General features: G+C 46.8%; 2 protein-coding genes across 2 annotated transcripts; one reads left to right on the forward strand and one right to left on the reverse strand.

The window, feature by feature from the left end:
• Window positions 1-13,939: 13,939 nt before the first annotated feature.
• Window positions 13,940-103,022, reverse strand: ENDOV (endonuclease V). Its single transcript, XM_075350741.1, has 8 exons — window positions 102,808-103,022; window positions 91,777-91,948; window positions 91,309-91,443; window positions 87,348-87,387; window positions 85,838-85,950; window positions 80,111-80,179; window positions 64,739-64,867; window positions 13,940-14,184 (listed from the first exon to the last, which is right to left on the reverse strand). Exons 1-8 carry the CDS (start codon window positions 103,020-103,022, stop codon window positions 14,119-14,121), a joined length of 939 nt encoding a protein of 312 aa, XP_075206856.1. The 3' UTR covers window positions 13,940-14,118.
• A 15,866-nt stretch (window positions 103,023-118,888) lies between these two features.
• Window positions 118,889-121,214, forward strand: LOC142311898 (uncharacterized). Its single transcript, XM_075350739.1, has 6 exons — window positions 118,889-119,043; window positions 119,119-119,196; window positions 119,277-119,354; window positions 119,451-119,664; window positions 119,745-119,901; window positions 120,031-121,214. The coding sequence occupies exons 1-6, from the start codon at window positions 119,002-119,004 to the stop codon at window positions 121,172-121,174; spliced, it is 1,713 nt and encodes a 570-aa protein (XP_075206854.1). The 5' UTR covers window positions 118,889-119,001; the 3' UTR covers window positions 121,175-121,214.
• Window positions 121,215-144,179: the final 22,965 nt, after the last annotated feature.

The following is a 144,179-nucleotide window of genomic DNA, read 5'->3' on the forward strand; positions in this document are numbered from 1 at the left end:
TCCGCCATGCTGCGCAGTCCCAAACGTGCTCCATCCGCCATGCTGCGCACTCCCAAACGTGCTCCATCCGCCATGCTGCGCACTCCCAAACATGCTCCATCCGCCATGCTGCGCACTCCCAAACCTGCTCCATCCGCCATGCTGCGCACTCCCAAACGTGGTCCATCCGCCATGCTGCGCAGTCCCAAACGTGCTCCATCCGCCATGCTGCGCACTCCCAAACGTGCTCCATCCCCCATGCTGCGCACTCCCCATCGTGCTCCATCCCCATGCTGCGCACCCCCCATCGTGCTCCATCCCCCATGCTGCACCAGCATCAGCCTCTCTGCCCCCAGCATCAGCCTCTCTGCCCGCAGCATCAGCCTCTCTCCTCCCAGCATCAACCTCTCTCCTCCCAGCATCAGCCTCTCTCCTCCCAGCATCAGCCTCTCTGTCCCCAGCATCAGCCTCTCTCCTCCCAGCCTCAGCCTCCCCCAGCATCAGCCTCTCTTCTCTCAGCCTCCCCCCTCCCAGCCTCCCTCCTCCCAGCCTCCCCCAGCATCAGCCTCTCTCCTCCCAGCCTCCCCCAGCATCAGCCTCCCCCAGCATCAGCCTCCCTCAGCATCAGCCTCTCTCCTTCCAGCCTCCCCCAGCATCAGCCTCTCTCCTCCCAGCCTCCCTCTTCCCAGCCTTCCCCAGCATCAGCCTCCACCTCCCAGCCTCCCTCAGCATCAGCCTCCCCCAGCATCAGCCTCTCTCCTTCCAGCCTCCCCCAGCATCAGCCTCCCCCAGCATCAGCCTCTCTCCTTCCAGCCTACCCCAGCATCAGCCTCCCCCAGCATCAGCCTCTCTCCTCCCAGCCTCCCTCCTCCCAACCTCCCCCAGCATCAGCCTCCCCCTCCCAGCCTCCCCCAGCATCAGCCTCCCCCAGCATCAGCCTCTCTCCTTCCAGCCTCCCCCAGCATCAGCCTCCCCCAGCATCAGCCTCTCTCCTCCCAGCCTCCCCCAGCATCAGCCTCTGCCTCCCAGCCTCCCCCAGCATCAGCCTCTCTCCTCCCAGCCTCCCCCAGCATCAGCCTCTCTCCTCCCAGCCTCCTCCAGCATCAGCCTCTCTCCTCCCAGCCTCCCCTAGCATCAGCCTCCCCCTCCCAGCCTCCCCCAGCATCAGCCTCTCTCCTTCCAGCCTCCCCCAGCATCAGCCTCCCCCAGCATCAGCCTCTCTCCTCCCAGCCTCCCCCAGCATCAGCCTCCCCCTCCCAGCCTCCCCCAGCATCAGCCTCCCTCAGCATCAGCCTCTCTCCTTCCAGCCTCCCCCAGCATCAGCCTCCCCCAGCATCAGCCTCTCTCATCCCAGCCACCCCCAGCATCAGCCTCCCCCAGCATCAGCCTCTCTCCTCCCAGCCTCCCCCAGCATCAGCCTCCCCCAGCATCAGCCTACACCCTCCCAGCCTCCCCCAACATCAGCCTCCCCCAGCATCAGCCTCTCTCCTTCCAGCCTCCCCCAGCATCAGCCTCTCTCATCCCAGCCACCCCCAGCATCAGCCTCCCCCAGCATCAGCCTCTCTCCTCCCAGCCTCCCCCAGCATCAGCCTCCCCTAGCATCAGCCTACACCCTCCCAGCCTCCCCCAACATCAGCCTCCCCCAGCATCAGCCTCCCCCTCCCAGCCTTCCCCAGGATCAGCCTCTCTCCTCCCAGCCTCCTCCAGCACGCCGTGCTCCTCTGCCGACACTCACAGATCCGATCGCATACACTCACACACACACACACCCACCCGATCGCATACACTCACACCCACCCGATCGCATACACTCACACCCACCCAATGGCATACACTCACACACACCCGATAGCATACACTCACACACACCCGATCGCATACACTCACACACACCCGATCGCATACACTCACACACACCCGATCGCATACACTCACACACACCCGATCGCATACACTCATACACACCCGATCGCATACACTCACACACACCCGATCGCATACACTCACACCCACCCAATGGCATACACTCACACACACCCGATCGCATACACTCACACACACCCGATCGCATACACTCACACACACCCGATCGCATACACTCACACACACCCGATCGCATACACTCACACACACCCGATCGCATACACTCATACACACCCGATCGCATACACTCACACACACCCGATCGCATACACTCACACACACATTGACGATATTGCACATACGCGCTCACACTCACAACATCCGGAGATACCACATGCTTCTGGCCATGTGATTCTCCGGCAGGTCCTGGAAGCTCACAGCACAGTATCGCGGCCGAGAAGCAAGCGATATCTCCGGATGCTGTGAGTATGTGGATGCGATCTGATGTGTGTGTGTGAGGTGTGTGTGAGAGTGAGTGTGATCTGATGTGTGTGTGTGTGTGTGTGTGTCTGTTGTTATGTGTGTGCGTGTGTGTATTTTCCGCCGCTGCAGGACCTTGATGCGCTGGTAACTATGCTACCATGGTTACCAGCGCATCACGTCCCCCACTCGCACGGGAGCCCAAACCAGCATACGGCGGCAAACCCCAGCAATGCGAGGGTTTGTGTCGGCTGGGTCGGCGGCGTATGCTGGTGTGGGCTCCCGGGGGTACAGTACTCACCTGGGAGTCGTGTCTCCTTGTCAGTTCGGAAGATGCGTGCGGGGGGCGGGGCCAGAGCGAGCGTGCATTGCGTGAGGGGGGCGGGGCGTGGCCGAGTTGCCAATACGTGCAGAGTGCCGGGGCGAGAGGCCAATCCGTGTGGGGGGCGGAGCCTGTGCGAGCGGCCGGCCAATCCGTGTGGGGGGGAGCCAGGGCGAGCGACCAATCCGTGCGGGGGAGCGGGGTCATGGCGAGGCCAGCGGCCAATCCGCTTTGTGTCACCGTAAGGACACAATTTTGGAGCAAGACAGACAGACAGACAGAATAAGCTAATTATATATATAGATTCTAATCTTTACTGAAACAGAAAAAAGTCAGGAGAGTCAATTTGTCCTCTGCCATAGTCACCAATTTTGATAGTATCCATCAACAATATAATATCTGAGAGGGCTACCTGACGATCTGTCATCTGGAATAATGAGCATGTGATATGTAGGATTTTTCGCCTGTCCCATCTTTGGTGATAATATTTTTTTCTGTCAGTCAGGGCTTCTGCATGGCTAAAGTTGGTCTCTTGAGGCTTCTTTTTTTAATGTAACACCAAACACTGAAAATTAAAAAAGAAAAAAAAAATATCCCAACATGTCTTCCCTTAATTTCCTTCTTAGCTTTTATTGTATCATGCCTTATATTTCAACTAAAATTGAGAAATATAAATAAATATACTGTGCTTGTCTTATGAGCTCAGCCATGTTGCTGCTCCTCTTCCTCACTGTCTTGTGTGTGGCTGTGAGACAACTGCCTGCAGCAGGAGCCTCTCCCTCTGCTCTCTTAGATCGCTAAGCTCCATTCCCTTGGCTAAGTGGGCAACTATATTTTTTCTTTAAATATTCATTTTTAGGTTTAGTGTCCCTTTAAAGGAGCACTAAGTGTAAACATTTTACTGCTCTGTGCTTAGTGTCGGCTTGGAACACTGCATAACTAATGGTGGCCAAATACTTTTAAGGGAACCAGCCATCAGGATTTTCATACAGTGCCTTGCGAAAGTGTTCGGCCCCCTTGAATTTTTCAACCTTTTCCCACATTTCAGGCTTCAAACATGAAGATAAAAAAATGTACATTTTATGGTGAAGAATCAACAAGTGGGACACAATTGGGAAGTTGAACGAAATATATTGCTTATTTTAAACTTTTATAAAAAATAATAAACTGAAAATTGGGACGTGCAATATTATTCGGCCCCTTTAAGTTAATACTTTGTAGCACCCTCTTTTGCTGTGATTACAGCTGCAAGTCGCTTGGGGTATGTCTCTATCAGTTTTGCACATCGAGAGACTGAAATTCTTGCCCATTCTTCCATTGCAAACAGCTGGAGCTGAGTGAGGTTGGATGGAGAGAGTTTGTGAACTGCAGTTTTCAGCTCTTTCCACAGATTCTCGATTGGATTCAGGTCTGAACTTTGACTTGGCCATTCTAACATCTGGATACCTTTATTTGTGAACCATTCTATTGTAGATTTCGCTTTATGTTTTGGATCATTGTCTTGTTGAAAGACAAATCTCCATCCCAGTTTCAGATCTTTTACAGACTCCAACAGGTTTTCTTCAAGAAAGGTCCTGTATTTGGCTCCATCCATCTTCCCATCAATTTTAACCATCTTCCCTGTCCCTGCTGAAGAAAAGCAGGCCCAAACCATGATGCTGCCACCACCATGTTTGACAGTGGGGATGGTGTGTTCAGGGTGATGAGCTATGTTGCTTTTATGCCAAACACATCGTTTGGCATTGTGCCCAAAAAGTTCGATTTTTGTTTCATCTGCCCAAAGCACCTTCTTCCACATGTTTGGTGTGTCTCCCAGGTGGCTTGTGGCAAACTTTAAATGACACTTTTTATGGATATCTTCTAGAAATGGCATTCTTCTTGCCACTCATCCATAAAGGCCAGATTTGTGCAGTGTACGACTGATTGTTGTCCTATGGACAGACTCTCCCACCTCAGCTGTAGATCTCTGCAGTTCATCCAGAGTGATCATGGGCCTCTTGGCTGCATCTCTGAGCAGTCTTCTCCTTGTTTGAGATGACATTTTTGAGGGACGGCCGGGTCTTGGTAGATTTGCAGTGGTATGATACTCCTTCCATTTCAATATGATCACTTGCACAGTGCTCCTTGGGATATTTAAAGTTTTGAAATCTTTTTATAACCAAATCTGGCTTTAAACGTCTCCACAACAGTATCATGGACCTGCCTGTTGTGTTCCTTGGTCTTCATGATGCTCTCTGCTCTTTAAACAGAACACTGAGACTATCACAGAGCAGGTGCATTTATACGGAGACTTGATTACACACAGGTGGCTTATATTTATCATCATCAGTCATTTAGGACAACATTGGATCATTCAGAGATCCTCAATGAACTTCTGGAGTGAGTTTGCTGCACTGAAAGTAAAGGGGCCGAATAATATTGCACGCCCCAATTTTCAGTTTATTCTTTTTTTACAAAAGTTTAAAATACGCAATAAATTTCGTTCAACTTCACAATTGTGTCCCACTTGTTGTTGATTCTTCACCATAACATTAACATTTTTATCTTTATGTTTGAAGCCTGAAATGTGGGAAAAGGTTAAAAAATTCAAGGGGCCGAATACTTTCGCAAGGCAATGTATATAAAGTAAAGCCAGTGCTATACTGGTGGTAGAATGCTGAATCTAAGCATACCTTTTGTTCAGAGATTGCATTTTTTATTTCAGAAATATGTGCAAGTTAAGTTCCAGCAATGCACTGTTATTTGATTGACAAGTGCAACAGGATGGGAATATGTGGGTCGGTGCTTGCGGTCTATTCCCACCCCTGACTGCCTGTGCCGGAAATAACGTCTATGACGGCGACAGGGAGAGGAAGACCAGGCATGCAGACAGGGGCGGGATTAGAGAGCAAGACCCTACCCACATGTTCCCTTCCTGTTGCACCTGTCAATCAAATAGCAGTCCATTGCTGGAACTTTACTTGCACATATTTCTAAAATAAAACATTCACTCTATAAACACAAAGTATGCTTACATTCAGCATCCTAGCACCAGTATAGCACTGACTTTACTTTATATATGAAAATCCTGCTGGTTGGTTCCCTTTAAATAGCTGTCTGTTGAATATAAATTTGTTTAAAAGCTATTCCACCTTGCCTCAAAAAATGGACTCAGTGTTCATGTGTTCTTTAAGAAAATTTCAACTTTCAGGAAAGTGGACCCCAAACTCTCTAAGATACCTAAAATAATAAACCGCGCATGTACTAATCATATCTGAGACCATTGCCGGCTCACCCAGCTGTTGGGAGTCTCGGTGTTTGTGTTGCAGCTATGATGTCGTGTAGACAATGCTAATCACTGCTGTAGCCACTCACTGAGTTCAGCGGCTGCGCCGAGGAAGACACCAAAACACTGTGACCTGAGCAGCATCAGGAAAGCCAGCATAGGACTTTGGTAGGGTGGGTAATTGCATTTGTTGCTATTTTAGAGAAATTTAGGGTTACCAGAAAGTGGAAAACTCCATTAACAGGTAAGGTGTCAGGAACCTTGAGTAGCAACTCAAGAAAAAAAATGATAGAGCATGTCGAAATTCAATATGCCTGATCAAGAAATCCCCCAATACATACTAGATAGTCAGAAGTCATGCTGATAACCTTTCTTTAACCTTATAATGATGCTCCAAAGAAGTTGTGCACCCTGACTGTAGATGGATACAATGACTTTCCTGGCCTTACTTATATGTAGACTCGAAAGCAATAAAAAGGTAAAGTCGCCATCTGTTCCAGAGTCTGAACTCTAGCACTAGTGGCCATAATGGGAATGTTTAGAGTTACCGTGTTTCCCCGAAAGTAAGACAGTGTCTTACATTCTTTTTACCCCCAAAAGTCCCACTATGTCTTACTTTCAGGGTATGTCTTATATTGGAAAAAAATCCCACAGCAATCTCAGCAAGTCTCCATGCAATGTACTGTATGGGGACTTGCCGAGATTGCTGCACATGAGGGCACTGAGGCTGCGTGTTTTTGTATGTTGTCCGTGGTCCTGATGGACCACGGACAACATTACTCCAACATTTCTCGGTGGCCGAGCGTTCGGCTGAGCACCCGACCGCCGGCATGTGACAGCTCTCAGCTGAGCGCTCGGCCGCCGGCATGTCAGGGCGCTCAGCTGAGCGCTCGGCCGGTACTGTAAAGAAGAACTGGGCGCTCGGCCGCCGGCATGTCAGGGCGCTCAGCTGAGCGCTCGGCCGGTACTGTAAAGAAGAACTGGGCGCTCGGCTGGGCGCCCGACCACCGCCATGTGACGGCTCTCAGCTGAGCGCTCGGCCGCCGGCATGTCAGGGCGCTCAGCTGAGCGCTCGGCCGCCGGCATGTCAGGGCGCTCAGCTGGGCGCTTGGCCGCCGGCATGTCAGGGCGCTCAGCTGAGCGCTCGCCCGCCGTGATGTCAGGGCACTCAGCTGAGCGCTCGGCCGCCGGCGTGTCAGGGCGCTCAGCTGGGCGCTCGGCCGGTACTGTAAAGAAGAAAAAAAAATAACGCTTTCCGTTTACTATGTCTTACTTTCGGGGTACGTCTTACCATTAGCCAAAACCCCCACTACGTCTTACTATTGGGGAAACACGGTAGATGCCATCGTGTAAGGTGACAGCAGGAATCTACATCTTCTGGTGACCTGGGGTTATGGAGGTTCATAATTCTGCAGTTCCGGCTTATAAGGACTCTCACACATGAGGAGATGGAGACAGATGTGTTGATTGTTAGATTATATCTGTTTGCGCAGAGCTCAGTTTCTAATGCCCGAGCTCCCAGATGAATTCACTAGTAGTAATTTCCCCAAATGCAAACTCCTGCATCTGCTCCCCGAGTGCTCAGACCTCTCCCCTCCCTTATCGAGTATCTTCTCAAGCAGCCCCACAGCTGAGCTAATGGGTTTTGATGGCTGGGAAAACACTGCTGGAGTATGGAGCGGAGAGGAGACCAGTTGGGAATGTCAATGAGGAGGAATCTCTTTATTCTGCCGCCTCACCTGCCAACTGTGCATCTCAAAGCTCTGCAGGTTGTGCCGGCGCGGGTAATGTCAGCATCAGATAGCGGTACACAGGCACAGTGCATCTTTTATTAATGCCAGATGAGATAAAAAGAAGATTATTGACTATTGCATGAAAATGAAGATCATTATTTAGAGAAAAAAAGCCTTTGAATTTTTTTCAATAGAATTGAGCTCATTATGTTTTAGCCATTATTTTCTATTCATCACGAATTTTTTTTCACTTAAAGGGATTCTTTGCTTTAGACAATTCCTACATGTCAAAATTATGAAAAGATTATAAAGTGCCCTCCAGCAGTCAGCTGTAATTTTTGTGCAAATTTGGCAGTAAGTTATCAATTTTCCTGCAGCGCATTGGCCATTCAAATAAATTGGTTGTGTAGTGCAGGACAAGTCCTCCAGAGTTGCAGCACTCTTCATAGTGCTAGACAGGTTCTCCAGAGTTGCAGCGCTCTTTTTAGTGCTAGACAGGTTCTCCAGAGTTGCAGCGCTCTTTTTAGTGCTAGACAGGTTCTCCAGAGTTGCAGTGCTCTTTGTAGTGCAGGACAGGTCCTCCAGAGTTGCAGTGCTCTTCATAGTGCAGGACTGGACCTCCAGAGTTGCAGCGCTCTTTGTAGTGCTAGACAGGTCCTCCAGAGTTGCAGCGCTCTTTGTAGAGCAGGACAAGTCCTCCAGAGTTGCAGTGCTCTTCATAGTGCAGGACATGTCCTCCAGAGTTGCAGTGCTCTTCATAGTGCAGGACTGGACCTCCAGAGTTGCAGCGCTCTTCGTAGTGCTAGACAGGTCCTCCAGAGTTGCATTGCTCTTCATAGAGCGGGGCAGGTTCTCCAGAGTTGCAGCGCTCTTTGTAGTGCTAGACAGGTCCTCCAGAGTTGCATTGCTCTTCATAGAGCGGGACAGGTCCTCCAGAGTTGCAGCGCTCTTTGTAGTGCTAGACAGGTCCTCCAGAGTTGCAGCGCTCTTTGTAGTGCTAGACAGGTTCTCCAGAGTTGCAGTGCTCTTCATAGTGCAGGACTGGTCCTCCAGAGTTGCAGCGCTCTTCGTAGTGCTAGACAGGTCTTCCAGCGTTGCAGTGCTCTTTGTAGTTCAGGACAGGTCCTACAGAGTTGCAGTGCTCTTCATAGTGCAGGACAGGTTCTCCAAAGTTGCACTGCTCTTCATAGTGCAAGACAGGTCCTCCAGAGTTGCAGTGCTCTTCTTAGTGCTGGACAGGTCTTCCAGAGTTGTAGTACTCTTTGTAGTGCAGGACAGGTCCTCCAGAGTTGCAGTGCTCTTCAAAGTGCAGGACAGGTCCTCCAGAGTTGCAGTACTCTTCGTAGTGCAGTACAGGTCCTCCAGAGTTGTAGTGCATGACAGATCCTCCAGTGTTGTAGTGCTCTTCGTAGTGCAGGACAGGTCTTCCAGAGATGCAGCACTCTTTGTAGTGCAGGACAGGTCCTCCGGAGTTGCAGTGCTCTTCGTAGTGCTGGACAGGTCCTCCAGAGTTGTAGTGTTCTTCATAGTACAGGACAGGTCTTCCAGAGATGCAGCACTCTTTGTAGTGTAGAACAGGTCCTCCAGAGCAAGCAGCACTCTTCATAATGCATTCCACTCTGGCTAAGTAATGAGGATCCTAAACTGTGGAACCCCACCTCTCTCGTTTATTAAATCTAGCCACCTGGGAGGTGTATGAAAATTCAATATTTAAATCATTTGTTTACTTGAATGAGCCCGACCTGTCCATGCTTTGTGGTATTGCAGCTAGGCTCTATTAAAGTCAATGAGGCTGATCTGCAGTAATGCACACAACCTGCGGACAGGTATGAATGTTGTTGGGAGAAAGTAGTCCTATTTTAAAATCCTGTACAATGCCTTGACCTGTGGTGCTATTAAATGTGATGATGTTTTTTCTGATCATTGATGTGTTGGAGAAAAGGTACTTTTCTAGAAGCAGGTGCTTAGGTTCTCTTTAATGTCACTAGTCACTTGGCAAACCACGGGCAGCATGAATCAGGGCATGGCTACATATTTTAAGCCAAATATACCATATTTTTCTCTGAGATGCAAAACTAGTCCTGAGCTAACCCCCTCGCTCACTTTTCTCAGCGCTGCTTTAGTAGATTGGCAAGTCCCTTGCTATGAAAAACAACTCATGTGATAAGTAAAAAGTAATGCCATTTATGCTACCATACATAGGGATTTCTGCTGTCTTGTAGATATGAGTCTTTTCCTTTAATTTTTTTTTTTTTTTTACGTTTAATTATAAGTTTGGATATTTGGCTTCAGCTGCTTGCATGTATTCCAATACAGTATATGCTGCTGGATGCTGTTCACAGTTCTGCCAGATGGACTCACTGACAACTTTTCATCCCCACTCATCTCCGCAATAATCATTTAAGCTGAATCAAGCAGATTCTGCACTCTACTATGCATCGGGGATGTTTTCCTTTTTCCTCTATACTTCTCTCACTTTGGCAATGACAACCGTCAAAAGACTTGATACCAAAGACCACTAGGGCTGGCAGAGCACAGGACCATGAGGAGAAAAAAAATGTAAAAGAAAGCACATAGTGAAATGCAAATAGACAGTAAGAGACCTTGAATTTGGGAAGGGCTCACACAGAACTGAAGCTAGCCCTGAGTTCCATATTACGTGTTTGCGTGGGTTTCCTCCCACACTCCCAAGACATACAGCTAGGGACTACAGATTGTGAGCCCCAATAGGGACAGTGTTGCCAATGTATGTAAAGCGCTGTGGAATTAATAGCGCTATATAAATGAATTATTATTATTATTACGGTACAGATAGGTGGAAGAACAATTTAAGGTTAGGTGGATTGGCGGGATGACTGCATTGGAGGCCACACTGTGAAGTCTCTGCTCCCTAGGCTCTGCAGCTAGTATGGAAAGGAAAAGAGTGGCTCCAGCAGAAAAAAACACTTGCCTCCCTGCCCTTTTAGTAAAAAATAGAAATCAGAGAAGATACTCCATGAATATGTGAATTTGTGTTAAGGTTATACAGTATATACTTATTATTGAGTCATTAAGCTTTTACTTGAGCAGATTAGGCATTAGTAATGCCTACAGTGCAATTATCGCAAGATGATTTGCTGAAAAATAAAGGATACTTTACACGCTGCGACATCGGTACCGATATCGCTAGCGAGCATACCCGCCCCCATCGGTTGTGCGTCACGGGCAAATTGCTGCCCGTGGCGCACAACATTGCTAACACCCATCACACGGACTTATCTTCCCTGCGACGTCGCTCTGGCCGGCGATCCGCCTCCTTTCTAAGGGGGCAGTTCGTGCGGCGTCACAGCGATGTCACACGGCAGCCATCCAATAGCAGAGGAGGGGCGGAGATGAGCTGGAACATGCCGCCCACCTCTCCTTCCTTCCTCATTGACAGTGGACGGAGGTAAGGAGATGTTCGTCGCTCCTGCGATGTCACACATAGCGATGTGTGATGCCGCAGGAATGAGGAACAACATCGCTACTGACCAGACAACGATTTTTCATAAATAAACGACCTCTCTCAGACAAACGTTTTTTTGCCGTTTTTGCGATCCTTTAAGGTCGCTCCAGGCTGTCATACGCTGCGATGTCGTTAACGACGCCGGATGTACATCACAAACACCGTGACCCCGACGATATATCGTGAGCGATGTCGCAGCGTATAAATGGCCCTTAAGACTGACGGCAGCCCTGGGGGCAATATGTTTTGATTTCTTCAACCAAGTTGTCCATAACTGAGGTGGAGGGAATTGCCAGAGCAGACAATTATACCTCTATTACACATTAGACTGTGGGCTGAACCCGCCGATATCAAAAGGTTTAGCCAACAGTCTAATGTGTGAGCCCTGGGCGATTTGTCTGGACTTGCAATCATTTTGTCTGCCATATTGTGTCAGAGGCCGAATAAGCACTCCTGTGTATGGGGAGTGGGCTTCCCACTGTACAATCGTTTATATGTATGGCGGGCTTTAGTCTACAGACATTGGTCCCCAATTTCTACCTCGAAAGCCATATTCAGGTCTGAGAAATGGTTGTAAGTCACAACAAGCGCCCCCCTACCCACAAAGTAATGACACACAGAGTCCCATTACTGGTATGACAGCCAAAGCTTTCCCACAAAAAGCTTTCTGAAACCTTATCCCCCTTCCATTATAGGCAGGGCACATCCAGGCGTTCCCACTTTACCTACATTCATTAGGTATTCTGGCATAAAGCACAGGCACTATTGCATCCAAATAGTATTATTATTTTATCATCCTGGCAACCTGAATGTTAGGCGGATGATACAGAGCTGGGTGGCTCTGAAACTAATAGGAGCCTGACCAGAGTTAGATGCCACTTGGATCAGGAGACTGTGAAGCCTGTTAGTGTCACAGGGTCCACTCACCCAGCCCAGGAATTCCCTATTAATGACACCTGGGGTACGCTGTCCGTGCGCATAGGGGGCACAACCGGACAGGTGGCGCAGCAGCCGCAGCCCAGTTGACTCCACTGGGCTGCACGAGCAGGACTGGATGGTAGGAGGAGGAAGCCAAGCAGCTGACCCTAGAGTACTGAGCCACTGGTGTCTTGGCGTGACAAGCACCGGATGCCTAACTCTGCCTACCGCTTTCAATCTAAAGGCTTATGCTGCAATGAGGCTCTAACATGGAGGTGTGCTCTGTCTGAGCATATGTGAAGACTGCGTGCCTCCATGTTGTCTCCAGCCCCTTTTATGACCTGGGATCCACCCCGAACCCAGGGTGGACCACAATGGCACCTCCAGGAGCCAATAGCAGAGTGCCATGTCATCAGTGACATCATCAGCTGCCTATCCGGAACCGCCACGTCACTGATGACCTCATGGCAGCCACGCCCCAAACACCTCATCAGTCATCGTCTGACGACCAATGGTGAGGTGCCAGGTCATAGGGGCGGGCCTCTGCGAGCTAGTCCGGAGTGGACACATCATCAGGACACCTGCTGCCTGCTGACCAATCAGGGCCTGCCACCTCACGGACATACCCAGTGAGGTCCTTACCGGACCTAGCCTCTGATACACTAAGTGACTGAGCATGCTCAGTAGCCTAAACAACAGTCTCAGAAATCTGCCTGAGCAGTAGGCGCAACACAGGACTTAGGCGGGCTTTACACGCTGCGACATCGCTAGCAATTGCCAACGATGTCCAGCGTGATAGCACCCGCCCCACATGCGATATGTGGTGATTGCTGTCGTAGCGAACATTATCACTACAGCAGCTCCACACGCACATACCTGATCGGCGACGTCGCTGTGACCGCCGAACAATATCTCCTTCAAGGGGGAGGTGCGTTCGGCGTCACAGCAATGTCACCGCGATGTCACTAAGCGGCCGGCCAATAGAAGCGGAGGGGCGGAGATGAGCGGGACATAACATCCCGCCCACCTCCTTCCTTCCGCATTGTCGGTGGAGGCAGGTAAGGAGATGTTTGTCGTTGCTGCTGTGTCACACACAGCGATGTGTAGTGCTGCAGGAACGACAAACAACATCGTACCGGCAGCAGCAGCGATATTATGAAAAGGAGCGACGTGTCACCGATCAACGATTTTTGACGTTTTTGTGATCGGTGATTGTCGCTCCTAGGGCTTACACGCTGCGATGTCAGTAACGGCGCCGGATGTGTGTCACTAACGACGTGACCCCGACAATATATCGTTACCGATGTCGCAACGTGTAAAGCCCGCCTTAGACATGGCACGAAGTCCAAGTACCTGCGCAAAGAGGCTTTTCGCTTTAAGTGTGGGAGCATGCTCAGTATCCTGAACTGAGGACTTAATCTCAGAAATGACACAATCAGGCTGAACATGCTCACCAGGCGAAGCACTGGACTTTGGCTCTGGCTGGGGTAAATCGGCGCGCACATGTATACTAGCCGCCTCTCCACACTTAGAGGTGGAGGAGGAAACAGCCAGCTGGACAACCCGAGGCACGGCCAAAAACAGCAGCCGGCGCCAGGATGCAACTGGAACCGCAGCAAGCTGCTTGAGGCTCAGGCAACGCCAATTGTAAACACTCTCCTTGTCCTTCACTAGCATATACACATACAGATCTTCTCCTCTGTACGTGGCTACTCATGAAAGTCATAGTTATTTGCTAGAGCTGAATCTAATGTACAAAGCTGGCAGACAGCCACGAGCCACACATCACGGGCTCCCAAGCCACAGGTTTGGGACCACTGGTCTAGAACATGTAGATTTATCTTGTGCAACATGAAAGACCATATTTTCAATCCGTAGCCATCAAAAGTCAACGATTGGGATAATATCTTTATTGCAAAATAAATATTCTGGATAGAAAGGAAAATTTAATTTAAAAGATTAAAATAGAGAACAACTTTTAAATCACAGCTGAGACGGACATCAGACGCGAGTTTGACTTATCAACTCATGCCGCCCCGTTGTTGCCAGTCTTTACTACCTTCATGTAAGTGGGTCAGTCCTGAGGCTTCTGCTTCTCGTTGGTTATTTTAACACAGAATTCCCTTGATCGTATATCGGCCTGGAATAAAAACCAAACTGAGCTGAACAATTTGGATTAAACAAGGTTTTTCATAAATCTTAAATATAAATCCCAGTGAGAGCTGAATTGACTATTTGTACAGGGCATGTCCACCTATGAACACCAAGTTCACGCATTGGTTAAACAAAAGTTGTATAAAAGCAACAAAAAAACCACAAATTTTCTATACTCACTCCTGGCACATTTTGAAAATGCCATCCAGCTCTTTTCACTCTGTCCAAAAACTAAAGCTACATAAAAAAATGGGTAACAATTTCTGTCTCCCTCCGCCCCATGGCAAAGAAGGAGCATTACCATTTTGCTGAGGCAGATTGTATGTGTACTATGAACATTTTTTCGAGTCAAAGCATGCATGTTGCCCTTTAAGTGTGGCACGTGCGGATATGTGCAGTGGTTGGATCCAGAGCTAATTTTTGGAGCCGGACTCATCAATCACTGCCACCTTGCTCGAATGTGCAGGCTCAAGTGGCATTGCTAGGGTTTACATAAACCGCTGTACTAACACCAATATTATATATAATATTAATATAACACCATCAATCAGACCATATAGTGGTAGATACCAGTTCTGCATCAGCGCACAGCAGATTCTACAAGCAATTCCGATACAGGTAAATATAGTGATTCACAGGTGACATCCTCTTTTTTGCAGGCATTCCCTTTGGTCATGACGACTTCTCCCATCCATGACTTGTTTCTGCAGAATTTATTGCACAGCCATCTTTGGGGGAAAAGCAATAAGACAGTTTTCCCAAACTCTACCCAAACCACATAGTGCCACATTCAAGGCCAAATGTGTTGGCACCCTTGAAATTGTTCCAGAAAATTAAGTATTTATCCCAGAAAATTGTGGCAATTACACATGATTTGTTATACATGTCAATTTATTTATACATTTCCATATGGATCGCGATCTGTAGATCCCAACCTCTGATCTTCTTGACACCCAATTTATTGATGTTAGCACTGAAGGACCACCCTCTTGGATAATAGGCAGCAGAACTCAACACATGTCACTGCTACCTAGCTCACACCGCTCAATACCAAACCATGTATATTGTGGTTTATTAAAGCCCGTTTATAAGAGCACAAGTCCTGCATTTATGCACCCTACCCATTTTTCAGATGCTACTTTTTTGTTACTACTCAATGGACCCTCAAGACAATGCCCACTCCACTGATGCCACTGCTAAAGCCACTATTAATCATGCCACCAGCCATTCTTCCAATTCCCCGATTCCAATTCTGAAAGATGATCCCTTACATTGATTCCAAATTACAACCATTTGGGTTTACACACTTAAGAATCACAAACACCAAAATATCCTATTGCAACGCTCTATCCCACAAAATGATGGTGTCTTGTAAACATCAGCCTTTACTTATCTCTGTGTTTGTTATTAGAGTCCCAACACAAATGTCTGTGCTCCACCAGGGCTCATGTGTACTGGCATCACAGATTGCCCATTTTCCTATTTCTCACCTCCCTGGATTGGCCTTGCCAAAGGACAAGGATACAAAACTGTGGTCTAGAATGTAGATGCTGAGCACTGTGTGTATTCCCTCGAATAGCAGCTACTGTGGCTGGGTTATGGTAGAAGAACTGTTGGCTCAAAGGTTGGCACAGAAGGGTGATAATGTGGCGCAGTTCACCCACACAAAAAAATCTAATCTCTGATTAAATGAGGTGTCATAGAGGAGCTGGGGAGTTGTGAAAAGACATTTGAACATCAAGATTCCTTTATAGCACCTACCAGTGCGAATTCCCATCTTGAAACCCACTGTCAAACTTGTCAAAGGCCCCTAAAAGTTTAGTTGTGTCTCTATAATACAGTGGGACAATCAGTTTTTCCTCCAGAGCAAAGATGTTGAAAAGATGACTCTACTCAATATGAAAACTCTATGTGGGACACTCAACAAGAGGGGAGGATGGAAGACTTCAGCTGTGAAGCTTATGGAAATTAATGCAGCTCTTTATTATAATGCAATATCAGAGGGTCAATATCAGAGAAAGAGGAAAAACGGATTACAGACTCGCCAAAATATAGGGCAATTTTTCAGGGCTTCAACTCCTTTAGAATCCAGCAGTGTAATCCAATTCACCCCATTTCTGACACGTACATGAATTTTGCTATCCTGCGTTAGGTCAACTAAAGTTCCTGTTACAGGACCTGCAGTACCTGTATCCTTCTTCTATAGAGATTTGTTTTACTCATTTAGGAGGTAATAAATCTTCCATCACCACTTTTATAACCCAAGAAGGAGTGAGTAGATCGTGTCTATGTTGACATCACTTCTTAGGCCTTGTGCGCACTAGGCGTTTTTGCTGCGTTTTTTACCGCGTTTTTGTGCTGAAAACGCAGTGACATTGCTTCCCCAGCAATGTCTATGGGTTTTCATAAGTGCTGTCCGCACACAGCGTTTGTTTGTAGCTGCGTTTTTGTGGTGACCACAAAAATGCAGCATGTCAATTATTTTTGCGTTTTTCACTGCGTTTTTCACCCATTGAGTTCAATGAGATGTTCAAAAACGCAATGAAAAACGCATATAGCTGCGTTTCTATGACTAAAAACGCAGCTATAAACGCAAGGGGTGGGCACTACAGTGACGTGTACAGGAAGAGGATTCCTTCTGTTGGTAAACACAGAAGCATGAATCCTTCCGATACCGTCACCGCCGCTTCCACAACCCGCCTGGTGCCATGTCAGCTCCCGTGCAGCGTCATGTCTGGGCGGGAGGTGGAGGCAGCGGCGAAAACAAAAGTGAACAGTAGAAAAAAAATTGTCATACTCACCTGTCTGCAGACTCCCGGTGCCATGCCCGCTCCCAGCTCCTGTCCCGATACCGCCGCTCTGGCTGTGTGCAGTCTCCCCGGGGCACGTACGATGCTTGCAGGACCTGGCGATGGATCACCTGATGCAGTCACCTGACGCATCAGCAGATTGTATTTCTCGCGGTGTCGCCGGCTTTTTAGCGCCCAACCGGCTTAACTTATCAGCTGATCCTGCCATCAGGAGACTTCATCAGCTGATTACCGGCAGCTCCTGTAGCGATGGGACAGGATCAGACTCTCATCCGATCGCTCCAGGAGCTGCCGGTAATCAGCACATAAGTGAGTATTTTTTTTTTTTTATACTGATGCATCATCTGATTGTATAATCAGCTTATATACAATCAGCTGATCTGTGATGTGATTCACATCCTAGAACCTGACACATCATCTGATCGCTTTGCCTTCCAGCAAACCGATCAGATGATATTGGATCCGGATTGGACGGCGCGGGACCCTTGACCCAGGATTACTGCGGAGGGGGGTTCTTTATTTCAATAAAGATGGAGTCACTAATTGTGTTGTGTTTTATTTCTAATAAAAATATTTTTCTGTGTGTTGTGGTTTTTTTTTATCATTACTAGAAATTCATGGTGGCCATGTCTAATATTGGCGTGACATCATGAATTTCGGGCTTGGGGCCAGCTGATAATATACAGCTAGCCCTAACCCCATTATTACCCAGTGAGCCACCATCACCAGGGCAGCTGGAAGAGTTGGATACAGCGCCAGAAGATGGCGCTTCTATGAAAGCGCCATTTTCTGGGGTGGCTGCGGACTGCAATTCGCAGCGGGGGTTCCCAGAAAGCATGGGCACCCTGCACTGGGAATCCAATCCCCAGCTGCCTAGTTGTACCTGGCTGGGCTCAAAAATTGGGCGAAGCCTATGTCTTTTTTTTTTTAATTATTTCTTGAAATTCATGAAATAAAAAAAAAAAAAAAAAAAAAAAAAAGGGCTTCCCTATATTTTTAATTCCCAGACGGGTACAAATAGGCAGCTGGGCGTTGGGGGCAGCCTGTACCTGCCTGCTGTACCTGGCTAGCATACAAAAATATAGCAAAGCCCATATAATTTTTTTTTTCTTTTTGGGCAAAAAACTCCTGCATACAGTCCTGGATGGAGGATGCTGAGCCTTGTAGTTCTGCAGCTGCTGTCTGCTCTCCTGCATACACTAGTTCTGCAGCTGTCTGCTCTCCTGCATAGAATGAAGAACATATTGAAGAAGGAAATGCAGACCTTTTTTTTTTTTCATCAACAATCTTTAATGGCATTGTGCACTGATTAAAAATGCAGTGAGCAAAAACGCAGAAAAAACGCACCAAATCGCGGTAAAAACGCATGCGTTTTTGCCGCGTTTTTTAGCCGCGTGTGCGTTTTTTGAGACAAAACGCACATAAAAACGCAGCGTGAAAAAAACGCCTAGTGCGCACATACCCTTATACAGGGTTAGAAACAAATAAAAAAGCTACACACTGGTGGAGAAAAGAAGCCTCGGCTTCCCAAAGATAAAGAAAAATGCCTACATGGTATAAAATTCTGTCATTTACAAATTATTGGTGATCTTAAGGCCGCTTTACATGCTGCGACATCGCTAGCGATTGCACCCGCCCCCATCGTTTGTGAACAATATCGGTAGTGAGCGTAACACGAACTTAGCTTCCTAACGACGTCGCTGTGGCCGGCGAACAACCTCTTTTCTAAGGGGGCGATTCGTGCGGCGTCACAGCGACGTCACACAGCGAGCCACCAATAGAAGCGGAGGGGCGAAGAGCAGCCGCATAAACGTCACTCCCACCTCGTTGCCGGAGGACGCAGGAACGCTGTTGTTCGTCGTTCCTGGGGTGTCACACATAGCGATTTGTGCTGTCTCAGGAACGACGAACAACCTGCGTCCAGAACGAGCAACGATATTTTGAAAATGACGAGGTCGGATGTGCGTCACGAATTCCGTGACCCCAGCGACATCTCGTTAGCGATGTCGTTGCGTGTAAAGAGGCCTTTAGGAGTAAACTCCAAAGCCACAATATATTTTATGGTTAAGTAATGAGTTAAAGGAAAGAAAATGATGAAGTTTTGGTGTGAGAATATATAAAAGACTTGTGATTAACTGATATATCCAGATGTGTCCTAGTGAGCAGAACTTTAGATGCCCCTCTGGTCATGGATGGTGCATGAGGAATCATATGCTTTTAGTTTCTAGCATTAGGAGTGATGAGGACTCGGTACAGCTGGCTGTGCTTTGAAGCACTCCTCTTGTCAGTGTTGATTAACTAATGAGTCCATCGGCATCACACAGATTTATCTAGGCGAGAGTTGCATCTTCATTCATCTAATCCACAGAATAAAGGCGGCGAGGAACGTGAAATAAACATTAAAGGGAAGCTGAATGGGTAATTTAGATCACAGAGCAGACAAGAGGGCAAAAAAAAAAGTAAAAAGGCTCCAACGGGAAACCTCTCGGGGCGTCTCGGTGTGGAAGGACAAAGAACAACATTTACCTTTCAAGTCAAATGTTCTAGATCAAGATGAGTAAAGTAGAAATCTGCTACCTAATGTGGGGTGATAACATGACTGTATTTCTGAAGTGCTTGTCTCATTTCTTGAGCTCTTACTCCCTGCTTTCTTTATCTCTTATCCACACATTTGTATCCCATTCATGGAACCATAAATGACTGAATATGCCAAGAATCTACCTCTGGGAATACTTCTCCTAGTAGGAAATAAGGTTGTCTATGTGTGGGTGAAAATGGAGGTCTACATACAAAATGGATAACAAATAAAATATGTATTTGGCTTTAAAGGGTATTTCCATCCCTTAATGTTGTAATGGCATACTACAAGAAAGATCGTGCCGGGGTGTTGATGTCCTGAACCACTGCGGATTCCATAGAGGAAAGGGAAAGAGGTCTTTTAGATATTTTTTCTGCCCCATTGCATACAGCGAGTGACTTGGAGCATCACCCTGTGAGGAAATTTGGTAAAGAGCTGCTTCGCTAAACTAACAGCAACCTCATCAATCCATGGATCAGGGGCAGCAAATGTACGGCACTAACACATCCCTTACATAACAAAATCTAGGGGCGATCAAGCAAAACATGGTGGTGCCAAATCTTGCAGAATGAAAGGGACTCTAGCTAGTGCTTGGGAGTAAAGTTGGTGCAAATTGCTTTGTATTTGCCAGGCCATCGTCTGATGGACAGAAGCAGGAGAATATCCTTTTTGCCTGACAGCATCCGAGACATTGCTTTTGAATAGCCGGCCTGGAAAGAATGGAATGGTGAGTCACAATGCAACCATGACATCGAGCCAGTGCGGCTAATCAAAAGAGCTGTGGATGCAGTAAGATAAATAGGTGATTCCCCAGGTGCCGTCCAGCGACCACTGACTGACTGTCTCGGATATGCAAATCGATTACTAACATTTCTACTTGGGAGTCATGAACTGCCCCCTATTTCCCTCTATTATGCCCATATGTAGGGTATGTTCTCATGGGAAAATCTACTCTGGAGAAAATCAACTTGTAGTGCATACCCCAGTGGCTCAATTCGTTATCTCTAGGGTTTACTCATAAACCTTGTTGGGCTTATTCTTTGGCTAAGGAAAATTGAGCAACACTGGTATGATGGATAATATTGGAGCACGAGTCAATTGTTGCATCAATCCATTAGACAGTCTACACAAATGTTATGCTACCAAAATGGACAGAAAATAGCATTCTGTATCATCATCATCATCATCTCACATGTGCCACTGTTAACACCAATCAATGAAAGGAGGTGCATTTTCTCACTTGGAAACGTATATATACGTACCTATACTGGCAATAGAAGGTCACAGCATTTGGCTGTGCAAAATACTCCCTGACTTTCTATTGTTTCTGCTGTTAGTATTTTTAATAGGTAACTTTACTGCTGGATTTTACCCTTTAGGACCCAGCAAAGCCCTCCTTCCATCCAGGTGCTGATTATCAGTATTTTTTCATGTGCTTAAATACTCCCATCTTCCCTGGACTTGTCCTGGTGATATTATTCAGTTAATTCAAGCTCTGATCTCTGGTTGCAAGCAGGAGGCTTGTACTCATCTGTGGTATTATTGGGGAACCTTTACTGAACTTCTTCCTGAGTCATCTGTGGATGAGTAGTTAATGCATTTTCCCTCTGTGTGTCGTCCTTGTGTCTTCTATAGTATTAGTAGGGTTGACAAAGAGCTCATCCCACCTGTTCCCTATATAAGGTCCAGCACTAGGGATACCTAGGGTGAGATATCCGGCTTGACACATAGGTACGGAACCTATCTAGGGTGGTGAGAGACCTCAGGGACCAATCGTAGGTTTGGTCAGTGGTTACCATCATCCCCTTCCCTTTAACTGTTCACTTGGTACTTTCATGTACCTAACATGACAGTAGGTCCCCATGCGTATTACACTATTGACCAATCCCGACAGCTTCGTTTGACTTTAGTCTAATATGTATGGGGCCCTCAATGCAAAAAGTCCACTTATCTCCATTTGCTGTTCCCTGTTATCAGCCGTGTCAGGCTGTTGAGGACAACTGTGTTCTTCAATAAGATAACTCGGAGAATCCCAGAATCTGCCAGCTCCATGAATGGTAGAGTATCCTACTTATCTGTAATCCAGAGAACGTCTAACTCATCTAAAAAGGTACAGTCACACTAAGCAACATCGCTAGCAACATCGCTGCTGAGGCACAACTTGCTAGCGATGTTGCTGTGTGTGACATCCAGCAACAACCTGGCCCCTGCTGTGAGGTTGTTGCTGAATGTCCTGGACCATTTTTTAGTTGTTGCTCTCCCGCTGTGAAGCACAGATCGCTGTATGTGACAGCGACAGAGCAACAACTAAATGTGCAGGCAGCAGGAGCCGGCTTCTGCGGACGCTGGTAACCAATGTAAATATCGGGTAACCAAGAAGCCCTTTCCTTGGTTACCCGATATTTACCTTCGTTACCAGCGTCCACCGCTCTCAGAGCCGGCTCCCTGTTCCCTGCACACGTAGCTGGAGTACACATCGTGTAATTAACTAGATGTGTACTGTGGCTAGGAGTGCAGGGAACAGGGAGCCGGCACTGGCAGTGTGAGAGCGGCGGACGCTGGTAACCATGGTAAGGGCTTCTTGGTTACCCGATATTTACCTTCGTTACCATCATCCGCCGCTCTCAGCTGTCAGTGCCGGCTCCCTGCTCCCTGCACACATAGCCAGACTACACATCGGGTAATTAACCCGATGTGTACTCTGGCTAGGAGTGCAGGGAACCGGCACTGGCAGTGTGAGAGCGGCGGACGCTGGTAACCAAGGTAAGGGCTTCTTGGTTACCCGATATTTACCTTCGTTACCATCGTCCGCCGCTCTCAGCTGTCAGTGCCGGCTCCCTGCTCCCTGCACACATAGCCAGACTACACATCGGGTAATTACCCCGATGTGTACTCTGGCTAGGAGTGCAGGGAACCGGCACTGGCAGTGTGAGAGCGGCGGACGCTGGTAACCAAGGTAAGGGCTTCTTGGTTACCCGATATTTACCTTCGTTACCATCGTCCGCCGCTCTCAGCTGTCAGTGCCGGCTCCCTGCACACATAGCCAGACTACACATCGGGTAATTAACCCGATGTGTACTGTGGCTAGGAGTGCAGGGAACAGGGAGCCGGCACTGGCAGTGTGAGAGCGGCGGACGCTGGTAACGAAGGTAAAAATCGGGTAACCAAGGTAAGGGCTTCTTGGTTACCTGCTGTTTACCGTGGTTACCAGCATCCGCAGAAGCCGGCTCCCTGCTGCCTGCACATGTAGCAGAGTACACATCGGGTAATTAACCCGATGTGTACTGTGGCTAGGTGTGCAGGGAGCCAGCACTAAGCGGTGTGCGCCGATAACCAAGGTAAATATCGGGTTGGTTACCCGATATTTACCTTAGTTACCAAGCACAGCATGCTTCCACGTGTAGCGACGCTCCAGCGATCCCTGCCAGGTCAGGTTGCTGGTGGGATCGCTGGAGCGTCGCTTAGTGTGACATCTCACCAGCGACCTCCTAGCAACTTACCAGCGATCCCTATCAGGTTGTATCGTTGTTGGGATCGCTGGTAAGTTGTTTAGTGTGACTGGGCCTTTACTTCAACTTACTTCATATCTCTTGTTCAACCAACAGTTATCCCTGCTTACCCACATATATTGTAGGTCCAAGTTCAGCTCAGCCAATGTGCATGTGCACTGAAAAGCAGCAGAAGCTCTCCCTTGGTAATATAAGGAGTTATCATATCCAAGTTAATTTGTCCAAACCCTGTTTCCATATCAAAACTCCTTGGTGAAGAACTGGAAGATCCACCTACACATTAGATAGTTCGGCGGACCTGCTGAAATCAGTATATTTGCCCGAAATTAATCTGAAGCATATGGTGAGGCAAAGACCTTTTTTTAACTTTAGGTTTAGTTTGCCTTTATGTGTTGCATTCTATCTTTGCAGTTCTATGTTATTTCTGTGCCCAGAGACTTAAGCAGATTAATATTGCTGCTCGGGTCTGGATAGATATTATTACATATTACAGCTGTGGAATCCTTGGCTACAGTGCTCATATGGGAGCCATGGATAGGAAGTGCAAAAAAAGGATTTATATTAGCAACTTCCCCTTAAAAGACCCACACTGGTCACTGTAGATCCAGGTTTCACGTTCTGGTAAGCTTTATCCATAGGCTTCTTACTTATGCTGTGCCGACTCAACCATAAGGATGTTTGGCACCCACCGGCGCGGGCTCGACTTGTTTCAACCTGGGCAGTTTCTATGATTTCTTCCCACTGCCTTGGTAATGTGACTTGATGTCTCCAGTCTATCTATGTGCTAGTTATTACTAACTAGAAATAGGCCCGATGCTATCGCATCGGGAGTGCGGTGAGATGAACATCTGTCTATGCTTAGTGGTGCTGACAGGAGCAGTGGACATGTGTCACAGTGTTCGCGCTTTTAGGGCTAATTTAATGTGTTAAAGGCTGTGTGAATTTTTATTGTAAATAAACATAATGTATATGGTTTTTTTTCTCTCTCTCTCGTCAGTGCCGCCATGTCTAGTCAGTGCCGCCATGTCTAGTCAGTGCCGCCATGTCTCGTCAGTGCCGCCATGTCTCGTCAGTGCCGCCATGTCTCGTCGCTCACCGCAGCATCACTCAAGGCATGGCGATGTCAGGCAAGGGCGGACATACCCGGCCACACCTTCTTACTGCTCCGTGACATCACAAATATGTAATTTAAAACACCAACACCTCATTATACCTGGATGTGGTATGTGTAGCACAATGTTAGACCGGGAACAGAATTGTGCTTTCTCAGCCCACAATTTGGGTTCCTCCTGCACTGTTGTCCCTGGTTACCATGGCTATGATGTGGGTACGAACTGCGGCTGCACAACTGACAGTGCTGCAGTGCATTGTGGGATACGGTTACATCCGCAACTGGCAATTATGTATATAGATGTATATGTGTGTGTATATGGCTGTACGCTGTGTGTACATGTCGTCTGTGTATATGTATGTGCAGGGGCGGACACTGATAGCTTGGGGCCCCTGTGCAAGAAATTGTACCTGGGTCCCCCCTTCTATGGCGGCATAATATATATACACATACATACACAAATATATATATATATATATATATATATATATATATATATATATATATATATATATATATATATATATATATATATCTCACTCACTACACCCCCCATATACTACACCTCTAATATACTACATCCCCATGTACTACATTCCCTTATACATCACTGCACCCCCCATATACTACACCTGTAGCAAACTACACCACTAAACACCCATATACTAAACCCCTATATACATCACTACAATCCCCATATATTACACCCATATATACTACACCCCTATATACTACACCTGTAAGATACTACATTACTACAACCCCCATATACTACACCTGTAATAAACTACATCACTACACCCCCCCATATATTACACCTGTAACAAACTACACCCCTATATACTACATCACTACACTACACTACCCATATACTACACCTGTAATAAACTACTTCACTACACCCCCCATTACTACACCCCTATATACTACACCTGTAACAAACTACACCTCTATATAATACATCTGTAATAAAACTACTTCACTACACCCCTATATACTACATCACTATATACTACAGCTGTAATAAATTACATCACTACACATCCATATACTACACCCCTATATACATCACTACACCCCCCATATACAGTTATATGACAAAGTTTGGGCACCCCTATTAATGTTAACCTTTTTTCTTTATAACAATTTGGGTTTTTGCAACAGTTATTTCAGTTTCATATATCTAATAACTGATGGACTGAGTAATATTTCTGGATTGAAATGAGGTTTAGTGTACTAACAGAAAATGTGCAATCCGCATTTAAAAAAAATTTGACCGGTGCAAAAGTATGGGCACCCTTATCAATTTCATGATTTGAACACTCCTAACTACTTTTTACTGACTTACTAAAGCACTAAATTCGTTTTGTAACCTCATTGAGCTTTGAACTTCATAGGCAGGTGTATCCAATCATGAGAAAAGGTATTTAAGGTGGCCACTTGCAAGTTGTTCTCCTATTTGAATCTCCTATGAAGAGTGGCATCATGGGCTCCTCAAAACAACTCTCAAATGATCTGAAAACAAAGATTATTCAACATAGCTGTTCAGGGGAAGGATACAAAAAGTTGTCTCAGAGATTTAAACTGTCAGTTTCCACTGTGAGGAACATAGTAAGGAAATGGAAGAACACAGGTACAGTTCTTGTTAAGCCCAGAAGTGGCAGGCCAAGAAAAATATCAGAAAGGCAGAGAAGAATGGTGAGACCAGTCAAGGACAATCCACAGACCACCTCCAAAGACCTGCAGCTTCATCTTGCTGCAGATGGTGTCAATGTGCATCGATCAACAATACAGCGCACGTTGCACGAGGAGAAGCTGTATGGGAGAGTGATGCGAAAGAAGCAGTTTCTGCAAGCACGCCACAAACAGAGTCGCCTGAGGTATGCAAAAGCACATTTGGACAAGCCAGTTACATTTTGGAAGAAGGTCCTGTGGACTGATGAAACAAAGATTGAGTTGTTTGGTCATACAAATAGGCGTTATGCATGGAGGCAAAAAAACACGGCATTCCAAGAAAAGCACTTGCTACCCACAGTAAAATTTGGTGGAGGTTCCATCATGCTTTGGGGCTGTGTGGCCAATGCCGGCACTGAGAATCTTATTAAAGTTGAGGGTCGCATGGATTCAACTCAGTATCAGCAGATTCTTGACAATAATGTGCAAGAATCAGTGATGAAGTTGAAGTTACACAGGGGATGGATATTTCAGCAAGACAATGATCCAAAACACCGCTCCAAATCTACTCAGGCATTCATGCAGAGGAACAATTATAATGTTCTGGAATGGCCATCCCAGTCCCCAGACCTGAATATCATTGAAAATCTGTGGGATGATTTGAAGCGTGCTGTCCATGCTCGGCGACCATCAAACTTAACTGAACTGGAATTGTTTTGTAAACAGGAATGGTCAAATATACCTTCATCAAGGATCCAGGAACTCATTAAAAGCTACAGGAAGCGACTAGAGGCTGTTATTTTTGCAAAAGGAGGACCTACAAAATATTAATGTCACTTATGTTGAGGTGCCCATACTTTTGCATCGGTCAAATTTTGTTTAAATGCGGATTGCACATTTTCTGTTAGTACAATAAACCTCATTTCAATCCAGAAATATTACTCAGTCCATCAGTTATTAGATATATGAAACTGAAATAGATGTTGCAAAAACCGAAATTGTTATAAAAAAAAGGTTAACATTAATAGGGGTGCCCAAACTTTTTCATATGACTGTATTACACCTATATATACACACTACATCCCTATATACTACACCTGTAAGATACTACATTACTACAACCCCCATATACTACACCTGTAATAAACTACATCACTACACCCCCGATATATTACACCTGTAACAAACTACACCCCTAAATAGTACATCACTACACTACCCATATACTACACCTGTAATAAACTACATCACTACACCCCCCATTACTACACCCCCATATACTACACCTGTAATAAACTACATCCCTACACCCCTATATACTACACCACTATATACTACAGCTGTAATAAATGACATCACTACACCATCATATACTACACCACTATATACTACACCTGTAATAAACTACATCACTACACCCTCATATATTACTTACTATATACTACACCCCCATATACTACACCCCCATATACTACACTACTAGATACTACACCCTCATATGCTACACCACTATATACTACACCTGTAGTAAACTACATCACTACTCCCCCATATACTAAACCCCCATATACTACACTCCCATATACTACACGACTATATACTACACCCGTACATACTACACCCCCATATATTACACCACTATATACTACACCCCCATATACTACACCACTATATACTATACCCCATATACTATACCTGTAATAAACTACATCATTACACCCCGATATACTACACCAGTATATACTACACCCCCATATACAACACCCATATATACTACACCCCGATATACTACACTACTATATACTACACCCCCATATACTACACCACTGTATACTACACTCCCATATACTACACCACTATATACTACACCCCCATATACTACACTACTATATACTACACCACTATATACTACACTCCCATATACACCACTATATACTACACCCCCATATGCTATACCACTATATACACCTGTAGTAAACAACATCACTACACCCCATATACTACACCCCCATATACTACACTCCCATTTACTACACTATATACTACACCCCCATATATTACACCACTATATACTACACCCCCATATACTACACTACTATATACTACACCCCTATATACACACCACTATATACTACACCTCCATATATTACACCACTATATACTACACCCCCATACACTACACCACTATATACTATACCCCCATATACTACACCACTATATACTACACCCCCATATATTACATCACTATATACTACACCCCTATATACTACACCCCCATATACTACACCTCCATATATTACATTACTATATACTACATCCCCATATATTACACCCCCATATATTACACCCCCATATACTACACCCCAATATACTACACCACTATATATTACACCCCCATATACTACACCACTATATACTGCACCCCCATATACTACACCCCCGGCACGCAGTGTGTGATGAGGGCGATCTGACCAGGGCCCCCCAGAGCTCCAGACAACAGGTCAGATTACCCTCATTACTGACTGGCGAGCAAGGGCTCCTATTCACCGCACTGGCTAAACTGGCGATATGGCTGTACGCTGTGTGTACGTGTTGTCTGTGTATATGTGTGTGCATATGGCTGTACACTGTGTATACGTGTCATGTGTGTGTGTGTATGTATTCTCTCTCTCCTCCCCCCACCCCCGAAGAAAACACGGGTCATGTAAATAAAAGATTTTCTATATTTACCTGTATCCAGCGGTGCGGTCTTCGGCTCTGCTGTCACCCACTCCTGACTACCGCTCATTATACTCACTGAATATTCAGTCCACTGAGGAGCTGGAAGCCGGAGCAGCGCTGGGGACTTCAGTGCTGGGGACCACATCGCTGGGGACAGGTGAGTATCCAGGTGTGTGTGGGTTCAGTGTATATATGCTTGTGCGCTATGTGCTTGTATGTGCTGGTGTATCCATGTGTGTCTGTGTACAGGCTGCTACTGTGAGTGTGTGGGAAGAGTGGTGACATGTATGAACTGCGCCTGCGCACCTGACAGTGCTGCGGTGCATGCTAGAATAGGGTTACAGAAACTGCCGATTATGTATGTAGATGGAGACTACTCAGGGAGTTGCGATTTGGGATTCCATACCTAAGAAAAACTCTACACAGAGGACATGTTCGGATATGCCCATTTAGTGGGACAGTTCATGGGTTAGCCAATGGGCAGATCCATGGTGATACTGATGGGAGGGTCTATGATGTCATTGGGTGGATCTGTGGTGATGCTGATGGGAGGGTCTATGAGGTCATCGGGTTGATCCATGGTGACACTGATGGGCTGGTCTATGACATCATCGGGTGGATCTGTGGTGATGATGATGGGCAGTTCTATGATGTCATCAGGGGCCCATTTTGGATACCTCTGAAGACTGACTAGCTTAGGTATAGAGAATTGATTTCATTGAACACACTTCCCACAATCCCCTATGTCTAGAGGTTAATTAAGTATTTGATCCAATGGCTCTCCTCAACAAAAGGGTTTGCTCAGTAATTCCTCCTCAATGGTTTTAATAACTAAGCAGATTTTTCAAGAGTGAACCAAAATAACTTTGAAGGGGTTGTCAAGAATTAGGAATAAGAATCTGCTTTTATTTTTTTGAAAAATATCACCACTTCTGTCTATGGGTTGCGCTTGGTATTACAATACAGAACAATTCCATGGGGGTAATCTATAATTATGTGGAGCAGTTTCTGGGAAGTAAAAAAACGGACTTGTTTTGAATGATTATGAACAATTCAGCAGATAACACAATGGAAATATTGGAATTCGATAGATGACGAGGTCTGTAATATCTGGTCCCCATTAGATCAATATCCATGTGGGTTACATTATTGAGAAGTGGCAATCTCCCTTTATCATGTCCACATAAGGAATGGCATCATAAGTCTGAATTACAGGCGACTTTAAACTCCAGAGCTGCACTAACAATTTCATCAATGGAAACAGAACAAGCTTATCGATAAACACACCCTGACACCAGTAACAGATACACAGCTGGGCGCTCGGTAATCCGTTTGCTAGGTCGCTCCGCAATGTCAATTTGACATGCTCCTGTGATTTCGCCGTCTTTGGTGAAATAGTCAGACTACGGCGGGAAGATACTTGAGTATTCAGGTACAAGGACTCCTGCCATTACTTAAAGGGAATCTGTCCCCAGGTTTTTGCCACCAAATCTGAGAGCAGCATAATGTAGGGGCAGAGATCCTGATTCCAGTGATGTGTCACTTACTGGGCTGCTTAGTGGAGTTTGGATAATTTCCTGCTGCTTAAACAGTGATTTTATCATTAGATGACTACTTGGCCTGCTGCCAGGTAGTCCAGCATATTCATGAGCTCTGTATAACTGTCTGCTGCAGAAAAAAACATTTATTTTATTAAAATGACAGCTCAGTAAGTGACACATCGCTGGAATCAGGGTCTCAGTCTCTACCTTATGCTGCTCTCACTTGAGGTAGCAAAAATCTGGTGACAGATTCCCTTAAAATCTTTCTAACCTTCTCTTTTTTAACTGATACTTTGTTGTACAGCTTAACTATATCGCAATTCTAGTACTGCTGCTCCTGCTGAGCCAGCTCTGCTATCCACATCTCTGTTGCTGAGTAAGCTCTGCTACACGAGGTCCTTACCGTTCTATCAAAATGGTTGTCTAGCTATACTAAAGGCCCCGTTACACACAACGACATTGCTAATGAGATATTGCTGGGGTCACGGAATTCGTGACGCACATCTAGCCTCGTTAGCGACGTTGTTGCGTGTGACACCTACGAGCAAACGCTAACGATCCGAAATAAGGGATATATTGTTGATTGTTGACACGTCGTTCCTTTTCAAAAAATCGTTGATCTTTTAGGATGCAAGTTGTTCGTCGTTCCTGAGGCAGCACACATTGCAACGTGTGACACCCCGGGAACGACGAACAACAGCGTTCCTGCGTCCTCCGGCAACGAGGTGGAAGTGACGATAATGCGGCTGCTCCCCGCCCCTCCGCTTCTATTTGCGGCCCACTGTGAGATGTTGCTGTGACACCGCACGAACCTTCCCCTTAAAAAAGGGTTTGTTCGGCGGCCATAGCGACGTCGTTGGGAAAGTATCTGCGTGTGACGCGTACTTCCGATATTGTTCGCCACGGGCAGTGATTTTCCGTGACGCACGCACGACGGGGGCGGGTCCGATCGCTAGCGACATCACTAGCGATGTCGCAGCGTGTAAAGTGGCCTTAACTCTACCACATTGTGGCTGTAGTACTGCTTCTCTTGCTGTAACAGCTTTTCTACATTAAACTCTGTTGCTGACTTAGCTCTGCCACACCAGTTCCACCCTGTTGCGTCAACATGGCTATATAGCTGTAGCTGATGCTCTGCAACATTGTGATTTTAACACCGCTTCTTTTGCTGTGACAGTTATTCTACATTGATCTCTGTGGCTGACGCAGCTCTGCTAAACCAGTTCCTCACTGTTGAGTAAGCATAGCTATATAGCTGGGCTAGCTTTGCCACAATGAACTCTGTTGCTCACTTTGCTTTGCTACACTGGTTCCTCACTGTTGATCATGGCTATATAGCTGGGCTAGCTTCTGTTGTTCACTTTGCTTTGCTATACTGGTTCCTTACTGTTGAATATGGCTATATGCAGTCACATGAAAAAGTTTGGGCACCCCTATTAATGTTAACCTTTTTTCTTTATAACAATTTGGGTTTTTTGGAACAGCTATTTCAGTTTCATATATCTAATAACTGATGGACTGAGTAATATTTCTGGATTGAAATGAGGTTTATTGTACTAACAGAAAATGTGCAATCCGCATTTAAACAAAATTTGACCGGTGCAAAAGTATGGGCACCCTTATCAATTTTTTGATTTGAACATTCCTAACTACTTTTTACTGACTTACTAAAGCACTAAATTGGTTTTGTAACCTCATTGAGCTTTGAACTTCATAGGCAGGTGTATCCAATCATGAGAAAAGGTATTTAAGGTGGCCACTTGCAAGTTGTTCTCCTATTTGAATCTCCTATGAAGAGTGGCATCATAGGCTCCTCAAAACAACTCTCAAATGATCTGAAAACAAAGATTATTCAACATAGCTGTTCAGGGGAAGGATACAAAAAGTTGTCTCAGAGATTTAAACTGTCAGTTTCCACTGTGACAGAGAGTAGTAGAGAATGGGTTTCACAGCCGCGCCAAAAGACTACTGGATTCTTCTCAGATTAATGTTTCTTTTATTTCATAAAGGTCAAGTCTACGCGTTTCAGGAGAACACAGCTCCCTTCCTCAGGACAAACCAGCAAAGAATCATCAAATCAAATTGAGATTTGATGATTCTTTGCTGGTTTGTCCTGAGGAAGGGAGCTGTGTTCTCCTGAAACGCGTAGACTTGACCTTTATGAAATAAAAGAAACATTAATCTGAGAAGAATCCAGTAGTCTTTTGGCGCGGCTGTGAAACCCATTCTCTACTACTCTGTTATCTGCCTCATGGGGACCGCTGCCGGGACTTGGTGTTACATGCTGCTATAGGTGTTGTGACTGTCACAACCCGAATTGGTGAGTAGGATTATTCTTTGCTTCACCCTATATATATATTGGGGTAAGACCCTATTGCGCTTTCTTTTTCCACAGTTTTTACTCATAAGTTTCCACTGTGAGGAACATAGTAAAGAAATGGAAGAACACAGGTACAGTTCTTGTTAAGCCCAGAAGTGGCAGGCCAAGAAAAATATCAGAAAGGCAGAGAAGAAGAATGGTGAGAACAGTCAAGGACAATCCACAGACCACCTCCAAAGACCTGCAGCATCATCTTGCTGCAGATGGTGTCAATGTGCATCGGTCAACAATACAGCGCACGTTGCACAAGGAGAAGCTATATGGGAGAGTGATGCGAAAGAAGCCGTTTCTGCAAGCACGCCACAAACCGAGTCGCCTGAGGTATGCAAAAGCACATTTGGACAAGCCAGTTACATTTAGAAGGTCCTGTGGACTGATGAAACAAAGATTGAGTTGTTTGGTCATACAAAAAGGCGTTATGCATGGAGGCAAAAAAACACGGCATTCCAAGAAAAGCACTTGCTGCCCACAGTAAAATTTGGTGGAGGTTCCATCATGCTTTGGGGCTGTGTGGCCAATGCCGGCACCGGGAGTCTTGTTAAAGTTGAGGGTCGCATGGATTCAACTCAGTATCAGCAGATTCTTGACAATAATGCGCAAGAATCAGTGACGAAGTTGAAGTTACGCAGGGGATGGATATTTCAGCAAGACAATAATCCAAAACACCGCTCCAAATCTACTCAGGCATTCATGCAGAGGAACAATTACAATGTTCTGGAATGGCCATCCCAGTCCCCAGACCTGAATATCATTGACCATCTGTGGGATGATTTGAAGCGTGCTGTCCATGCTCGGCGACCATCAAACTTAACTAAACTGGAATTGTTTTGTAAACAGGAATGGTCAAATATTCCTTCATCCAGGATCCAGGAACTCATTAAAAACTACAGGAAGCGACTAGAGGCTGTGATTTTTGCAAAAGGAGGATCTACAAAATATTAATGTCACTGTTATGCTGAGGTGCCCATACTTTTGCACCGGTCAAATTTTGTTTAAATGTGTTTTGCACATTTTCTGTTAGTACAATAAACCTCATTTCAATCCAGAATTATTACTCAGTCCATCAGTTATTAGATAGTTAGGTCCAGAAATATTTGGACAGTGACACAATTTTCGCGAGTTGGGCTCTGCATGCCACCACATTGGATTTGAAATGAAATCTCTACAACAGAATTCAAGTGCAGATTGTAACGTTTAATTTGAAGGTTTGAACAAAAATATCTGATAGAAATTGTAGGAATTGTACACATTTCTTTACAAACACTCCACATTTTAGGAGGTCAAAAGTAATTGGACAAATAAACCAAACCCAAACAAAATATTTTTATTTTCAATATTTTGTTGCGAATCCTTTGGAGGCAATCACTGCCTTAAGTCTGGAACCCATGGACATCACCAAACGCTGGGTTTCCTCCTTCTTAATGCTTTGCCAGGCCTTTACAGCCGCAGCCTTCAGGTCTTGCTTGTTTGTGGGTCTTTCCGTCTTAAGTCTGGATTTGAGCAAGTGAAATGCATGCTCAATTGGGTTAAGATCTGGTGATTGACTTGGCCATTGCAGAATGTTCCACTTTTTTGCACTCATGAACTCCTGGGTAGCTTTGGCTGTATGCTTGGGGTCATTGTCCATCTGTACTATGAAGCGCCATCCGATCAACTTTGCGGCATTTGGCTGAATCTGGGCTGAAAGTATATCCCGGTACACTTCAGAATTCATCCGGCTACTCTTGTCTGCTGTTATGTCATCAATAAACACAAGTGACCCAGTGCCATTGAAAGCCATGCATGCCCATGCCATCACGTTGCCTCCACCATGTTTTACAGAGGATGTGGTGTGCCTTGGATCATGTGCCGTTCCCTTTCTTCTCCAAACTTTTTTCTTCCCATCTATCTGGTACAGGTTGATCTTGGTCTCATCTGTCCATAGAATACTTTTCCAGAACTGAGCTGGCTTCATGAGGTGTTTTTCAGCAAATTTAACTCTGGCCTGTCTATTTTTGGAATTGATGAATGGTTTGCATCTAGATGTGAACCCTCTGTATTTACTTTCATGGAGTCTTCTCTTTACTGTTGACTTAGAGACAGATACACCTACTTCACTGAGAGTGTTCTGGACTTCAGTTGATGTTGTGAACGGGTTCTTCTTCACCAAAGAAAGTATGCGGTGATCATCCACCACTGTTGTCATCCATGGACGCCCAGGCCTTTTTGAGTTCCCAAGCTCACCAGTCAATTCCTTTTTTCTCAGAATGTACCCGACTGTTGATTTTGCTACTCCAAGCATGTCTGCTATCTCTGATGGATTTTTTCTTTTTTTTCAGCCTCAGGATGTTCTGCTTCACCTCAATTGAGAGTTCCTTAGACCGCATGTTGTCTGGTCACAGCAACAGCTTCCAAATGCAAAACCACACACCTGTAATCAACCCCAGACCTTTTAACTACTTCATTGATTACAGGTTAACGAGGGAGACGCCTTCAGAGTTAATTGCAGCCCTTAGAGTCCCTTGTCCAATTACTTTTGGTCCCTTGAAAAAGAGGAGGCTATGCATTACAGAGCTATGATTCCTAAACCCTTTCTCCGATTTGGTTGTGAAAACTCTCATATTGCAGCTGGGAGTGTGCACTTTCAGCCCATATTATATATATATAATTGTATTTCTGAACATGTTTTTGTAAACAGCTAAAATAACAAAACTTGTGTCACTGTCCAAATATTTCTGGACCTAACTGTATATGAAACTGAAATAGCTGTTGCAAAAACCCAAATTGTTATAAAGAAAAAAGGTTAACATTAATAGGGGTGCCCAAACTTTTTCATGTGACTGTCGCTGGGCTAGCTTTCCCACATTGAACTCTGTTGCTCACTTTGCTTTGCTACACTGGCTCCTCACTGTTGAGTCAACACTTTAATCACTAGGCCACCTTTATTATATTGATCTCTGCTGGAATGCTTTATTGCTTTGCTTCATCAGTTGCTGTTACTTCCATTCTGCAACTCTAGGTGGATACAGTTCCTTCATGGATCCTCATATGCAGGTAACATAACAACCCTCCAGTGATGTCCTAAGGCAGCACCGCAGTCTTACATCAGATTACAGATTTGTAAAAATCATGTCCTTTGCAAAGAATACTGGGAGATTTTAGCTCTGAAGGCTGTGAATGCAGCTTTGGACCATAATACAGGTTTCAAAGCAGGATAAGCACAACATAAAGAATGCAATGCTATTGCAAAGAGACTGAACTTTACATGTAGACTAATCTTTCATATCAATTGTGTTCAGTGACGGACATAAGCATGAGATTTCGTCCAGGCGGCAGGGTCCTCTGCTATAAACGTTGGCATTTCTGCCAGCTGAAACACCGCCATCCTGGCAGAGATGATTGCTAGCGACGTCAGTGCTGGTCTCACTGTCCTCGTGCTGCTATGATCTCATTGACTCTCCAAGGGAAGGGGGGACAGGATTCATGCTGCGCTCTGCTCCAAGCTATTCATTTCAGGTCGTGCTGTCCGGCAACCTCTGAAGGTGTAACCTACATTACCTAGACCCATGGACTAATTGATTGGGAGTTATTAATATCATCCCCTCTGCAGCCAACATTACATCACCTATTTGGTAGGGAGAATTCCTGCACATTTCTGTCACCAGGTCAAAAGAGGCCACTTTTTGTTCGTATTTTTTCTTTTTAATCTGCCATATTGTTAAAGAGATACAAGTCTTATTATTTAGTGCTAATTTGTATGTACTTTACAAGGGGGCGGGTCTCATGGATCCTCTGGGGCGTGTCTTTATCTGCTTGGCATTATTTCCCTGTTAGCACTACCCTCTTAGCGAAGACCATAAGAAGTAAAGCTAAATAAAGCGACCCATATCTCTGGAACCGTATGGCAAATTTCATAAATACTAAAAAAAATAGAATATTCAGGGGAACAGCGTGAATAAGGTAAAAGCAGAAACTGACTACTTTTGACCTGGTGACAAGTCTTCTTTAGAGGGGAATCCTAGTCTTCTGTTATTCTTCATTTGGTGGAAAATTTAGATTTTATAGTTCTAGAAATGAATGATATTTCCTAATTTTCTATCCAATCTATGAAGGATGTAGTGTTGGGTTGGCATACCAACATGGCACCACTATGTCAGAACGGCAGCAATCTTTCTTTCCCATAACCTAGACATCAGAGGGTACTGCCAGACATTTCCCTTGCAGTAACACTTATAGAGGGAATGACCAAGTACCTGACGTCCACTCCCCATAATATCTTTATGACATAATGTTTATTAAAAACAAAGCTACTACTATCACTGACTAAAAAGTCTCTTAAAATGGCTCCAAACGTAACAAAAAATACTGGTAATACACCTTTTACATTGATGACTGCAAAAAGAAGTGAGGACCACAGTCAAACTACAGACTGAAGGACTGACCAATCCACCAATGGCAGATGTCAACAGAAATGAAGAATAAGGCTACTTTCACACATCAGTTTTCTGCATTCAGGCACAATCCTTTTTTTTCCTGATCCAAAGGATCCGGCAAAAAAATGTAAAACCGTATCCACCGGATCCGGTTTTTAACGGATCCGTTATGCCGGATGCGTACAAAACCGGATCCGGTGGATACGGTTTGCATCCGGTTTGTCCTTTTTTTTGAAGGATCAGCTTTTTTAATTAATTTGGTGCATGCGCAGTTTACAAAAATGGATCCGGTAGCCGCATCAATTTTTTACCGCATTGCGCCGGATCCGGCGTCCATAGGCTTTCGTTGTAAAACACGCCGTATCGCGCCGGATCCGGCGCGATGCGGTATTTTTGCCAGACAAAAAAACGTTGCAAGACACGTTGCCTCCGGCCGCCGCTTTGATTAATTTTGCCGCATCTGGAAAAAAACGGATGCAACGCAAAGCCATCAGGTACAATCCGGTAACAATGCAAGTCTATGGGGATAAAACTGATGCGGTACCGGATCCGTTTAACCCGTTTTTTTCCGGATTGTACCTGATGGGAAAAAACTGTGTGAAAGTAGCCTAAGTGGTGTCAGGGCCACATGTATACGTACAGTTCAGTGTTAAAGAGGTCCAACCACCAGGATTTTCATATATTTACTAAAGCCAGTGCTATACTGACGTCATCATGCTGATTCTAAACATACCTTTAGTTGTGAGATCAGATGTATAGTTTCTGAAATATAGGCAAGTAAACTTTGTGAAATGCACTGTTATTTGATAGATGCTACAGAATATCGGATGTATAGTTTCTGAAATATAGGCAAGTAAAGTGTGTGAAATGCACTGTTATTTGATATACGCTACAGAATAATTAATAGGTGGGTCGGGTTTTGCTAGATATTCCCGCTCCTGTCTGCCTGCCTGTCCTTCCTCCCCCTGTCTATGTTATTACGGGGGGAGGAAGGAAGGCAGGCAGACAGGGGCGGGAATAACTAGCAAAACCCGACCCACCTATTAAATATTCTGCAGCACCCATCAATCAAGTAACAGTGTATTTGACACACTTTACTTGCCTGTATTTCAGAAACTATACATCCGATCTCACAACTAAAGGTATATTTAGAATCAGCATGATAGCGCCAGTATAGCACTGGCTTTAGTTTATATATGACAATCCTGGTGGTTGGTCCTCTTTAATGGCTGTTGGCCTAACAAGCTTCTCACCAACAGCTAAGGCCCTGTTCGTATTTAATTTCTTGTTTACCTCTGATGAAAGCATCCAAGATAGGCATGGCCATTGTATGGACATTTTTGTTGGCTTACACTGGATGCATCGGCGTCTATATTCAAAATGTCTCTCCAGGAAAGGAGACAAACTCTAGCGCCACCTACTGGAAGTAGCAATCCTAAAAGTCAAAAGTGGCCTTTTAACAAGCCTTTTCATATGACCTAGGATATATGCCAGATCAGAATCCCAATTTGCAGACACGGTGTTTCGGGGTGGTTGCCCCTCGTCAGTGCAAAGTGTGGGTAAATGATCTGGTACATGAGAAGCTATGTGGGGACCACGGAGGAAGACTATTCTCTTTACGGAGACCTGACAAACCAGTCTGGCTGTCAGTGGTGAGGGAACTTATAGCTGCAATGCCCCTCTGGGAATTATTCAAATTGTCTCTCCAGGAATGGAGACAAACTCTAGCGCCACCTATTGGAAGTAGCAATCCTAAAAGTCAAAAGTGGCCTTTTATAGACATGTAGACAGCGAATGTGTGTAAAAAAAATTGATATGTGAACAGAGACATACTATGGCGCTCCATAGATTTGTCTTTGCAGGTGGGGAGGATTACAAAAGTAAAATAATGATGATGACAGATTAGAATCCGTATAGTAAAATGTCATACCGTGTGTAGGATCCTGGATAATACCTACATATCTCATGTAAATACTCCTTGTAAGGAAAGAGCATCAAATGTCAGAGTCATCTATGTCCAAGAACATTACGGCGAGGTCCTCCGCTGTAGAGGATGCAGGGAAATCACTTTAGGCAGATTACGCGTATCTTATTATGCATGTGCGGCTTTGTGCTAAAATAATCTTCTATAATCCCGAGAGATTGATTCTATTTTAGATGTGACCATAACTTGAAATAGGCTCCTGATATACTCCGTACAACAAGACATCGGCGATGGTGATCGCCAGTCATCACGAGGATGGCACTGTCCGTCTGCTACATTCTAGACAAGGAGTCCAGGAAATAGCAATCAAATATTGCAGATCAGTAAATCTTGGAGTCCATTGTTCATTTTGATTTCCTTGGCAAAGTGTACTCACCTGTCCTGGCACCAGTGTAGAGTACAACGTCCTTCTCCATAGGTCATCTCTCTCATTTCAGAGCAAGTCCACACTACTGATGTCACAATCTCTGGTCATAAAGGCTAAGGGGTACTTTTCACTACTGCGATATCGTCGGGGTCAAATCGAAAGTGACGCACATCCAGCGCCGGTAACGACGTTGCAATGTGTAAAGCCTAGAATCACCGATAAACGATTGCAAAAGCGTCGAAAATCGGTGATCTGTGTAGTGTCGGTCATTTCCATAATTTCGCTGCAGCGACAGGTACGATGTTGTTCCTCGTTCCTGCGGCAGCACATAATCGCTGTGTATGAAGTCGCAGGAGTGAGGAACATCTCCTTACCTGCGTCCCGCCTGCAATGAGGAATTAAGGAGGTGGGCGGGATGTTTAAGTCCCGCTCATCTCCGCCCCTCCGCTTCTATTGGCCGCCTGCCGTATGACGTTGCTGTGACGCTGCACGACCCGCCCCCTTAGGAAGGAGGCGGGTCGCCGGCCAGAGTGACGTCACAGGGCAGGTAAGTGTGTGTGAAGCTGCCGTAGCGATAATGTTCGCTACGGCAGCTATCACAAGATATCGCATGTGCGATGGGGGCGGGGACTATCGCGCTCGGCATCGCTACAATCGGCTAGCGATGTCGCAGCGTGCAAAGTACCCCTAACTCGAGTGCCAAGACAGCACCTTAGTATTCAGGTAGTCGGAATCCACAACACTACCGTGGACTGTTTCTCAGATTTTGTTATTTGAACCTCCTGGCAAACCTAGCTTTGTATGAAACTTTGCAAACTACTTTATTATGGGATATGTCTTCATTCCTGTAACAAAACGTCATGGTAGTGGCCACAAACCCCGACTTTCCCCCAGTCTATTTGACCGCAGATTGTCGCCCTCCTGGAGCTTCTTGCCATCCACTGCGGACACTTTGTAATCAGCATATTCTAAGAAACTCTTCCAACACAGGAATTTTTTTTAGCAAAAATCCCTTTCAAATGCACATTTTCTAATTGGCGAAGAACTGTCAGGCAGTCCACATCAATTTTTGACTATTGTTGAAATAAAGGTCAAGTCGACATGAACTCTTGAATGGTGGAAGTGAATAAGAAAAGTCTTGGGCTTCTATGGTCTGAGAAGAATATGCTCTTTCAATGGCACTTAACAAGTGGCAGAGATGAAAAGGAGACAATGCTGCTTTTTGATTCCGTAAGTGGTGGAGAAAAGAACAATTAAAAAGTCAGTAAAATCCAATGTGCAGAAATATAAGAACAACCCTTTTGTTTTTACTCCCATTTTTCATGAGCTGAACTCTACATCTAAGCTCTGGTGGAGATTCCTGCAGTCAGCATGCCAATTGCACGCTCCCTCGAAACTTGTAACATCTGTGGAATTGTGCTGTGCGCAAAAACTGCACGTTTTAGAGTGGCCTTTTATAGTGGCCAGCCTAAAGGGTACTTTACACACTGCGACATCGCTAGCGATCTCGTAAGCGATGTGAAATTCTAGATCGCAAGTGCGATCTTTTGAGATCACACATGCGTAAAATGACCTACGTGCGATCTCTAAACATCGCACTTGCGATCTAGAATTTCACATCGCTAACGAGATCGATAGCGATGTCGCAGTGTGTAAAGTACCCTTAAGGCGCACTTGTGTAATAATCATTCTGTCTAATCAGAATCTTGATATGGCACACCTGTGAAATGGATGTATGATCTCAGCAAAAGAGAAAACTGTTCACGAACACAAATTTAAACAAATTTGAGAAGAATTGTTGAGAGAAAAAAAGCCTTTGTACATAGAAAATGTGCAATAATGAAATTCAGTGTTAATAATAATAATAATAATATTTTATTATTAAAAAAGGGCGGTCTAATGTTTGTAAATGTTAAAAATTGAAAAGTTGCTTGTTTATCATGTACGTTGCAATTACTTCTTAATGAAAACCTTCTATGTTCTCAAAAACTGGCAGGATTTTTAATTTTTATCGTTTACTGCTCTTTGCCTAGGTTACCGTCCGCCACTGCAGTCTATTAGAGGAGGCAGATTTCCTAGGCCAGTGCTGCACCTAAGGCTAGGTTCATATTTCCGTTAAAATGTATCAGTCACAATCCGCGGCTATGGTAAACAATGGCATCAGTTTAGCGAATTCCGTTGTGTCCCATAGACTTGTATTAGTGGCGGATTGCGACTGATGACCTTACGTTGCATTCGCTGCGTTGCAGTCAGTCGTTTTTTGACTGACCGCTGGGCGGGAGCAACGCAGAATGTAACGTTTTTCTGGCCGTCAAAATTAACGCGCCGCGCAGGAATCCGTCGCCATCCGTCACGCTTGTAATGTATGTCTATGGTGCTGGATTCCGTCGTAATCCGTCTTACAACGGAATCCAGCGCTGGATTCCGTCATGCTCTACTGAGCATGCCCAGCATGTTTGGCACACCCACTGGGCTGTCCCAAACACAAACGGATCATGACTAATCCGTCAAAAAACGGACGCATAGCGGATGTAACGGACGCGACAAATCAGTTTTTTCACAGGATTCCTGTGAAAGGAATCCTGTGAAAAACACATCCGTTGCGTCAGTTGACATCTAATAAACAACTGATCCGTTGCTGACGGACCTGACGGATTTAAAACAACGGAAGTGTGAACTTAGCCTAAGGGTACTTTCACACTTGCGTTGTTTTCCTTCCGTTACAATCCACCCTTTTGGAAAACAAAATGGTTGACGGATTGTGCCAAAAGGACCTGCTTGCTTCCGCTGGGCAACGCTCCGTTGCTTCCGCCCAGCGGGAGGAACGCAGCATGTAACGTTGTTTTGAGCAGCGGAATCCTCAGGATTTCACTGCGCATGCTCTTTTTTTTTTTTTTTTTTAAAATCACAAACTTTATTTTGTCTCGCGGTGGCCGAACGTTCAGCTGAGCGCCCGCCCGCCGGCAAGTGACAGCGCTCAGCTGAGCGCCTGCCCGCCGGCATGCCCGGCCGCCGGCAAGTGACAGCGCTCAGCTGAGCGCCCGCCCGCCGGCATGCCCGCCGGCAAGTGACAGCGCTCAGCTGAGCGCCCGCCCGCCGGCATGCCCGGCCGCTGGCAAGTAAGAGCACTCAGCTGAGCGCCCGCCCGCCGGCATGCTCGGCCGCCGGCAAGTGACAGCCCTCAGCTGAGCGACCGGCCGCCGGCTATTGAGAGCGATCAGCTGATCGTTCACAATAGTTTGCTGCCGGTAAAACTGTAAAGAAGACAAAAAAAAAAAAAAGCTTTCCGTTGTTTTGTACGATCCGTAGCATCCGTTGTGCCACTATATGCAACGCATCCTTTGCATCCGTAACACAACGTAATGCTACGGAAGCCGTCCAACGCAAGTGTGAAACTAGCCTAAGCTGGTGAGATCGCTGGATCTGCCCACCTTCAGCGCCACTGCACTATACGATGCAGCAGTTTTAAAGCTGCCCCTATTAGCAAAGTGCATTGTTCGGGCCACTGGCTCAGCCATGTTACCCGGCCAAACTGCCAATCTTGAGGAACGCAAAGTCCCCTGGCAAGAAGTTAGTCAGATGAGCAGAGCTCTTCTTATGAACAAACCTAATAGAAAAGAGATCAACAGGAGGGGATGTCCAGTTACAACAGGTCACACCCCAGGACAAGAATAAGCTTAACGTTTGGGACAGACAACAGTGCCATATTTCCAGCACTTAGACATGGAGCAGGGGTGGGCAATTAATTTTCCATATGGGGTCCCATGAGAGACCCGAGAGCTGAATCAACAGGCCAAACTTAATTCTGCTTATTAGTATGTAATATGTTTATCACACAATATTGAGGAGAATTAAGAATGTGGAGCAACAGCTACTACTAATACAAGTAGGGCCTACCTATAGAAGTAAATCCACATCATATAATTTACTGCTTTTTATAAATCACACACTGATGTTATTCCTCATTAAGTATAAGTATAGATAGATATACCTTGATCCACAGTTTCTACCAATATGATGTCTCCACAGCCCCTCAAACAGTATCCCCACACACCCACATAGTTATGATCTTCCCAGAGTTCCGCCACAGACAGTAACAAGTCCCCACAGCCCCTTACACAGTATGAGGTCCCCACACAATGTATGATGTCCCGGCACACTGCATTAGGACCCCACTGAGCCTCACAAACTGTGATGTCACCATAGCCCCTTATACAGTATAATGTCCCTACACACAGTATGATGTTCCCAGAGCCCCTTACACAGTATGCTGTCGCAAAACACTGTATAATGGCCCCCCTAACAAAGTGTGATGTCTCCATCATCCCTTACACAGTATAATGTCCCACACATAGTATGATGTCCTCACAGCCCCTTACACAGCATGATGTCCCCACACACAGTATGATGTCCACACAGCACCTTACAAAGTATGATGTCCCGATAGCCCCTTACATAGTATGTCCCAACACACAGTATGATGTCCCCACAGCCCCTCACAAAGTATAATTGCCTAACACACACGTATGATGTTCCCCCAGACACTGTATTATGGCCACAGTGTCCATCACAAAGTATGATGTCTCCACAGTCCCTTACACAGGATGATGTTCCCACAAACAGTATTATATCTAGACAACCCCTCACACAGTATGATGTCGCCACACACTGTAGAATGGCCCCCCCTAACAAATTGTGATGTCTCTATCGCCCCTTACACTATAATGTCCCCACACACAGTATGATGTCCCCACAGCCCGTTACAAAGTATGATGTTCCTTTACACAGTATGATGTACCTACAGCCCCTTACACAGTATGTCCCCACACACAGTATGATGTCCCCACAGCCCGTTACACAGTATGATGTTCCTTTACACCGTATGATGTACCTACAGTTCTTTACACAGTATGTCCCCACACACAGTATGATGTCCCCACAGCTACTTACACAGTATGATGTTCCCTTACACAGTATGATGTCCTGACAGCCTCTTACACAGTATGATGTCCCAACAGCCCCTCGCAAAGTATAATGGCCCCACACACAAGTATGATGTTCCCCCAGCCTCATACCCAGTGCCCATCACAAAGTATGATGTACCCACAGTCCACTACACTGTATGATGTTCCCACACACAGTATCTCCTCAGCCCCTTACAAAGTTTAATGGCTACACACACAAGTATGATGTCCCCACAACTTCACACACTGTTTTATGGCCCCACTGCCCATCAGAAAGCATGATATACCAACAGCCTCACAGTATAATGGCCGCACACACAAGTAAGATGTCCCCACAGGTCCTCAGAGTATTATGCCCCCCACAAGTACTGAACGATAATTAAAATAAAAAAATAGACCTACTCACTTCTCGCCGTTCCTTCTGATGCACTACTCCACTCTGTACACTGTGGGTACCGAATCTCTGCACAGCAGGCATGTTCTGGTGACAACATCACGTGTTATGATCCGGAACCATGGAAGATCACAATAAATCATTGGCAAAAAAGGTGATAAGAGCATTGGCAACTAATCTGGCCGCCATCCCCTTACTAACCATCAACACTAGAAGTAGCTGAGGGGTGAACTAACATCCTATGCACCGCGAACCCAGCCAGAAAACTAGCTATCCTAAAGGAAGGAAGGATGAATAACTCTCTCCCTCAGAACTAGGTATAGCAAGCCCCCCACATTCAAAGACTACGGTGATATAGGAAAACACAATACACATATGGATGATAGGATTAGCAAAGGTGAGGCCCCATTGACTAAATAGGAAAGGATAGGAAAGGGGCTGATGGTGGCCAGAGAAAAACCCTATAAAAATCCAAATACCTGATAGTACAAAAAGTCCTCAGATCGCACGATCTGAACTCCGTCCTATATCAGGTGCTCTTGTCAAACCAATGAACAGAAAACAGGAACAATTACAAATTCAAGAAGCAGCAAACACATGGACTTATAGGAGCAAAACTCCAAACATAGCTGCAGGGAGCATCCCAGCTAAGCAACAGAGAGGGAAGATTCCTGCATGCAAATAAACTGACAATAACCACAGCAAATGACTAACCCAGATAAGAACAAAAGAACAAAACAACATTAGAAAGAACCAAGCACTTATCTGGGGTAGATGTGGTCTGGAGCAAGATGAGAAGGCTGGTAACTAAAGAACAAATGAGAACCGGCTCAGACTGCCAGCAGACCAAGGTTTAAATAGGCAGAGCGTTAGCAATCGAAACGCCCATTGCTCCAGCACACCTGGTCTCTGTCCAAACCATTCCTGGCCACAAGAGGGAGCCTCACAGCAGCAAAAGCATAACTGACATTCAGAACAATCACACCTTCTGAGCAAAGACTCAGTTGCACAGGTGGAATGAAGGAAAAAGCCTGAGTCTTTCTGTTCCATTATTGTATTTACTGGTATCTGCCTCCTGAGGATTCAGATACTGGGGAAAGTGACATACCAGGCAGCGGGTGGATGCATGGTGCAGGGCACCACTGTATCTAGCCCACTGGTGGTCCACATTATGGTCTGACATAAAGCATCTCTAGGTAATCTATAGCAATACATAGCTGCCGCAGCACTGCTAAAACGGTCCCTCCCTATTAGTCATGCAAACCTCTTCTGAAATCTCTGGTATACTCGGCTATACGTTTATTATCAAAAATGTAGCAGTATATGGTGGTAATTAAAAGATATAGTCATTGAAGTAATAAATGGAGAGGTGAGGTCTCTATATGCTGATCTGCATGTTGCATATAGTAAACGGTCGTCTTATACTGGCAATAATGGAACACATCCACATCATAGATTTATATCTGACGGGCAGCACTGGCATTCCCATTGTCAGACAGGCTGAGCTGCCGGCCACGAGCTGGAGATTCAGTGGCCTCATGGCAGATATAATGGAGTTCATCTCTCAATATGTCCCGGCCGCAGGACAGAACACATTGCGATGGTGCTTCAGATGTGATAAATCCTGGCTAGGAAGGGTGCACTAACTATACTGAGACCTCGGGCTGCAGATAATGAATGGCTCATCCCGCACACCGTTCACACCTGTCTGCACTGAAACAAATATTTTTACTCAATTATTGTCATTTTTACTATTGGTAGGAGACAAATCATCTTCCGTGTCTGGGCTCTGGGCTGCGGCTGTGTGATCAGGACTCGGCTGGGGGCGCTTGTGACTGCGCTCCGGAGACCACGCGTTTTGCATATATCTTTGCCATCCTGCACTGCAATTTGGGAAAGAAAATCACTTTACCTTCTATTCCCTTCTAGCTGTGCTTTCAGTAAGGCGGCCAGACAACATTGGAACAGCTTTGGTTAACCCTATAGCTGCAGGTTAATAAATCTGTAGGTTCCTTTTAATGAAACCCAATTGCAAAAAATTATTTTTAAGCCCTAATGCATGCATTTAATGAAAAAAGAAAAAAAATTGTCCCCAAAAGTCGACAACCCTTTAAATCTGCCAACTACAGGCTGTAGGGGAAACATAGTACTATATAATTCCCATTGAAGTCAATAGGTGCCTGTGTAATCTATGGATGCACCAAGGTCTCCTGGTAGAGAGATGCTCTTTGCAGCAATACTTTGCTCTGGCTAATAAAGGACGTAGATTTACATGGTTATCTATGAAGTCCATAAAACATGTACAGTATATCACAAAAGTGAGTACACCCCATCACATTTTTGTAAATATTTTATTATATCTTTTCATGGGACAACACTTACGATCTGACACTTTCATACAATGTAAGGCCCTGTACGCACACTGCGTTTTTACCCGCGTTTTTGCTGCAGACATTTGTTGAGAAAATTGTTGTAACCTTTCTGCAGACATTCCCCAGCAAAACCTATGGAAAAAAAATTGCTGTGCGCACACTACGTTTTTTTCTCAAGATATTTCTTTCTGTAGATTTTCTTGAGAAAAAGAACGAGCATATCACTTCTTTTCTGCAGCTAACTGCGTTATTCACTCCATTGACTGTAATGTAATCATGAAATAGCGCAGGGAATGACGCAGGTAGCAAATTATGTGCGTTTTATTGCGTTTTCCTGCGTTATTCCCACGTTATTTCACGTTTTTCGGGACATAATGTTCGTCACTGCCTGCGTTTTGCAGGGAAGTGATGTCATTATGACAGGAAGAGGAAGCGTAGCAGAGAGTAAACACACACACATCACACTCTCACACACACAGACATATAGAATACACATAGAAATCAAATGTACATATTAAAAATAAAAAACGAAAAAAAAACCAACAAAAAACGCGGGCTCTGTCATATTTTTACCGTCCAGCCAAGGTAAACACACAGCGGCGGCCTGGTATACTCAGGCTGGGGAGGGCGAGGGCCATGGTTAATGCCCCTCCAATCCCGCAGCCGAGAATATCAGCCCGCCGCTGCACCAAGAATGTCGCATCCATTATGCGACAGTCCCGGCGCGTTATCGGCTCTTCCAGATTGCCGTGATACAGTGGCAACCAGGGTAATAATGAGTTAACGGCAGCTATGCGCTGCCACTAATCCTAGCTTTATCATGGCAGCGTCTATGAGACAGCTTCCATGATTAACCAGTAAGTAAAGTGAAAACACAGACCGAAAAATCCTTTATTTTAAATAAAACATAAAAAAGCCCCCTCTTTCACCACTTTACTAACCCCCCCAACACACAGCTCCGATGTAATCCACCGAGGTCCCACGACGCTTGCAGACTGCTGCAGCCGCATCTGACACATACTCAATGCAGCCTCGTTCAGTGAGCGATGCTGCAAGGGTAACTACAGGTAATTTCTCACGGCCGGTAATGTGAACACATTACTGCTCGCAAGAAATGCAGTGTGTCCTCACAGGGACTCTATCTATTGATTATCTATCTATCTATCCATTATCTATTTATCCATCTATCCATACATTATCTATCTATCCATCTATCCATTATCTGTCTATCTATTCATCTATCCATCTTTTTATCTATCTATCCATTATCTATCCATCTTTCTATCTATCCATTATCTATTTATCTAGCTATCCATTATCTATCTATCTATTCATCTATCCATCTTTTTATCTATCTATCCATTATCTATTCATCTATCCATCCATCCATCCATCCATCTGTCCATTATCTATTTATCTATCTAACCATTATCTATCTATTCATCTATCCATCTTTCTATTTATCTATCTATTCATCTCTCCATCTTTCTATCTATCCATCTATCTATCTATTATCTATATTATTTATTGCAGTTAAAGCATTAAAAAATGCAGGGACCAACCTGCAAAAAAATGCACCAAAAGCGCACAAAAACGCGGTAAAAACGCATGCGTTTTTTGGTGCGTTATGGGTGCGTTTTTTTAAACGCAGGTGCGCTAATCCTTCACTCAAGAAATTTCTTAAGAAATTTCTTGAGAAAAATCCTTTTTCTAGTACGCACATAGCCTAAAGTAGTCAGTGTACAGCTTGTATAACAGTGTAAATTTGGTGTCCTCTAAATAACTCAACACACATCCATAAGGCCATGTGCCCACGGGAGCTTGTTTCTGCGGATTTTGCCGTGGAAAACCTGCGGAATTTTCTGGATTTTTCAGATAAATCCGCAGGTTTTAGCATGTACAGACACTCCCCATGTTATCCTATGGGACATGGCTCCCCACGCTGCGGAAAGTGTGGCTCCGGAATATCCTGCGGATGTCCCGCAGCCGCACGTAACTGCATGTCAATTATTCATGCGGAATTACCTGCAGAAATCCCGGCCCTCCGCTATGGAGATAGAGGCCGGGACGTCCGCAGGTAATTTGCATGAAAGTCCGCAGGTTTACCGCAGCTATATCGCTGGAATCCCGCAGCTAAAAATAGCTGCGGATGCCGGCGAGCAGCTGCGGTAAACCTGCGGCCGTACCTGCGGATATATCCGCAGTTACGTTCTCCCGTGGGCACATAGCCTTAATCTTTAAACAGCTGTCAAAAAAAGTTTGTACACCCTTAAGTGAAAATGGTCAAATTGTGCCAATTAGCTATTTTCCCTTCCTGGTGTCATGTGACTCATTAGTGTTACAAGGTCTCAGGTGTGTATGGGAAGCAGGGGTGTTAAATTTGGTGTTAGCGCTCACACACTCTCTGATACTGGTCACTGGAAGTTCAACATGGCACCTCATGGCAAAGAATTGTCTGAGGATCTGAAAAAAAGAATTGTTGCTCTGCTTAAAGATGGCCTAGGCTATAAGAAGATGGCCAAAACCCTAAAACTGAGCTGCAGCACGGTGGCCAAGATCATACAGTGGTTTAACAAGACAGGATCCACTCAGAGCAACTTCGCCATGGTCAACCAAAGAAGCTGAGTGCACATGCTCAGCATCATATCCAGATAATGTAATTTTAAAATAGATGTATGAGTGCTGCCAGCATTGCTGCAGAGGTTACAGGGGTGAGGGGTCAGCCTGTGAGTGCTCAGACCATATACCGCACACTGCATTAAATTGATCTGCGTGGCTATCCTCCCAGAAGGAAGCCTCTTCTAAAGATGATGCACAAGAAAACCCGCAAACGGTTTGATGAAGACAAGCAGACAATGGATTATTGAGACCATGTCCTGTGGACTGAGGAGTCCAAGAAAAACGTGTGTGTGGTGGCAACCAGGTGAGGAGTATAAAGACAAGCGTGTCCTTCCTACAGTCAGTCATGGGGGTGGGAGTATCATTGTTTGGGGCTGCATGAGAGCTGCCAGCTGTGAGGAGCTACAGTTCATTGAGGGAACCACGAATGCCAACAGAGCATGATCCCTTTCCTTTGGAAAATGAGCAGCATGGTAGTATTCCAACTTGCTAAAGAAACTGAAGGTAAAAGGTGCTGGATTGGCCAAGCATATCTCCAGACCTAAATCCTATTGAGCATCTGTGGGGCATCCTCACACAGAAGGTGGAGGAGTGTAAGGTCTGTAACATCCACCAGCTCTATGATGTCTTCATGGAGGATGGAAGAGGATACAGCGGCTCCGGTGAAGCTCCAATTGAACCCCATGCCCAAGATAGTTAAGACAGTGCTTGAAAATAATGGTGGCATCACAAAATAATGACACTTTGGGCACAATTTATCCATTTTCACTTAGGGGTGTACTCACTTTTGTTACCAGTGGTTCTTACATTAATGGTTGTGTGTGAGGGCTGCAAATTTACACTGTTAAGCTGTACACGGACTACTTTACATTGTATCAAAGTGTCATATCTTCAGTGTTTTCCCATGAAAAGATATATTAAAATATTTACAAAAATGTAAGGGATGTACTCACTTTTGTAATAGCAAATATTTACTAATAATGCGCAGCTTATTATAATTCAGAGGCAAGTCAATGCAATGACCATATTAAGGACCTACAAGAGGCTGCCTGAGCATAATGTTTGTCCTATGATGCCATCTATTGGCCATTTAGCTTTTCATTCTAGTTATATAGTCTAGTTACGACTAAAGCGGGGCTGTGTCAGATCTGGACCATGCGGGAGCCTAGAGATGTGAGCAAACCGTGTTACTCCAAGGATAAAAAGTGAATCCTTTCTTTAGCTTTACACCACCAAATTTGAATCTTTTAACCCCAGATCCCAGCAAACATCACCATCATAAGAAATGTTCCGTAAACGTGTTACCGCCTTACTTTATGTATTTTGCACCAATTCTAAAAGCACACAACTTTAGTGAGCTTCCCCTAGTGGTGGCTAGAGATACGGACTTGTATGACTGTGATATGGAAAGTAGGTGATTAAGCACCACGAAAAGCAGATTTCTGACCCTATAAACATATAAGGTCCAGATATAGACTTGTAAGATCCTTAAAGGGAATCTATCAGCAGGTTTTTGCTATGTAAGCTGAAACCAGCATACTGTAGGGGTTAAAAACAAAAATCAGCCATGCCTCTCTTATCAGGCTCCTTGCTGTTGTTTACTTGAAACTCAAGGCTTTATCACTTAGTGATTATCAGTCTTAAGGTGGTGTCACACATAGCGACGCAGCAGCGATCACGACCAGCGATCTGACCTTATGAGGATCGCTGCTGCGTCGTTACATGGTCGCTGGTGAGCTGTCAAACAGGCAGATCTCACCAGCGACCAGTGACCAGCCCCCAGCTAGCAGCGACGCGTGGAAGCGTAACTAAGGTAAATATCGGGTAACCAAGGAAAGCACTTCTCTTGGTTACCCGATATTTACCTTAGTTACTAGCGTCCGCCGCTCTCACGCTGCCAGTGCCGGCTCCCTGTTCCCTGCACTCATAGCCAGAGTACACATCGGGTTAATTACCCGATGTGTACTCCAGCTACGTGTGCAGGGAGTAGGGAGCCGGCACTGGCAGCGTGACAGCACACCGCTTAGCGCTGACTCCCTGCACTCCTAGCCAGAGTACACATCGGGTTAATTACCCAATGTGTACTCCAGCTACGTATGCAGGGAGCAGGGAGCCGGCACTGGCAGCGTGAGAGCAGCGGACGCTAGTAACTAAGGTAAATATCGGGTAACCAAGGAAAGGGCTTCTTGGTTACCTGATGTTTACCGTGGTTACAGCTTACCGCAGGCTGACAGACGCCGGCTCCCTGCTCGCTTTAGTTCGTCGCTCTCTCGCTGTCACACACAGCGATGTGTGCTTCACAGCGGGAGAGCAACGTCCAAAAAATGAAGCAGGACATTAAGCAACGACCGGCGACCTCACAGCAGGGGCCAGGTCGTTGCTGGATGTCACACAGCGACAGCGACGTCGCTGCTACGTCACAGAAAATGGTGACTTAGCAGTGACGTCGTTGTCGTCGTTGCTATGTGTGACACCACCTTTAGGTCTAGCTGATACTGCAGGGCAGTCCAATACACCCCCTCCTGTGATTGACACCTCACAGTCTATGTAAATTCTCTATTGAGAGCCTAGTGTGGGCAGGGACAGCTCTCTAGGCTCAGCTACATGACTAAAGCTAAAAATTCAGATAGGGTACTGGCTGCAGCCGTTCTGACACAAAATGATACATTGTTGGATTCAAAATCTCCTTGACTACATCATTCTGCTCTCAGATGACATATCAAAAACCTGCTGCCAGATTCCCTTTAAAATTACATATGGTTCTGCATATGATAGAATGGGGTGTAGAGTCTAAGGGTTTCTCTGGTGACTACCTCACGGAGTAAGGAGGTATGGATGGACTTTGCAGCAGAATGAGCTTTAGGTTGGGATCACAAGTTGGCTGCCCAACAAAAAAAGTAGCAAAGGCCAGGAAGGCTTCAAAGATAAGATTGGTTGGTAAGACAGGGCCATAGGTCCAAAACAGAGTTAAATATGGTTAGAGATAGGGGTCAGAGCTGGAAGGATCAGACTGGAAAGTACTTCAACAAGGACATACGGTAAGTCAGATTCAGTAGGTGTGGATTGGATCAAATGATTGAGCCTTGAGACAAAGCCTAAAGGGAGAACAGAGCTCAGAAATAGTCAAGGGTCAGAACCAAGAGGACTGTAGTGGAGCATTAACAGGTAGAGCTATGTGTCTCATACATGAGAACTGGACTGGAGAGTGGTCAAAGATGTGGACCAGGACTACTGGAGTGGAGCATGATCAGAGAGCTGTAGGTCAGATCTAGGAGGATGGTGCAGGAGTGCAGTCAGATGGAGCCACATGTCAAAGCCAAAACCAAATAGAAGTGTGGTTTGATGAAGCTATAAGTCAAAAGGACTATACCAGAACATGGCTGGATGCAGCGGTGGCCAGAAGAAATAGACTGAAGCATGTTCAGAAAGTGCAATGGATCAAAGCCAAGAAGGGAATTGCAGTGGAGCATGATCGGAAAGGAATGGCGCACATCCTAGAAAGACACATGGATCAGAAACAAGAGAGCCAGGTTTGCAAAGTGTTCAGAAGGAGATGAGAGTCAGAGCCAAGAGGACTAGAATGAAAGAAGGAGCCATGAATCAGAGTAAGGAAGATTACACTGGAGCATGGTCAGAAAGAGCCATGGCCAGGAGGACCTAACTGAAGAGTGGTTAGAGGATGACGTGTATCAGAACCACGAGGACCACACTAACACGGTGTTCAGAAATAGTCATCAGTTAGAGAAGGGAGGAAGTAAGTGGAGCATGATCAGAAAGAGCCACAGGATACATCCAGTTGGACTATACTGAAGAGTGGTAGGGCAGAGACGTGAGCCACAACCAGGAGGATTTACTGAACACCATAGCATGGTCAGACACATGTGGGTGAGAACATGGAGGACATGGCACAATCATTAGCGCAGAAACAGTAAATAAAGGCAAAGCTAGATTCCAAGGAAAATAGTAAGGCATCAGGGTTCATGAATAAGACAGATATCAGAACCAGGGAAAGTCAGAATCAGATCAGGAGTCAGAAATAAGAACTAGACAGCTAGAGGGAACAGGGACAGGTCACGGAGAGAATGGAACAAGAAATGTACTGTGCTGACACTCGTGCAATGTCAGGATGACAGTGAGACAGAATGACATCTGGTTGCCATTGCAACTGCACATCCTATGCACTTTACATGATATATAAGAATGAATCTTTTCACTTTTTATTTTTACACTATTTGGATTTCCAGCCTAATGAGAATCCAGAAGGTTTAACTTAAGCTGAACAGCCGCATGATGGAGAGCGGCAGTAAGACGCAGATTATGGGGCTTACAGATAACAAGCTTTCCTGGTTACATAACTCTGCGCAGGTCTTTTGTGGACAGTCTTCAAATGCTTCTTCTAGGAATGCAAGCAACTTATGAAGTGCAAAACAGTGTTCAAAACATTGAAGTTTTGCTGAATGTACCTATTGGGGTGACCCAATTTATTACAATTCTAAGAATAAACCCTAGTTAACCGCACATAATTAGATATCAGCAAGTCACTAGAGCTCAGAAACAAGATCCCAAATGTGGTTTATTCTGATGACCATGCACATGCTGGAATATAACGTGCTGGACCACCAGAATGTTATAATTGTGGGACCCTTTAGTAATTCATGTTGGATATTTCTCCCACTGTGCAATTGACTCTCCCACATGTTGAGGTGGTCGAGTGGCAAAAATGTTTTGAACTTTTAACTTTCAGGCTCCATATCTCACCATCCATTACAGCTTTGAGCGTGAGACTACCATCATCTTATAGACAATCATCTTGGCGATCTCATACATAAATTTGACTTGCAGCTATTTAGCATATGATTAGTTATGCAGATTCCTGTCATGTCATTGTATTGTTACAGTTTCGCTCCTTGTGCTGGAAAAATCATTTTCTTCCTGTAGATTACAAATTACAACCTGTTCTCACATTCCCTAATAGCTCAATCTTTTATTAGGTTGATTCCCAAGCAAAAGGTCACTGGTTCGAATCGAGGAGCAGCCATGAAGAAGATTTCCCAAGAAAAGAGAAACAGCATCATCCAGCTCATCGATATCGGTATCTCGGCCAAGAATATTGCCAAACTGCATCATGTGAGTGCCATGCAATTGGAGGAATATAAAGTTAAGTCTGTCCATCCATCCCAAAGCCCAAAGGGCGACCTCCAGGCAAAATATCGAAGTCAACACTTCACATGGTCTATCAGTTCTGGTGCGACAAACACGACAGCGGTGGCAGCTGAAATGCTTCGTAATAGTATGATCACAGACATGCATGCAAGCACCATATGACGCACGTTACACAAGCCTGGAATGGTAGATGAAAAAAACATGAAGAAGCCTCCACTTCAATATTGTCATAATGTCGAATGAAATGTCGGCTTGAGTTTTCAAAAAAGTACAAAAAGTGGACAGTCGACGATTGGAAATGGGGGATTTAGAGTGATGAGACGAAAGGCTCTGATGAGTGCAAATGGGACTGGAAGAAACAAAGGAGAAAGGAGCTAACGCTGGGGAAAGTGTGGCCTGCAGGCTACATTCCTCCCTCTGGCTGCTCCAGTCTGGGCCCATGGACAGAGAAAGTCGAAGGGCTGAAGACAGAACCACAGGCTGCACCATGCCCTCCCCCACCGTCCGATTGCTGCTGAACGCTTCCCGATATCCCCACTATTTGCATGCTCAGGATCCAGACAGAGGTGAATACATTGATAGAGGATGATGCCTCTGGCTCAGATTTCCACCAATCAGCGTGACGCACAGCAGACACGATGACATCACATCATTGCATGTGCTGTGCAGAGCACCGGTGTGCACCGGAGGCTGGAGGAGAGTGGTGGGGAAGGAAAGCGAGGTGAGTATGTGTTTTCTTTTTTTCATGTGTATGGGATGTTTGCATGGGTGTAGGAGGCTGTGTGGGGACTTATGCTGTATATGAGCCTAACTGGGGCTCATAATGTATATATGAGGCTATGTGGGGGCGCAAAGTATATAGGGGGCTATATGAGGGCTCATGCCATATTTAGGAGGCTCACTGCAGGCTCATACTGTATTTAGGAGAGTGTGGGGGCTCATACTGTATATAGGAGGCTGTGTATGGGCTCATACTGTACATATGAAGCTATGTGTGGGCTCATACTGTATGCTCACACTGTATATAGAGGGACCATATGGGTCACTACACTGTATATATAAGGGCTATGTGGAGGCTCAAATTGAATATAAAGAGGCTATGTTGAGGCTCATACTGTGTATAGGGGCTATTTTGGGGATCATACTGTATGTAGGGGGCTGAGTGGGGGCTCACACTGTATATAGGTGGGTTGTATGTGGGCTCATGCGGTATATAGGGGGATTTCAGCATACTTAATTCTTCTCAATATTAAGTGTTATAATATTAATAAATAATAATTATAATTACTATGTTAATATTAATGTTAAGCAGAACTAACTTCAGCCTATTGCTGTGGATCTCCACACCACTCACGGTCTCGCATGTGGCCCATAGGGAAAATTAAGTGCCCACCCCTGGGCGAACAGATAGAGAATTTGAAGGAACTGTCAAGTCCGATGGAGGAAGCCTGATGAAATTGGGTTGTTTCACAGCCAAAGGTGTTGGATACTTCACCAGGATCAATGGTGGTCTCAATGCTGAGCTTTATGTGAGTATCCTAGTTGAATACTATGGGTATGAAAAGGACGACATAGTGTTCCAGCAAAACAATGACCCGAAGCATACGTTGAGATTAGCTAAGAAATGGTTCGATGACAATGAAGTAGAGGTGCTGGATTTGCCCCCACAATCCCCAAACCTCAACCCAATCAAACACTTGTGGGTAGAGTTGAAGAAAAAGCTGTATACATACCCAAGAGAAGCAATCAGTATACACCAACATTGGGACCTGTAGAAAAGATCTGGGATCAGATTTCGGTCGAGACATGCTTGAATCTGATCGAGAGCCCAGAAGGATTCAGGAGTGGTGAAATGCACAGGTGGATTTACAGAATACAGTGGAACCTCGCTTAACGAGTAACCCACTTAACGAGAATTTCGCTTAACAAGCAAAGCTTTCTGTAAATTTGTAACTCGATTTACGAGAAAGCTTTGCTGTACGAGCGAAATCCTCACTGCGCACACTTCCGGTTCCGTACACTCACCGTGCTCTAACCCGCACTTGCAGCCCAATACACACATGCACGCACAAACACACACATGTACGCACAAACACACACGCACCCACGCACATACAGTATTATGCTCACCTTACCTTCCGTTCCACCGCTGGCCTCATTGTTCTTGTAGTTCCCGGGTACATTGCGACGTCCTCGCGGCGAACTACAAGACCCAGGAGGCCCGCAATGGAACGGAAGGTAAGGTGAGCATATAATATAATGTAATGTACCTTCCGTTTCATCGCCGGCCTACTGGGTCCTGTAGTTCGCCGCTCCGCTCCACTCCAGGCTGTGCATCGGCATCCATAGCGACGAAGCAGGAACTTCCTGTCAGACGCTACTCAAAGGCAGCGTGCTGGCCAATCAGTGGCAAGCGGCTCTGCCTTTGACGTCAGAGCTCTGGCCACGGAAGTTCCTCCCTCGTCGTTATGGTAACCCGATACACAGCCCGGTCCCGTACCAGAGAACAGCAAAACCCAGGAGACCGGCGATGAAACGAAAGGTAAGGTGAGCATATAATATGTGTGTGCGTGCTTGTGTGTTTGTGTGAGTGTGTGTGTGAGTTTGTGTGTGTTTGTACATGTTTGCGTGTGTTTGTGCATGTGTGGAATGACAGAATAGGGGACCAGGATGGGACATTTAACACATTGTGGAACGAATCGTCTGCATTGCAATGATTTCCGATGGGAAATCTTGCTTTGCTGAACGAGTAACTTGGTTAACAAGCACAGTCCCAGAACGGATTGTTCTCGTTAAGCAAGGTTCCACTGTACTAACAAAATAGAAGGATTTTTGTGTACTCACCGTAAAATCTCTTTCTCTGAGTCTTCATTGGGGGACACAGGACCATGAGAGTATGCGGCTGTGACTAGGAGGCTGACACTAAGACATAAAAAAGTTAGCTCCTCCCTAGCAGTGTACACCCTGAGCCGGAGGCGGATCTATGCCAGTTTAGTGTACAAGCAGTAGTAGGAGAAACCTGAACAACCATAACTAATTAAGGTAATAACAAGAAACACACTATCGCTTTCATTGGGGGACACAGGACCATGGGACGTCCAAAAGCAGTCCTTGGGTGGGTACAGGAGTAATCATACAGATTCAAGACATATCCAAAACTCTGTAAGAATGCTCGGTGCAAAAGTAAACCGGCTTATCAAAGGTGTGCGACAGCCCCTTGCTGTGTCCTGAAAAACCCTGGAACAGGTAAGAAAAGCTTGACTACGCGGCGGCTCTGTAGACTTGCTTGGCTGACACCTGGCGTCTGATTGATTGTCCTAGACGCCCCAATTGGACAGGTGGAAAGGTTTTTACACCCCTTGGAGAAAACCTGACTCTAATCCTGTAGGCCTCTGAAATGGTCGGCCTGATCCAATTCGCAGCGGTAGCCTTGGACGCCAGCATGCCCCTCCTGGGTCCAGTAGACAGGACGAATAAGCCGTCCAAGATGCAGAAGGGCGCGGATCTCGAAACGTAACTCCTCCGAGCTCGCACTAGATCCTGTGTAAGCCGAGACCTCTCCAAGGATCGAATGGAGGCTGGGCCGAAGGATGGACGTACAATCACCTCATTCAGATACTACCTCCGGTAGGAAAAAAACCTGAGACGGGTGCCGAACAATCTCGTCTTGGTGAAAAAAAACAAGAAAAAAGTGACCCGCATGAGAGGGCTAACAGAGCAGACCTTCCTCCGATTGAAGTGACTGTCCTCAACCAAGCCACCTTCCCGGATAGGCGTGAGAATGAGGATCGAACGGAGCTAATTGACGAGACCCTAGAGCCAGCTGGAGGACCCATGGTTCTAGCGGGGAACGATCTAGCGGTGCTAGATGGACGACTCCTTGGATGAACGTCCTGACTTGCGGCCGAGATGCAAGGTTTTCTCTGGAAAAGAGAGATAGAGCCGACACCTGCCCTTTGAAGGTTGCTGGCGAGAGACCCGCCAGTAAGCCTGACTGTAGGAAGGCCAGTAACACTGGGAGTGACAATCCAGTGTAGATGAGTTGATGTTGACCTTACACTCTTGAAAGGAGGCCTTTCCGGTGTGGTAGTAGATGTTTGAAGGTGGAGGCTTCTGAGTTCTGACCATGGTCTGTAACCCCTGTGGGATAAAGCCTGCCTGGGCTAGTAGCCATGGTTCCACAGCCGTGCGGTCAAATTGAGAACCCCTTAAAATTGATGGCAAAGAGGACTTTGCGACAGGAGGTTCAGACGATCTGGAAACCACCATGGGGTGTCTGATGAGCTGGGTGAGTTCTGCGAACAACGCTTGCCTGGGTCAATCCCTGGCAATGAGAGTCACTGGGATGCCCTCTGCTCCGAGTTTCTTGAGGACTCTTGTGACTTGATTGTGGAATCGAGACGCCATCAGGTCCACGTTCGGAATATCTCATCTGAGGCAGATCCATTCGAAAGTGAGGGATCATTCACCTGCCGCCAGACCTTGCTGATATAGTCTGCTGCCCAATTCTCCACGGCGGGGAAAATGATTGCGGCCAAAATCTGGAGTCGTGAGGCTATGCCCACTGTAAGATCTTCTTCACCAATGTCATCGCCATGACGCTCCTTGTTCCGCCCAGGTGATGACCGACTGGATTCTGGATGGCGACTCTTGTATGAAGGGCTGAAAAAAATCTGTAGGGCTCGGAGAAAGAAACTCTGATCCCTAAAAAAAAAAATTGATAGGCAGACGGCTCTCCTGGGAGGACTACCGACCGTGAGCCGTGTGTTTCGGAACACCGCTCTCCAGTCAGAAGACTGGACTCGGTGGAGACTGCGTGCCAGTGTACTGGTATGAAAGACATTTCACTGGACCGGTGGGGGCCGCTGGTCCACCATAAAAACGGGCGGCGGGTTCCCGGAGTCAATTGGATCCTGCGATTCAAGGTGAATAGAGAATTGCCCATCTGTTCAGCCAAGTCAGCTGAAGGAGACGAAGGTGGAAGCGGCAAACGGAACCGCCTCTATTGCCGCCACCATCCAACTGAGGACTCTCCGGCTTGGAGTGACGGAGGATCTGGAAGTCTCTTTGGAGGGACAAGCGTCCTTGGATGGTATCGAACTCCATGCCTAGACAGGTAATCCTGCTGGCCGGGGCCAGAGAGGGCTTCATCCGATTGATGAGCTAGCCGAGTCGGGACAGGATATCGATGGTGACCTGAACACTTAGGAGACAGTCGTCAAAAAGAAGACCCCCTGATCAACAAGGCGACCAGGTATGGAATCACCAAAAAAGATCGTCTGCTATTGCGAGACGCAGGAACATCTGTGCTGTTGGCAAATTAGGTGCGACCTGTATGTCCGACGATAGACCTGCTGAAAAACTCTATTATGTACCCTGAGTCCAGCATCTCTCCGACCCAGGCGTCCGTGATCCAAGTCCGCCAGACGTGATTGGGATGAAACAGGCGCCCCCCCCCTCCACCTGGTCTGCGCCCGCGCCCAACGACCAAGAATCATCTTGCGGGGTAGCACTGTGATCCGGACGTCGTCGTCGATGGCTGGTGTGGCTGAGAAACGACAGAAAGGGTATGCATTGAGGTACGGAATCTTCCTGTTCCTCTGCGGGGACCTGGTTTTCTTGTGCGTGTGGAACCGAAGCTCCCGTGATCTCGTCGATAACCTGATCCAGCCAGTCTCCAAACAAACGACCTCTTGTAAAGGGGAGGGCTGTAAGTGATATTCTAGAAGCCGCGTCCGCATACTAGGCTCTGCGCCAGATCGCCCGACAGATGGTCCCCGTGCTGCTAGCCGCTTTCACTGGGCAGTAAGCTGCTGACCGAGATGCGATGAGTATGTACTCACCCGCTAGAGCAAACTGTGTGCCAGGTTGTGAACTCCGGATTGCTCGATCCCGCGCGACAAACCGTTGTGGAGGATATCGGACCCGGACATCATGGATGCTGCCAGCTAGATGGCGGCGAGAGCAGTAGGAGTACCGTGTCTGCCGTCTGAAGAAAAACTGAACGGGCAACTCTCTCGGTGTTTTGATCTGTGGCGTCTCGGAGCAATGCCCCGTGCGGGAGAGACAGTACTGGAAGATGACCGCCGGAAAAAAACAGCAGGGCGACCATAGGCAAGCCTGCCCATTCCTTCTTGAGAGCCTCAGGAAGGGAGAAAAAGAAAATCAAACGACTTACCTTTGTTGAATATCTTGACTGGTTGTCGTCAGTGCTTGTACAGACTTTCAGCAACGACTGGATGGTCACCGAATTGCCTGTGTGCCCGCTTAACCTGTTTTAAGGAGACATGCAAGCACTGGGTAGCCACAGAGTCCGTCTGGAGCTCTAGCGTACGACTTACCGCTTTGGCCGGACTATCCACCCTACCTCTGACATCAGGACTCTGATCTGGAATCAGCATCGAGGCTGCATCCGACTCTTCTCCTGAAAAAAGGGTCGGCCGGTCTCGGGGACGAGGAACACTCGGGGCCTGGAGGTGATGAGATCTCCGGGAGGGCTTGAAAGGAGGCCCAGCAGGTCCTCTTCTGCACTCCAGTGGTAGGGTCTGGATCAGACCGACTGTTGTCCAGAGCCAGCTGGACCGGGGGAGCATGGCCGGGCGTAGGAAGCGACTGCAACGCCTGCGCGATGGTCCTAGACACCCTTGAGAGAGAGTCCACAGACTGGGATAGAGGGTCTACCCCTCCGGAAAAGGGCGCGCAGCGGAGCTCGGGTGCTGGCGGTGACATGGGGCGCAAGCCGAGCGGGGGCGTAGCCTGGATTGGGAGGATTTTACTTAGCAGGCTGTGCATGCATAAAAAAGCTATAAGGTGCTTAGAAAAAAAACACTAGTGACGCTAGGGGGGAGACAGCAGAAAAGGGGAAAAAAATTAAGGAGATATCGTCTGTTCCTAAGCAGGAGCAGCACTCACCCAGGTCCTGTCTCCCACCCAGGTCCGCAGAGGTCTCAGAAACTGCGGGGGGAGCATTGCTGAAAAAGAAAAGCAGCCCATTTTTTTTTTGCAGTGGGGGGGCTGGCCGGCTTGGGAGCGGGCAGGACCTGCAGGGGTCATGCTTGGGCAAAAAACACGTGCGCGCACGCAACACTGGGAGGTGGAGGCCTGATGGTGTGAGGTAGGCCGGAGCAGGGGACTAGATTAGTGGGCGGCCCGCCGGGAGCGCAGCGAAGTCTTACCTGCGTTCTGCCGGCGTCGCTGTGATCCTCGGTCCCATCCTGCCTGCTGGAGAGTCGCCGAACTGCTGAGCGCTCCTGCGCTGTGTAACCACGATCCCCTGTGCACGCTGGGGGGCCTGGTGTTGCTGAGCGCTCCTGCGCTGCAGCTATGATCCTCTCCCTTTGTCCTGCATCGTAGGGGACGCTGGGAGGGATGGGGGCGTGCTGCAGCACTGAGCTGGCTATCTCCGGGCAGAAGTCGAGGGGGGCGTGGCCGGTAAAAACGCGTGCGCGCGCAAACAGGGGGGCGGAGCGCACCGGCCCGAGGTAGGCCTGAAGCCGGGAGCTAAATTAGTGAGCGGACGCCGGGAGCGCAGCGCTGCTGGAGAAGATCCTACCTGCGTCCTGGCGGCGTCGCTTTGATCCACGGACCCATCCTCTGATGCTGCGGCTGCCGGTGAGTCCAGTCTGCCCCTGGGAGCCACCAGGGGGAAGCGCTGGGGAGCTAGGGAAAAGCTGCAGAGCGCTCCTGCGCTGCCTGAATAACTCCACTGCCTGGGCCCAGGGTAGAAGGAAGAACGCTGGGGGAGGCCTGGTACTGTGAGCGCTCCTGCGCTGCAGCCTGCGATTGACATCGGGTCCTGGGTAGCAGAGATCCCTCGTCGCCTCCACCAGAAGCACCCCTTGGGACGGTACCATAGGGGTCGACGGGGAGTGTGTGCCCTTAAACAATTAACAATGTCGGTCCCCAAGCAGCCCCTGGGGTGGTACCATGGGGCAGGAGGGGGATAGGGCCTGGTGTCTTGAGCCCTCAGACAACCCTGGGGACGGTACCCCGTGGGGGAGGAGAAGGCGAGGGTTCTCTCTGATGCAGGGACTTTAACCCTGCAGAAGAGACAAAAAGTCTAGAAGAGATGAGAAGGCTGAGCGGCGTCGTATAGCACGAAAATAAACGGAAAAAAAGGAATAGCCTAGGCTGAGGTTGGCCCACAGAGATATGGGCCCACTTCAGCCTCCTACGACACTAAGCAAAAAACTGGCATAGATCCGCCTCCGGCTCAGGGTGTACACTGCTAGGGAGGAGCTAACTTTTTTTATGTCTACTTAGTGTCAGCCTCCTAGTCACAGCAGCATACACCCATGGTCCTGTGTCCCCCAATGAAAGCGATAGAGAAAATAAAAATTTACATTGATTTTTAGGAGCAAAATAGTAAAAATGCAGTGACATGACAAGAATCTGCATAACAAAATAAATTTATGTATGACATAGCCAAGATGATTGCCTATAAAATTAAGGTAGTCTCAAGCGCAAAGATATAGTGGATGGTGCGATATGGAAGCTGAAAGTCAAGAGTTCAAAACATTGTTACCCTTTTGGTCATCAGTGTAACTCTCAGACAAGGGTTCCTTTGTTTCAAGTCTTTATACATTATATGGGTAAAGATTTTAGGACCCCCCCACATTACACCAAGAGGAGCTTGTTTAACATTAGATTCTATAGCCATTAATATGGAGTCGGCTCCTTTGCAGATATAGCAGCTTGCGCTCTTATAAAATGACTTTCTCAAGTCTTTGGAGGTGTCTGTGGGAATTGTTACCCCTTCATACAGAAGTGTATTTGTAAGGTCAGACCCTGATGTTGGGGAGAGGCCGGCAGGTTCTTCCACCAAACTCCCCCAACCATGTCTGTATTGACCTTGTGAGCTGGGCACAGTCATGGGGAACAGAAAAGGTTCTTCTCAAAACTTCTCCCGCAAAGTTGGAAGCTCCAATTGTCCAAAATGTCTTGCGCGGAAGGATTATTGAAATGCGTTTTCACTGCTTCAGAGTCCAGTGGTGGTGGCCTTACACCACTCCATCTGACACTCAGCATTGTGCTTGGTGATGTAAGGCTGCTCGGCCATGAAGCTTCCAGCGGGGTGCAGTGTTTGTGCTGATGTTAATACCAGAAGAGGTTCTGACTTTACAAATGTGAATCTAGATGAAATCTGAATGTGAGTCTAGATTAAGTAGTTTGGGCTGATGAAAAAGCCTCCTGGCAACACGCATATTAAAAAAGGCAGAGCTACTTTCCAGGAGGTTCAGAAAAGCTCCTGCAGCAGCCTGGCAATTTGCTAACTCTTCTAGAAGGCGGCTCCCTTTTCTGGGTGCCTTTTGGACAATCTGGAAGAGACGGCAAGTGTGATATATTTTTTGAAAGTAGACAATTGTGAATATGCCACATAACACTTTACACTGATGGAGACCTCCAAGCGGTTTTGCATTGAACCATAATGCACTGTAAAAAATGCTTACAAATTAAATTGCTGTGGGAAGAGGGTGATCACATGAAAACAAGTTCATGTATAAAGGTACCTAAGGTTCACTTGAAGGCTACCATCTTTTGTCATCCTTTAACTTGCACATAACTACCCTACACAGAATTACTAAAACTACATCCAGCTCCTTGACTTCAAAGGAGGCCCTTGCTCTAGTTCAGTGTTTCCCAAACTCCAGTCCTCATGGCCCCCAACAAGTCATGTTTTCAGGATTTCCTTTCTATTGAACAGGTGATGGAATCATTAGCAAGGCATCACCCGTGCTATATCAATGGAAATCCTGAAAACATGACCTGTTGGAGGTCGTGAGGACTGGAGTTTGGGAAGCACTGCTTTAGATCAACGCATGAGCTTTGGACCCGTGGATCAGAAAAATGGAGCGCAAACCCCTTTGAGGACTGATTAAGAAATTAATAGTTACCAAACAAATATGACATTCATTGATGTTCAGTTTGGTGAGATGCCGCACCTGTCTAGTTGGCTCAGGCACCCGATACTTGCAGCAGTTGTGGACCAGCGTCACAGCAGTCTCCAGGCTTATTTTATGGCCGACTGAGATATAGATGGGTTTAACACTTTTCTGGCTGCTCTTCAATGCCTGCGGAAAGAAATGTGGGGTCTGATGTTACTGCCACCGGAGACAGACCTGCAGAAAGCCACATGGTTGTAGAGTAGGAACATAGCGGTTCTGTATGTCTTATACAGAAACTTGCAAAATACTATGAGACCTACCAGGTTTTATTTTCTTCCTCTTCTTCCAAGAGCCATAACGTTTTTATTTCTTGTCCGACATAGCCATATGGGGACTTGTGTTTTTGGGAAACGAGTTGCAGTTTTGAAAGGCACCATACATTTTATCGTATAGATATTTACAGTGTTCATAGTCTGGTAGAATTGGTCTGACCTCATGTTTCTTCAGGTCAGTTTATTTACAACAATATAAAGTTTGTATAGTTTTATTTATTTAGTTGTTTGTTTTTTTTAATTTAAGTGGTGAAAAATTTGGGAGAAATTCATAAAAATAAAAAAAATCACTAGTGTCAGCATTTTCCAATACCGGTAATATTTTACTTGTTATGTCAATGTGTGAGGGCTTGTATTTGTACGTGGTGATGCACCTGTATGTGTGTGTGTGTGTGTGTGTGTGTGTGTGTATATGTACAGTCATGGCCGAAAATATTGACACCCTTGAAATTATTCCAGAAAAATGAAGTATTTCTCCCAGAAAATTATTGCAATTAATTATTTTGTTACACACATATTGATTTCCTTTGTGTGTATTGGAGCAACACGAAAAAAGGCAAATTGGACATAATTTCACACAAAACTCCAAAAATGGGCCAGACAAAATTGTTGGCATCCTCAAAATCAAATTAATATTTGGCTGCACATCCTTTGGTATAAATAACGGCAATCAATCGCTTTCTATAACCATCAACAAGCTTCTTACACCTCTCAATTGGAATTTTGCACCACTCTTGTCTACTTTTGCAAAATGCTCCAGATTTCATATTTGAAGGCTTCTTCTCCCAACAGGAATGTTAAGATTTCTCCACAGGTGTCAATGGGATTTAGATCCAGACTCATTGCGGCCACATCAGAACTTTCTAGCACTTTGTTTCCATCCATTTCTGGGGGCTTCTTGAATATGTTTGGGTCATTGTCCTGCTGGAAGACCCATGACCTAGGATGCAAACCCAGCCTTCTGACACTGGGCACTACATTACAACCCAAAATCCTTTGGTTATCTTCAGATTTCATACCTTACACACAGTCAAAGCACCCATTGCCAGAGGGAGCAAAATAACCCCAAAACATCTTTGAGCCTCTACCATATTTGACTGTAGGTACAGTGTTCTTTTCTTTGTAGGCCTCATTCTTTTTTCGGTAAACAGTAGAAGGAGGTGCTTTACCAAAAAGCTCCAGAAAGAGAAGAGAAATGGCTGAGGACTTGAGAACCAAAGTGGTACACATAGACACCTTATGCAAAGATTGAGTCAACTTCTTCCCTTTTATATCTGGTTTCAGGTGGGATTTTCATATTGCCCACACCTGTTACTTGCCACAGGTGAGTTTGAACAATCAAGTGCTTGAAAGAAAATTGTTTACCCACAATCTTGCAAAGGTGCAAACAATTTTGTCCGGCCCATTTTTATAGTTTGGTGTGAAATTATGTCCAATTTGCCTTTTTTGTTTTGTTCCAATACAAGCAATGGAAAAAAGTATAGATGTAACAAAACATGTAATTGCAATAATTTTCTGTGAGAACTATTTCATTTTCTAGAACAATTTGAATGGTCCAATATTTTCGGCTATGACTGTGCATATACAAGCACGCGCACACACACCACACACAAATAAAAAATGGGACACAAGGGAGGCAATTTAAATTTTTATTGATATATTTAAATACATTTTTTCTCAGTTTTTTTCAGTCCCGTTAGGAAACTTGAAACTGAGACTGTCCGATCTCTCATACCATAGAGTGCAGTTTTGCAGTCTATAGTGAAAATCACTGTTTCCTATTAACATTAGACAAGGTTGGTCTTCACAGGAGTACCATAATAGTAGCCACAGTGTCTTCAGCAGGCCTGCCGCAATCACGTCAAGTGGGGGGTGATAGGCACATGAATGGAGTGTCCCCAAATTACACTCTTTAAATGCTACTTGGTGGGAGTCTTTCCAGAAAGAGGACATAGAATAAAACTAAAACAGGCCCAGAAGGGTCTTTTACTGGCATTCAGGAGGGGTACAGGAGTATTAATTGAAGGAAATTCTGTCCTCAATTGATGCTGACATCAGGAAAGTGGCCAAAGCTGTGGACTGGAGGCTTTTCAAGAAGGACGATGAAATGAAGGGCAATAAAAGTCTCCAGATTTGGCCCCTCAAAAGCAGAAAAGACCCCTGAAAGTGGCATATAAGACTATGTGCGCACTAGTGCGTTTTACCCGCGGATTTACCCGCGGAAATTTCTTGAGAAATGTCTGCAATCTTTGTGCAGACATTTCCCAGCAAATCCTATGTGAAAAAAAAAATAGCTGTGCGCACACTGCGGATTTTTCTCAAGAAATTTCCTTTCAAGAAAATTTCCTTGAAATTTCTTGAGAAAATTTCTTGAGAAAATGAGCATGTCAATTCTTTTCCGCAGGTACCCTGCGGATTTCGGCAGTACAGCCTGCAAAATCCGCAGGGAACAACCTGCGGGAAAATCGCGGCAAATTCGCGGCAAATCCGCATGCGGATTTACCGCGGATTTGGTGCGGATTTTTTCCGGAGGTCCGGAAATATTCCACTCCCAGAATTTTCTCAAAATTTTTCTTGAGAAACTTCACAGTTCTAGTGCGCACAAAGCCTAAGTGCTAAAAGAAGGGTATGACAGCTGCATGTAAGTGTCAGAAAAGGAGGCCGCTGGCAATCGAAGGAAGAGACAGAGGTAACCCGGAGAGAAAGCCCAAAGTAAGAGGACAGCAGGGTCACTAGCTCGGTGACCTTTCATGGTTACAGGATCACCAGCACTCCGCAGTGATTGCAGCCTTGGTGGACAGGTGAGATGTGGCGTCCACAGGAAGGAACACTAAAGTGGAAAGCAGTGAATGTCCTCACTGGGGTTAGGAAAGAAGGGAATTTTGTTTACTTACCGTAAATTCCTTTTCTTCTAGCTCCTATTGGGAGACCCAGACAATTGGGTGTATAGCTTCTGCCTCCGGAGGCCACACAAAGTATTACACTTTAAAAAGTGTAACCCCTCCCCTCTGCCTATAAGCCCTCCCGTGGATCACGGGCTCCTCAGTTTTGGTGCAAAAGCAGGAAGGAGAAAACTTATAAATTGGTCTAGGGTAAATTCAATCCGAAGGATGTTCGGAGAACTGAACACCATGAACCAGAAGAACAATTCAACATGAACAACATGTGTACACAAAAGAACAAACAGCCCGAAGGGAACAGGGGCGGGTGCTGGGTCCCCCAATAGGAGCTAGAAGAAAAGGAATTTACGGTAAGTAAACAAAATTCCCTTCTTCTTTGTCGCTCCATTGGGAGACCCAGACAATTGGGACATCCAAAAGCAGTCCCTGGGTGGGTAAAAGAATACCTCGATAAAAAGAGCCGAAACGGCCCCCTCTTACAGGTGGGCAACCGCCGCCTGAAGGACTCGCCTACCTAGACTGGTGTCTGCCGAAGCATAGGTATGCACCTGATAGTGTTTCGTGAAAGTGTGCAGACTAGACCAGGTAGCTGCCTGACACACCTGCTGAGCCGTAGCCCGGTGCCGCAATGCCCAGGACGCACCCACGGCTCTGGTAGAATGGGCTTTCAGCCCTGAAGGAAGTGGAAGCCCAGAAGAACGGTAGGCTTCAAGAATCGGTTCCTTGATCCACCGAGCCAAGGTTGACTTGGAAGCCTGCGAACCCTTACGCTGGCCAGCGACAAGGACAAAGAGCGCATCTGAACGGCGCAGGGGCGCCGTGCGAGACACGTAGAACCGGAGTGCTCTCACTAGATCTAATGAGTGCAAATCCTTTTCACATTGGTGAATTGGATTAGGGCAAAATGAAGGTAAGGAGATATCCTGATTGAGATGAAAAGGAGATACCACCTTAGGGAGAAATTCCGGGACAGGACGCAGAACCACCTTATCCTGGTGAAAAACCAGGAAGGGGGCTTTGCATGACAGCGCTGCAAGCTCCGACACTCTTCGGAGTGATGTAACTGCCACTAGAAATGCCACCTTCTGCGAAAGACGTGATAAAGAGACATCCCGCAGCGGCTCGAAAGGTGGTTTCTGAAGAGCCGTTAACACCCTGTTAAGGTCTAAGGGTTCCAGCGGACGCTTGTAAGGTGGGACTATGTGGCAAACTCCCTGCAGGAACGTGCGGACCTGCGGAAGCCTGGCCAGGCGCTTTTGAAAAAATACGGAGAGCGCCGATACTTGTCCCTTGAGAGAGCCGAGTGACAAACCCTTGTCCATTCCGGATTGAAGGAATGAAAGAAAAGTGGGTAAGGCAAACGGCCAGGGAGAAAAACCATTATCAGAGCACCAGGATAAGAAGATCCGCCAAGATCTGTAATAGATCTTGGCGGACGTTGGTTTCCTGGCCTGTCTCATAGTGGCAATGACATCCTGAGATAACCCTGAAGACGCTAGGAGCCAGGACTCAATGGCCACACAGTCAGGTTGAGGGCCACAGAATTCAGATGGAAAAATGGCCCTTGTGACAGTCTGGAAGCGCCCACGGCTGACCCACCGTGAGATGCCACAGATCCGGGTACCACGACCGCCTCGGCCAGTCTGGAGCGACGAGAATGGCGCGACGGCAGTCGGACCTGACCTTGCGTAACACTCTGGGCAGCATCGCCAGAGGAGGAAACACATAAGGCAGTCGGAACTGCGACCAGTCCTGAACTAACGCATCCGCCGCCAGAGCTCTGTGATCCTGAGACCGTGCCATGAATGCCGGGACTTTGTTGTTGTGCCGTGACGCCATGAGATCGACGTCCGGCGTTCCCCAGTGGCGACAGATCTCTCGAAACACTTCTGGGTGCAGAGACCATTCCCCCGCATCCATGCCCTGACGACTGAGAAAATCTGCTTCCCAGTTTTCTACGCCCGGGATGTGAACTGCGGAGATCGTGGAGGCTGTGGCTTCCACCCACTGCAGAATCCGTCTGACTTCCTGGAAGGCATGACGACTGCGCGTGCCGCCCTGGTGGTTGATGTATGCGACGGCAGTGGCGTTGTCCGACTGTATACGGATCTGTCTGCCCTCCAGCCACCGATGGAAGGCCAGTAGGGCTAGATACACTGCCCTTATCTCCAGAACATTGATCTGAAGGGAAGACTCTATCGGAGTCCAGGTTCCCTGAGCCCTGTGGTGGAGGAAAACCGCTCCCCACCCTGCCAGGCTCACGTCCGTGGTGACCACAGCCCAGGTTGGGGGTAGGAAGGATTTTCCTTGCGATAGAGAATTGGGAAGGAGCCACCACTGAAGAGACGTCTTGGTTGCAAGGGAAAGAGAGACGTTCCTGTCGAGGGAAGTCGACCTCCTGTCCCATTTGTGGAGAATGTCCCATTGGAGTGGCCGCAGATGGAATTGCGCGAACGGCACTGCCTCCATCGCTGCCACCATCTTCCCCAGGAAGTGCATGAGGCGCCTCAAGGGGTGTGACCGACCCCGAAGAAGAGATTGCACCCCTGTCTGCAGAGAAAGCTGCTTGTCCAGCGGTAGCTTGACTACCGCTGGCTGTGTATGAAACTCCATCCCGAGGTAAGTCAGTGATTGGGTCGGTGTCAACTTGGATTTTGGAAAGTTGATGATCCACCCGAACTGCTGGAGAGTCGCCAGAGCGACGGTAAGGCTGTGTTGACACGCCACCCGAGAAGGTGCCCTGACTAGGAGATAGTCTAGGTAGGGAATCACCGAGTGGCCCTGAGAGTGCAGGACCGCCACAACAGATGCCATGACTTTGGTGAACACCCGTGGGGCTGTCGCCAGGCCGAATGGCAATGCCACGAACTGAAGATGTTCGTCCCCGATGGCGAAACGCAAGAAGCGTTGATGTTCGGGTGCGATCGGCACATGGAGATAAGCATCCTTGATGTCGATCGATGCTAGGAAGTCTCCTTGTGACATCGAGGCGATGACCGAGCGGAGAGATTCCATCCGAAAACGTCTGGTGCTCACATGTTTGTTGAGTAGTTTGAGGTCCAGAACGGGACGGAATGATCCGTCCTTCTTTGGCACCACGAACAAGTTGGAGTAAAAGCCGCGACCATGTTCCTGAGGGGGAACGGGGATCACAACTCCTTCTGTCTTCAGAGCGTCCACCGCCTGAAAAAGTGCGTCGGCCCGAGCGGGGGGCGGAGAGGTTCTGAAAAAGCGAGTCGGAGGACGAGAGCTGAACTCTATCCTGTAACCGTGAGACAGAATGTCTCACCCATCGGTCTTGAACATGTGGCCACCAGGCGTCGCAAAAGCGGGAGAGCCTGCCACCGACCGAGGATGCGGTTCGGGGATGCCGAGAGTCATGAGGAGGCCGCCTTGGAGGCAGTGCCTCCGGCGGCTTTTTGGGGGCGTGACTTAGACCGCCACGCATAGGAGTTCCTCTGGCCTTTCTCCGGCCTGTTGGACGAAGAGGATTGGGACTTGGCGGAGGGACGAAAGGACCGAAACCTCGATTGTATTTTCCGTTGCTGAGGTCTCTTAGGTTTGGACTGGGGTAAGGAGGAGTCCTTTCCCTTGGATTCCTTAATAATCTCATCCAATCGTTCGCCAAACAATCGGTCGCCAGAAAACGGCAAACCGGTTAAGAACCTCTTGGAGGCAGAGTCTGCCTTCCATTCGCGCAGCCACATGGCCCTGCGGACTGCCACAGAATTAGCGGATGCCACCGCTGTACGGCTAGCAGAGTCTAGGACTGCGTTCATGGCGTAGGAAGAAAAAAGAGAATTTTGTTTACTTACCGTAAATTCTTTTTCTTGTAGTTCCGACATGGGAGACCCAAACCATGGGTGTATAGCTAGCGCCTCCGGAGGACACACAAAGTACTACACTCAAACGTGTAGCTCCTCCCTCCGGGCTATATACACTCCCTGGATGACAATCTATCCAGTTCAGTACAAAAGCTGAAGGAGGACATCCACCCATAAGTAGAGATAGAGTAAAACTCGGCAAAACCAGAACTTTGTCTACTAACAACAGCCGGTGAAACACACGGAACAAAAAACTGCCAACAGGCAACAGGGAGGGTGCTGGGTCTCCCATGTCAGAACTACAAGAAAAAGAATTTACAGTAAGTAAACAAAATTCTCTTTTTCTTTATCGTTCCTTCCATGGGAGACCCAAACCATGGGACGTTCCAAAGCAGTCCATGGGTGGGAAATAAACCAAACTGAGAAGTAGGCAAAACCTAACTTCACAAATGGGCGACAGCCGCCTGAAGGATGCGTCTGCCCAAGCTCGCATCTGCCGAAGCATGAGCATGCACATGGTAGTGCTTCGAAAAAGTGTGCAGACTGGACCAAGTGGCAGCCTGACACACCTGCTGAGCCGTAGCCTGGTGTCTGAAAGCCCAGGAGGCACCGACAGCTCTGGTCGAGTGCGCCTTAATCCCCGGCGGGGGAGGCACCTGAGAACATTGGTAGGCATCGGCGATAGCCGACCTAACCCAACGAGCTAGGGTCGGTTTAGAAGCAGAGAGACCCTTGCGCTGACCCGTGGTTAGCACAAAAAGTGAGGTGCACCGGTGCGTGACACATAGATTCGGAGCGCCCGCACCAAATCCAAGGTGTGCAACGCCTTCTCAAAGCGATGCACAGGGGCCGGACAAAGAGAGGGCAATGAAATGTCCTGGTTAAGGTGGAAGGAAGACACCACCTTAGGGAGAAAGTCCGGAGTCGGACGAAGAACCACCTTGTCTTGGTGAAACACCAAAAAGGGGGATTCCGAAGAAAGCGCAGCCAAATCAGAAACTCTCCTGAGAGAAGTTATGGCTACTAGAAAGACAACTTTCTGTGAAAGTCTAGACAAGGGAACCTCCCTGAGAGGCTCAAAAGGGGGTTTCTGTAAGGCCGTGAGGACCAGATTAAGGTCCCAGGGATCCAAGGGCCGCCGGTAAGGAGGGATGATGTGAGATGTGCCCTGCATGAAGGTGCGCACCTGAGCCAGTCGGGCGATACGCCGCTGGAACAATACCGACAAAGCCGACACCTGTCCCTTGAGGGAATTGAGGGACAGACCTAACTGTAGGCCTGACTGTAGAAAAGACAGGATGGTCGGCAAGGAGAACGGCCAAGGAGCATGGCCGGAAGAGCGACACCAGGACAGGAAAATTCTCCAAGTCCTGTGGTAAATCTTGGCCGAGGAAGACTTCCGAGCCTGAGTCATGGTGGAGATGACCTCAGAGGGAATGCCTGAAGCCGTCAGGATCCAGGACTCAAGAGCCACGCCGTCAATCTGAGAGCCGCAGAATTCTGGCGGAAGAACGGACCTTGAGAGAGAAGGTCTGGGCGGTCCGGGAGATGCCACGGCACCTCTACGGACAGGCGGAGCAGGTCTGGGTACCAAGCTCGCCTGGGCCAGTCCGGAGCAATGAGTATGACTCGACGGCCCTCCGTACCGATCTTGCGCAGAACCCTGGGCAAGAGCGCTAGAGGGGGAAACACATAGGCCAGACGGAACTGAGACCAATCTTGAACCAGTGCGTCTGCTGCGAAGGCTTGAGGATCGTGGGAGCGAGCCACGTAAACCGGAACCTTGTTGTGCCGGGATGCCATTAGATCCACTTCCGGAGTGCCCCACTTGCGGCAGATCGATCTGAACACTGACGGATGCAGGGCCCACTCGCCGCCGTCCACGGTTTGACGGCTGAGATAATCGGCCTCCCAGTTTTCCACGCCTGGGATGTGGACTGCAGATATGGTGGACTTGAAGTCCTCCGTCCACTGGAGGATTCGTTGAACCTCCAACATCGCCAGACGGCTGTGAGTCCCGCCCTGGTGATTGATGTAGGCAACCGCTGTCGCGTTGTCCGACTGAACCCGAATGTGCTTGCCCGCCAACAGGTGGTGAAAGTCTAGGAGAGCTAGAAACACAGCTCTGATCTCCAGCACATTGATCGGGAGGGCTGATTCGGACGGAGTCCAAGTGCCCTGTGCTCGGTGATGAAGAAATACCGCTCCCCAACCGGAGAGGCTGGCATCCGTGGTGAGTATCACCCAGGACGGAGTCAGGAAGGAGCGTCCCTGTGACAGGGAGAGGGGCTGAAGCCACCACTGAAGGGAGTTCCTGGCCTGTGATGACAGAGCCACCAGCCTGTCCAAGGAAGAGATCCGCTTGTCCCAACAGCGGAGAATGTCCAGCTGCAAGGGACGCAGATGGAACTGGGCAAAGGGAACCGCTTCCATTGACGCCACCATCTGACCCAGCACCCGCATGGGGTGTCTGATGGAATGACGGCGGTGCCTCAGCAGAGAGCGCACCGCCAGACGAAGGGACTGCTGTTTGACTAAGGGCAACTTGACAAGTGCCGGCAGAGTCTCGAACTGCATCCCTAGGTACATAAGTACCTGGGTCGGGGTCAGAGTGGACTTGGGCAGGTTGACAAGCCACCCGAACTGAACTAGCGTGGCGACAGTGAGAGAGACACTCCGCTGGCAGTCTACACTGGATGAGGCCTTGACTAGAAGGTCGTCCAGGTAAGGAATCACTGCCAATCCCTGGAGGTGCAGGACCGCAACCACTGCTGCCATGACCTTGGTGAACACCCGAGGGGCCGTGGCTAAGCCAAAGGGAAGAGCCACGAACTGGAAATGTTCCTCTCCGATTGCAAAGCGTAGCCAACGCTGGTGTGAGACCGCAATAGACCGCAATCTCTGATGTCGATGGATGCCAGAAAATCTACTTGGGTCATTAAGGCAATGACCGATCTCAGAGATTCCATGCGAAAGTGCCGCACCTGAACATGCTTGTTGAGAAGCTTGAGATCCAGGATGGGCCGGGAGGAACCATCCTTCTTGGGGACTAGAAAGAGGTTTGAGTAGAAACCGCTGAACCGTTCCCGGGCGGGAACCGGAACAATTACCCCGTTGGCCTGCAGGGAGGCCACGGCCTGAGAGAAGGCGGCGGCCTTGGAGCAAGGGGGTGTGGACAGAAAAAATCTGTTTGGCGGGCTGGAAGAAAATTCTATCCTGTAGCCGTGGGAGATAATATCCCGCACCCACTGATCGGTGACGTGTTGGAACCACACGTCTCCAAAGTGGGAGAGCCTGCCACCGACCAAGGACGTTGCTGGCGCAGCCAGATAGTCAAGAGGAGGCCGCCTTAGTGGCAGCGGCTCCTCCGGTCTTTTGAGGACGCGGCTTTGCGCGCCAGTTCGGTTTACGATCCTTGGCTGCGGTAGTGGACGGGGTCGAGGGCTTCGAGGATGACCAGTTAGAGGAACGAAAGGAACGAAACCTCGATTGGATCCTGCCCTGGACAGGTTTCCTGGCCTTAGTTTGAGGCAAGGAAGTACTCTTCCCGCCAGTAGCCTCCTTGATTATGTCATCCAGCTGTTCCCCAAACAGCCTGGACCCAGCAAAAGGGAGACTCGCAAGGTACTTTTTTGAGGAAGCGTCTGCTTTCCACTCTCGAAGCCACAAGATCCTGCGGATCGCGAGGGAGTTAGCGGAGGCCACCGCCGTGCGGTGAGAAGCCTCCAGGATGGCAGACATGGCGTAGGATGCAAAAGCCGAAGCTCGAGAAGTTAAGGTCTCCAGCTCAGGCATAGAGTCCCTGGTGAGGGAATGCATCTCCTCCAGAGAGGCAGAGACTGCCTTGAGAGCCCACACTGCCGCAAAAGACGGGGAGAACGAGGCTCCAGCCGCCTCATATACAGACTTGGCCAAAAGGTCAACCTGGCGGTCAGTGGGATCTTTAAGAGAAGTGCCATCAGCCACAGCCACGACTGTGCGGGCTGAGATTCTGGACACCGGAGGGTCTACCTTTGGGGACTGAGCCCATTCCTTAACCACCTCTGGTGGAAAAGGAAAACGGTCATCTGAACTACGCTTCGGAAAACGTTTGTCAGGACAGGCCCTGGGTTTGGTAACAGTGGCCTGAAAGCTGGAGTGGTTAAAAAACATACTCCTAGCTTTCTTAGGTGAGGTAAACTGGTGTATCTCTACCAGAGAGGCTTGTTCCTCAGACTCTGGTGGGTTGAGGTTCAGTACGGAGTTAATGGACGCAATCAAGTCACTAACATCCGCATCTCCCTCAGACAAGGCAATGGGGTACATAGAGGTAGCGTCTGAGCCCACAGTAAACGAGTCCTCCTCGCCCTGCACCTCGGCACGTGAATCAGAGCCGTGGGAAGAGGAAGGAGAAGGGTCCCTGCGTCTCCGTTTAGGGGGACGGGGTCCTGGGACATGCTCTGAGAGCTCTGCAGAGCTAGGAGCAGCCGAAGCACCCTGTGAAGGGGGCTGATGCATGGACAGCAGTGTCCGGGACAGCTGCCCCATGGAGTCGGCAAAAGACCTGGAAAGAGCTTGCGAAAAGGATGCTACCCAAGCCGGGGGTTCAGCCACCGGGGCCAAAGCAGCCGGAGGGACCCCTGCGGAGGCTCCAGGCTGAGACACAACCATGTTAGCACAGGCATCACAATGTGGGTATGTGCTTGGCTCTGGCAGAATGAGCTTACAAGCAGTGCATATAGCGTACATGTTTGCAGCCTTGCTCCTAGTGACAGACATGCTGCTGATGGTGGAGGCTCTGCAGCCAGAATACACTCCTGTAGAATGCCTGAGAGTGTAATAAAAGTCCACAACCAGAGGTTGTGGCTTACCAGCCCGTGCTCTCTGTGTGCCCTCCGGATTCCACCGCTCCCCTGTGAAGCGTTAGCCTTCCTGATAGAATGCAGCTGCAGCATCCAGCTCCCTCTAGCGCAAGAACGCTGAGAAAATGGCGCTGGGAGAAAGAGGGGGGGCGTGTATAAGCCCAAGAGCGGGAAAAACGGAGGGCAGAGAGATACAGGACGACATACAGGGGAGGGGACATCTCCCCAAGGAGGAGTGCCCTCCCCTCTGCTGGTCGGGCGGTGGGCGGCGCTGTATGCAAAACATGCAGAGAAGCCAAAACCGAAACTAGGCCCAAACAGAAGCCGGGGCCTAGATTTAACAATGCGGCCGACGAGCAGGCACCTTCGGCGCGGTTCTCAGGGGAAATCCCCAGAATCGGCCGGAATTTACAGTAACGTTAAAACACATACTGTCCCCCTAATAAAAGTACCCGGGACCCCTGAAAAACGTCTCTATACTTAGCTTTGAGACGCAGGGCCATGTCCCTGGAGAGGGGGGTAAATGCTCCTTCCAGCAGGGACCAGACAGGGCTGCGGATGGAGACCGGTCTTCTGCAAGCAGAGAGGACCGTGGAGGCTCCCACTTCAACCCAGAGCCTCTTAGAGGATGTGAAGGAGCGCGGCATGTGAAGGCTCCAGCCTTATAAAGTCAACCTTAACAGCACCGCCGACAGAGTGGGGTGTGAAGGGACATGCCGGGAGTCCAGACTGGACCCGCTTTTCTTCCAAATCTTTAAAATAAAATAAAAATGAGAAAAAAAATATCAGAGAATGCAAGTGTGTGTTCCTCCTGAAACACAAAGTATTGAACTGGATAGATTGTCATCCAGGGAGTGTATATAGCCCGGAGGGAGGAGCTACACGTTTGAGTGTAGTACTTTGTGTGTCCTCCGGAGGCGCTAGCTATACACCCATGGTTTGGGTCTCCCATGGAAGGAACGATAAAGAAAAGCTGACGCTTGAGAAGTCAAAGACGCAACCTGCGGAGCAGAATTACGTGTGACTGCATTAATCTCAGCCAGACAAGCTGAGATAGCTTGGAGTGCCCACACGGCTGCAAAGGCCGGGGCAAAAGACGCGCCCGTGGCTTCATAGATGGATTTCACCAGGAGCTCTATCTGCCTGTCAGTGGCATCTTTTAGCGATGAGCCATCTGCAACCGATACCACAGATCTAGCTGCCAATCTAGAGACTGGAGGATCCACCTTGGGACATTGAGCCCAACCCTTAACTACGTCAGAGGGGAAGGGGTAACGTGTGTCAGTAAGGCGCTTAGTAAAGCGCTTGTCCGGAACCGCTCTGGGCTTCTGGACAGCATCTCTGAAGTTAGAGTGATCGAAAAATGCACTCCGTGTACGTTTGGGGAACCGAAACTGGTGTTTCTCCTGCTGAGAAGCCGACTCCTCTACAGGTGGAGGCGGGGGAGATAGATCTAACACCTGGTTGATGGACGAGATAAGATCATTTACTAAGGCGTCCCCTTCAGGTGTATCAAGATTGAGGGCAACGTCAGGGTCAGAGCCCTGAGCTGCAACGTCCGCCTCATCCTCCAGAGAGTCCTCAAGCTGGGAACCCGAGCAGCGTGAAGAAGTCGGGGAAGATTCCCAGCGAGCCCGCTTAGCCGGCCTGGGACTGTGGTCCGGGCAGGAGTCCTCCACGTGGGACCTAGGGTCCACCCTGGGAGCGCGCTGCGGCGCGGACCGAGAAGGGCCTGGAGGCGACGATCCAACAGGGACCGGGGCCTGTGTAAGGACCGGTCTGGACTGCAAAGCTTCTAGCAGCTTGGCAGACCATTTGTCCATAGACTGAGCCATGGATTGTGAAAGTGACTCAGAGAGTTTCTCAGCAAAAGCGGCAAACTCTGTCCCTGCCGCCTGGACAGGGGGAGCAGGGGGGGTCTACCTGAGCCGAGGGGCCCACTAGTGACCGAGGCTCTGGCTGAGCAAGCGAAACAGGGGTCGAGCATTGCTCACAGTGAGGGTAGGTGGAACCCGCAGGTAACATAGCCCCACAAGAGGTACAGGTCGCAAAAAAACCCTGTGCCTTAGCACCTTTGCTCCTTGTGGACGACATGCTGTTGTCTCCTAGGAGAGTGATCACTGAGGGTATGAGGGAAAGGGTATACAGCCCGACCGAACAGAAATATATTCCGGCACCCAAGGGGGACCAGCACCGGGTGACCGGTGTGGCTTACCGACCGCTAAAAAGCGGAGTGTGTGTCCTCCAGATTCCCTGCCTTAGGTCTCCCAGAGCTGCAGAGCTCTTCTCTGATAATCCTCCACCGGCAGAATGCCAAAAAAAAATGACTGCCGGAGCTCTCAGGGGAGGAGTGGAGCCGTGGGCGTCGCTAGGAAAGTGCGGGAATCTGGGGTCCCCACAGTGATCAGTGAGGGGGGAGGAAACATACAGGATGCTCCGGCCCTCACATCCGACGTCAGGTCGGCCGTCCCGCCCTTACCCCTGACAGGCAGGCCCGGGGGCGGGATTTTTGCTACTAGGCCGCGATGAAGCCGGGGACTAAATTTAAGACCACGGCCGACAAGCAGGAGCGGTCGGCGCGGAAGTCCGCCGGTCTTCACAAATCAGCAGCTGCTGCAGCGTCCGGGAAGAAGGCGCTCCATGCACAGTCCCCATGGGGACACAGAGTACCTTAGAGATGCAGGGCCCGGTCCCTGAGGATGAATAGACTCCTGTCCGGCAGATTCCCACAGGGGCTGCGGAGGGAGCACGGTCCCAGTAACTGGATGACCGGTCAGGATCCCACTTCTCCCAGAGCCGCTAAGGGATGGTGAAGGAAAAACGGCACGAGGCTCCGGCCTTTGTACCCGCAATGGGTACCTCAACCTTAACAGCACCGCCGACGTAGTGGGGTGAGAAGGGAACATGCCGGGGGCCCCGTGGGGGCCCTCTTTTCTTCCAACCGATTAACTAATATGAGAATGCATGAGTGGATGTGTGCCTCCTTCCACACAAAGCATAAAACTGAGGAGCCCGTGATCCACGGGAGGGTGTATAGGCAGAGGGGAGGGGTTACACTTTTTAAAGTGTAATACTTTGTGTGGCCTCCGGAGGCAGAAGCTATACACCCAATTGTCTGGGTCTCCCAATGGAGCGACAAAGAAAACATGGGGACCATTCATGCCACCTAAGCAAAAAATTAAGAAAAACTGATACAGATCCTGTCTATCTCCTAAGGACAATAGGCTAAAAAACAGAGCTGCTAAGTGACCCAACAAAGGGTACAGCCAACCATGCGGAGCCAGCACTTTTTTTTCCATCTTGTGACTATACCCAAGGTCCTGTGTCCCCAAAAGCTAATATTGAGAAATACATTGATATTTCCTATATACAGGGGCAACATATTGGCCAAGGGTCTGAGAACTCGAATGATCAACTGAACACATACTGATGGCCCATCCTACCGAGAGGACATTGATGTAAAATCCATATAACCCTTTCAAAACAACATTGTTTCCTTGAATTAATTTTGCCACATGAACTAAATACTTACTGCTCCCAGAATATTCCCAGAGCTGCCTTTCAGATAAAAGAAGTCTCCTCCATTTTGAAGCTCTTTTGCCTAGAAAAAAAAAAAGTACATTATATGTAAAAGTGTATATGAAATATAGGACAAGAAGAGAGATGCATCCTATAGAATTAATCTACACATTTACCTGTAGTCTCCAGAGCTGCATTTATAACTCTGCACTGGGCAGACACTGAGAATACAAGACACACTAAGAAGCGTATGTTCTCCATACTCAATGCCGTACAGTTATCTGATGTGGAAAACCTAATGGTCGCTCTGCATTGTGGGAGCTGGGGTGGGATGTTTGATTGTGATGATACTTTCCAGTGACAAGTAGAAGTATTGTGAATGCTGCTTTAGAGTATAATCCAGGCTGCAGAGCAAAATTACTAATGTCATAACTGCTCAACTAGCAGAGTTCACAGATGACAGACAACCCTGTGGTGTCTGGCTACAGAAGGTCGCTGCGTTCTGGTTTCACAAACTGCTCCTTGATGTTCCATCCTTTCCTTTGTGGTGTGAATGGAGTTTTGTGTCTTCTCTATTAAGGTTTACCCTTTCTCCTTTAGGACCCTGCGTAGATCTTTTCCTTTCAGCTGCTAATCATTATTATTTGTGGCTTTATATACCTGGATTTCCCCTTGGTATGTTGACATTGTTGTATGTTGCTGTTCCTCTCCCTAAGGGGTACTTCTCACATAGCGAGATCGCTAGTGAGATCGCTGCTGAGTCACGGTTTTTGTGATGCTCCAGTGACCTCATTAGCGATCTCGCTGTGTGAGACACTGAGCAGCAATCTGGCCCCTGCTGTGAAATCGCTGCTCGTTACAGACTGCTCTGGTTCATTTTTTGGACGTTGCTCTCCCGCTGTGAAGCACACATCGCTGTGTTTGACAGCGAGAGAGCAACGATCTGAATGTGCAGGGAGCCGGCTTCTGGCAGCCTGCGGTAAGCTGTAACCAAGGTAAATATCGGGTAACCAAGCGAAGTGCTTTGCTTGGTTACCCGATATTTACCGTGGTTACTAGCGGCTGCCGCTCTCAGGCTGCCAGTGCCGGCTCCCTGCTCCCTGCACACGTAGCTGGAGTACACATCCGGTAAATAAGCAAAGCGGTTTGCTTATTAACCCGATGTGTACTCTGGCTACGAGTGCAGGGAGCCAGCGCTAAGCGGTGTGCGCTGGTAACCAAGGTAAATATCGGGTAACCAAGCGCTTAATTACCCGATATTTACCTTAGTTACCAAGCGCAGCATCACTTCCACGCGTCGCTGGGGGCTGGTCACTAGTCGCTAGTGAGATCTGCCTGATTGACAGCTCACCAGCGACCATGTAGCGACGCACCACCGATCCTGACAGGTCAGATCGCTGGTGGGATCGCTGGAGCGTCGCTAAAATGTGACGGTACCCTAAGTCATCTTGGTGATAAGTTGTTTGTTTGCTTTCGCCTGTTTGTTTTCCCTGTGTCTTCTTTAGGACTCAGTGGGGTTGACTAGCGCACATACTGCTTCTTCATTACATAGGGCCCAGTTCAGGGTCAGCCAGGGCCAGGTATCGTGCTAGGAGCAAAGGTGTGGAACCTATCCCTTGGGAGCCAGTGGAAGGTTTAATCACGGGGTCACCAATATCCCCCTCCCCTACATACAGGGTTTCCCTCTTCCCTTGCCTCCCTTTTTGCTCGATATTTCCCTATACATAGCGTGACAGCAGATCCATATATAAAATGTCTAGTGAGGTACAAAGGTAATTTGACATTACACATTATCTCTGCTTATAATAAGTAACTATGCAAATATTTTACATAAATTAAGTTATAACATGAGTTATGTCACATCCAATGCAAGTCAGAATTCATTATAATAAAACAGCCGCATAATGTCTGTGACTTGGAAGGTATCAGACATAATGTAAGCTGGGCACTCATCTTCTGATGTGGAAGTGAGCAGTCAATATATCCCTTTAATAATCTAATATATAGAACCAGTGAATGATACCTGCCGAATGTGATGTGCGATGTCGATGGGGTCAAATCGAAAGTGACGCACATCCGGCGTCGCAGTCGATATCGCAACGTGTAAAACCTTTTTGATACGATGAACGAGCGCAAAAGCGTCGTTATCGTATCATCGCTGCAGCCTCCGACATTTCCATAATGCCGATGGTGCGGCAGGTACGATGTTGTTCCTCGCTCCTGCGGCAGCACACATCGCTGTGTATGAAGCCGCTGGAGCGAGGAACATCACCTTACCTGCCTCCCGGCTGCAATGAGAAGGACGGAGGTGGGCGGGATGTTTACATCCTGCTCATCTCCGCCCCTCCGCTTCAATTGGCCGCCTGCCGTGTGACGTCGCTGTGACGCCGCATGACCCGCCCCCTAAGGAAGGAGGCGGGTCGCCGGCCAGAGGGACGTCGCACGGCAGGTATGTGCGTGTGAAGCTGCCGTAGCGATAATAATCGCTACGGCAGCTTTCACTAGATATCGCACGTGCGACGGGGGCGGGACTATCGCTGCAGCATCGGTAACACATTGTTACCGATGTCGCAACGTGCAAAGCCCGCCTAACTCTTCTGGGAAATGTATGAATTGACAACTGGGTGTTACCTTTCTTCTTGTCAAAAGGGTGTGTTTCTACATAGTTAAAAACTGTCCAATCAGTGCTGACACACACCACCAACAGTCAGAGCACAGTTATCAATGTATACATTTCCAGGCGGAATTACAGAGGAACAGCACACTGTAAAATTCTAGGAACATATGAGCAAGAATTTGTATTTCATGAAGAATACAATTTTTACTAAAACATTAAGGTGAAGGGGAGATGACAGATCTCCTCTAAACCGCAAAATAATTGTCAAAGATGTACTAGTCTGCGAACATTCATGAAAATGAAGCCGAAGAGTTACTATAATCCGGCGCTTCATAAATAACAGATATCTGCAGCTGATCAATGACGTTTCAGTGAAATCCTATCTTCTATAACAGGAAAGAGTGACCGCAGCGTTACATTATTTATAATGTTCAGGCTGCAGGGAGATTTGCGGCAAATGGTAAAATAAATCCATCTATTAAACTCGATGTTTCTATAGGGATACCAGGATATTAAAGGGTTAAGTGTCAATAATTACGACAAACTGTGTAACACGAATGTAACCTGCGCAATAAAAGCTGCAGGAAATTATCCACCCCTCCCCCAATGAATTTACAAAACTTTCTGCTATTTGCAAGAAACCAAAAAAGGATATATAAAAGGACAACACAACTGATAAGATGTGGTTTCTCCAAATTCACAACAAGATGCCGCTTTTATGGTCCACTGAAGGCTCAGAATTAGTCACCCTTCCTTAGTAGAGCCCCTTTAGGATGGACACTCCAGAATCTTATAGGACTTCTTCAAAAGCTTGGTGGAGGTTGAGATTAACTTGGGATCAATGTCCTACTGAAAGGTCTAATAATGTGCAAGCTTCAGCTCCTCACAGAAGACATGATGTTTTCTTCTAGGACTTCCTGATGCTTGATTGAATCCATATCGCCATCCACAGATTTCCAGTGCTAGAAGAAGCAAAGCAACCCCAGAGTGAGTATCATCAAGCCGCCTGCTTCACTCTAGGCATCACCGAGCAACTGCCAAATGTCACAGTAGGCATCACTAAGCCTACGCCATGCTTCACTGTAGGCATCCCGAAGCCACTACCAAACGTCACAGCAGGCATCACTGAATCATCACCAAATGTCACTGTAGGCATTACCGACTCCCCGCCATGCTTCACTGTAGGCATCACCAAGCCATTGCTAAACATCAGTGTAGGCATCACCGAGCCACCGCTATGTTTCACTGTAGGCATCCCCAAGCCACCACCATGCTTCACTGTAGACATCACTAAGCCGTTATCATGCTTCACTGTAGGCATCACCGAGACACTGTCAAATGTCACTGTAGGCATCACCAAGCCATCGCCATGCTTCACTGTACGCATCCCCAAGCCACTGTCTAACATCAATGCAGGCATCCCTGAGCCACTGCTATGTTTCACTGTAGGCTTCACTTCAATCGCCATGCTTCACTCTAGGCATCACCAAGCCACTGCCATGCTTCACCGAGCCACCGTCAAACATCATTGTAGGAGTCCCTGCCATGCTTCACTGTAGACATCACTGAGCCACTGCCATGCTTCGCTGTAGGCATTACCAAGCTACTGCCAAACATTACTGTAGGCATCACTGAGTCACTGCCAAACGTCACTGTAGGCATCACTGAGCCACTGCCATGCTTCACTGTAGGAATCACCGAGCTATTGCTAAATGTCACTATAGACATCACAGAGCCACCGCCATGCTTCCCTGTAAGCAGGGTGTTCTCTTCGTCTTCCTTCTCCACACATACCATTGATCCATAAGCTTGAAAAGTTCCAGTTTTGTTTTTTCGCTGACAAAACAGAATTCCAAAACTTCTGCTACCTATTTACATGATTTTGAGCATATTGGAGCAGACCTTTTCTTCTACTTTTGGGTCCGTAAAGATGACGTTTGGAAGCTTGGGCATGGAAACCTTCAGTGTGTAAAATGCACTTTACTGTGAAAACTGATGAAAACTCAGAGCCTACTCCCACCATATCTAGCTGCAGAGCTTCTGCAGTCACTTTGGGGTATTTGACCACCTGGTTCCTCAGTAATCTGGTGGCAGTTAGTGAATCTTTCCTCTTTCTACCATGTACAGGTAGTGGAGCCAAAATTCCTACAACTTAGAACTTGTTAATTATGTTTGAACTCTAGGAACATTCGCTGCTTTATGTCTTATATGCTTTTTCTTGCTTATGCAAGATAATTATCTCTTCTCTTAACTGTTTAGGCCATTCTCCTGACAACCCAAGAATATTAGTGATCGGGAAACCATTATCCTTGAGAAATGGGGCTGAGATTCCACAGGAACGCAGCCAGAATCTGGTGTCCCCCTATGAATCAGGTTTACAACAGGTTATAACAGCCAAAGGGGCTCTACTACTAAAGGCGCTTGTCATGGAAAGCCATTTTATGCTGAATTTGGAGAAACCACATTATAATAGTAATATTGAGCTATTTACATTGTTCTTATTTTATTGGTTATTGCAGACAGCAGAAACTTTGTACATTTTTCAAATTATCCAAATTTACAATAGGGGGCGAGAAATGTTTCTGGCAACTCTATGTCATGGTGTTCAACAGAAATGATCCCTTCCTGGAGTATCACTAAACTACCCTGACTGTGCAGAACGATGGGGGAGGGGGGGGGGGGGTTGGTTCGTTTGGGTGAGACAGTGCTAATAATACAGAATAGGAGTTCAGCAATTATGTAGCCCCCCCATGCAGGAATTGGTATTTACTACACTATGGAGTGTAGGAGTATTTTTGCTCCCCTAGCGGACCCCTGCATGGCCATTGCTATTCTTTATATTTAGGACCCAACCGGGCGTGAGATGCTATCTAAATGCTTGTGTGTTTTCATTCATTGACATGGCTGTGTGTAATACACTGTCTGCCCTGTAGGGGTGCTGCAGGAGAAAGGTGTAGCAATAGCAATTTCGACCTTGTTGGAGGTCTCAGGATCTGCATGCTCTCAGATTAATGGGGCTGCATGGGATGACGCTAGGTCTTTAAACACTGGAATATGGAGACCTGTGTTATTTTGTACTTTTTGTATATGGTGGTCTAAGTTACTGGGCGTTCTTCTAGTCACCTGTTCTTTATGCGACTCGTTATTTTCTATACCATCCACTTGGAGCAAGTTCTTGGCAACACCAATGGTGGGTAAACCGGTGAGGGTCCCGAGGTGACAAGCTACTCCGAAACCTGGAGGTGGGTAAAGGAGGAATAAAGCAAATGAAGCACAAAACCGAAGGTCATGGTCACTGCTAATAAGAATGATGGCAAACTGAGAGTCAACAGTAAAGGCCACGTCTTACTAGCGACATCGCTGCTGAGTTACGGTTTTTGTGACATCCAGCAACGATCTGGCCCCTGCTGTGAAGTCGCCGGTCATTGCTGAATGTCCTGGACCATTTTTTGGTTGTTGCTCTCCCGCTGTGAAGCACAGATCGCTGTGTGTGACAGCGAGAGAGCAACAACTGAATGTGCAGGCAGCAGGGAGCCGGCTTCTGCGGACGCTGGTAACCAAGGTACACATCAGGTAACCAAGCAAAGGCTTTGCTTGGTTACCCGATATTTACCTTGGTTACCAGCGTCCGCAGCTTTTAGAAGCCGGCTCCCTGCACACGTACCCAAGGTACACATCGGGTGACTATAAGCAAAGCGCTTTGCTTAGTAACCCGATGTGTACCATGGTTACGAAGCACAGCGTCGTTACACGGGTCGCTGGTGGCTGATCGCTGTGGAGATCTGCCTGTTTGACAGCTCACCAGTGACCATGTAGCGACGCTCCAGCGATCCCTGCCAGGTCAGATGGCTGGAGCGTCGTTTAGTGTGACGGTAACTTAAGGCAGTGGAAGCAGTGTGATTAGGACATTAGCTAAATGATGTGCACAAGATATTATATTTCTATTTGGCCAGAGGAATGGTGGCTACCAGAGTTTCTTATATCAAGCAGGTGCTGTGGCGGTAGTCACAAAGTGTACCCTTCCCCCACTTTTCAGTAGATTAGAACAGAAGCCCCACTTTCCAAGTTAACCCTTAGTAGTCACAGCAGACCCCTTCACTTGCTCCCACCCTGGCTTTTCCTCAATAGCAAGTTACAACATGACTCCCAACAAGCCCTCTTTCCCAGTAATAACAGCAGACCCTTCTCTTTACTATACTGACCAACCCTCCAGCACGCTACCAGAGGGGAAGACCTTTAGGCCTACAGAAGAGTTAGAAAATCTCCTCAGAACAATTCCAAAACCTGTGGAAGGTGTCTTCTGTAAAGTGGCATGGCCTGAGAAAAGGGGCTTCTATATGTCATCACCATTCTGCCAGCACTATAGGTGTTAGAACTTCCTGTTCCTCACTTCCCAGCATGCATTGCACCTACCATTGCCTAATGGCTCAATTGTGTTTACTTTAATAACCTGAGTGAATAATTGACCAAAATGAAAAATTAGGGGTGGTAATAAACATTGTTGTAGGTGTTGGATAATTTGAAGGGGGTGTACATTACTGTAGGCTACTGCTCAGTGAATCTGCCTGGGGTATTTCATACTAATTAATACATAAAGGTAACAATCTAATGAAGTAATCCAGAGACTAGTTACCCCTGTGATGCAGAATTCCGTTCCCGTCCACAAGGAGAACCTGGAACATAAAATAGTCACTTTGTAGAAACGAAACGTAGGAGAGTCAGAAGTGCTTACACTTACAGTATTTACTGCATAAAGAAATGCAAATCCACATGTATTGGCAGGAAAACGAAATATCAATGATTTTGCCTGATTTTTTTTTTTTACACGTTTTATTTTGCAGATTTTTCCCCACTTATTAGTATGGGCGACATCTGCAGCAAATCAGCAAGTAAAAAAATAAGCAACATGTGCATCAGACTTTTGGAATCTCATTCACTTTTCTGGCATTAGGAAATCCTTCAGGTTATGGTTAAAACTGTGGAAAAAACGCAACAAAAATGCAATTTGTCCACATACCTTTACAGTACTGATGCTGAGATACATCCTGTATTACACTCCAGAGCTGCACTCACTATTCTGCTGGTGCAGTCACTGTGTACATACATTACATTACTTATCCTGTACTGATCCTGAGTTACATCCTGTATTATACTGCAGAGCTGCACTCACTATTCTGCTGGTGGAGTCACTGTGTACATACATTACATTACTTGTCCTGTACTGATCCTGAGTTACATCCTGTATTATTCTCCAGAGCTGCACTCACTATTCTGCTGGTGCAGTCACTGTGTACATACATTACATTACTTATCCTGTACTGATCCTGAGTTACATCCTGTATTATACTCCAGAGCTGCACTCACTATTCTGCTGGTGCAGTCACTGTGTACATACATTACATTACTTATCCTGTACTGATCCTGAGTTACATCCTGTATAAGGCTATGTGCACACGTTGCGTTTTTTTCAGCGCGGAAAAAAACGCACCCTCTGGCAGAGGGGAGAATTGTAAACAATGCGTTTTGGGAAAAAACGCATCAAAAACGCATGCGTTTTTCATGCGTTTTCTTCAGGTGCGTTTTTGACCACATGATCCAGTGACAGTGCCACAGTACATCCAGTACACAGTGCCAGCCTTCCTGCAGAGATGTGAGTGTTGTCCACGGGAGAACGCAGCTGCCCATGCCCACGATTTGGGTTCAGGCTGCTGTGGAGCTCTATGCTATCTGCAGAGAACACTCTTGTCTCCGCAGCATAAATTGACATGCTGAGGCTCGGGAAGCTGCACCACAGGTCAGTTTATGCTGCGGAGAAGAGAAGTCCAGTGGGCACGGGATTTCTAAAAATCCTTCCACTGTGCTTCTACTGCACAACGCAGCGTTATGGACGCAGGGAAAACACTCTGCGCCCAAAACGCTGCAAACCCTGATCGTGGGCACACAGCCTAAAATGTGTCAATGGATATCAAAACATATATATAACGTCCCACCCCCCCTGCATATTCTAAGTTGGCGCCCTTTAGTGCCTTTCATGTGGCACTAAAGGGTGCCTAGCCTTGTATTTAGCCCAAAAAAAAAAAATAATTAAAATAAATGACGTGGGGTCCCCCCTATTTTTGATAGCCAGTCAGGGTAAAGCAGACAGCTATTAAACAAAAGACAGCTGTAGCCTGCAAACCACAGCTGACAGCTTCATCTTGTCTGCAAACGGGGTAATAAATGGGGTTGATACCAGATGTGTAATGTCACCTGGCATCAAGCCCAGCAATTAGTGATGTCACGGCGTCTATTTGATACCAGACATAACTAATTGACAGTAATAGCAAAAAAAAATTGACAACCAAAAAAAATTTATTTGAAAAAACACTCCCCAAAAACATTCCCTCTTTGACCAATTTATTGAAAAGAAAAAAAATTGGGTCCGCAGTATCCATTTTTGATGTCCCACGTCACCTCTGGACCCTCTAGAATATGGGGGGCACGCTCAGGGAACGTGTCCCCCATTTTCTAGTAGTGCAGACCCTCCATTTGGGGAGAGTGGGTGCAAAGAATCTGCACCCACTCTCCCCGGGTCACAGCTGCACAGTGCCGAGCAGCAGCCAGCGCAGCTCACACTGAACACAGGAAGCTGTCAGCTGCTCGGCACATGTGACCGACGCGCACTGTGGAGGAGGAGAGGGCCGCGGGGGATCAGCGCTATGACAGGTACGGGGGTTACCGGGGGACACCGGAGGACACCAGGGGGAATAGGGGGTAGTTTTCTGTCGCATGTGTTATTGCACATGCGACAGAAACAGAGGAGTAGGGCGGCCGGTGCGCTGCTGTGCGCGCGGCCATGTTGGATTTTCGGGAGGGGGGTCGGGGCGGGCACTTTGGAGACACCGGCTTTCCTGAACTTTGCCAGGAAGTGAGGTCAACAGGAAACCTCTTGACCTCACTTCCAGGTAAATGCCTGCGTTCTGGCATGCCGATAAAGCCCGCGGACCGCAACAAAAATGCAGCGAACTGCGGTGTAGCTGCGTTCTGACCCGCATCATTGATTTCAATGGGGGGAGAACACAGCCACAACGCACAAAAGAAGTGACATGCTGCTTTTCTTTCCGCACCGATTTTTGGCATCCAAAACGCTGCGTTTAGAAACGCAGCGTGTGCACTGATTTTTCGGCTTTCTCATACACTTTGCTGGGAAAGCTGAACGCATGCAATTTGCCACTGAAACGCTGCGGTTCTAAACGCAGCGTTTCCGCGTTAAAAAACGCAACGTGTGCACACAGCCTAATACTGCAGAGCTGCACTCACTGTTCTGCTGGTGGAGTCACTTAAGTACATACATTACATTACTTATCCTGTACTGATCCTGAGTTATATCCTGTATTATACTCCAGAGCTGCACTCACTATTCTGCTGGTGGAGTCACTGTGTACATACATTACATTACTCATCCTGTACTGATCCTGAGTGACATCATGTATTATACCCCAGAGCTGCACTCACTATTCTGCTGGTGCAGTCACTGTGTACATACTAATTACATTACTCATCCTGTACTGATCCTGAGTTACATCCTGTATTATACCCCAGAGCTGCACTCACTATTCTGCTGTTGCAGTCACTGTGTACATACTAATTACATTACTTATCCTGTACTGATCCTGAGTTACATCCTGTATTATACTGCAGAGCTGCACTCACTGTTCTGCTGGTGGAGTCACTGAGTACATACATTACATTATTTATCCTGTACTGATCCTGAGTTACATCCTGAATTATACTCCAGAGCTGCACTCACTATTCTGCTGATGGAGTCACTGTGTACATACATTACATTACTTATCCTGTACTGATCCTGAGTTACATCCTGTATTATACTCCAGAGCTGCACTCACTATTCTGCTGATGGAGTCACTGTGTACATACATTACATTACTTATCCTGTACTGATCCTGAGTTACCTCCTGTATTATACTCCAGAGCTGCACTCACTATTCTGCTGATGGAGTCACTGTGTACATACATTACATTACTTATCCTGTACTGATCCTGAGTTACATCCTGTATTATACTCCAGAGCTGCACTCACTATTCTGCTGGTGCAGTCACTGTGTACATACATTACATTACTTATCCTGTACAGATCCTGAGTTACATCCTGTATTATTCTCCAGAGCTGCACTCACTATTCTGCTGTTTGGCACTGGATAAAGTAATCAAACCTGTAAGAGCGCCCACTGAATGTGCACTCGTTTAGTGTACACAGCCCATGTGTTGGGAGAATCTTTGGGGGCATTTATAGTAGATGCTGCTTCTTTTCACAGACACTGAAGGTGGGAGATCTGTGCCGCACACCACACTGACTGCTCATGTGCTGCTGAGACATGTTTTCATATTGTGGTATAATAGAAGTAGTATGGATATATAAAATATTTTCCCCACACACAGCACCACTTTTGTCTACAGGCCGTCTCTGGTATTACTAGTCACCTCTTAAGCTTAGGACGGCCATATGCTTCACCCACAGTAATAAAGGGTTCTATAATAATCTGACCCGGGTCCAGTCCCGATGACGCCACACTATAAAGAAAGCTCTCGCTCACCTGAGGCATCACATTGCCGTCCTTCTCCTGCAGCCTCCGCACAGCTTCCACCAGTGATGGCACTTCTCGAAAAGCTAAGAAACCGGCTACGTAAGGGGCATCAAGGGTCACCATTTGGCAGTCCTCGTAGATAACCTACAACATACCCAGTAATAAACAGTGGCAGCGATAAGTAAAGCAAGTATTGCTCCAAGTCACATTTTCGCCGGTAGCTAATATGCATTCCTGTGTATGTCCACGGTGACACTGCAGACTGTGGAGCCTGACACTGCAGACTGTGGAGCCTGATCCTGCAGCCATTCTCAGCTCCATCAGCCATTGCCCTAAAGTAGGTTACATAAGCATTGGCAGGATCCGACTACGCAGAGCTTGTTTGTAGTCTGTTACCATGGAGACTCATAGGTATGCATGGATGCTGTACCTACAAAAGGAATGAACATTCTGGATTGACTTTACAGGGATGATTACCTCCAGATCTGGGTAGCTGAGAACTATCAGCGAGGCGCAAGCACTTGTATCATCTTCTTTAATATAGGACAGGTCCACCCCTCCAACCCGTTCAAGGCCTTGGAAATTTGGGCTATTCTGCCATGTCTCAGTGTTGCTGGTGATCACGCTGTCTTTTAAAATACTCTGCTCCCTGAAACAAAAGGTAACTGGTAACCAAACACCATATTCATCAATATGCTATATAAATATATATCTCATTGACTTCAAAGGGAGCTGTATAAGTATGTTTGTAGTGAGTTCCTCTGGTGGAGACCACCAAAAGTGTAGTGCCTTAGAAGACTGTCTAGTCCTTCTAACAACTGCCCCAAGTCTGTTGCAGGCCAATATCTATCTATATATATAATTGCCTTATTCTGTCTGTCTGTCTGTCTGTCTTGCTCCAAAATTGTGTCCTTACGGTGACAAACAGCGGATTGGCCGCTCGCCTCGGCTCCGCCCCCCGCACGGATTGGCCGCTCGCCAAGGCTCCGCCCCCACACGGATTGGCCTCTTGCCCCGGCACCCTGCACGCATTAGCAACTCTGCTACGCCCCGCCCCCTCACGCATTGCACGCTCGCTCTGCCCCCGCCCCCTGCGCGCATTCCCCGAAACGACACGGAGACCCGACTCCCAGGTGAGTGCTGTACCCCCGGGAGCCCACATCAGCGTACGCCGCCAACCCAGCCGACACATACTCTCGCATTGCTGGGGTTGACGGCGTACGCTGGTGTGGGCTCCCGTGCGAGCGGGGGGCGGGGTACGCTGGTAACCATGTAATATTGTATAGCATGGTTACCAGTGTACACTGGCTCCCAGGTGAGCGCATCAAGGTCCTGCAGCGGCGGAACACACACACACACACATCAGATCACACTCACTCTCACACACACCTCACACACACACACACATCAGATCGCATCCACACACTCACAACATCCCGTGATATCACTTGCTTCTCGGCGGCGATCCTGTGCGTGCAGTGATCTTCCAGCACCTGCCGGAGGATCACATGGCCAGAAGCATGTGGTATCTCCGGATGTTGTGAGTGTGTGAGAGCGTATGTGCGATATCGTCAGTGTGTGTGTATGTGCGTGTATACGATCGGGTGTGTGCGTGTATGCGATCGGGTGTGTGCGTGTATGCGATCGGGTGTGTGCGTGTATGCGATCGGGTGTGTGCGTGTCGGTAGAAAGCGGAGGAGCACGGCGTGCAGCACAGCTGCTGGGACCTCCCACCGAAGGGCACAGGCAGAAGTGGGGTGTGAGTGTATGCGATCAGATGTGTGCGTGTATACTGTCTGATGTGTGACTGTGGAGCACGATGGGGAGTGCGCAGCATGGGGGATGGAGCACGTTTGGGAGTGCGCAGCATGGGGGATGGAGCACGTTTGGGAGTGCGCAGCATGGGGGATGGAGCACGATGGGGAATGCGCAGCATGGGGGATGGAGCACGATGGGGAGTGCGCAGCATGGGGGATGGAGCACAATGGGGAGTGCGCAGCATGGGGATGGAGCACGTTTGGGAGTGCGCAGCATGGGTGATGGAGCACGATGAGGAATGCGCAGCATGAGGGATGGAGCACGATGGGGAGTGCGCAGCATGGGTGATGGAGCACGATGGGGAATGCGCAGCAAGGGGGATGGAGCACAATGGGGAGTGCGCAGCAAGGGGGATGGAGCACGATGGGGGGTGCGCAGCATGGGGGATGGAGCACGATGGGGGGTGCGCAGCATGGGGGATGGAGCACGATGGGGGGTGCGCAGCATGGGGGATGGAGCACGATGGTGGGTGCGCAGCATGGGGGATGGAGCACGATGGGGGGTGCACACCTCCCCCCAAAACACACACACACACACACACGCATACATACATACATACATACATACATACATACATACATACATACATATATATATATACAGTGCCTACAAGTAGTATTCAACCCCCTGCAGATTTAGCAGGTTTACACATTCGGAATTAACTTGGCATTGTGACATTTGGACTGTAGATCAGCCTGGAAGTGTGAAATGCACTGCAGCGAAAAAGAATGTTATTTCTTTTTTTATTTTTTTTTTAAATTGTGAAAAGTTTATTCAGAGGGTCATTTATTATTCAACCCCTCAAACCACTAGAATTCTGTTTGGTTCCCCTAAAGTATTAAGAAGTATTTCAGGCACAAAGAACAAATAGCTTCACATGTTTGGATTAATTCTCTCTTTTTCCAGCCTTTTCTGACTTATTAAGACCCTCCCCAAACTTGTGAACAGCACTCAAACTTGGTCAACATGGGAAAGACAAAGGAGCATTCCAAGGCCATCAGAGACAAGATCGTGGAGGGTCACAAGGCTGGCAAGGGGTACAAAACCCTTTCCAAGGAGTTGGGCCTACCTGTCTCCACTGTTGGGAGCATCATCCGGAAGTGGAAGGCTTATGGAACTACTGTTAGCCTTTCACGGCCTGGACAGCCTTTGAAAGTTTCCACCCGTGCCGAGGCCAGGCTTGTCCGAAGAGTCAAGGCTAACTCAAGGAGAACAAGGAAGGACCTCCGGGAAGATCTCATGGCAGTGGGGACATTGGTTTCAGTCAATACCATAAGTAACGTACTCCACCGCAATGGTCTCCGTTCCAGACGAGCCCGTAAGGTACCTTTACTTTCAAAGCGTCATGTCAAGGCTCGTCTACAGTTTGCTCATGATCACTTGGGGGACTCTGAGACAGACTGGTTCAAGGTTCTCTGGTCTGATGAGACCAAGATCGAGATCTTTGGTGCCAACCACACACGTGACGTTTGGAGACTGGATGGCACTGCATACGACCCCAAGAATACCATCCCTACAGTCAAGCATGGTGGTGGTAGCATCATGCTGTGGGGCTGTTTCTCAGCCAAGGGGCCTGGCCATCTGGTCCGCATCCATGGGAAGATGGATAGCACGGCCTACCTGGAGATTTTGGCCAAGAACCTCCGCTCCTCCATCAAGGATCTTAAGATGGGTCGTCATTTCATCTTCCAACAAGACAACGACCCAAAGCACACAGCCAAGAAAACCAAGGCCTGGTTCAAGAGGGAAAAAAATCAAGGTGTTGCAGTGGCCTAGTCAGTCTCCTGACCTTAACCCAATTGAAAACTTGTGGAAGGAGCTCAAGATTAAAGTCCACATGAGACACCCAAAGAACCTAGATAACTTGGAGAAGATCTGCATGGAGGAGTGGGCCAAGATAACTCCAGAGACCTGTGCCGGCCTGATCAGGTCTTATAAAAGACGATTATTAGCTGTAATTGCAAACAAGGGTTATTCCACAAAATATTAAACCTAGGGGTTGAATAATAATTGACCCACACTTTTATGTTGAAAATTTATTAAAATTTAACTGAGCAACATAACTTGTTGGTTTGTAAGATTTATGCATCTGTTAATAAATCCTGCTCTTGTTTGAAGTTTGCAGGCTCTAACTTATTTGCATCTTATCAAACCTGCTAAATCTGCAGGGGGTTGAATACTACTTGTAGGCACTGTATATATATATATACACATACAGTACAGGCAAAAAGTTTGGACACACCTTCTCATTCAAAGAGTTTTCTTTATTTGCGAGACTCTGAAAATTGTAGATTCACATCGAAGGCATCAAAAGTATGAATTAACGCACGTGGAATGAAATACTTAACAAAAAAGTGTGAAACAACTGAAAATATGTCTTATATTCTAGGTTCTTCAAAGTAGCCACCTTCTGCTTTGATTACTGCTTTGCACACTCTTGGCATTCTCTTGATGAGCCTCAAGAGGTAGTCACCGGAAATGGTTTTCACTTCACAGGTGTGCCCTGTCAGGTTTAATAAGTGGGATTTCTTGCCTTATAAATGGGGTTGGGACCATCAGTTGTGTTGTGCAGAAGTCTGGTGGATACACAGCTGATAGTCCTACTGAATAGACTGTTAGCTGCTTTGTGTGTCCAAACTTTTGGTCTGTACATATGCAGAAACACACACACACACACACACACACACATAGTGGTGTGAAAAAGTTTTTACCCCCATCCTGCTTTCCTTTTCATGTTTGTCACACTTAAATGTTTCAGATCACCAAACAAATTTAGGTATTAGACAAAGATGACACAAGTAACACAAATGAAGGTCTTTATCATAAAGGGATCAAGAAAGCAGCCAAATCTACAGAGCCCTGTGTGAAAAAGTGTTTGCCCACCGTTAAAACAAAATTACTTGTAGTTTATCACATCTTTGGGAAGCTCAGTTCAATTTCTCTGGCCACTTGCCTCACCTGTTGTCAATCAACAAATCACTTAAATAGGACCTGACTTACAAAGTGAAATAGACCAAAAGATCCTCAAAAGCTAAACATCATGCCGCAATCCAAAGGAATTCAGGAACAATTTAGAAACAAAGTAATTAAGATATATCAGTTTGGAAAGGTTATAAAGCCATCTCGAAAGCGTTGGGACTCCAGCGAACGACAGTGAGAGCCATTATCCACAAATGGCAAAAACATGGAATAGTGGTGAACCTTTCCAGGAGAGGATAGCCAAAAAGAATTACCCCAAGAGCGCAGTGATGACACATCAAAGAAGTCACAAAAGACCCCACAACAACAACACTTACTTGCCTCAGTTAAGGTGTTCATGACTCCACCAGAAGAAAGGCTGGGCAAAAATGGCCAGCATAGCAGAGTTTCAAGATGAAAACCACTGCTGAGCAAAAAGAACATAAAGCCTCATCTCAATTTGGCCAGAAAATATCTTGATGATCCCCAAGACTTTTGGGAAAATACTCTGGAGACTGATTAGACAAAAGTTGAAGTTTTTGAAGGTGAATGTCCCATTACATCTGGCATAGAAGTAAAAGCATTTCAGAAAAGGAACATCATACCCACAGTAAAACATGGTGGTGGTAGTGTGATGTCCTGGGGCCATTTTGCTGCTTCAGGACCTGAAAGACTTGCTGTGGTAAATGGAACCATGAATTCTGTTGTCTACCAAAAAATCCTGAAGGAGAATGTCCGTGACCTTAAGCTGAAGCGCACTTGGGTTATGCAGCAGGACAATGATCCAAAACACACCACCAAGTCCATCTCTGAATGGCTTAAGAAAAAACAAATTAAGACTTTGTAATGGCCTAGACATAGTACGGACTTTAATCCGATTGACATGCTGTGGCATGACCTAAAAAGGTGGTTCATGCTCAGAAACCCTCCAATGTGGCTGAATTACAATTCTACAAGGATGAGTGGGCCAAAATTCCTTAAGTGAGGTTGTAAAAGACTCATTGCCAGTTATTGCAAATGCTTGATTGCAGTTGTTGCTATTAAAGGTGGCCTAACCAGATATTAGGTTTAGGGGGCAATCACTTTTTCACACAGCGCCCTATAGGTTTGGATTTCTTTTTCCCTTAATAATAAAGACCTTCAATTATAAACTGAATTGTGTTTACTTGTGTTATCTTTGTCTAATATTTACATTTCTTTGTTGATCTGAAAACATTTAAGGCTAGGTTCACACACTGCGTTTTTTTGACACTGCGTTTTTGTGCGTTTTTTGTGGCAAAAAACGCACAAAAACGCACCCGCGTTTTTGCCGCGATTTGGTGCATTTTTTGCTGCGTTTTTGCTCACTGCGTCTTTATGCGTTTTTTATCAGTGAACAAAAAAAAAAAAGGTCTGCTGTCATTTCCTTCTTCAATATGTTCTTCATTCTCCACTAGTGTATGCAGGAGACCAGACAGCTGCAGAACTACAAGGCTCAGCATACTCCATCCAATAGTGAAACAGGTTTTTTGCCCAGCTCACCTGTGGAATGGAAGCCAGTAATCCTGGGCTGTGCACGGAGAAGGGTTTGGAGAGCCAGTCCATGTGCATAGAAAGTAGTTGAAGGATTTCACCAGCACAAAACTCCAGGCATATTATATTTTAAAATAAAAACTTCTTTATTTTCTTGTCATTAAAAAGTCCATGCTATAGTGGTAAGCCCATGTCAGAGAGGACGCGTTTCGAACATCCAGTTCTTATTCAGTCTCTAAACCATCTAGTCACAGAACTGTTTAAAAAGGGCTAGACCCAAACATGTGATCAAATGCAAGGAGACAATACAAAAACATTAACCCATTAAGGTGAATCAATCCATATAGTGCTGAAAACACTTATATACATACATAGTATCAAAACAAGATTAATATGCAAACATCAATTCATTTCTTTTATTTAAACCCTTAGGGAATCTTGTCCCCATTAAAAACATCCATTTTATTTCCCTCTGAAAAAGGATATCTTTCAAATTTCCACCTCTTCTAGGTAGTTTAATTTTTTCAATGGCATTGACTTTCATGCCTTTCAAATCACCTGCATGTGCGTCACGGAAATGTTGAGACACTCCTGATAATTTTCTTGTGGTAGCATTATTCACATCATAGATGTGTTCAGATATCCTCTTTCTGAGGGGGCGACAAGTGCTGCCTATATATTGTAACTGGCAAATAGTACAAGATATCAAATAAACCACATGGTCTGAACTGCAGTTTATAAGTGACATTATTTTATAAGTTTATCAGTAAATGAAGAAAATTCTTTTACATTTAACATATAACCACATAATCCACAAGATCTATGGCTGCATTTAAATGAACCTGTGCTAGGTAACCAATTACTGGCATTTTTTTCCCCATTGTTGGAGACGCACCTGTTCATATGATCAACAGGTGCGTCTCCAACAATGGGGAAAAAAATGCCAGTAATTGGTTACCTAGCACAGGTTCATTTAAATGCGGCCATAGATCTTGTGGATTATGTGGTTATATGTTAAATGTAAAAGAATTTTCTTCATTTACTGATAAAAAAACTTATAAAATAATGTCACTTATAAACTGCAGTTCAGACCATGTGGTTTATTTGATATCTTGTACTATTTGTCAGTTGCAATATATAGGCAGCACTTGTCGCCCCCTCAGAAAGAGGATATCTGAACACATCTATGATGTGAATAATGCTACCACAAGAAAATTATCAGGAGTGTCTCAACATTTCCGTGACGCACATGCAGGTGATTTGAAAGGCATGAAAGTCAATGCCATTGAAAAAATTAAACTACCTAGAAGAGGTGGAAATGTGAAAGATATCCTTTTTCAGAGGGAAATAAAATGGATGTTTTTAATGGGGACAAGATTCCCTAAGGGTTTAAATAAAAGAAATGAATTGATGTTTGCATATTAATCTTGCTTTGATACTATGTATGTATATATATAAGTGTTTTCAGCACTATATGGATTGATTCACCTTAATGGGTTAATGTTTTTGTATTGTCTTGCTCTCTCCTTGCATTTGATCACATGTTTGGGTCTAGCCCTTTTTAAACAGTTCTGTGACTAGATGGTTTAGAGACTGAATAAGAACTGGATGTTCGAAACGCGTCCTCTCTGACATGGGCTTACCACTATAGCATGGACTTTTTAATGACAAGAAAATAAAGAAGTTTTTATTTTAAAATATAATATGCCTGGAGTTTTGTGCTGGTGAAATCCTTCAACTACTTTCCATCCAATAGTGTATGCAGGAGAGCAGACCGCAGCTGCAGAACTACAAGGCTCATCATGCTCCATCCAGGACTGTATGCTGGAGGGAGAGTCAGGGGGAGCAGACCTACAAGGCTCAGCATCCTCCATCCAATAGTGTATGCAGGAGAGCAGACAGCAGCTGTTGAACTACAAGGCTCAGCATCCTCCATCCAATAGTGTATGCAGGAGAGCAGACAGCAGCTGTCGAACTACAAGGCTCAGCATCCTCCATCCAATAGTGTATGCAGGAGAGCAGACAGCAGCTGTCGAAGGCTCAGCATCCTCCTTCCAGGACTGTATGCAGGATTTCTTTGCCACCCCCAAACAAAAAAAATGACGTGGGCTTCACCATATTTTTGTATGCTAGCCGGGTACAGCAGGCAGGTACGGGCTCCCCCAACCCCCAGCTGCCTATTTGTACCCGGCTCGGAACCAAAAATATAGAGAAGCCCTTTTTTTTTTAATTATTTCATGAATTTCATGAAATAAAAAAAAAAAAGACGTGGGCTTCGCCCAATTTTTGTGTCCAGCCAGGTACAACTAGGCAGCTGGGGATTGGAATCCGCAGCTCAGGGTGCCCATGCTTTCTGGGCACCCTCGCTGCGAATTGCAGTCCGCAGCCACCCCAGAAAATGGCGCTTTCATAGAAGCGTCATCTTCTGGCGCTGTATCCAACTCTTCCAGCTGCCCTGATACCGGGTGGCTCACTGGGTAATAATGGGGTTAGGGCTAGCTGTATATTATCAGCTGGCCCTAAGCCCGAAATTCATGGTGTGACGCCAATATTAGACATGGCCACCATGAATTTCTAGTAAAGATAAAAAAACCACAACACACAGAAAAATATTTTTATTAGAAATAAAACACAACACAATTAGTGACTCCATCTTTATTGAAATAAAGAACCCCCCTCCGCAGTAATCCTGGGTCAAGGGTCCCGCGCTGTCCAATCCGGATCCAATATCATCTGATCGGTTTGCTGGAAGGCAAAGCGATCAGATGATGTGTCAGGATCAAGTGCCTGAATCACATCACACATCAGCTGATTGTATAAAAGCTGTTTATACAATCAGCAGATGCATTGGTGCAAAAAAAAAACAAAAAAAAAAACCTCACTTATGTGCTGATTACCGGCAGCTCCTAGAGCGAGTCTGATCCCGTCCGATCGCTGCAGCAGCTGCCGGTAATCAGGGATGAAGTCTCCTGGCGCATCCGCTGATAGGTTAAACTGGCCGGCCGCTGGCGTCACCCCGAGACTTACGATCAGCTGATGCGTCAGGTGACTGCATCAGGTGATCCATCGTCAGGTCCTGCATCCTGCAGGCATACGTACCCGGGGAGACTGCACACACCTGGAGCGGCGGTAACGGGAGGAGATGGGAGCGGGCATGGCACCAGGAGTCTGCAGACAGGTGAGTATGGCTTTTTTTTTTTTCTACTGTTCACTTTTGATTTCGCAGCCGCTTCCACCTCCTGCCCGTACATGACGCCGCATGGCAGCATACATGCACAGGACTGGAGGTGGAAGCGACGGTGACGGTACCGGGAGGATTCACGCTTCTGTATTTACTGACAGAAGGAATCCTCTTCCTGTACATGTCACTTTACTACCCACCTCCTGCGTTTATAGCTGCGTTTTTGGTTTTAGAAACGCACCAAAACGCACCTATTTGCGTTTCTCATTGCGTCTTTCAACATCCCATTGCTCTCAATGGATGAAAAGCACAGTGAAAAACGCGGGAATAATTGACATGCTGTGTTTTTGTGGCACCACAAAAACGCAGCTGAAAAAAAACGCTGTGTGCAGACAGCAAAAATGAAAACTCAGACTTTGCTGGGGAAGCAAAGTCCTGCAGTTTTCTGAGCAAAAACGCACCCGAAAACTGCGCAAAAACACCGCGAAAAATGCACTGTGTGCACTTACCCTAAGTGTGACAAACATAAAAAAGAATAAGAAATCAGGAAAGGGGTAAATACTCTTTTTTACACCAATATATACGAGTACTGATATATATATATATATATATACGAGTACTGATATATATATATATATATATATATATATATATGGATCAGAGACACATCAGATTTTGTCATGTGGGTGGGGCCTTTACTCATGGGTGGGGCTAATAAAATATCCAAAAAACTAAAATCTGCCTTTAGTGGATTTTTAGGCGGGCTTTGCACACTACGATATCGCAGGTGCGATGTCGATGGGGTCGAATCGAAAGTGACACACATCCGGCGTCGCAGTCGATATCGTAGTGTGCAAATCCTTTTTGATACGATTAACGAGCGCAAAAGTGTCGCTATCGTATCATCAGTGTAGGGTCCGACATTTCCATAATGCCGGTGCAGCGACAGGTACGATGTAGTTCCTCGTTCCAGTGGCAGCACACATCGCTGTGTATGAAGCCGCAGGAGCGAGGAACATCTCTTACCTGCGTCCCGGCTATGCGGAAGGACAGAGGTGGGCGAGATGTTTACGTCCCGCTCATCTCCGCCCCCCCGCTTCTATTGGCCGCCTGCCGTGTGACGTCGCTGTGACGCCGCACGACCCGCCCCCTTAGGAAGGAGGCGGGTCGCCGACCAGAGCGACGTCGCAGGGCAGGTGAGTGCATGTGAAGCTGGCGTAGCGATAATGTTCGCTATGGCAGCTATCACCATGATATCGCAGCTGTGACGGGGGCGGGGAATATCGCACTCGACATCGCAGCATCGGCTTGCGATGTCGCAGCGTGCAAAGTACTCCTTAGACCCCGTTCATAAGCAAGTCCCAGTTACACAGGAATTACACTGCGATCCACATAATAGATTGTGGGTTGTGACCACCAAAATTCCTGCAGGTTGGGATATTTTGGTGACAGTCATTTCACAATCATGGTATGTCACGTTGCCAATCACTGGGTGAATCAGTTGACAAGTATGGCACATGTCCGAGGCCCTAGAAGCCCAGGATTCAATCTGTCAGTGTACAGAGCGCATATGGGGCTCGGCAGCCATGTCATACAGCCGGGGCCAGAGTGCTGTGATCGGAGCCGGCTCTGATCGCTGCCGATTAACCTCTTAAATGCTGCTGTTACAATTAATGGCTGTGGCTGAGCTTCAGGGATTGGTGATCTTATTACAGTGTATGGCAAATTCAAGTCCTCTAAAGGAAGCGATGCAAAAAAAAATAAAATATATCTATAATATCTCAAGAATAGATATTTTCCCCCTTGGGTATTGCCACATGCGTAATTGTTGAGGGAAAAATACAAAAAGGTAAAGATCTGGGAAGGCGAGAGGGAAAAAGTGAATGGGGCTCACTGGGACCATAGACCCCAAAGAAAAAGACTGGTGGATGATCAGGTCCCTCCAGGAAACTACAAATCCCAGCATGCAGTGACATGGGGGTCCTACTACAGCAGGCTGACCGCAGCAATGCCTGAAATAAAACAGAAGCAGCACTCGCCTCTCCCAGGCTAATAACATCTCGTCATGCTCGGTTTGGTCCGTTGGCTCCTCGGCAGCCTCCATGCTGATAACGCCCCGGCCTCGCACAGCACACTTCCTGCATTTCTCAATGCCTGACTCCCGGCAGAGCCAACATACCGTATCAGACAGAGAGCGCTCCCTCTGCTGGTTATTCTGTGTCAGTACAGCCAAAGAAGGAACGTGTGACGTCATTATATCAGGCCGGTCAATGATAACGAGAGGCGTGGTAATATTAATAAACGTATGAACGTTTTCTGTATAGCCAATAGAGGGCGCCTTAGGGCAGATTTTATGTACACACCGATAGATGGCGCTGTAGGGGCCGCAAACGGCTTATTATAAAATACAAACCAATAGAGGGCGCAATTTTATATATTTCACAGTCATTAAATAAGAACTCAATAGATGGCGCTGTGCAACACAACTCGTAATGGAGCAGGGCACAGCGCCATTTATTGGGTATCAATATTAGGGTACTTTCACACTTACGTTTTTATCTTCAGTCGCAATCCGCCGTTTTGGAAAACAGCGCAAAACGTTAACGGATGTGCGCTGTTAACCATAGACTTGTATGGACGACGCATTGCGACTGATGGCCCTGTGTTGCATCTGCCGGGAGGAAAGAACGCAACATGTAGCGTTTTTCTGCGCTTCCCAGAGCGTCAAAAAAACGCAATGTGCTGGATTCCGTCGGCATCCGGCATTTTTATAATGGAAGCCTATGGTGGCGGAATCTGTCGGAATCCGTCATTTAATGGATTCCTGTGACGGATCAGTTTTTACAGAACTGCGCATGCTCAGTTGAGTAAATTGCTGAAAAAAAAGCTACTACGGATTCCGTTGTTTTGCAGGATCCGTCGCATCAGTTGTGCCACCATATGCAACGCATCCGTAACATCCATCACACAACGCAATGCGACGGATGCCGCACAACGCAAATGTAAAACTAGCCTTATACTGCGTAAATACAACCAAAAAAATACAGCCAAAACAACGGATCCCTCACAGTCACCCCACAATGTACAGCGGGGTCTATTTAACTTCTGTTACCTCCTCAGGCTAAGTTCACATTTCCATTTGTTTTGCATCAGTCACAATCCGCCGCTCTGATAAACAACGCAATCTGTTTGCGGATTCCGTTGTTTCCCATAGACTTATATGAGCGGCGGATTGTGACTGATGTCCTTGCGTTGCATCCTCCGTCCGACTGATCAGTTGTGGAACGACTGACCATCGGGTGGTAGGAACGCAGAGTGTAACGTTTTTTGAGAAGCGGAATCCTTAGGATTTCGCTGCACATGCTCTCTCTCGGCAGCCGAACGATCAGCTGATCGTCCGGCAGCCGCCTTCTGTGAGCGATCAGCTGATCACCCGGCGGCCGCCTTCTGTGAGCGATCAGCTGATCACCCGGCGTCCGGCTGCTGTGAGCGATCAGCTGATCACCCGGCGGCTGGCTACTGTGAGCCATCAGCTGATCACCCGGCGGCCGGATGCTGTGAGCGATCAGCTGATCACCCGGCGGCCGGCTAATGAGAGCGATCAGCTGATCACCCGGCAGCCGGCTAATGAGAGCGATCAGCTGATCACCCGGCAGCCGGCTAATGAGAGCGATCAGCTGATCACCCGGCGTCCAGCTGCTGTGAGCGATCAGCTGATCACCCGGCAGCCGGCTAATGAGAGCGATCAGCTGATCACCCGGCGTCCGGCTGCTGTGAGCGATCAGCTGATCACCCGGCGGCCGGCTAATGAGAGCGATCAGCTGATCACCCGGCGTCCGGCTGCTGTGAGCGATCAGCTGATCACTCGGCGGCCGGTTTCTGTGAGCGATCAGCTGATCACCTGGCGGTCGGCTGCTGTGAGCAATCAGCGGATCACCCGGCGGCCGGCTAATGAGAGCGATCAGCTGATCGCTCTCATTAGCCGGCCGCCGGGAGATCATCTGTTCGCTCTCAAAAGCCGGCAGCCGGCTATTGTGAATGGTCAGCTGATTGTTCTCTCTTTCACGTTTTACAACGGAGTTCGACAATGAATTCTAATTCTTGTCATCCGTTGTACAACGCATCAGTCACAAGCATCAAGTAACGCATGTGACTGATGGAAAACAACGGAAATGTGAACCTAGCCTCACTTGCAGTACAGCGCCATCTATTGGATTTATGACTTATACCTTACATCCTATAATACCTATTCTACAGCGCCATCTACTTATTTTACAACCAGTGTAACTTTTGTTGTACAGCGCCACCTATTTATTTTTTTTTTTTTGCAACTGCTTTTACCTCCTGCACTTGTACAGCGCTCTCTATTGGAAGTCTCTAAGATATTTTTGGATAAAATGAATTTGTAATATCCAGTATTTTTAATGATTTCGCGATGAGACAAACTTTATTCTATTTCCTGCACTTGTATAGCGCCATGTAACTTCTAGGTCACTTTCTTATAAGTCTGCCTGTGGATATACAGTGTGTCCACCCATATCCTGTCCACCGCCATTAACTTGAGAACGGCGGCAGCTATAGGCATAGAAGTGGTGTCTAGGTATAGTAAAGTATCCAAGCGCTACGCAATGAAACCACCTATAGCGCCACCTGGGGGAAAACCCACACAATGTGCCACTGTTAATGGCTGATGAACAATCTTTATGGTTAGATTTGGAAGAACTAGAGAGGAATTCTGACAATGTTGATTTGATAAGTATGAAAGCTGGTGAATTCCGTATTGCTAATCCTGCTTTCTATCCTAAAGAATCAAGGGTTGAATGTGTCTCCACCTTCCAAACATTGGTTGAGAAGGATTTGAAGGCGTTATTTAGAAATACCAAGAATAACAGGTGGAGTGGTGGTGACAATTTAACCCTTGAGGAGAGAAAAGCGATTGCTAGTCTTGAAAAAGAGATGACTAGATAATCAAAAAATCCGATAAGGCAGGATGTATTGTTATGGATAAAAAATATTATGAAAAATGTGTTTATGATATCTTGGACAATAATGAAACATACAAAAAGATTTAATCAAATCCTATAGAATCCTGTACTAGAATACTAAATCAATTGTTGAAAAAAATGGGAGTTTTTTTCTAAAAAAAAATTAGAGATAATATCATTCCAAGTAACCCTATTACCCCAATTTATCATGAATTACCAAAAACCCATAAAAATGAGTTCCCTATACCATTGCGTCCCATTATATCTAGTATTTCATAGCTAAATGAAAATCTAAGTAAATGGGTAGATTTGCAATGTGCAGGATTCTGTCGGTGTCCGTCATTTGTTATAATGGAAGCCTATGGGAGCGGAATCCGTCAAATGACGGATTCCTGTGACAGATCCGTCTTTTACCAACTGAGCATGCTATAACAAAAAATCTCTCTCTCCGTTTTTTTCCAGGATCCGTCCAATCAGTTTTACCACAATCTGCAACGCATCAGTCCCATCTGATTGTGACTGATGGAAAAAGACTGAATTGTGAAAGTAGCCTTACTTCCAGCACTTCAACCCCATCAATTAGATTTATAATGTCTGTAAGTTTCTGACCTTGTACAGCGCCATCTATTGGGTTTATAATATCTGTAACCTTCTGACCTTGTACAGCGCCATCTATAGGATTTATAATGTCTGTAACTTTCTGACCTTGTACAGCGCCATCTATTGGATTTATAATATCTGTAACCTTCTGACCTTGTACAGCGCCATCTATTGGGTTTATAATGTCTGTAACTTTCTGACCTTGTACAGCGCCATCTATTGGGTTTATAATATCTGTAACCTTCTGACCTTGTACAGCGCCATCTATAGGATTTATAATGTCTGTAACTTTCTGACCTTGTACAGCGCCATCTATAGGATTTATAATGTCTGTAACTTCCTGACCTTGTACAGCGCCATCTATTGGATTTATAATATCTGTAACCTTCTGACCTTGTACAGCGCCATCTATTGGATTTATAATATCTGTAACCTTCTGACCTTGTACAGCGCCATCTATTAGATTTATAATATCTGTAACCTTCTGACCTTGTATAGCACCATCTATAGGATTTATAATGTCTGTAACTTCCTGACCTTGTACAGCGCCATCTATTAGATTTATAATATCTGTAACCTTCTGACCTTGTACAGCGCCATCTATAGGATTTATAATGTCTGTAACTTTCTGACCTTGTACAGCGCCATCTATTGGATTTATAATATCTGTAACTTTCTGACCTTGTACAGTGCCATCTATTGGATTTATAATGTCTGTAACTTTCTGACCTTGTACAGCGCCATCTATTGGATTTATAATATCTGTAACCTTCTGACCTTGTACAGCGCCATCTATTGGGTTTATAATGTGTGTAACCTTCTGACCTTGTACAGCGCCATCTATTGGATTTATAATGTCTGTAACTTTCTGACCTTGTACAGCGCCATCTATTGGGTTTATAATGTGTGTAACCTTCTGACCTTGTACAGCGCCATCTATTGGATTTATAATGTGTGTAACTTTCTGACCTTGTACAGCGCCATCTATTGGGTTTATAATGTGTGTAACCTTCTGACCTTGTACAGCGCCATCTATTGGGTTTATAATGTGTGTAACTTTCTGACCTTGTACAGCGCCATCTATTGGGTTTATAATGTGTGTAACCTTCTGACCTTGTACAGCGCCATCTATTGGGTTTATAATGTGTGTAACTTTCTGACCTTGTACAGCGCCATCTATTGGGTTTATAATGTGTGTAACTTTCTGACCTTGTACAGCGCCATTTATTGGATTTATAATGTGTGTAACTTTCTGACATTGTACAGCGCCATCTATTGGATTTATAATGTGTGTAACTTTCTGACATTGTACAGCGCCATCTATTGGGTTTATAATGTCTGTAACTTTCTCACCTTGTACAGCGCCATCTATTGGGTTTATAATGTCTGTAACTTTCTCACCTTGTACAGCGCCATCTATTGGGTTTATAATGTCTGTAACTTTCTGACCCTGTACAGCGCCATCTATTGGGTTTATAATGTGTGTAACTTTCTGACCTTGTACAGCGCCATCTATTGGGTTTATCATTTGTACAGCCCTTTCTATTGTTTTTACAACTGTTTTACATCCTGTACTTTTTGTACAGTTTGACATACCACAGGTACCACATTTTGTCATTGTCCAGACGACATCATATCAAGATAACCACTTAGTGACTCCCCTAAAGAAACCACTAAAATGCCATATGTCTATAAAACTTCATTTTATTAAATCATTTAAAATTCATGACAGTATATATTTGGCAGAAAATTAGGGCAGTAGAAATCGCAAGTGCAAACCCCTCCTAACTCAGAAGGGGTGAGTGCGGGCACACAAAGACATACATGCAGGTCAATTACCAGCATACATAATATTTGCACAGCTAGATAGTCAAAATACCTGGGAAAAATTTCAACAAGAGTACCTAAAGTGTTTTAACCTACACGACAGTACCAATAACCACTCAAAAGGCGACAGTCGCATTTAAATGTAAGTCATATATACACAAGGACATCTCTCATATACTTGTGCAGCAGAGCATCAACCTTGTGGTGGGGCCCAGGGGAGAGGTACAGCCCTCCAATTAATTCACGTTGTGCCCCCCAAAATAATATAAAGTTACAGCCTCCACCCCCTACCAGGTTAAGCCCTGCTACCACTCAGGGGTCAGCCTCCATACATTCATTACCTGAGACCATGCACAAGGAAAACGCTGTTAACTATTATCCAAGTGTAAGGCTAAGCAGCATATATTTATAAGCGTTCCTCCCCATACATGACCCAAGGCTTCATATGGAGAATGGAGGCAGGTGCCAAGAAGAAGCAGCTAGTGAAACGCGTCGAGGCGGCTGCGGGCATACTTTGTACATCAGTCAGGTCTGTACCTTGTTATTATATGGTCATACAGTTATTCTCCATATGAAGCCTTGGGTCATGTATGGGGAGGAACGCTTATAAATATATGCTGCTTAGCCTTACACTTGGATAATAGTTAACAGCGTTTTCCTTGTGCATGGTCTCAGGTAATGAATGTATGGAGGCTGACCCCTGAGTGGTAGCAGGGCTTAACCTGGTAGGGGGTGGAGGCTGTAACTTTATATTATTTTGGGGGCACAACGTGAATTAATTGGAGGGCTGTACCTCTCCCCTGGGCCCCACCACAAGGTTGATGCTCTGCTGCACAAGTATATGAGAGATGTCCTTGTGTATATATGACTTACATTTAAATGCGACTGTCGCCTTTTGAGTGGTTATTGGTACTGTCGTGTAGGTTAAAACACTTTAGGTACTCTTGTTGAAATTTTTCCCAGGTATTTTGACTATCTAGCTGTGCAAATATTATGTATGCTGGTAATTGACCTGCATGTATGTCTTTGTGTGCCCGCACTCACCCCTTCTGAGTTAGGAGGGGTTTGCACTTGCGATTTCTACTGCCCTAATTTTCTGCCAAATATATACTGTCATGAATTTTAAATGATTTAATAAAATGAAGTTTTATAGACATATGGCATTTTAGTGGTTTCTTTAGGGGAGTCACTAAGTGGTTAACTTTTTGTACAGTGCTGTCAAATGTTTTTATAGCTTCTGTAACTTTCTGAACTTGTACTGTGCCACCTACTGATTATATAACTTTTATACAGCTTGGGAGCTAATATGCGAGTCATTAATCAGTGTGGGAGCTAATGCAGGTGTCCTTATACAGTGTGGGAGCTAATGTGGGGACATTATACAGTGTGGGAGCTAATGTGGGGACATTATACAGTGTGGGAGCTAATGTGGGGACATTATACAGTGTGGGAGCTAATGTGGGGACATTATACAGTGTGGGAGCTAATGTGGGGACATTATACAGTGTGGGAGCTAATGTGGGGACATTATACAGTGTGGGAGCTAATGTGGGGACATTATACAGCATGGGAGCTAATGCTGGGGACATTATGCAGCGTGCGAAATAATGCAGGGTGTTGTAATAAACCCTACCTTTCGGGCCATTATACAGTGTGGACGCTAGTGTGCAGGCCCTCATAAAGTGTGGGAGATTTTATAATGTGTGGGGGCTACTATAAATGTTATTATACAATGTGGAGGCTACTGTGGTGGCTATTATGCAGTAAGGGCGCTCTCACATATCCGGCTTTTCGCTGGTTTGCCGATTCCGGCGCACAACAGTACAGTGTATACAGTACAGTGGCAGCGCTGTAACTTCCGGGTCACATGCTCCGGTCACATGACAGCATGTGACTGGAGCTTGTCGCGCTGCCACGGTACTGTACACACTGTACTGGTGTGCGCCGGAAGCTGGATATGTGAGAGCGCCCTTAACTGCACTGTAATCTCTTACAAGCTTTCCAGGACTGGTATCTACCACTATATGGGCACCGTTTGGCGGTAATATCAGTGTTAATCTACGTAGAGTGATTTGCACTAACATCTGCTGAGATTCCCCTATGATGAGATGCCATGACAGAGACTAGATCTTGTGATCCTAACATAGTTACCCCTCTATAAATCACTTGTATGGCCACATCTGGAATATGGGATCCAGTTTTGGTCTCCATATTGTAAAAAGGACATTCAGAAGTGAAGAGTCAGTTCAAAGGTGGCAACTAGCCTATTACAAGGAATGGAGGCCGCCCATATGATGAGAGGTTGGATTTGTTTAGCTTAGAAAAAAAGCAGTCTCAGAGGAGATCTCATTTATATGTATAAATACATGTGTAGTCAATATAAAGGACTGGCACATGACTTATTCCTTCCAAAGACAATACTAAGGACCAGGGGACACTCACTGCGAGTGGAAGAAAAGCGATTCCAACAGCTAAATAGGAAAGGGTTCTTTACAGTTAGAGCAGTCAGACTGTGGAATGCCCTACCACAAGAGTTAGTAATGGCAGATACTATAACCGCTTTTAAAAAAGGGCTGGATGATTTCCTCAGTACACAAAACATTTTCGGTTATAAATGATTTAGTGACAAAATGTATAATTGGTGGAGGAAGGTGGGACTAGATGGACCTAGGTTTTTTTCAACCTGCACCATCGTAGATGTAACCACGGTTACTTACCTACTTCGGGGGCCACTCAGATGTTTCGCCCTCCCTGAGCTGAACCCCCAGCTACGTCTTTGGATAAAACACAGATCAAAAAAATTGGTCTGCACTGTATCCACCATATCACCAGCCACAGCGCTGCTGCGCTGGCTAAACCCAGGACCTTTATCCTCAGGGTATTCTCTAGCACACGCTATTAATCCACTCAAATTTCCATATCCCAGGCACCCATCTTAAAAGCGACTCTTGATTAAGACCCAGGCGGGGTCGAAACGTTTGGATAAAACACAGATTTGGTAAGAAATGTACAAAGATTTTAATGTCCAGAAGAAGACAGAGGAGGAACACTACAATCAGTGCCAGCGGTCAGCAATGGTAAAGAGCTGATGACCGAGATACAGAAGAAATGGAAAAGAGTACTGTAATCAATGCAGACGGACAGGAGAGGTAAGTGACATATGTCTAAATTGGTCCCAGAAGGCCATCAAAAAACAATAGGTAATTTTTACAAGTGACTCACTTTGACCCCCCAAAACCAATCAGAGTCAAAAATATATAATATGTGCAATGTGTAACTAAATGGGTGATCAAATACCTAGTGACACAGATATTGGCCTCCAAAAAACTTACTTCCTGCACTTGTACAGCGCCACCTATTGGTTTTAGAACTTCAGTTACCTCCTGTACTTATAAAACCTATAGGTGGCGCTGTATAAGTGCAGGAGGTAACAGATGTTATACAGCGCCACCTATTGGTTATATGATTTCTGTTACCTCTTCTACTTATAAAACCTATACAGGTGGTGCTGTATAACTAAAGAAGGTAACAGAAGTTATAAATCCAATAGCTGGTGCTGTATAATTACAGGAGGTAACAGAAGATAGGCTATGTTCACATTTCCGTTGTTTAGGATCAGTCACAATCCGCTGCTCTGATAAACAACGCAATCCGTTTGGTGGATTGTTTCCCATAGACTTGTATGATTGTGAGGGTATGTGCGCACGTTGCTTTTTACCTGCTTTTTTGCTGCTTTTTCTTCTGCGCTGTTTAATGCCAAAATGGATGTGTTCTTCTATTCAAGCAAAGTCTATGGGAATTTGGGTTTCTTGTTCACACTATGTTGTTCAAAATGCTGCCTTTTTGTGGCAGAACTTTGGTCAAAAACTCAGCTTTGCAGTGCAAAACTCAAATGGCAAAAACAATTGACATGTTGCTTTTTTGAAAAGCTGAGTTTTTGACCAAAGTTCTGCCACAAAAAGGCAGCATTTTGAACAACATAGTGTGAACAAGAAACCCAAATTCCCATAGACTTTGCTTGAATAGAAGAACACATCCATTTTGGCATTAAACAGCGCAGAAGAAAAAGCAGCAAAAAAGCAGGTAAAAAGCAGGTAAAAAGCAATGTGCGCACATACCCTTACTGATGACCCTGCGTTGCATCCGCTGCGCGGCGCATCAGTCGTTTACTGCAACGTTTTTTGTTGCGGCAAAAAAACCCACACCCCGCAGGATTACGTTGGAATCCATCAGGAGGCACAATGTAAGTCTATGGTGCAGGATACCATTATCCTGCGTCAGGCGACGGATTCCAGTGCAGGAATCCATCACGTTTTACTGAGCATGTCCAGGAAAACGTCCGAAATCCTGTAAAATCAGTTCCTCTCTCTCACCTCCCCCCCACGCAGGTTTTCAACTGAAATCAATGCACCCACGGAATCCGTTCTTTGTGAACAATTCCATGCATTTGTCACACGTTGCAGAACGCATCAGTCCCATGCGTCAAGCAACACATGTGACTGATGCAAAACAACGGAAATGTGAACATAGCCTTACATAGCGCCACCTATTGGTTATATAACTTCAGTTACCTCCTGCACTTACACAGCGCCACCTATTGGTTATATAACTTGTTACCGCCTGCACTTGTACAGCGCCTAGCTCCAAATAAATAAAGGAGGAACCCTAAAAGTGGGCAAACAAACAAAAAAATTCCTAAAACATTTTTTTTAAATTTACATTAAAAGCATACTATGAGTGGATGTAATTGTGTAAAGGTGACCAGACAAAAAATCATAAGGTATAGGGAGGGAGCAGGTGAAAAAAGATGGGTATACATGGACTCTCGAAACACAGGGTCAAACGCATGTGATGATGTGGATGAACCTGAAGCACAGGAGAAACACAATGAGGCCCTTTTTTTTGGTTTGCAACATCTATAAGGAAAGTTTTCTCTTTTTTTCTTTCTATTTGTATATATTTGACCTGTATCATGTGCTTAATCCTGTGTTTGGGGAGTTCATTTATTTCAATGGCTTTGCTAGGGCTATTAATACTCAGTATGGGATGTGTTAGTGGATACATCCATTGCTCTCCACATTTTTTTTGAGCGTGGTCAAACTGGTGTGTGTGGATATTTTTTTTGGGACCAGCAAGGTCCTACAGGGTTCCAAGGGTGAGTCTACGGTGAGCGGGAGCGCCATTTGCGTTACCTTAGGGTGCTGACCTCCGCGGCAAGGTAGGGTCAGGTCACTATAGGTTCCGTATATCTCACATATTTACCTTTTTATCACCTACTGCCTATACTTTTTGATTTTTTGTTTGGTCACCTTTTTATGGAATTTTTTCCACAATTACATCCACTCATGGTGTCCCTTAAATGTATATTTAATAAAATTGTATGTTTTAGGCTAGTTTCACACTTGCTTTGAACGGCATCCGTTGCATTGCGTTGTGTGCCGAATGCAACGGATGCGTTGCATATTGTGGCACAACGGATCGTACAAAAGAACGCAATCCGTTATAGTTTTTTTTTCTTCACTTTACACATCTGGGCATGCGCAGTTGTGTAAAGATGGATGCGTTAACGCAGGGGTGGGGAACCTTTTTTCTGTCGGGGGCCATTTGGAAATTTCTACCAACCTTCGGGGGCCGCACAAAATTATCAAAGTTTAAATGACCCTGCTATATTGGGTGAAGCAATTAATTAAACTGGGGGCACAGACACCAAGACACCACAAGCGGGGCTGGGGGCACAGACACCACAAGCGGGGCTGAGGGCACATACACCACAAGAGGGGCTGGGGGCACAGACACCACACGAGGGGCTGGGGGGCACAGACATCACTGGAGGGGAGGCACAGACATCACAGGGAGGATGCTCACAGGACTGGGGGATGAGCTGCACATGTGGGTTGGGGGATGGGCTGCACACAGGGTTGGGGGGATGGGCTGCATACAGGATTGGGGGGGGTGGGCTGCACACAGGATTGGGTGGGGTGGGCTGCACACAGGACTGGGGGGATGGGCTGCACACAGGACTGGGGGGATGGGCTGCACACAGGACTGGGGGGATGGGCTGCACACAGGACTGGGGGGGGGTGGGCTGCACACAGGACTGGGGGGATGGGCTGCACACAGAACTGGGGTGATGGGCTGCACACAGGATTGGGGTGATGGGCTGCACACAGGATTGGGGGGATGGGCTGCACACAGGATTGGGGGGATGGGCTGCACACAGGATTGGGGGATGGGCTGCACACAGGATTGGGGGATGGGCTGCACACAGGATTGGGGGATGGGCTGCACACAGGATTGGGGGATGGGCTGCACACAGGACTGAGGAAGGGGTGCGCACAGGATTGGGGGGGTGTACACAGGAATGGGTGATGGGCTGCACATAGGACTGGGGGTGCTGCACACAGGATTGTGTGGGGGTGCACACAGGACATTGGGGGGCTGCACACAGGACTGGGGGAGGGGTGCACACAGGACATTGGGGAGCACACTGCGCTGAGATTTTCATGCAACTCTGGGGGAGAGGGTTTACAGAACTGGGGTGGGGGAGGCACAAAGCATTGGGCAGGGCACATAGCAACAGAAGGTCGGCGCTGGACTCACAGCAGCATTGCATTCACATCACCGGGGTGCAGGAGCCGGACACACTGCATCAGAAGGAGAAGGCGGGCACTGATCTCCGGAGTGCAGGAGCCGGACACACAAGGCTGGAAGCTGTGAGGCTGCTGTGGACCCGCCCACAAAGTCCTGATCACGAACACATTGCAGCACAAACAGCAATGTGTGGATTTAAAGGGCCGGCGGCAGCAAGACCGCGGTGACAGCACGAGCACTGCCTCCCCCGGGAATCTGCCCGGGGGCCACATAAGGCTACTTTCACACATCCGGTTTTTGCTCTGCGGCACAATACGGTGCTCTGCGGCACAATATGGTGCTCTGCAGAAAAACCGCAACCGTTTTTTTTTGCCGCCTGTTGCGTTTTTTTTTTGCATAGACTTACATTAGTGCCGTATTGTGCCGCAGGGGCTTGCGTTCGGTCCGGTTTTTGCTGCATGCGGCAGATTTAGCCGATGCCGCGGCCGGATAGAACGTTCCCTGCAACGTTTTTTGCTCCGGCAAAAAAAAACCGCATCGCGCCGCATCCGGCCGCTGCGGCGCATTTTCAATGCATACCTATGGACGCCGGATGCGGCGCGATGCGGAAAAAAACGCATCCGGCCGCCGCAAGCGTTTTTTTCCACTGCGCATGCTCAGTAGCGTGCCGCAACCGGGAAAAACCGGACCGACCGCATGTAAAAACTTATGCAAAGGATGCAGTATTTTCGACGCATCCGTTGCATAGGTTTCAGAGCCGGATTGAGCCGCACGGCTCAAACCGGATGTGTGAAAGTAGCCTAACAGGTCATGGCGGGCCGCATGCGGCCCGCGGGCCGGAGGTTCCCCACCCCTGCGTTAACGGAATCTGTCAAATGTCGGATTCTAACGGAATCCGCCACCATAGGCGTCCATTATAAAAACAACGGACGCCGACGGAATCCGCCGCTCTGTCATTTTAACTCATGAAAAAACGTTACATGCTGCGTTCCTTCCTCCCGGCGGAAGCAACGCAGCGTCGGCCAGCGGAAGCAACGCAGGTCGATCAGTCGCAATCCGTCGTCCATACTAATCTATGGGAAACAGCGGAATCCGTTAACGGATTCCGCTGTTTTCCAAAATGGCGGATTGTGACTGAAGGAAAAAAAACGCAAGTGTGGAACTAGCCTTAGGAATTTTTTTGTTTGTTAGCCCACTTGTACAGCGCCTTCTATTGGTTCTATAACGTCTGTTATCTCCTGTACTTATAAAACCAATAGGTGGCGCTTTATAAGTGCAGGAGGTAACTGAGGTTATATAACCAATAGGTGGCGCTCTATAACTTCTGTTACCTCTTGTAATTATACAGCGCCACCTATTGGTTAACTTCTATTACCTCCTTTTAATTATACAGCTCCTTCTATTGGCTTTATAACTTCTTTTTACCTCCTGAAGTTCTTGTATAGCGCCTTCTATTGGTTTTAAAACCTCAGTTATTTCTTGCACTTATTAGTCACCACTTTCTATTGGATATTTGCTATATCCTGGTTGAAATAATATCCATCGCCCTCTATTAGTTCTTCAACTTTTGTTACTTGCTTCTTTTGATGTACAGCGCCACCTATCAGATTGAACCTTTTACTTTTGCTAGTCAAGCAGGTGGCACATGTTCTCCATAATCCTCATCAGTGCACAGCGCCATCTATTGGTTTAGGTCACACGTTCAGTATGATCCTCAGCAGTGCACAGCGCCATCTATTGGTTAAGGTCACACGTTCAGTATGATCCTCATCAGTGCACAGCGCCATTTATTGGTTTAGGTCACACGTTCAGCATGATCCTCAGCAGTGCACAGCGCCATCTATTGGTTAAGGTCACACGTTCAGCATGATTCACAGCAGTGAACAGCGCCATCTATTGGTTTAAGGCTGCTTTCACACATCCGGCTTGAGCTGTGCGGCTCAATCCGGCTAAGGCTACTTTCACACATCAGTTTTTTGCCATCAGGTTCAATCCGGAAAAAAACGGGTAAAACGGATCCGGTACCGCATCCGTTTATCCCCCATAGACTTGCATTGTTGCCGGATTGTACCTGATGGCTTTGCGTTGCATCCGTTTTTTTCCGGATGCGGCAAAATAATTGAATGCGGCGGCCGGATAGAACGTATCATGTAACGTTTTTTGTCCCCTTAAAAAAACCGCATTCTGCCGGATCCGGCGCAATACGGCATTGTATACAATGGGTGTCTATGCATGCCGGATCCGGCGCAATGCGGTTTAAACCGGATGCGGTGACCGCATCCGGTTTGTTAAACAGAGCATGCGCAAATTTTTTTTTTTCCTCATCACAAAACTTATAAAAGGATCCAGCACATTCTACACACTTCCTGCCGGCTCCTGACTTCAACTTCTGCTGTCCTCCAGTCCAGTGCTCCAGGGAAGAGGTATGTCCACAGTACTGTCCACAGATCACTGCTGTGAGCTGCGTACATGTACTTAGACATTTTTTTTTCTTTTTTTGCAGGTGCAGTGTTGCGGTACATTTCTGGGCAGCCTGTTGCTGGGTCCTTTTATCTTCCGTGGCAGTGCAAGAGTGTTCCTGAGGTAATGTCCACAGTACTGTCCACAGATCACTGCTGTGAGCTGCGTACATGTACTTAGACATTTTTTTTTCTTTTTTTGCAGGTGCAGTGTTGCGGTACATTTCTGGGCAGCCTGTTGCTGGGTCCTTTTATCTTCCGTGGCAGTGCAAGAGTGTTCCTGAGGTAATGTCCACAGTACTGTCCACAGATCACTGCTGTGAGCTGCGTACATGTACTTAGACATTTTTTTTTCTTTTTTTGCAGGTGCAGTGTTGCGGTACATTTCTGGGCATCCTGTTGCTGGGTCCTTTTATCTTCCGTGGCAGTGCAAGAGTGTTCCTGAGGTAATGTCCACAGTACTGTCCACAGATCACTGCTGTGAGCTGCGTACATGTACTTAGACATTTTTTTTTCTTTTTTTGCAGGTGCAGTGTTGCGGTACATTTCTGGGCATCCTGTTGCTGGGTCCTTTTATCTTCCGTGGCAGTGCAAGAGTGTTCCTGAGGTAATGTCCACAGTACTGTCCACAGATCACTGCTGTGAGCTGCGTACATGTACTTAGACATTTTTTTTTCTTTTTTTGCAGGTGCAGTGTTGCGGTACATTTCTGGGCAGCCTGTTGCTGGGTCCTTTTATCTTCCGTGGCAGTGCAAGAGTGTTCCTGAGGTAATGTCCACAGTACTGTCCACAGATCACTGCTGTGAGCTGCGTACATGTACTTAGACATTTTTTTTTCTTTTTTTGCAGGTGCAGTGTTGCGGTACATTTCTGGGCAGCCTGTTGCTGGGTCCTTTTATCTTCCGTGGCAGTGCAAGAGTGTTCCTGAGGTAATGTCCACAGTACTGTCCACAGATCACTGCTGTGAGCTGCGTACATGTACTTAGACATTTTTTTTTCTTTTTTTGCAGGTGCAGTGTTGCGGTACATTTCTGGGCATCCTGTTGCTGGGTCCTTTTATCTTCCGTGGCAGTGCAAGAGTGTTCCTGAGGTAATGTCCACAGTACTGTCCACAGATCACTGCTGTGAGCTGCGTACATGTACTTAGACATTTTTTTTTCTTTTTTTGCAGGTGCAGTGTTGCGGTACATTTCTGGGCATCCTGTTGCTGGGTCCTTTTATCTTCCGTGGCAGTGCAAGAGTGTTCCTGAGGTAATGTCCACAGTACTGTCCACAGATCACTGCTGTGAGCTGCGTACATGTACTTAGACATTTTTTTTTCTTTTTTTGCAGGTGCAGTGTTGCGGTACATTTCTGGGCAGCCTGTTGCTGGGTCCTTTTATCTTCCGTGGCAGTGCAAGAGTGTTCCTGAGGTAATGTCCACAGTACTGTCCACAGATCACTGCTGTGAGCTGCGTACATGTACTTAGACATTTTTTTTTCTTTTTTTGCAGGTGCAGTGTTGCGGTACATTTCTGGGCAGCCTGTTGCTGGGTCCTTTTATCTTCCGTGGCAGTGCAAGAGTGTTCCTGAGGTAATGTCCACAGTACTGTCCACAGATCACTGCTGTGAGCTGCGTACATGTACTTAGACATTTTTTTTTCTTTTTTTGCAGGTGCAGTGTTGCGGTACATTTCTGGGCAGCCTGTTGCTGGGTCCTTTTATCTTCCGTGGCAGTGCAAGAGTGTTCCTGAGGTTGAGGTCCTGTTGTGCGTGGCCTGTAATCAAAAAAATGTCGTCTTCTGGTAGCCCGCCCTTCGGTTCACAAACTGAGGTATTTTTTTTTTTTTGGTTTTTTTTTAAAAAATACAAAAAAAAACATTTTTTTAAATCAACGACATTTACACAGGTGGCCGAAACATCACAGGAGATGCTGCCAGAAGAGGACGGAAGGGGTGGAGAAAGACACGGAGCGGGCGATCATAGTGTAAGTTTCATACAGGAATTGTTTACCACAGCACACCAAACATATAAGTAAATAATTTTTTTTTGTTTTCTTCACTAAAGGCTTCAACTTCTAGGGCTCATGATAGAGCTCCCCCAAGACCGTCCCAGGGTCGTCGTCGAGGTGGCGGTGGTCATAGTGTAAGGTTTTTTTTTTTTTTTATTTTTTTTTTTTTCATGTCAGTGTGAATTTTTGTCTATTTTTTTTTTTAATTTCTTTTTTCTTTCTTTGAACAGGCATCCCAGCGTGCTCCCGATTCTGACGGTGAGGAGGCCGGATTTATCAACATCGACCTCCTCATCGATGAAGTTAGAGAGAGGGAGCCGCTGTGGAACATGGCTGACCGCCGCCACGCTGATTCGATCGTAACCCGTCGACTCTGGGACGAGGTATGCCACGCAGCGGTAGAAGGTTGGGGGGAGCTCAATTCTCGTGGCCAGAAGAAACAGCGTAAGTATTCACAGTTCAGTAGGTTATGCTGCATGATGTAATGTGTTGTATAATAACCACTTTCTGCTTTCCACTTTCAGGTGACAAACTTCAGAAGCGGTGGCGGTCTATCAGGGATCGCTTCAAAAAGGAGTTAAATCAAGAGATGCAGGCCCCGAGTGGATCCGGAGGACGCAGATCGAAGTACCGTTACTTTAGAGCGTTGTTGTTCCTCCGGACAACTATGGTGTGCAGAAGGTAAATATTCCACACAATATGTACAAAGTATAATATTTTATGTCTGTTTTTTTTTGCTTTTTTTTTTTAGTCAGGGCCAATGTATAGCAATTAAATTAATTATTGTTTTGTTTTTCCTCTTTTTAACAGCACCGTCTGCAGCACTCAGGAGCCTGCATCGAACCCGACAGGAGCGATCCCTGAACAGTCCGCCACTGGTGAACACACGCACAGACCCCACCCATCTGAACCTTCCCTTCCATCTACATCTGTCCCATCCACCTGCGCTGGAGCTTCCCGTGAGACTTCATTACCTGAAGCTGCTGGTGATGAGATAGCTTTTCCCCTACCCCACCCCTCTGACACTGCTGCCCTCAGTAGAACACCTTTGGGTTCTGGGCGTCAGCGTCATAGGGGTCAGGAAAAGAGCTATGCGCCAGAGTTCTTGCATCTAAATGCAGCCTTCCAGAACGCCATTCAATTATTATCCGAACAAAATCGTGCATCTTTTAGCTTCCTAAATGCAAATATGGAAAAAAATACACACGAATTGTGCACGCGTCTGGACAGGCTGCATTTAGATGCAAGTAAATCTCCCAATCATTGTTTTTTTCAAGCCGTACTAGAGCGCATGGAAAAGCTATCTCTTGACCATCAGATGCATGTAATGCAAGCCACACGGAAGGCTCTGGGGCAGGTTGACTCCCAACCACCTCCACCCACCCCTACAAGACCACCTGCCCCCCCTCCAGCCATTGTCCCTACTCCCCCTGCTGCCCAGTACCAGCCTGCTGCCCAGTACCAGCCTGCTGCCCAGTACCAGCCTGCAGCCCAGTACCAGCCTGCAGCCCAGTACCAGCCTGCTGCCCAGTACCAGCCTGCTGCCCAGTACCAGCCTGATGCCCAGTACCAGCCTGCGGCCCAGTACCAGCCTGCGGCCCAGTACCAGCCTGCGGGCCAGTACCAGCTCCCAACCACATCTGCCCCTACACTTCCTACCCACTACCACATCTCGCCTTCCACAACCATCATGACCCCAACTCAAACCACTAATTCACCCGCCACCTCTTCTGTCTCCCAATCCCTCCACTCCACCCCTCAATCCTTACCAAATCCCATCCCATCTCCTGGTTTCCCTCTTGGTTTCTCTACCACACCTTCATCTTCTGTTACTTCCCCACCACCACCACCAACACCACTTTCCACCCTCAATACTCCAACTGTGCGTGTGTTCCCACCTGTCAGCCCCTCCAGTACTATCTCCACCCCAAGCCCAAGATTTACAAATTTATAATTTATTTATCTATGTAATAAAAAATAAAAGTTTTTGGTTGAAAAGTATTTATTTGTTCTTGTTTTTTTTGGTGTGAATATTATTTAGCAAGTTAAGTTAATAATAAGGTAATACAAAAACATAACATGTTGTAATTTGACGGGGTAAAAATTACAAATTTTTAAAGCGAGTGAAAGATTAAAATTAACAAGGTTAACAAGATATTATTTAATTTATTTATAATTATTTTTATTTGTTATAAAACTGAAGAAAAATCTTACACCATTTGATCTTGCCAATCTACTCTACCTTCTGGGGACACAAAATAGTTAGCATATATGTCACGGATTGTTGAACAGGCAACACTACTCCTAAATCCAGGACTGGTGTAGTCTGACAAAGAGGTGGATTCCAAACTCTGGTCATCCAACGACAAAGGTTCCTTTGTTAAAACAAAATTGTGCAGTACCACACATGCTTTCACTATTTCATCAACAGTTTCAATGTTTAAATTAATGGCTGTTAACAAGACTCGCCATTTGCTGGTTAGTATCCCAAAGGAGCATTCCACCATTCTTCTGGCTCTGGATAATCTGTAATTATATATTTTTTGTGTTTGCGTCAATCCACGGCTTGCATATGGCTTCAATAGATGTTGGGATAGTTGAAAGGCTTCGTCGGCCACAAAAACAAAGGGCATTGGGGGCTCACATGTGCCAGGAAGAGGTCTTGCAGGAGGGAAATCAAAAGTATTCCCATAGATTCGCCGCCCCATTGGGGACATTTTAAAGACCTGAGAGTCATTGGATCTCCCATATGCGCCAATGTCCACTGAGATGAATTTGTATTCCGCATCCGTTATTGCCATTAGGACAATTGAAAAATACTTTTTATAATTGTAGTATTCTGACCCCGAAGCAGCAGGTTTCACAATTCTGATATGTTTGCCGTCCACTGAGCCAAGGCAATTTGGAAACTGACAAATGTTGTAGTATTGTTCGGCAATTGCAAGCCATCTGTCCCTGGTGGGCTGGGGGATGAAATCCTCATGGAGGCAATCCCACAAGGCTTGGCAAGTGTCTCTAATGATTCCCGAGATGGTGGAAATTCCTAGTCGAAACTGGTAGTGGAGGGATGAAAGCGACTCTCCAGTTGCAAGGAATCTGTAAAGGAAAGACAATAATTATAAAAAAATAATAGCAAACACATTACAGTTAAAAGTCAATTTACAGGAGGATACAATTTAAAAAAAAAAAAACTTACCTAAGCGTAACCAGCAAACGCTCCTCGGGTGTTATAGAGAACCGGCTGTAGGTGTCCGTTTTACGGATGTTGTCCGCAACAAGGCCAAGGAGGACGTCAAAATTATTCACTGCCATCCGGACATAGCTTGTGAATTTTTCATGGTTTCCACGGAGCTCCAGGTATAGGGTTGAAAACACACCACGTGTCAGTCTCTGGGCAGTCAGGGGATGGATCCAAAAGCGTCGATGTCGCTGACGCCTCAGTCGCTGTCGCTCCTTTTCTCTGACGATGATAGCCAAGCGATTTGCCTCAAATATAAAATCTGCAGCGATCTTTGTGTAATTTGCAAGAATAGCATCCATGGTTTCTGCTTGTCTCTGTCTTCATTCTGTAATATATGCTTCAAAATACTGTATATATACTATATGTTCCCAATAGCCAATCAGAATACGGAACTCGTTAATTGTTTGTTTAGTGTTAAAAAAACGGATCCGTTAAAAAACGGACATAACGGATGCAAAACGGATGCAAACCGGACCCACCGGATCCGTTTTTTAACGGATCCGTCCTAAACGGATCCGCAAAAAAACGGATCCGGTGGGTCCGGTTGGCTCCGGTTTGCACAACAAAAACGGAAACGTTGGATACGGCAAAAAAAAGGACTGTGCCTGAATACAGAAAACTGATGTGTGAAAGTAGCCTAAGTTCACACTTCAGTTGTTTTCAATCCGTCAGGTCCGTCAGCAACGGATCAGTTGTTTTTTTAGGCTAAGTTCACACATCCTGTGTTTTCAATCCGTCAGGTCCGTCAGCAACGGATCAGTCATTTTCAAGATGTCAACTGATGCAACTGATGTGTTTTTCACAGGATTCCTTTCACAGGAATCCTGTGAAAAAACGGATCAGTTGCGTCCGTTACATCCGCTGTGCGTCCGTTTTTTGACGGATCAGTCATGATCCGTCTGTGTTTGGGACAGCCCAGTGGGCGTGCCAAGCATGCTGGGCATGCTCAGTAGAGCATGACGGAATCCTGCGCTGGATTCCGTTGTAAGACGGATTACGACGGAATCCAGCACCATAGACATGCATTACAAGCTTGACGGATGGCGACGGATTCCTGCGCGGCGCGTTAATTTTGACGGCCCGAAAAACGTTACATTCTGCGTTGCTCCCCGCTCGGCGGTCAGTCAAAAACGACGGACCGCGACGCAGCGGATGCAACGCAGGGTCATCAGTCGCAATCCGTCGCTAATAGAAGTCTATGGGGAAATACAGGATTCCTGCAAAATATTTTGCAGGTTACCGTAATTCCCCAAGGCGACGGATTGTGACTGATGCAAAACACAGGATGTGTGAACTTAGCCTTAGATGTCAACTGATGCAACTGATGTGTTTTTCATAGGATTCCTTTCACAGGAATCCTGTGAAAAAACGGATCAGTTGCGTCCGTTACATCCGCTGTGCGTCCGTTTTTTGGCGGATCAGTCATGATCCGTCTGTGTTTGGGACAGCCCAGTGGGCGTGCCAAACATGCTGGGCATGCTCAGTAGAGCATGACGGAATCCTGCGCTGGATTCCGTTGTAAGACGGATTACGACGGAATCCAGCACCATAGACATGCATTACAAGCTTGACGGATGGCGACGGATTCCTGCGCGGCGCGTTAATTTTGACGGCCCGAAAAACGTTACATTCTGCGTTGCTCCCCGCTCGGCGGTCAGTCAAAAACGACGGACCGCGACGCAGCGGATGCAACGCAGGGTCATCAGTCGCAATCCGTCGCTAATAGAAGTCTATGGGGAAATACAGGATTCCTGCAAAATATTTTGCAGGTTACCGTAATTCCCCAAGGCGACGGATTGTGACTGATGCAAAACACAGGATGTGTGAACTTAGCCTTAGATGTCAACTGATGCAACTGATGTGTTTTTCATAGGATTCCTTTCACAGGAATCCTGTGAAAAAACGGATCAGTTGCGTCCGTTACATCCGCTGTGCGTCCGTTTTTTGGCGGATCAGTCATGATCCGTCTGTGTTTGGGACAGCCCAGTGGGCGTGCCAAACATGCTGGGCATGCTCAGTAGAGCATGACGGAATCCTGCGCTGGATTCCGTTGTAAGACGGATTACGACGGAATCCAGCACCATAGACATGCATTACAAGCTTGACGGATGGCGACGGATTCCTGCGCGGCGCGTTAATTTTGACGGCCCGAAAAACGTTACATTCTGCGTTGCTCCCCGCTCGGCGGTCAGTCAAAAACGACGGACCGCGACGCAGCGGATGCAACGCAGGGTCATCAGTCGCAATCCGTCGCTAATAGAAGTCTATGGGGAAATACAGGATTCCTGCAAAATATTTTGCAGGTTACCGTAATTCCCCAAGGCGACGGATTGTGACTGATGCAAAACACAGGATGTGTGAACTTAGCCTTAGATGTCAACTGATGCAACTGATGTGTTTTTCATAGGATTCCTTTCACAGGAATCCTGTGAAAAAACGGATCAGTTGCGTCCGTTACATCCGCTGTGCGTCCGTTTTTTGGCGGATCAGTCATGATCCGTCTGTGTTTGGGACAGCCCAGTGGGCGTGCCAAACATGCTGGGCATGCTCAGTAGAGCATGACGGAATCCTGCGCTGGATTCCGTTGTAAGACGGATTACGACGGAATCCAGCACCATAGACATACATTACAAGCTTGACGGATGGCGACGGATTCCTGTGCGGCGCGTTAATTTTGACGGCCCGAAAAACGTTACATTCTGCGTTGCTCCCCGCTCGGCGGTCAGTTAAAAACGACGGACCGCGACGCAGCGGATGCAACGCAGGGTCATCAGTCGCAATCCGTCACTAATAGAAGTCTATGGGGAAATACTGGATTCCTGCAAAATATTTTGCAGGATTCCTTAATTCCTCAAGGCTACGGATTGTGACTGATGCAAAACAACTGAAGTGTGAACTTAGCCTCCGGCTGTGCAAGCTATGCAACGGATGCGGTGAAAACAACGCATCCTTTGCATAAGTTTTTCCCTTGCGGCCCGTCCGGTTTTTGCCGCTTGCGGCATGCTACTGAGCATGCGCAGTGGCAAAAACCGCATGCGGCGGCCGGATGCGTTTTTTGCTGCATCGCGCCGCATCCGGCCACCATAGGCATGCATTGAAAAATGTGCCGCATCGGCCGGGTGCGGCGCGATGCGGGTTTTTTTGCCGCACGAAAAAACGTACCAGGCAACGTTCCATCCGGCCGCCGCATTGGCTAAATCTGCTGCATGCGGCAAAAACCGGATGGAACACAAGGCCATGCGGCACAATGCGGCACTAATTAAAGTCTATGCAGGAAAAACGCAACCGGCAGCAAAAAAAAAAAAAAGGTTGCGATTTTCTTGCAAAGTGCCGGATTGTGCCGCATTGCAGAAACCGGAGGTGTGAAAGCAGCCTTAGGCTGCTTTCACACATCCGGCTTGAGCTCTGCGGCTCAATCCGGCTGTGCAAGCTATGCAACGGATGCGGTGAAAACACCGCATCCTTTGCATAAGTTTTTCCCTTGCGGCCCGTCCGGTTTTTGCCGCTTCCGGCATGCTACTGAGCATGCGCAGTGGCAAAAACCGCATGCGGCGGCCGGATGCGGTTTTTGCCGCATCGTGCCGCATCCGGCCGCCATAGGCATGCATTGAAAAATGCGCTGCATCGGCTGAATGCGGCGCAATGCGGTTTTTTTTGCCGCACGAAAAAACGTGCTAGGCAACGTTCCATCCGGCCGCCGCATCGGCTAAATCTGCCGCATGCGGCAAAAACCGGACGGAACGCAAGGCCATGCGGCACAATGCGGCACTAATTAAAGTCTATGCAGAAAAACGCAACCGGCAGCAAAAAAAAAAAAACAGTTGCGATTTTCCTGCAAAGTGCCGGAGTGTGCCGCATTGCAGAAACCGGAGGTGTGAAAGCAGCCTTAAGGTCACACGGTCACCATGATCCTCAGCAGTGCACAGCGCCATCTATTGGTTTTAAGGTCACACGTTCACCATGATCCTCAGCAGTGCACAGCGCCATCTATTGGTTAAGGTCACACGTTCAGCATGATCCTCAGCAGTGCACAGCGCCATCTATTGGTTTTAAGGTCACACGTTCAGCATGATCCTCAGCAGTGCACAGCGCCATCTATTGGTTAAGGTCACACGTTCAGCATGATCCTCAGCAGTGCACAGCGCCATCTATTGGTTAAGGTCACACGTTCAGCATGATCCTCAGCAGTGCACAGCGCCATCTATTGGTTTTAAGGTCACACGTTCAGCATGATCCTCAGCAGTGCACAGCGCCATCTATTGGTTAAGGTCACACGTTCAGTATGATCCTCAGCAGTGCACAGCGCCATCTATTGGTTAAGGTCACACGTTCAGCATGATCCTCAGCAGTGCACAGCGCCATCTATTGGTTAAGGTCACACGTTCAGTATGATCCTCAGCAGTGCACAGCGCCATCTATTGGTTTTAAGGTCACACGTTCAGCATGATCCTCAGCAGTGCACAGCGCCATCTATTGGTTAAGGTCACACGTTCAGCATGATCCTCAGCAGTGCACAGCGCCATCTATTGGTTAAGGTCACACGTTCAGCATGATCCTCAGCAGTGCACAGCGCCATCTATTGGTTAAGGTCACACGTTCAGTATGATCCTCAGCAGTGAACAGCGCCATCTATTGGTTAAGGTCACACGTTCAGTATGATCCTCAGCAGTGCACAGCGCCATCTATTGGTTAAGGTCACACGTTCAGCATGATCCACAGCAGTGCACAGCGCCATCTATTGGTTAAGGTCACACGTTCAGCATGATCCTCAGCAGTGCACAGCGCCATCTATTGGTTAAGGTCACACGTTCAGCATGATCCTCAGCAGTGCACAGCGCCATCTATTGGTTAAGGTCACAGGTTCAGTATGATCCTCAGCAGTGCACAGCGCCATCTATTGGTTTTAAGGTCACACGTTCAGCATGATCCTCAGCAGTGCACAGCGCCATCTATTGGTTAAGGTCACACGTTCAGTATGATCCTCAGCAGTGCACAGCGCCATCTATTGGTTAAGGTCACACGTTCAGTATGATCCTCAGCAGTGCACAGCGCCATCTATTGGTTTTAAGGTCACACGTTCAGCATGATCCTCAGCAGTGCACAGCGCCATCTATTGGTTAAGGTCACACGTTCAGTATGATCCTCAGCAGTGCACAGCGCCATCTATTGGTTAAGATCACACGTTCAGCATGATCCTCAGCAGTGCACAGCGCCATCTATTGGTTTTAAGGTCACACGTTCAGTATGATCCTCAGCAGTGCACAGCGCCATCTATTGGTTTAATCTTTTCTGACAGTGTTTAATCCCTACATAGAATACGAACGCAGTAATGTGCTGCATATTACAACCAGTCAAATAAACGTGTTTATTTTATTTTCTATTAACTTCCAAAAAACTAAAGAATACATTATATTTGTTTCTAAAATGAAGATAATTGTCTGAACTACACCAAAAATGACAGTTCATTCTGGAAAACTAGCAGAACCCCCTTCCTTTGCTGTACCTATGTGAGAGCCAGCAGGGGGCGCTAGTTTACTAAACAAACAAAGTTTGAAGGAGCAGAAGAAAAAATATAAAAACATTAGATTGCAACACTCCACATCATAAATAGGAGATAAATAGATGATGCAGCACCAAATACAAATATCAGCCTATATTCATGACTATGACTAAGGACTTTAATCCGATGCGCACAAGCCCCATTACTATCTTTTTTTTAAGCCATTTTATGGAATGTTGAATAAATCCTGACATTTTTAACTTTTATTTGGAACTGGATCGTCCATTTATCTCCTACTTCCCATCATTGTGGACGCCAGCCTTCAGGATCTGTGCCCCTACCTCGGATTTCATGGATGTATGGACCATGTGGTGAGCTGATGTTTTTTTTTGCCCCACTTTTTTTTACTCCACATCATAGTTATACTGGTGACCCCAACACTGCAAGATATAATCCGCTGCAGGGGAGGTAACATTAAAGCCTGAAATGCTAAAACTATTACTAAGCTCACTCTGGAAAACAGTGAAAGAAAAGATCAGAGGTGTTTTTACAGAATAGAAGAAAACATGTTGGATCTTTGACAGTTTTCTGTACATCCAATAGAGGGCGCACTGTAGTGGCTTCTATAGGGTATCAGAAAACATAACACCAATAGATGGCGCTGAAACTCCAGTGGCTCAGGTTGTAATTAACTAATCAGTAGATGGTGCTGTTAGCCAACTTATACCTGCAGAAATATTCTGTTCTAAATAAATGTGCCCCAAATAATCAATGGTTCCCCGTCTAATACCATTTAGGCGCAGCTCACATCAGCGGTATTTTGCCGCAAAGCCGGATCCGGAACAAATGCGTTTCAGTTCCATTATTTTCCAATGGAATCGCAGCAAGATGCGGTCACATGTGGTTGTGTGCATCATACACAACCGCATCTTGCCGCAATTCCATTGGAAAATAATGGAACTGAAACGCGTTTGTGCCGGATCCGGCTTTACAGAAAAATACCGCTGATGTGAGTGGCGCCTCACAAACAGATGACAAGTGGACATATGGAGTCTGATCCATCACTAGTTATGCAAAGGATCCAGTGTTAAGAAAAATGAACTAAAAAAAATGGATCTCTTTACAAACACGGTGTCACTGGATCCTTCTCCAATAGCACACAATCAACAGAGTGAGAGATGGGTGAACAATCCAGAGAGCCTTTATTCCATGCAATTCAGTAGGTTCATCAAATAATCCACCACACAGAGTGTAAAGTAGTACAGGAACACAGACATATATATAAATGTCCAGGTCTCTCTGGGTAACCTCTGCTTCTCCCACAGAGGATAAATAAGTCACAATCCTCCAGCAGTCCTTTTCCAGGGAAATTGGGGTTTCTCAACCGCTCTCTGGGGTGCTGCCTGGAGCCGCAGCTTCTCCCCCAGAGGATGAATGTTAATGTTGGTCTCTTCTCCTACTCAGTCAGACTGAATAATCCTCCAGAGAGAGAAAATGGCAGCACTCTGCGGTTGTCAAACAAATCTTGCTTTATTTTTCCTTGCAGACAGGTGAAACAGACATCAGGGTGCAGGGGGAGCGGAGCACAAGGACGACGGTACCGTTTCACACCACAGGGGGTGCTTTCACGGGTCCATACAAAGAAACGTGAGTATTAGCCACTTAAATAGGGTAATTTTTAACCCCACGTGTTACTTGTTAAAAACAAATTAAAAACCTTTCACTGAAAAACAACCTCTCTATACATCAACGTTAGATTTCTCTCTGGAAATAGAATAAATATCTTTCTGTTAAATATCATTCCAGCAATAACAGTTTTATAACTTATGGATACTTTAAATTATTTGTCATTATACATATCTCAAGTTATGACTACAACATTATAAGACTACTCACCATTGTGCTATTTTTATATTTTGCGTGTTGTATAAATAGATCTTTAGTTTTATATGGCTAGATTATTAAAAAAAAAAAAAAAAAAAAAAACACCTTTCGAAATTTTTTTCCTTTTTTTTTCTCCCCCCCCCCTTTTTTTATATATTATTATTTTATTATCAAGCAGGGATATAGAGATATTACTAGGTAGATCTATTTATCCTCACCTTTTATATAAGCACCAACAGGTAAGGAGGCTGGGTATGGACAGCAGGCACTATAGATCTTTAGATAGCAGGCATTTTTTTTATTATGCAATGCAGTATTCTTCTACAAAAAAATAGCTAGATCTTTTTTGTCGTTGAACCCTATGGGTCCCATTGCCTTTGTTTCCATGATCCATCGAGCCTCTCTCCTTAATAAATGTTTATGCGTATCTCCCCCTGCTGGGGATGGTGTGATTTTTTCTAGCCCTGAGAATTGTAATAATCTATGATTACCGTTATGTGAATCCCGCATGTGTGTTATCAGGCGTGTGGCTCCAATCCCAGTGCTAATGGAGTGTAAATGTTCATGGAATCTGGTGAAGAGAGGTCTGATTGTCTTGCCTATATAAAAGAAGCTGCACGGGCATAGAATTATATAGACTAGCCATTTTGTACGGCATGTAATCAGACTCTCTATTCTATACCATTTGTCTCCCACTTTTATATTTTTCCTGATAAGATGTTGATCACAATAGGAACAATTGCCACATTTATAATTTCCTATAGGGGCTGCTCTTTCTAGCCATGTTTTTTTGTGGAATGAACCGTCTTTTTATGACTTAAGGGGGCTTTACACGCTGCGACATCGCTAATGCGGAGTCGTTGGGGTCACGAAATTTGTGACGCACATCCGGTCGCATTAGCGATGTTGCTGCGTGTGACACCGGTGAGCGATTTTGCATCGTTGCAAAAACGTGCAAAATCGCTCATCGGTGACATGGGGGTCCATTCTCGATTATCGTTACTGCAGCAGTAACGATGTAGTTCATCGCTCCTGCGGCAGCACACATCGCTATGTGTGACGCCGCAGGAACGAGGAAGCTCTCCTTACCTGCCTCCCGGCCGCTATGAGGAAGGAAGGAGGTGGGCGGGATGTTACGTCCCGCTCATCTCCGCCCCTCCGCTTCTATTGGGCGGCCTCTCAGTGACGTCGCTGTGACGCCGCACGGACCGCCCCCTTAGAAAGGAGGCGGTTCGCCGGTCACAGCGATGTCGCCGGGCAGGTAAGTATGTGTGACGGATCTGCGCGATGTTGTGCGGCACGGGCAGCGATTTGCCCGTGTCGCACAACAGATGGGGGCGGGTACCCACGCTAGCGATATCGGGACCGATATCGCAGCGTGTAAAGTAGCCTTAAGTCGCCTATATTTTTGGACCTGTGGTAGGTAATTTGTGGTTTTCTAATTGCTACCTCCTGTAAATCTTTATCATTTTCGATAATGTGCCAATGTTTATTAATCACTGATTTTATTCGATTGTCCATGGCACTAAACTTGAAATTAAACCTAAACCGTTCAGTTTTTTCTTTATTAATTTTTTTTTATTGGAAATATGGCTGCTAATATTGTGTTCTAGTAAGGACTTGTCTATGGCCTTGGAAATTGTTTTTTGTGGGTACCCTCTCTCTCTTAGTCTATTGCCTAATTCATTTGCCTGTTCCAAATACCGTTCTTTTTTACTGTTTAATCTTTTGACTCTTAAAAATTGTGAAAATGGCAGTGATTTTTTTATGTGGTCAGGATGAGCGCTATCATGCCGAAGGAGCGTGTTTACTGCAAATGATTTTCTATATAATTCTGTTTCTATGCTGTAATTCTGGACTGAAATCTTAATATCTAAGAATTCCAAGGTGTCACCCCCAAATACGCTAGTGAAATACATGTTGTAGTTATTCGTTTGATTTAAGAACGAAACGAAATTTTCAAATTGTTCTTGTGTGCCATCCCATATAATCAGGATGTCATCCACATAGCGGAAATAATGCTTTATGTGGCATAAAAATCTATTGGTGTTAGCATATATCATGTCGTCCTCAAATCTGGCCTGGAAGAGATTGGCTAGTGTACATGCAATGGGGGTGCCCATGGCCACACCCCCATGTTGCAGGTACCACGTGTTACCAAACTTAAACACGTTATTTTTTTAAAACGATTATTAGAGCTTCGCTTACATAATCCACATACTCATCAGATTCGCCCATATTTGTCAAAAAATATCTGACAGCCTCCACACCCTGATCTTGTGTGATCCCGGTGTAGAGGCTCTCGACGTCAATCGATACCAAGTTTTATCCTGGCTGCCATTGGACCATATCCAGTGCCTTTAAACAATCTTCCGAGTCGCGTATGAAGGACGGTATCTCTCTCAGGAGTGGGTTCAGCAACCAATGTAGGTATTTTGATAGTGGTTCTGTTGCCGAACCCACTCCCGAGACGATAGGTCGACCTGGGGGCTTATCCAACGACTTGTGGACTTTTGGAACAAAGTACCAATGAGGTCTATTTGGACATAAAGGAAGTAAGCTTTCTGCTTTTTTGTTAGTAATAGTACCTAATGTCAGCTGCCTATTGAGAAAACTGCGTTTTTTTTCATTTTTTGGATCTGCTAGTTGTCTATTAGCTTCTTGTATATAATATTGTTTACTTAACAGCACTATTGCGCCCCCCTTGTCAGCTTTTCGAATAACTATGTCCTCCCATGATTTTAAAACACTAATTGCTGCTGTTTCTGCCTCTGTTAGATTAGGGGATATTTGAGGATAATGTAGACTTTCGATATCTTGTAACACTAATTTCTGGAAAATATCGATACAGTTTCCAGGAGCTACTGGGGGGGGGAAAAATCTGATTTAATACCACCCTGAAAAAAAGTTGACTGTGTAATAATTGGGGATTGCTGTAAACACTCATCACCTTCTGTCAAACTAAGCAGTGTCAGTGCATCTTTTCTGACTGTGTCAAAAGCTGAATCCTTGAAGCAAAAACCTACTGGACCTATTTTACAAGGTTGTTCTGCCGGAGCCACTTCTTTATTTGCGTTATTGGATCCTGCAAAAAATTTTTTAAATGATTTTTACGGCAAGACTTACAGAGATCAATTTGAAACTCTGTGAAACTGAATTTTTCGGGCAAACAATAATTAAGTCCTTTTTCCAATGCCGAGGTCATGTCCTTAGTCAGAGTTCTTTGGGATAAATTGATGATAGTACTATGTTCCTGGTTATTCAATTTCTCCAAGAGACTTGTTTTATGCGCCTGGTGTCTGCGTTTTCTTTGCTTCCATCCGCCTGTGCGTGTGGCACTCCTAAAGGGGCTATTCCTGACGGGCCCTGAATGTCCTCTCCACTAGATCTTTTTTTGGAGGGTGGTGGTTCATCCGTCCCGCTAGAGTCGGACTCTGTGGTCCAAGCGCCTCTTTTCATTTTTCCAGTCTTAGAAAATCTTTTGCGGAATTTATTCTTTTTCGGTGGTGAACCAGTAATTGATATTCTGTTATTCCACTTGAAAATCATGTTGGTATGATAATCAAGTTTATCTCTTATAAACTTTTCTTTCTTTTATTACTGTTTGAAACGGAATTAGTTTTTTATCTAGGTTTTTCAAAAAAACTTGCCATTGATCTGGAGAATAATGAGATTGCAGTTCCTTTCTGAGTCTTATCAGCTCTTGGATAATCAAATCATGCTCTTCTATGTTTTTTTCCAAGACTATGGTTAAAAAACGCATTGAGCTTTCTTTTTGGACCTGTTCCCATTTATCTTTAAAGTTTGAGTCATTCTGATAGAAAGAAATATTTTTCATGACACGTAGTCCTCTAGGCACTCGATCTGAGGCTTTATAAGATGTTAATGACTGGATGGTCCAATAAAGACTTATTTCTTTTTCTGCCATAGTGGCTATTTTATATTCAAGACCTTTAGTACTGATAACATCTGTGTCTAGCTTAGTATTGCATTCAGTGACAAAAAGTGCTCGCTCCCTCTCTCCCTTTCTAGTAATCCTGCACCTGTACCCTCCGGGCTGTCTGCTATAGCGACTTTCATCATCATAGCCATCATATAAAACTTCCAAAGAAAAGGAGATTTTTAATACAGAGTGTCTGTTCTTCTGGTAAGCGTGCTAGTGCTGAACAATAGGGTGCAGGGGGAGCGGAGCACAAGGACGACGGTACCGTTTCGCACCACAGGGGGTGCTTTCACGGGTTCACAAGGTTCAGAGCAAAAAAAAAACCGAGAGGACGCGTTTTGAACTATGTAGTTCTTAGTCTGTCTTTTTTTTAGCTCTGAACCTTGTCTGGACTTCTAATATGTCTCAATAAACTACAAGTTTTAATATAATTCCTCGACTCGGTTGCTGGATTTCCTGGAATTCCTCTACACAAGATTGCCAGCTGCTTTCCTTCCCTTGCACGAGTCTTGGAAGCAGTGGTCTCCTGCAAATTTCAGGTGACCGGATACGAACACTCTTTTCCATCGAAGAAAGGTATAGGCAGATACCGCCAGCACACTATCAATGCGCCAAAGGAGGAACATGAAGGAAGCAGGGGTCAACCGGGATAGTTGTAGTCCCTGGGCAGCTCCATTAGTACTGGTAAAGAAGAAGGATGGTACGATGAGAATGTGCGTGGATTACCGGAAGATCAATCAGATAACGCATAAAGATGCCTACCCTCTCCCTCGCATTGAAGAGTCGCTAGCTGCATTAAAAACTGCTAACTATTTCTCTACCCTTGACCTCACCAGTGGATACTGGCAGGTGGCGGTCGTGCAGGAAGATCGTGAGAAGACTGCATTTGCTACCCCCATGGGACTCTGCGAGTTCAACAGCATGCCGTTCGGGCTGCGCAATGCCCCTGGGACCTTCCAACGACTCATGGAGTGTTGCTTGGGACACCTCAACTTCGAGACCGTTCTCTTGTACTTGCATGACGTGATTGTGTATTCCAAGACGTACGAGGCCCACCTGGAGCACCTGGCAGAAGTGTTCGCGGCCCTCTCCAAGTACGGGATGAAGCTGAAGCCCTCCAAATGTCACTTGCTGAAACCCAAAGTGCAGTACCTCGGGCACGTGGTGAGTGCCGAGGGTGTCGCCCCAGATCCCGAGAAGGTCACCGCTATCCGGAACTGGCCACGGCCGACTACGTCAAGCAGTTCCTGGGCCTGGTGGGCTACTACCGCCGTTTCATCAAGGGGTACACAAAGATGGCAGCACCCATGCAAGACCTCCTCGTGGGACAAACCCAGAATGGGAGAGCCCTTGGACCCCCGTTCGTCTGGGAAGAGCAGCATGAAGAGTCATCAATCAGTTGAAGTCAGCCCTGACCGGGGAGGAAATCCTAGCTTACCCCGATTACCACCTCCCATTCGTGCTCTACACCGACGCCAGCAATGTGGGCCTGGGTGCGGTCCTGTCTCAAGTACAAGACGGAAGGGAGAAGGTGATCGCCTACGCTAGCAGGAAACTCCGGCCAACGGAAAGGAATCCCGACAATTACAGCTCTTTCAAACTCAAATTCTTAGCCCTCGTGTGGGCCATAACCGAAAGATTTAAGCATTACCTCACGTCGGCGAAGTTCACTGCCTACACGGACAACAATCGGTTGACACATCTGGACACAGCCAAGTTGGGAGCTCTGGAGCAGCGGTGGATGGCTCGTCAGTCCAACTACGATTTCACTATCAAGTACAGGGCTGGCCGCAAAACACCAACGCGGATGCTCTGTTCCGAATGCCGCACCTACCCGATGAAGGGGTGGAGGACGATGGCCTCGAAGAAATCGAGTTACCCGCATTCCATCGGCCACGGGATGAGAAGCCCTGTGTTAACCAACAGCAGGTGAACCGTGATCCGCTGCCCAGTCAGGAGTGGCCGGAGGCTCAGGACCAAGACCCTGCAGTCCAGCTGGTCAAGGCTATGATCGAGCAGGGCTCTTCCAGGATGGATCCCGCAGCCCCCTCCGAAGCCCAACGGCTGTGGAAGGAGAGAAATCGGCTGCACTTACATCAAAGGAAGCTGTACCGGGAGATAATCAATCCAAAAGACCCATGAGAAGGTTCGCCAGTTGGTGGTTCCGCAAGCCAGCGTGCCCAGGGTCCTGCAGGCCTACCATGACGGCGCGGGGCACTTCGGTTGGAAAAAGCTAGAAATGTTGAGAGAGCGGTTTTACTGGAGTGGGATGCGAGAGTCGGTGGAGGCTTGGTGTCGAGAATGCGGCCCTTGTACACTGAGGAGGCGGGATGAGGCCAGCCAGAAGGCCCCTCTGCAACCGATTGTCACTCACCAGCCGCTGGAGTTGGTCGCACTGGACCAAGTCAAGCTCACGCCCAGCCGAAGCGGGTATACCTATGCCCTAACCATCGTAGACCACTACTCAAGGTTCATGGTGGTTGTCCCCGTTAAAGACCTGACTGCAGCTTAAGCCTTTCAGGCCTACTTCTGCCGACCGCATGGCTACCCGGAGAGAGTACTCACGGACCAGGGTCCGGCCATTGAAGCAGAGGTGTTCCAGGAGTTCTGCCACTTGTACGGGTGTAAGAAGATCCGGACCACGCCATACCATGCCCAAACCAATGGGATGTGCGAAAAGATGAACCACTTGGTACTGAACCTCCTCAAGACATTGCCATTGGAGGACAGGAACCTGTGGCCGGAGAAGCTGCCTGACCTGGTGGACATGTACAATAACATCCCCTGCAGTTCCACCAAGTGCACACCTGTGTACCTGATGAGAGCCCGACTGGGACGGCTGCCAGTGGACCTGGAAATGGACCTAGAGGCACCTGAGGCCCTTCCCTCCACTAACAACTGGGATGCCAAGCGACAGATGCAGTACCGACAGATCCAAGAGTATGTGGACAGGAATCTGCGCCAGAGCTGGGAAAAGCAAGAGCAGCACTTCAACAAACGGGCTCCGGCTACCCCCTTTGTACCCGGTGATGTGGTCCTGAAACGTAAGAGGACACACAAACTCGACGATCAATGGGAGAGGGCCCCATACGTCATACAGCCCACTGGATGGGAGAACGAGAAGACCTATCTGATCAGTCGCGACTGGGGTAAGACCACGGCTACCGTTTCCAGGGACCACCTGAAGAGGTGTCCGGATCCCTTGAGACTAGCGCATGAGGCTCCGGTTCCCGTGTCGAGCGGGGAGAAGAAGAAAGAGGTGATTCATACCGTAATGGGCGATTTCCCAGCGGACTGGCCTATGCAGAATGGCGCAGTGATTGTTCCTGTAATAATGTTCCCACAACGAGTGGAAGAAATGGAGACTGAGACGCCCGCCAACGAGCCACCCGAGCAAATGCCCAGGGAAGGGATGCACCTATCCTGCGCCCCCGTAGGTCTCTACCTGCCATACCCGACACACGGGAGGAGGGACCTGCTGTTCCCTCTGTCCCACTGCCCCCTCCCGACAACACTGGGCCCAGGAGGTCCACACGCCCCAACCTAGGTAGGCCCCCCGCTTAGGTACAGGGAAACTGCTATTTAGGGGTGCGATGTGTTAATTGTGTAAATACTTGAATGAATGAGCGCTAATCACCCGAGGCTTTCTCCGTTGGGACCCTACAGCAAGTCCTCGTTGGGACCTACAGTGTTTTTATGGTAGCGGAATCGGCTACTGAAGCGCTCGTCCCTGTTGGGACTTTTGTTGCCCCTATTTCCTAAAGACAAGGCTGAGAACTTGCAAGCCACCCCAATAACTGTTGGGCTTGTAAATATTGCCCCAATTGCCCTTCCCGCAACTACCAGTCTCCGGAAAGGCTGGTTGGAGGAGGGACCCGCAGCAGAGCAGGCTGGGGTCCGGTCACCATCGGAACCGGTGACTATCCTCCGGGTCAGGGGTCCCCCTGGATGTGGGGCCTCTGAGTGACTGCCGGGTGCGACGTACCGTACCCGCTTGGGTAGCCTGGCCAGGTTCCTGTTTCCGGACTGGGGAAAAGGGGTGCTGCCCACTTCTTAGGGGCAGCATCAGGCCTAGGATGCTTGGGTGGGAAAGCGGAAGGACATGGACCCGTTCCCTTGTTGCAAATATAACTGTCTTAATGTTTGTAACGTTAAAGTAACCTGCCTCCCGTAAGGGATGATCTGCACATTGTTGAAATGTTGATTACTTGTTTACCTTTTTACGGAAAAATAAAACCGGTGATGGACGGGCAGCCCGGGGACGGTCTGCATTAAACCAAGGGGGAATGTGATGCCCTGGACTAGCCAGGTAAGTCACAAACACAACACCACACACACCCCTTCCCCGGACAGGTGACACCAGTCACACAGAAATCCTTGTTGCCACCCTTCAGGTTTAATGTCCACACCAGGTGGGGCGGAGCCAGGCGATTGACTCCGCCCACCAAGGAGTTCACAGGCCTGGAGGCGGGAAAACAAGGCAGTTGAGCTGAGTTGTGCAGTGCAGAGCAGTTGAGTTGATCAGTGGAGTGGAGTTAGGAGAGGAGAGGAGAAAAGACACACACCGGCGGACCTGAGACCAGGCCCGCCAGTGGAACTGCTTGGTGTCTGGGTCGGACCCCAGTCACCTCCAGCAAGGTCGGCAGACGGTGGTGGCCATCTGCAGGAGTTGGGAATACGGTCGGTGGAACCGTAGGACCGGGGTTGGGCGGTGGCCCGCCGGTACCGAACCGGGAAGCCAATTGGAAGCCAAGCACCAGGCAGGGTACTCAGACCCCGACTAGGCTTGTAGCCGCCCTGATAGTCAAATTCACTGATTGCGGTCTGGACCTCAGGGGTTCATTCCCACCCAAGTCCCGATTGAAGGTAACAGCCCAACCATCCAGGATAAGTGCCACCGCCAAAGGCCAGAGATCCAAAGGGCCAGCGTCTGAGGGCAAACGGGCTCCTACGACACTTACACGTGGGGGAGAGGACTACCAGTGTCCAGGCACAGAACTCAAGAAACACACAACATAGGTGCAGGGAAACGACAGCCATCACCAACCCGTCCAGGGAGAACACTGCAGCCGGCTGCGGACCCCGTCCATTCTGCTGTTTGGTTTACGAGAGACTCCCGTATCTTGTGTCAGAGTGAGTACACCAGCGCCCGCGTCCAGTACGCCCACGCTCCCTCGCCTCAGCACCTTCCCGCGGGCCCCTGGGGCAAACTCCCCTGCCCACGGAGGGGTTAACACCTAGCTGCATAACACCATCCCTGGGAGGCCTAGTCAACGGCAGCGGTGGTGTCCACCATACAATCACCACAATCCGTGGGTGGAGTCACGAACTTTACCTATTCCACCAAACCCCCTGCGTGCACCGCCACTACCCCTTTCAGAGAGACGTGACCCTCCGGGTCTGTGAGAGGCTCGAGCCACCACCCACAGTACACGAGCATGGATCCGAGCAGCTCGGCAGCCGCAGCCGAGGCCGCGGGGCGATACATGTGCTGCCGCAGAAACGAGGAACAACATCGTACCTGTCGCTGCAGCGAAATTATGAAAATGACCGACACTACACAGATCACCGATTTACGACGCTTTTGCGATCGTTTATCGGTGCATCTAGGCTTTACACGTTGCGACGTTGTTACTGGCGCCGGATGTGCGTCACTTTCGATTTGACCCCGATGACATCGCAGTAGCGATGTCGCAACGTGCAAAGTACCCCTTAGTGACAGCTATGGGCTGCCATCAACTCCTTATTACCCAGTTTGCCACCGCACCAGGGCAATTCTGGATGAGCCACGTAGAGTCCCAGGACTGTCGCATCTAATCGATATGGCAATTCCGGGCGGCTGCTGGCTGATATTTTTAGGCTGGGGGGCTCCCCATAACGTGGGGCTCCCCATCCTGAGAATACCAGCCTTCAGCCGTGTGGCTTTACCTTGGCTGGTACCAATTTTGGGGTGGGGGGGTGCACGCCGTTTTTTTTATTATTTAATTATTTTACTGCACTACATAGACCCCCCCACTGGTGGCTGTGATTGGTTGCAGTGAGACAGTTGTCACTCAGCATGGGGGCGCGTCTGAATGCAACCAATCATAGGCACCGGTGGGCGGGGGAAGCAGTGAATACGAGATGGAATAATGAGCGACCGGCATTTTCAAAAGCTGGAGAGGCTGTCGCAGTGTGACAGCCGTGCAGCGCCGCGCCGGTGATCGGTACGTATGAGAGGGGGGGGAAAGAGGGATAGACCGACAGAGAGAAAGAGAGAGAGACAGACCTACAGGGAGACAGAGAGACCGACAGACAGAGAGAGAGAGAGAGAGAGAGAGAGAGAGACCGACATTGACAGACAGACAGACACACAGAGATAGAGACAGAGAGAGAGAGACAGAGTGGAAAATGCAACCAAAACGCAGAAATAAGTGACGTTGCTTTTTAGAACGCAGCGTCTTGGCAGCAGCTGAAACGCTGCGTTCTAAAACGCAACGTGCGGATGGAATTTGCACAATCTTCATAGATTGTGCTGGGGACGCATGCTTTTACGCTGCGGTGCAGAACGCAGCGTAAAAGCATGATAACATGTAACGTGCGCACATAGCCTAAGGCTGCTTTCACACTACGTTTTTTTAACATGCGTCCTGAACGTTTTTTTAACACAAAAACGGATCCAGTGCAAATGCGTTTTCATTTCAATGCATTTGCAATGGACCCGCGTCAACATGCGTTCACATGCGTTTGCATGCATTTTAGTCAGGATCCAGCGACTTGCAGTTTTTTAACTTTTTTCAAAAACGCTACTTGCAGCGTTTTTGAGCTGCGTCCAAATACTGCAAATTGCTGGATCCTGACTAAACAGCACGCAAACGCATGTGAACGGTGGTATGCGGATAAACAGGATCCTGTTTGGCCAGAAACCAGCCTGGTGTGATCACAGTCTCTCTCTCTCCTCTTTTATCTCTCCTTTCACTCTCTCCTTTCTCTCTCCTATCATCTCTTTCTCCCTCTCTCTCTTCTGTGCTCTCTTCTCTCTCTTCCCTCTTCTCTCTCCCTCTTTCTCTCTCCTCTTTGTTCTTTTCGCCTCTCTTTCCCTCTCGCCTCTCTTTCCCTCTCGCCTCTCTTTCCCTCTCGCCTCTCTTTCCCTCTCGCCTCTCTTTCCCTCTCGCCTCTCTTTCCCTCTCGCCTCTCTTTCCCTCTCGCCTCTCTTTCCCTCTCGCCTCTCTTTCCCTCTCGCCTCTCTTTCCCTCTCGCCTCTCTCCTCTCTTTTCCTCTCTCCTCTCTTTTCCTCTCTCCTCTCTTTTCCTCTCTCCTCTCTTTTTTCCTCTCTCCTCTCTTTTTTCCTCCCTCCTCTCCCTTCTCTCTCCTCTCCCTTCTCTCTCCTATCTCTTTTGCCCCCAGCTGCGTCTGAATTTCCAGTCTGTCACATTCAGTTCCACTGACTCCCGATCACATGACTTCACTGCCCGCCCATAAACTTCAAGTGACAGGATCCTGTAAAATACTTGCGTTTGCATGCGTTTCTCTTTGCAAAAACAGGATCCGCTTTTGCAGCAAAAAAACGTTCATGAGGCATGTTAAAAAAACGTAGTGTGAAAGCAGCCTAAGAAGGTAGGTTAGTATAGGGACTGTCTAGAAGACAAAAAATTACCTGACCGCCTCCTTCCCAGGATGTGACGGTGTGCAGCGTTCAATGGTGCTGACCCACTTTTTAACAGCGCGAAACCGGAAGTACCGGGGGATGCCGGCGCATGCGCCGTTGTGTCCTAGCCTGCGCTTCATTCAGTGCAATTACGGTACTATACCATAGTCCCTAGTGTACGCGCGCCATGTGCATGCGCGGTAGCGTTATCAGCATCATTATAGAGAGACAAAGATTGCCATGGAGGTGTTAGTATATTGGTGCTGGAATACAGGTAATACATGTATGGTTGTACATAGGATTATAGAGCAGATATTTTTACATGTATTCAGAATGGGATAACATATAAAGTACAGATCAGACAATAAGCAATATATGTTATAATATGGGAATAGATTATGCTTTAAGACATGTCAAATTTTTTGTTATACTAGTTTTTATAGCATGATAAGTCTTGATCTTTAGGAGCAATAGTATCTGAAACGAGAAATCATATACATATAAAAAGAAACAGACATGTCTCAAGTAAGGGTCCCGCTGGTATAGAAAAAATTATGAAATCATAGATTGAATGAAAAACCTGCAAATAGAGATATCTTATGAATAAGATGGATAGGGCCTATGGAGAGAAGGATGAGTTAAGCAGATATGGAGAAGTGCGCACTATTATACTTTACCATGTAGGTGTGGATGAAGAGAGGCAGAAGAAGAAAGGGATGTGACAATCGTCCTTATTTCTGCAAATAATATAATATATAAGTTATGACATCATATATACAGCACCATATTGACCAGTCAATTTCTCTGTCTGACACCTAAAGGTCTTGAGTGTGTAGGGTATATATCCAATAACTTTCCCTTTGCTTTAATAGTTCTATATGGTTACCACCTCTTCTTGGTCTATGTACTTTTTCTATTACTTGGTAACGTAGTTGTGCTATTGTATGTTCAGCCTCATGGAAGTGGTGAGGAATTGGCAGCCACAATTTACCGCATCTAATGTTGGATTTGTGACTGGCAATGCGATCTCTAAAGGCCGCTTTACACACTGTGATATCGTGACCGATATCGCTAGCGTGCGTACCGCCCCCATCAGTTGTGCGACACGGGCAAATCGCTGCCCGTGGTGCACAACATCGCGCGGACCCGTCACACTACTTACCTGCCTAGCGACGTCGCTGTGACCGGCGAACCGCCTCCTTTCTAAGGGGGCGGTTCGGTCAGCGTCACAGCGACATCACAGTAGCGTCACTGAACCGCCGCCCAATAGAAGCGGAGTGGCGGAGATGAGCGGGATGTAACATCCCGCCCACCTTCTTCCTTCCTCATTGCGGGCGGCCGCAGGTAAGGTGAGGTTCCTCGTTCCTGCAGTGTCACACATAGCGATGTGTGCTGCCGCAGCAACGAGGAACTACATCGCTAGCTGCAGCGATAATTGAGATTAGGGGGGCATGTCACTGATGAGCGATTTTGAACGTTTTTGCGACGATGTAAAATTACTCATAGGTGTCACACGCAACGACATTGCTGAAGTGGCCGGATGTGCGTCACAAATTCCGTGACCCCAACGAGATCGCTTGAGCGATGTCGCAGCGTGTAAAGCGGCCTTTACATGCTGGATTGTCTCCCCAACATATAAAAGAGACCACACGGACATTGAATAATACTGGATAGACCACAAAGTTACTTTCTCATGTAAAAGTATTCCCGTCTAGGGGAATGTTTTGCCTGATCTTGGGTCTGTGAAGTGGTCCCTTTTATAACATTTGAACATGCTGGGAAACTCAAACATGGAAATATACCTGTTCGTCTTGGAGCTAGGTAGGTTTGTGATGAACCACCTCCCTATATCTGCTCTCACTATTGCATCTTTGATGTTTTAGGTCTTTTTTACACATTAGTGGGGGTGAGCAAATATTTCTATCTGTGGGTATGCCCGTTTTAGTAATGGCCAGTGTTTTTTAATGATGCTGTATACTTTTGGCATAGAGGGGTGATGAGTGTGTACAAATGGTATTCTATCCTAGGGAGTTACTTGGGGATCAAATTACTACCGATAATTGCGCTCCCTGAATCTAGTAGTCATGTCGTCTAGTAGTCTCTCTTGGATAAGAGTTGTGTCTGACACTATTCTGGTCACCCTTTTGAACTGGGATCTTGGCAAGTTATCTTTAGTAGATTTAGGATGACAACTGCTACAATGCAATTATGATCTGTGGGTTTCCGGTAGATGTCTGATGTTAGAGTCCCCTTATCATCTTTCTTGATGTATGTATCCACAAAATGGGTAATGTTACTGTCTTGGTTTAAGGTGAACTCTAATTCTGGCCAGATCGAGTTAATATGGTCATGGAAGGTTGGTAGGCTTTCTGTGTCACCTTGCCATATGCAGAAGATATCTATAAAGCGGACCCAGAGTAGGGCCCGCTCATCAAAGGATGGCTATGAGTAGATGAAACGTTCTTCAAAGTGGTTCATGTATAAGTTTGCATACGCAGGGGCCATATTAGACCCCATCGCGGTCCCCTGGGTCTGTATGTAATAGTCATCTTGAAATAAATAATAATTTTCATTCAATACCATTTCAAGAAGGTCTAGGCAAAACTCAGTGGATTTTCGCGTTAGATCAGTCTTTTCTAGTGCAAGTTTAACTGCTGTCAGTCCTTTATCGTGTGAGATGGATGTATATAAACTACTTACATCCCATGTACATAAAATACTGTCAGAGGGGATGTTTTTGAATTCTCTGATCTTTTGAAGTAAG

The sequence above is a fragment of the Anomaloglossus baeobatrachus genome, chromosome 5 (genome assembly GCF_048569485.1).
Source record: "Anomaloglossus baeobatrachus isolate aAnoBae1 chromosome 5, aAnoBae1.hap1, whole genome shotgun sequence".
Classification (NCBI taxonomy): Eukaryota; Metazoa; Chordata; class Amphibia; order Anura; family Aromobatidae; genus Anomaloglossus; species Anomaloglossus baeobatrachus.

What these genes read in the sequence shown, in the direction of transcription:
- ENDOV (XM_075350741.1), bottom strand. Translation starts at nt 103,022, where the DNA reads ATGACGTCACACGTTCCTTCTTTGGCTGTACTGACACAGAATAACCAG. An exon ending in TCAGCTACCCAGATCTGGAG is followed by an intron (nt 91,444 to 91,776) that starts GTAATCATCCCT and finishes GGTATGTTGTAG; the next exon opens with GTTATCTACGAGGACTGCCA. An exon ending in CGGAATTCTGCATCACAGGG is followed by an intron (nt 85,951 to 87,347) that starts GTAACTAGTCTC and finishes ACCCACCTCCAG; the next exon opens with GTTTCGGAGTAGCTTGTCAC.
- LOC142311898 (XM_075350739.1), top strand. Translation starts at nt 119,002, where the DNA reads ATGTCGTCTTCTGGTAGCCCGCCCTTCGGTTCACAAACTGAG. An exon ending in ACGGAGCGGGCGATCATAGT is followed by an intron (nt 119,197 to 119,276) that starts GTAAGTTTCATA and finishes TCTTCACTAAAG; the next exon opens with GCTTCAACTTCTAGGGCTCA. An exon ending in TCGTGGCCAGAAGAAACAGC is followed by an intron (nt 119,665 to 119,744) that starts GTAAGTATTCAC and finishes TTCCACTTTCAG; the next exon opens with GTGACAAACTTCAGAAGCGG.